The sequence below is a fragment of the Silurus meridionalis genome, chromosome 27 (genome assembly GCF_014805685.1).
Source record: "Silurus meridionalis isolate SWU-2019-XX chromosome 27, ASM1480568v1, whole genome shotgun sequence".
In the NCBI taxonomy this organism is placed as follows: domain Eukaryota; kingdom Metazoa; phylum Chordata; class Actinopteri; order Siluriformes; family Siluridae; genus Silurus; species Silurus meridionalis.
In genome coordinates this window covers 16,446,872-16,590,360 of record NC_060910.1, presented here as the reverse complement: position 1 = coordinate 16,590,360, position 143,489 = coordinate 16,446,872, and the positions used below count along the sequence as shown (strand labels likewise).

The following is a 143,489-nucleotide window of genomic DNA, read 5'->3' as shown; positions in this document are numbered from 1 at the left end:
GTTCCGGACGCCGCCATACAGCTGGACGGGCTAGCGCGTTCGTGCCGACAGAAATGCAGCTCTGTGCGGTAAGACTCGCGGCGGCGGTCTGTGTGTTTACATCAACACGGAATGGTGTAAGAACTCTGTGCTTGTTTCTACCTACTGTTCATCGCTGCTGGAGTTTATTGTTGTGAGATGTAGACCTTTTATTTACCGGAATTCACCACCGCTATTGTGCTCGGGTGTACATACCACCTAGCGCTAATGCTAAGGAAGCGCTCAGTGTACTCTACGGGACCATTAGCGAACTTCTGTTTATAGTCGCCGGAGATTTTAATCATGCAAATCTCAGGACTGTGCTTCCCAAATTCTATCAGAATGTGGACTTTGCAACCAGAGGAGAAAACACACTGGATGTTGTTTACACAAACATCCGGGGCGCATACCGAGCGAAGCCCCGCCCCCACCTCGGGTACTCAGACCACATCTCTGTTATGTTGATCCCAGCATACAGACCACTCAGCAGGCGTTCAAGACCAGCTCAAAAACAAGTGAGAACCTGGCCAGCAGGATCCATGTCTGCTCTCCAGGACTGTTTTGAATGCACTGACTGGGACATGTTCAGGGAAGCTGCAACCAATGGCGATTTCATCAACTTGGAGGAGTACACGTCAACAGTGACCAGTTACATCGGCAAGTGCATTGACGACGTGACTACCTCCAGGACCATCACTATACGTTCCAACCAGAAGCCATGGATGACCGCCAAGGTTCGTGCGCTGCTGAAAACAAGAGACTCTGCCTTCAGAGCAGGGGACAAGAAGGCCTTAAAAACAGCAAGGGCCAAACTGTCCCGTGCTATCAGAGAGGCAAAGCCACACACGCCAAGAGAATCCATGGCCACTTCCAGGACAGCGGAGACACCCGGCGCATGTGGCAGGGCATCCAGGCGATCACGAATTACAAGACCACATCACCTGCTTGTGACCGTGACGCCTCCCTTCCAGATGCGCTGAACGACTTCTACGCCCGGTTCGAGGTGCAGAACAACGTGGTGGCGAGGAAGACAATCCCTCCTCCCAGTGACCAGGTGCTCTGTCTAACCACAGCTGAAGTGAGGAAAACTCTATGCAGAGTTAACCCACGGAAGTCTGCTGGACCTGACAACATTCCTGGCAGAGTGCTCAGGGAATGTGCAGAACAACTAGCAGATGTCTTCACTGACATCTTCAACATCTCCCTGAGCAGCGCCACTGTTCCTTCGTGCCTCAAGATGACGACCATCATTCCGGTGCGAAGAAGTCTTCTGTGTCCTGCCTCAATGACTATCGTCCCGTTGCACTCACACCCATCATGATGAAGTGCTTGAGAGGCTTGTCATGAGGCACATAAAGACCCAGCTCCCACCGCACTGGACCCCATGCAGTTTGCGTATCGTCCAAACCGCTCCACGGACGATGCCATCTCCACAACCCTCCATCTGGCCCTCACCCATCTGGATAACAAGGACTCTTATGTAAGGATGCTGTTCATAGACTTCAGTTCAGCATTCAACACAATCATTCCCCAGCACCTGATCGAGAAGCTGAGCCTACTGGGCCTGAACACCTCTCTGCAACTGGATCCTGGACTTCCTGACCGAGACCTCAGTCAGTCCGGATCGGGAACAGCATCTCCAGCACCACCACACTGAGCACTGGGGCCCCTCAGGGCTGTGTGCTCAGTCCACTGCTGTTCACTCTGCTGACTCACGACTGTGCTCCAATGCACAGCTCGAATCATATCATCAAGTTTGCTGATGACACGACCGTGGTGGGTCTAATCAGCAAGAACGACGAGTCAGCATACAGAGAGGAGGTGCAACGGCTAACAGCCTCGTGTGGAGCCAACAACCTGTCTCTGAACGTGGACAAAACCAAAGAGATGGTTGTTGACTTCAGAAGAGCACAGAGTGACCATTCTCCACTGATCATCGATGGATCTTCAGTGGAGATCGTCAAGAGCACCAAATTCCTTGGTGTTCATCTGGCGGATAACCTCACCTGGTCACTTAACACCAGCTCCATCACCAAGAAAGCCCAGCAGCGTCTCTACTTCCTGAGAAGGCTGAGGAAAGCCCATCTCCTCCCCCATCCTGACCATGTTCTATAGAGGGACCATCGAGACCATCGTGAGCAGCTGCATCACTGCCTGGTTTGGGAATTGCACCGTCTCGGATCGCAAGACCCTACAGAGGATAGTGAGGACAGCTGAGAAGATCATCGAGTCTCTCCCTCTATCATTGACATTTACACCACACACTGCATCCGCAAAGCAAACAGCATTGTGGATGACCACACACACCGTCACACACATACTTCACCCTCCTACCATCAGGAAAACGGTTCCGAAGCATTCGGGCCGCAACAACAAGACTGTGTAACAGTTTTTTCCATAAGCCGTCAGGCTCCTGAACAAACATCTGGACTGAACTCTCTCTCTCTCACACACACACACACACACACACTTACACACAACTGAGTGACTGATCTGCACAACCGGACTCAACACACATACACTTCACACACCCAGGTCTCAGCACCATTCACACCTCTCATTATAGCATAATGTTTACATGCCGTTTGTTGCTGATCTCCGGGACTTGCTCTATTTGCACATTATTCTGTGAATCCATTGGTCACTGTTCACTTTATCCTGATTGCTGCTACCATATTTTTTATACTATTATAGGATTGCAAAATTCTGTTTATATTTGTTTACATTTCTGCTACTGTGCACCTTATCCTGTCACGACAGGTTTTACTGGCGGAGCTACTGCTGCTTTTATTTTTATATTTTGTGTATTTTGTATTGTCCTGCACTGTCCTGTGTTGTCTTGCACTGTCTTGTGTTGTCTCTTGCACTGTTTGCACCAGTTGCACACATGCACTTTATGTGGCGAGGATCTTAGTTCCTGGCCCTGTGTTCTTCTGTACTGTGACTGTTGTTTTTATGTTGTTTTATGTAGCACCTGGGTTCAGGAGAAACGTTGTTTCATTTCACTGTATACTGCATCAGCTATATATGGTTGAAATGACAATAAAAGCTTCTTGACTCTTGACTCTTGACTTGAAAAAAGCCTGGAAACATCTTCTGGAAGCTGATTCGATAACAATGAATTGAAACTGAGCAACTTTAGAATGTTCATGGTTCCAGTTCATTGATAACGTCTCCAGGTTACGTATGCAACCCTGGATCTCTGAGGGAACGAGACGTTGAGTCAACAACATTTAGGGAGCGCTTCCCCTTGTCCATGCTCTGAATCACATGTGTAATCCATCCAAGGGTAAATGTGGTGTCACCAGTGGGGTGAAGTCACAACCAGGAAGCTATAAAAGCACATGGAGTGAAGCCGGCACAAGCGTCTTAAAAGAAAAGGAAGCACTGCAGGGATGCCAGCAGTGTGATACTGAGGTCGAGGTTATAAATCCTAACAAGATCAGCGGGGTAGACCAGCCCGCAGCACTGCAGATGCCATGGAGGGAATTTCAGTGGACCAAGCCTTAGAGTCTGCCACACTCTGGGTTGGCTGCACAGGGTGATCTGCTAAGTGTCTGCTTGTTCGCAGGAAGGCCTCTCCTGGAGATGAAAAGATGTTCCGAATTCTTCCACAGACTTGTTCTGTGGACTTTTATGCCCAGTGCTTGCACCGGACACAGCCGGTTTAGCTTTTTCTGGTCTGGGGCCTAAAAATGAGGAAGATAGAATGCCTGGATTCTTACACTTCGTGGGACGGCCGATGGATGTACCCTGTTTTAGGGTACAGAAAGGCACCGGCCATGCCTGGAAATGAGGGGCCCACAGAGAGGGCCTAAAGATCCCCGACTCTCTTAAGAGTGGAACTGGCCAGGAGGAACACAGTCTTGACTCTGAGGAACCTCCAGTATGCCTCAGCCAATGGCTTGAGAGGCGATTCAAATAGAACCAAATAGAACGGTCAAGCCCCCCCAGGTACTCAGGCCTCAGCCTCCAGGTGCCACAAAGAAACCGCATCACCAGCAGGTTTCTACCCAGACATTGCCCCGCCAGAGGGGCATGATTTGCTAAAACAACAGTAGACTTTAAGGGTGGACGGAGCCAACCCTTAATAGGCGCATCTAGCAGCATTAGACCACTTTGTGGAGGGAGCTTTGGATTAGAGAATGGTCTGGCTGGATAGACCAGAACCTTAGAGCTGTGCCCCCTCAGCCACAGCTCCACAAACCATCGTCTGCACAGCCACTGTGGTGGTGAACTCTCCAGAACTCCCAGGAGTAGCCCGACAGAGAAAAAGTCGTACAGGCACAACCAGGCCCCTGAGACAGGAACACAGGATCTCTCCAGACATCTAAGGCAAGTAGGGCCATTGATTGTATGGAGTTGATTGCCCCTCCGAGATAACCCTCGGGTCCTGAGCCACCACTGAAGGGGTCTCATGTGCAGGAGGCCATGTGGAACCATGTTGGACACTGCTGCCATTAACCCAACAGTCTCTGGCACTGGTTGACATTGAGTGACTGTCCTTCTCTGACCCTCTTGATGGCTGTAAGGATCGACGTGATGCAATCAGGAGACAGCTGCGCACGCATAAGGGCCAAATCCCATATGACGCCTAAGTAAGTGGTTCTCTGTAATGGAAAAAGCACACTCTTTTTGGCGTTAAGTCATAACCCCAGTTCCTTAATGTGAGCGAGAATGACATCTCGATGCCGGACCGCTAAGTGCTTTTTGATTGAGCTAAAGATCAACCAATCATCAATCTAGTTTAAGATGCAGATGCTCTCAAGTCTCAGAGGGACCAAAGTCCCATCCATGCTCTCCGTGAAGGTGCGGGGTGAGAGGGCAAGACCAAACGGAAGGACTCGATATTGGTAAGCTTCGGCTGCAAAGCGTACCTCGAGAACCTCCTGTGAGAAGCATCCTTCAGCTCTACTGTGACAATCCAGTCCTCGGACCCGATTTGAGACACGACCAGCTCGAAGGTTAGCATCTTGAACCTGAGTCTCGTTAGTGAGCGGTTTAGCTGACATAGATCTAGAGTAGGACGCAACACCCCCTGTCCTTCTAGGAACTATGAAGTACCGGCTGTAGAACCTGGACTCTCTGATGGAGGGACCACCTCAATAGCCTTCTTCCTCTGGATAGTGTTTACCTCTTGTTCCATGACCATAGCATGTTCATAAACTTCCCGAAAGGGAATCACATGAGCCTTAACAGATAAGGTGATATGTAAAAGATAACCATAGGCAGTCTATCAATACATGAAGATGGAGATAAAAACCCCTAGTAGGGATGTATTTCCTAACACAGTTCAGTGTTTTACAAAGGGAAATCAAGGGTACCCTAATCCACCACACTGGCAGATTTCTGAGTCACCTGAGTGGTAAGTGCCAAATGCTATTATGGATAATCAATGGCAATGGCAACTAAAGAACTTGTAAAAGTTCAAATCCCAGCACTACCTTGCAGCCACTGGTGGGCCTTTGATCAAGGCCTTTTACCCCCGACTGCTCAGTTGTATAATGAGATAAGAGTAAGTGCCATAAATATAACATTTGTATGCAAGTAAAGGTCTTGGCACATGCATTTATGCATGCCAGAAGCTATCCAGGTGTCAATACCACCAGCGCTGGTGGTAAGGAGTTTGAATTAGGACAATACAGTCACAGATATAAAGCATATGATTCATTAACATGCCACCAATGTGTCTTTATGAAGGGTCTATTCTTTATTCAAAAGAGAGAAGCCACCTACCGTATGACCTCCTATTCATTCCTATTGCGCTCAATGCAGAGATTGATATAATTGCCGTTCAGGCCATCCATAGTGCAAACTGTGTGAGCGGGTTGAGATTTCTATTCACAGAAAAATACTGACATTGTTACCCAGGTAGAAATGAATCTACATCCAAACCAGTCTTACACAGTCATCCTGTTTAAAACTCAAGTGGCAATAAAGATGTGCTTGTGTTTTTCACTTTTGCATTCCTGAGCCTCACTGTCCAAAAAGCACTTGGCATGATGCATATTTTTTCTTCTAAAAAGTGGATTTTTTTTTTTCCCCCTTTAACTTTTGAACCTCTGCTCTGCCAATACAAAAATAAAAAAATAAAAAAGACTGGCAATATTTTTCATGTGAGGTGGGCGGAATCGAATCATGCAAAACGTGTGCTTGTGGTTGATAAAAATAAGAAAAACACCTCTTACTTTCTGTTCACACCATCAGGTTCTGAACTAGCATTCCTGAATTCCAGAGCAAAACTAGAAGTCGCTTGAAAGGTCTAAATGATTCCTGTTCCTTTGAGTTTTCTCTGAATGAGAATCTTAGGATGGACAGGGTGGCTATACGATGGCTTCTCTGTGGAAGCTTGGGGCATCTGCCAAATGCCATAACAAGTGTAACAAAATAGGCTTTTATCCAAGTCATTGACTTAAGAAGCAAGACTGTTTTAACGGTTGAGAAATGTGTGTTAAATAGGCTAATAAAAACACCACTTTTCAGTAGATGACGATCATAGCAAGATATGCTATTGGCTTAGCTTAAGGAGGAATTCAGCTTTGTCAATCACAAACAAGTGAATTGACAACTTACTGGCTGGTTATTCAGTCTTTTAAAGCTTTGTGTCCATTAGCTTTAGTCATTCTAACCATTGGAGGCTATCATTAACTTGTACACTTGAACAGAAATAAAGTAAAACACAACTGACAACCCAACAATTCTATTTCTTCTAAACTAGCCCCACTGAAATGCCTCTGTATTTCATGTGAATCCACATTAAATATGTGCTATGTTGTAAAATCCACCTACAATTTATGACATGACAAAATACTGGTGAAAATTAAATTGAAAAAGCACAACAGGCTAGTAAGCATCTACGCCTCAATGGCTGTCAGGCATCATTCCTTCAGACTAATAAATTGGATTTTAGGTTAACATCCAACGTAGCAGCTAGTTTACGCTCCCATATTTTAATACGAAAAAGCAGCAACCCAGGAGTTTTTTTATTTTTTTATAGCAAACGTGGGCGATAAATAAAACATGCACCACTCCTTTCTAATTCGAGTGAAAAGAGCAAAAAGAGAAACACGGGTTGAAATTAAAGAGAGGACGAGCCATGGCATTGAGTGATTCAGCTAGAGAAGGGAGCAGGGCTTGTTTTATCTCTTTCATTCTGTATGGGCCTTTTACAGTTCTGCAGAGTATTGATGTTGATCTTGGCTAGAGAAAGATTAAGTCCAGTTCAAGATTAAAAGCAAACTTTCTGTGTAGAATCTCGGCCGATATTAGATCAGGTTTTTTTTTTTTGATGGAATAAGCCTGCTCACCTCCTCGCACAATTTGGGGGGATTCGGCATTATCAAAGGAAGGGTATTCGACCTTGACACGAAGAATAGTGGGAAGAGATTTCCTGAAGATACAGTCACTGTGAAACAGGATACTGAGGGGAATTGCATTCATATTTGCGTGAACTGGGATATTTAGGTGCCCCTTGGGTGTTAAAGGCTAGATAGTTAAGTGGCCCAGTTCTAGTCCCATTACAGTATTCTTGAAATGTATCTGTATGCTAAGAGTACAACCTTTAAAAGGTCACTTGTTTACACACCAATTTTATCCGAATATCCATTTTTCCTCATAACACAAATAACCAGTACACCAAGTAAAAGTAGATGGGGTACATAGCTTAGACCTGCCAAAGCCTTGCGGAAACAATTGTCTGTTGATGCTGTAGCTTGAATTTTCCATTCACTTGAACTAGGAGATGCAAACCTGTTCCAGTATAATGACGCATCTGTGCCACTTCTGGACCCTTGTGCAAGGCCCTTAACCCCCTAACTGCTCAACTGTATGAATGATATAATGAGGGCATCTGCCAAATACTTGTGGTGGAATGACCACAAATCTTAACAAAAACGATAGAAAGTCTAGAGGAATGTCTTCCCAGAAAAGTGGAGAAGCAATAGGATTAAAATGTTCAAAAAGCACTTACCAATCCTATCCTCAACCACTGTTAAGGGTTAAATCTCTACCTCTACCTTAAGACATCCTTGTTGCATAGTTTCATTATTTCTCTCTGTAACTTGTGTATTATTGTTGTAACCCAGGAACGACTAATTCACATTCAGATTTATTTACCCCCAGAAACACAACTCGGTCATGCCCCCCCCAGCATTCAGTATACTTATGCATGTGGATTTTAGATATCGAACCATTTTTAAATACATCTGCTGCATGCGCTTAACATATGGCACGACTTGAGAAGAGAGAAAAAAAAAAATGGATCCGCTTCGAACGAGACAGGCGAACATCAATCAGACGAGAGCCCGCGAGGCAGAATTCACGCCAGGCAGAGCCTGTGTTCTCTCTCTCTCTCTCCTCATCACAAACCGAGAGAGGGAATACTGATGGACGGCTCATCAAAGGCCGATTCCGCCAAGGCTAGCTTTTACTCAGGAGAAAACACAGTAGGACACACACACTCATTTTATATTATATATATATATACACACACACACACACACACACACACACACACATATAACCACACACACTTGATTCTTTCTGTTCGTAGAATTATATTTTACGTGAACTAGCCTAGATATTTAAAATTTGCCACGGGTGATCATATTCCAAATGGAGAACTGAATTTGTTTTTAATAAATAAATTATTGCAAGTCTGCAGGACGCTTATGTTTTTTTTATTTTAATTTTATATTGTTTCATATGGATGCATCTGTGTACATTTATGGCAATCTACAGATGCCCTTCTCCAGAATGAGTCCAGGTTCCTCAAGGACCAAGGAGTGGCAGCTTATTGGCGCAACATTGGTGCAACCAGTGAGTAACCACCTCCAATTTTCCAGTGCACCAAATATATAGTCTATATATTGTAAGACCATAGTTTGAGGACACCTGAAGATATTTGCTTCTTTTTCAACGTCCCATTTGCCATTAGTATGACTTCCACTATTCTGGAAAGATGTTCCACTAGATTTTGTGTTGGTCGGAGCCCTTCAACCACAATCAAATGCTGACGATGGTGAGGTGAGGAGGCCTGCATTTCAGTCAGCATTCCAGTTTATCCTAAAACGTGTTCCATAGGCTTTATAGTTCTACTCAAGATCTTTCAACCCATGTCAAGCATATCTTCATGGAACGGACTTGCATGCATCGTCATGCTGGAACAGGTTTGGGTCTTCGAATTGTGTCTCAGATTTCATGTGATCATGTCCTAAGATATCCTAGACCACAAAAAACCCACAAAAAACTTTGTGAAGGTCACATAATTATTATTATTTTTTTTTATGTAACATGGAGAGTGTATTTTATATTCGTTGCTGTTAAAAGTAAATTATTTACTTACTTATGCATATGGTTGAATCTAACAAATAATTAGGTCACGTTAATAATTAGTGGTAAAGTGAAAGTGGATTTTACCGATACCGATACTTAGGTTGAATCGTATTCGCTGATAAACGATTAAATCAACCGATAGTTTTTCAATTGGATACTGGATAAAAATAAATAAATAATAAATACAACAATACAGATAAAATAGTACTCAACTTTATTACAGAAAATGTAAATAAACATTACTGAATCACGAAAATGTGCTAAAGGAAATAAATACAAATATATTCATTAAAAAAATATAATTCTATAATTAATAAATGACAAATAATAAAAACAGTATAATGACAGAGGACTGGAAGCCAGGAAAAACTATCAGTAGGGATTTTTGTGCCTTGATCTCCATTAATAAGGAACATTTTAGTTTGGAAGCCTGTATCAAATACAGATGATATGAGTAAAACATATTTAAAATTAAATGATCAAAATGGTCTCCGGCATTGTTGAGAGGGATGTTCCAAATGACGGTAACAGTGTGGGGAAGAACTACAAAGGCCTGGAAAAGTCAGCTGCCTCAATAAGTTTGTCCATATAGTGTGTGTGTATTTATATATACACCCGTTGTCATACAAATGCATATCAAAATATCATTGACGTTCAGCATCATGAATACACCTGAGCATTCAACCTTAATCTGTTCTGATAAAGCGCTTCGAATTAGAACCGTAAATCCAACTATGGCTACCACGTCCATTTTCCTGCTCCTTTTACCCACTTATCTCAGCAAGACAGATAATGCTACGGAGCGTTGTTTTGTCCGTCGCTAGAGCTCTCAGCGGATCCTTGGGATTAACAGTCCTTCCATTAGCTCTCCAACTCTCCTGACCCCCTGGGCCCTGGAGGGTAAAAAGAACATGTGCTGTCAAAAGAAAAAGCAACATCAATCCCCCATTTACTATGCCAACCATGACGCCATTTTTGAATACAAATCTAAGATACAGTGCCTCGGCCCCAAATTGGATAAGAATCGTTGGAAAGGCTTTCACCGCTCGTGGCTGCGCTTGGAGCCACTTATTTTTCGACGAAGTGGAGACGTGTTGTGACAAGGACAAGCTTTCTCGTGCTGTTATCCCAGCAGGATTTGTTTTTGCTCGTTTTTCCGCCCAAATATCCACCCGTTTAACTGAGGACATCGCAAACGTAGGCTTTGCGCGCCTCAAGAATGGATTTATGCGCTCACGAAAACAGCAGCGTTATGGAACATTTGGTAACAAGGTACTTGAAAACAACAGTTAAAAAATTAAATCGTGGTCAGTTTAGTTTTTTGTGTTGATAGTAATTTTATTATTGTGGACTTCCTTTTTTTTTAAGTCTATTATTACAATTAGTATAATTGTTGTATTGTCAAAAGCTTGGAAATACATAGGCTTTTATGGGTTTTGTGAAACAAATAACATGTTCCTTTTGTTCCCTTTCAGGAACTGAAGCCGCGTTGTCCACGCTCTGAATCACGTGTGTAATCCGTCACGACCAGGAAGCTTTACACAGAGTCTTTGTGTGGCTTGTCTGGGAGCGGAGCATGCGAGGTCGGTTCTCGAAGAAGCTAACTGTGTACATTGTGCTTGCATGTCCATGTGGACGCCCTGCTCCGTGGAGATCGTCAAGAGCACCAAATTTACTTGGTGTTTATCTGGCGGAGAACTTTACTTGGTCACTCGACACCAGCTCGATCACCAAGCATCTTTACTTTCTAAGGAAAGCCCATTTCCCTCCCCAATCCTGACCACGTTCTACAGAGGGACCATTGAGAGAATCTTGAGCAGCTGCATCCCTGCCTGGTTTGGGAACTGCGCCGTCTCAGAACGCAAGACCCTACAGAGGATAGTGAGGACAGCATCCACAAGCCAACAGCATTGTGGACTACCCCAAACACCCCTCACGCACACTCCCCCCCCTTCACCTCCATGTTTTGGCAGGCTGCTAACATCTTCCTTCTTGTTCACTGTCACAAATGTCATATTTAGACTCCACAGAACTTTCTTCCAGTCTTTCAATGTCCGTTGCTTGTGCCTTTACCTTTAAGTGAGCTTGTTGCATAGATGCAAAAGGAACATATCCAAAAAAAAAAAAAAAGACTAGCTGTTTCCACACTTTTGACAGGCTCTGTATATAATGACAAGTCGAACAGGAGGAGCATACAAAACATCTGGTGGCCTCATTTACAAAATTCCAAGAATTTTGCACTCGAATCCACACACATGGAGTGTTTCCACTTTATTGAAAACGTATCAGGTGCATCATCCTCTTCTGCCCTTTAACATCCATAAATATATATATAAAAAATGTGCTATGTGTCATCCAGCTGTATCACAAATTTGAAGGCATACAGTTGAATCGAATGCCTTTGAATAATGTTCCTTCGCTTCAACTAGGAGACCCAAACCTGTTCCAGCATCAAAATACCCCTGTGCACAAAGCCAGGTCCATGAAGATAGGCTTTCCATTAGTAAAAAGTGTGTGGAAGATCTTGAGTGGCTTCTTAGTGCTTGGACCTCGACCCTGCAGAAGACCATTCAGATGAATTGGAAAGCTGAGTGCACTCCAGGCCTCCTCACCTCACCAAATCTTGGTCGATTAATAAGCACAAGGACACGCCAAAATCTAGTGGTACATCTTCCCGGAAAAGTGGGGACTCAATGTGAAACGTCTGTCCATATAGTGCATTGAGGAAAGCAAAAACAGGGTGGTAGGGGAGGTGGGTAGAAAGTTGTGTTTAAGACCGAGGACACAATGGACACAATAAATAAATAAAAAATCGATTAAAATGGACAGTGTGCTCATTTCAAAACTTGACAAATATCTTGTCTGTTTGAAATAACAATGACCTTTTCAATTATTCACAAGCGTGAGGTCTTTATTCGGTTTTATGGTGTGAACATTGCTTTAATCTGATGGTAAATTAGTTTACCGGTTAATGAGAACAAAAAGTCGGAGGAGCATTCTACCATCCTCAGAAGCCGGGGGACTTTATCTGGTTGCTATAGACGTCTTTTCTCCGCCATGTACAGGGGACACCAGCGCACAGACCCAACGAGCAACGCTAAGAATAGCAAGTGGAAATGTATTGCACATTGGGTTTAATAAAACTCAGAAGCTGTTGGATGATGATATATGATATTATTATTATTATTAGTAGTAGTAGTACTATAGTGGTCCACAAATCCTATATTACAAGATTACATTCTACATTTAGGTCCCATTTCCATTATAATATTTTTGTGGAAAGATGTCACTAGATTTTGGATTGTGGTTATAGGGATTTCTGCCACAAGGGTGTTAGTAAAATCAGGTACTGATGTAGGTGAGGAGGCCTGGGGCGTCTTTCCAATTCATCTCCAAGTTGTTCAATGGGGTTAAGGTCAGAGCTCTATAGCAGGATCTCCACATCTTCAATCCAATCAAATCTGTATATCTTCATGGAGCTGACTTTGGCATGCTGGAACAGGTTTGGGTCTCCTACTTCAAGTGAAGTGGAATTTATTCATTTATTTATATTAATGCAAATATACTCAAAGAAGTCCTATACAATTGTGTGCCTCAAAGAAACATACCGACAAAGAAAGAAAGAAAGATAGAAACACACCGACAGAAAGAAAGACAGACACACACCGACAGAAAGAAAGAAAAACAAAAAGACAGACAGACAGAAACACACCGACAGAAAGAAAGAAAGAAAGAAAGAAAGAAAGAAAGAAAAACAGAAAGACAGACAGAAACACACCAACAGAAAGAAAGAAAAACACACCGACAGAAAGAAAGAAAAACAGAAAGACAGACAGACAGACAGACAGAAACACACCGACAGAAAGAAAGAAAGAAAGAAAGAAAGAAAGAAAGAAAGAAAGAAAGAAAGAAAGAAAGAAAGAATGAAAGAAACACACAGACAGAAAGAAAGAAAGAAACACACCGTCAGAAAGAAAGAAAGAAAAAGAAACACACCGACAGACAGACAGACAGACAGACAGAAAGAAAGAAAGAAAGAAAGAAAGAAAGAAAGAAAGAAACACAGACAGAAAGAAAGAAACACACCGTCAGAAAGAAAGAAAGAAAAAGAAACACACCGACAGACAGACAGAAAGAAAGAAAGAAAGAAAGAAAGAAAGAAAGAAAGAAAGAAAGAAAGAAAGAAAGAAAGAAAGAAAGAAAGAAAGAAATGACTTGAATTGAGGAATTTTGGAAATATCCAATTTGGAAACTTAACAAGAATTAATAAAAAAATTCGAATAAACTATCAAATACAAAACAGAATTTTTTTGGTCATGACATGCATGCAAACTAATATTTTTTCAAAAGAAATGGTAATTTTTTACTTTGATTTACGTTTTTTTCAACTATGAAATTCCATCACCATGAGCTAGCAGCGAGCACACAAGGGGCTAGAACTATTAGAAATATTCATTCCATTGGTGGTTTTCTCTTATGACAGGAAGCCGTGTTTCCAGGTGTCTATGTACATGTAGAAAAGAATTCTACATTACACAAACAACCTGTATCTCCTTTATTTGTATTTTCTTTCCCCGCAATAACGCGTGAATGATGAATGGATGCGTTCCATGTGACTTGAAAGGAGAGCAGATGAAGACAGTGAGATGCAAGCAAACGGTTATTTAAAACACCACCGAGATCAACATATGCTGCCAAGAGGAAAATATCCGCAACCACGGAGGCAGCGGGATAATGGCCGAGCGTTTGAACGCGAGCAAATTGCGACAACCTCATGTCGAAGCAGTCTCTTCGGAGAGCGGTAGAGGTTCGAACAAATTGGGCAAATTGTCATGTCCTACATTTCAGCCTCATTTTTAATGTATTCTCTGGAAGGTATCTTGTAGCAATTTCACAACAGTGTCCCACATTTGAATTTTTTTCAAAAGCAAATCATGTACAAAATTGGTACTTTATTCTGGCTTCATTGTAATGAAAAAATTGCAAGGTGGTGGGGCATGCTTTTACATCACTGAAAATTGGTGTACAGATGTAACAGCATTGACGAAGTTGTGCTGTTCTGATTTAGATGCGCTTATCAAATGTAAGTCATTGTACTCGCCGTGGGAGTTTTCCTCTTTCGTTCTGGTCAGTGTTGCGATAGCTGGATCTCAGACACTAAGCAACAACACCCGGACTCTGCTATAATCATTCTCAGTGACTTCAATAAAGCAAACCTCACATGGGAACTTCCAAAATTCAAACAGCATATTACATGCCCTACCAGAGACAAAAACATTTTGGACCACTGCTACACCACAATAAAGGATGCATATCGCTCTATCCACAGAGCTGCTTTAGGACTCTCTGACCACTGCCTGGTTCATCTTCCCTTCATTTTCGGTGAAGATATATGCAATCCTACCAGGACTCATTAACATACAATAGAACAATAAGCCATGATTCACAGCAAGACTCAGACAGCTTAGTCAATCCAAAGAAGATGCCTACAGGAATGGGGACAGAATCTTGTACAATCAGGCTAGGAACTCACTGACAAAGAAGATTAAAGTGGCAAAGAGGCAAAAGCTGGAAAATCTGTTTTCAGCCAATGAATTTGCTTTAGTGTGGAAAAGCCTGACAGACATCACAAGCTACAAGACCCCATCCCACAGCTCTGTAGAGAATCATCAACTTGTTGATGACCTGAATGAGTTTTACTGTAGATTTGAAACTCCAGGTCTCATACCTCACACCCGTCCTGACTGTCTGACCACTCGACCAACAACACCTCCAGCAGCCCCCCTCTTCCCCCCTTGTTTACTCCAGATCAGTAAAGATGTGCATCAGGTCTTCAGGAAAAAAAGAAGGAAAGCACCAGGAAAAGACAGCGTTTCACCAGCCTGTCTAAGAACCTGTGCTGACCAGCTGGTATCCATCTTTTCACAGATCTTTTACAGACCACAGGAACTGTGTGAAGTGCCTGCCTGCTTTAAATGTTACACCATCATCCCCATCCCAAAAAAAACAAAAATCACTTGAACTTAACTACTACAAACCATTAGGGTCATTAGAGAGACTGGTGGTGGCTTATAGGAAGCACATCACTGGACCCTTGCTGGACACCCTGCTGTTTTCTAACCGAGCAAACGGGTCTGTGGACAATGCGGTGAACATTCTGCAACATCTAGAAAAAACGGGGACTTAAAAGAGGATCTGGTTTGGGAACTTCAGTTCGGCCATTATTCCAGCTCTACAGGAACTGTACACATGAGGAAATGGGCTCAGAAAATAACTCTGGATCCCTCATGCTTTTGAAACTTTTGCCATCTGGTGCTGGGTTGTCCTGGAGCACCAAGCACCAGGACAACCAAGCACAAAAATTCCTTGGAAAAGCCAACAAACTTGGCAAAAAAAAGCTCTGAGTCTGACTCTTATTGTATAATGTCCCCAAATGTTTGTCACCAAATTCCAACTCTCATTGGATGTAAGAAGGATTGGCGGTTCCGGTGATGACTAAGCGATTGGTTTCGTTTCAGTTGTTCAAGTCAATTAAAAATTTGTTTGCACAGTACAGTCAACAATTGCACATTGTCACAAAGTGGCTTTAAATAAATATAGAGATATTCTGCAATATAATCTTATACGTTTATCTTCAGAGCCGATGGTGGTGAGGAAAACATTAATACGTGTGAGAAACCGCGACAGGAACCAGGCTCAAAAGACACCCCAAAGAAACCATGCACATCAGGGTGTACGGAAAGAAGGAAACAAAAAAAAAAGAAGGCAGACAGTATACACAAAAATTGACAGTCTTTAAAGAAAAGAAAGAAAAAAAGAAAGAAGAGATTGAGGTTGGTGGAAATATTCTAAATATAAAAGCTCATACAGATCAGGAAGAGTGAGAACACTAATGCCATTTAGAATAGAATACTATACAATACCTATATATGACCTTTGAAGGTTATATATATTGATTAGAACTATTTCAATACAAGGTTATGTTTGTCTGTAATAACATGTAATCCAAATATGATGTCCAAAATATGTTTTTCTTCTCTTTCTCTCTTTTTTAACAAACACCTTGGAGTTGCTTCTCACCGCCAGTGACATTTCCCAAGCTATCTCGCTCAAAGTCTTGGGATCAGCAATAACACATTGGCCTTCTGAGGAAACACAATTAGTAGGAAATGTCATACGGCTCTGTGATCTGAGGGAACGTTTATCGAAAAGATGTTCCTCGTCAGGTCAGCTCGTCACCCCTCCCCTATCCCCCAGCCCCCCAGAGAGATTCAGTAAATGCCACAGCTCTTCCGTTGCAGGTTCAAAACCCGTGCATATGGATCTCAGTGACAAAGCGATCCAAATATCACTGGGCCGCCAAATTATTCATCGATTCTACCAAGGATTTATTCCTGAAGCTCAGGTTCAGCTGGATATATTGTAAATCTCAAAAAGAGTTATTATTCCGAAAAAAAAAAAAAAAAAAAAAAATGGCATACCTGTATTAAATCCTTTATCTTGGTGGTGTATTAAAATAAGTTCGGCTTGTTGAAACAAATTAACTGCACATCAAAATTCTGCTTCTTCTTTTGGTTTCTCCCATTAGGGCTCTCCACAGAGAATCACTGTCTCCATATACACCACCCCCACCACCACCACCACATCCATAAACTACCTCCTTGGGCTTCCTCTTTTCCTCCATTCTCAGCATTCTCCTACTGATATACCCCATACAACATCGCAAGTTTCACCACAATCCTATCAACTTTCACTTTCATGCTCACAGATACCCTTCTATCACAAATCACTCCTGCTATCACTCCACCCATTCCACCCTGCCTGCACTCTTTTCTTCACTTCTCTAACACACTCTCCATTACTTTGCGTAGTTCCTACTGCACACTTCAGTGCTGTCACACTGTCCTCATACATGTCCTGCACCACACTCACATACTTCTCAGACACACCTGAATTCCTCATACAATACCACAACAAAATAGCATAATTAAGGAGAATATTAAAAGGTTCTAGGGGTGTCTGTGTAATATATATTTACACACACACACACACACACACACACACACACACACACACACGCACACACACACACACTTTACTAAAGAAAGAAAAAGAAATGACAGTACACAAAAAAACATTTAAAAGAAAAACTATTTCTTTAAGATTTTCAATTTACACATTAGCTGTTGAAGCTTGAACCTGATTTGTCAGAACCTGGTCATTATATATATTTAAATAAAGACGATGGGCCACAAAACCTTCTCTTCATCAAAGAAAAGCCACTAGAAACATCGGTGTAGTGCTAAATGGACAGCGCCAGTTCAGCACTACTGATGTGGAAAGCTGTGAGACACATGGAAGGAGGGCAGGGACAGATACTGACACTTCTGGTATCTGGCAGATACTCAGCATGGCATCTCAACAAAAGAAAAGAAAGAAAAATAAAGAGAGAATCTAGTCCCTGCATGGACTAAAGGAAGCAATTCTGGGGGGGGTTTCCCCCTTAAAAATGTTTAACAAGGGAATTAGAAATCTTAATATTTATTTTACATTATTTTTCATTGTTATAATCTTTTGTTATATACATCAACTCATTATTTTCTATTTCATATTATTGTTACTATTTACTTATTTTGTATTATCGTTTATATTAATTGTTATAGATGTTTCTTCTGTGGCTTGTAAGACTGACTTTTGTGGAGGTTTCTTGTTCAGCTTCTCATTTTGTGTGTGTGTGTGTGTGTGTGTGTGTGTGTGTGTGTGAGTGTGTGAGAGAGAGAGACACTCTGGGCAATATAATATATTCCTCTGTTGTGGTGAAAAATACATTTAACACAGGCAGCAAGCAGAAGTCTGCATAATGGTCCTTTCTTTCTCTCTCTCTCACACACACACACACACACACACACACAACATCTGTGCGTTTGGTCAAATGTGTGTTTAGTATTGCAGTAACCATCCTGTTTTGCTGACAGATTGGATGGCACGGAATAAAAGCACGTGGGTTTATGATGAGCACACACACAGACACACACAGACACACACACACAGACACACGTACGTTTAACTGTTAAAGGCAACAGGCCTGTAAGAGAGATAACGACACACTGACTGTACACAAAGAAAGAAAGAAAGAAAGAAAGAAAGAAAGAAAGAAAGAAAGAAAGAAAGAAAGAAGAAAGAAAGAAAGAAAGAAAGAAAGAAAGAAAGAAAGAAAGAAAGAAAGAAACTAACAATACACAAAAATTATAAAAGAAAACAGTAAGCAATAAAGAATACTGACAGTACACAAAGAATGATTTGAAGAAAGAAAACATTAACTGTACAGAAAAAGAAAGACAAACTGACAATACACAAAGAATGAAAGAACTTCGACTGTCAATACTTTTGGCTCCGCCTTGTAGATATACTACTGAAATACAGTACAAAGCAGAACCCAGTTAATTACTCAGGGGGAGGAAACGCCTGCGTATTCATTTCACCCCTGCAGCAGAGCCTGAAACACACAATTGGATTCAAAACATATTGTAGAACTTGAGGAATTTACATTCAAGGTTTGAATCTTTCAGCCAAAGTGCATTTAAAGGATCCACCTTTCACCTGAGCCAGATAGATTTCTCTTTTCCTCCTTACAAAAGGTAATTACTTTAATCATCTAGGTGTGGAATACTCCATTATGAATGGATTCAGCTTTAACGTTCAGTGGGTTGTGGTTAGGGCTGCGCCCACCGAGCAGCCCCACGGGCGACGTGGGAGGAATCGCTGGAATGTTGCCGACTGCTTTTGGACCTCCTGAAACCTGTCACCGACCGCATTAACAGAGTCGCCGAACAAGAGACGACGTATCACCCGGGGATAGATAGCTAGCAAGCTAGGAGGTTCGCAGACCTCCAGCCCCCCTCCTCGTTAGAGGAAGAGAGGTGGAGCTGAGGTCCACTTGCGACCCCCAGGTCCTTGAACGCCACTGCTTAGGCAAAAACAGGGCTAGAACCACAAGGACCGGGAACACCCTCCTCAAAGTGTGCTCTCCGTGAGGGGAGTGTTCGCATTGTCATGCGAGCGCAATCGGCACAGTCGGCTTCCTCAAGAACCGACCTAGCATGCTCCGCCCCCAGACAACCGACACATAGCTTGTGCGTATCCCCCCTGATATAGCAGGGGCAAGGAGTAACACAGGGACAAAAGCAATGCTTAGTTTTTGCAAATGCAGGGCTACGTATAGCAGCGCTGGTTTCACTCCATGTACTCCTGGTTGTGATGTCAACGTCAACCCCTAACCCCCAGAGAATGGCTGCTCATGTTGTAAAGTAAGAACCAGAAAAAAAAGTAGACATTAGGGCTTCTTGACTTGGCTAAAAAAAGATAATAATAATAATAATAAAAAACAGCTCTTGCAAGATGAACGAAAAGGCAGCGAAGTGCTTTTACCTCTCCACACTGGCGCAAAACCAATGCTAGCGTACTATTGCTGACCTTTTTTCCCTAACCGTAAACAGTTAAAGCTGTGAAAGCACAACACTAAGAGTCAGAAAATTCCACCTTCACTTATCATGAACGCAGAATTCATGCAACCTTTCTAGATCAATTTTCAGCCCTCTTACTCCAGGAGTTCAGGCTTGGAAAGGTCACTTTCGCTACTATCGCATGTTTATTATTGGGATCTTTTACCTGCATAGACATTAGACTGTAACAGTTTTCCTCCAGAGCAAAGTCTTTAGGAGTAAGAAAGGATACAATGACTAAACATGTATAGAAAGAAAGAAAGACAGAAAGAAAAAAGACAGACAGACAGACAACAGTCTGTAAGTTTTCCTGCAAAGGAAAGTTTTTAGGAGTAAGAAAGGATACAATGACTGTACATGAGCAGAGAAAGAAAGAAAGAAAGCATTGATAGTATAAAAGGAAAGGAAAAATATTGCACAAAGAAAAGAAAGAAAAAAAAATAACACAAAAAGTGACAAAGAAAAAAAGGAAGGGTAACAGTCTGAAAGTTTTCCTCTATAAGATGTCCCAATACTTTATATACAGTATCTAGTGAATATATATAAAAAAAAATATCCTACCACTTCCCATCCCTTACGTTCCACCCACATCTCTTGTTTCCAAGAGCCAAGAAAGTCTGCTGGGCGAGCGGAAGATAAATCATTTGTTAGGGGCTCAATTTTCGCCATTCAGAACATTTATTAGCACCATAGATGTCTCACAACATTAAATGTAACTCTAAACGGATAAAAAAAAAATTGAAAGATAAAAAAAAAAGTACACCAGGTCGTAAATTGAAATCATTTGGCTGATTTTTGTATGGACAAAAGTATTGGGACATCTGGCTTTTCCAGCCAATGTGTTTGGAGACGTCAACAATACGCACGGAAGGACGAAAGCAACAGACACACAGACAGACAGACAGACAGACAGACAATTCCACAACATTAAATGTACCACTAAACAGATAAAAAAAATTACATGATGTCTTAAATTTAAAATATTTGGCAAATTTTTCCAGCCCATGTGTGCTTGGAGATACCCAGGCATCCTCACCTCAGCTACATCAGTACCAGACTTTACCAACATCCTTGTGTCTTAATAAATCTCCACAAAATCCAGTGGAACATCTTCCCAGAAGAGAGTGGGGGTCATTATAAGGGCAAAAGGGGGACTCTATGTGGAAGTATGTTTAAAAAAAATACACAATTGAATGCTTAGGTGTCCAAAAACCTTTGCCCATATATATTCTATCAAAGGTTCCCTAAAGAGCATCTGATAAAGAGTGTGAAATTATCTTTCCAGACAGAAGCTTCATTGATCTCGAGAATCATTTCGGGACATTCGTCTTCATTAAGAGGTTGCCACTGAAGTAATCATTTCGTTGTTTACGCTACAAAGAAATAAAAAAAAAACGCTGAGTAAACACACAGAGCGCTAAAAGTGACAAACAGACGCTTTACCACAGCATCCAAAAGCTTCCTAGCGAAGGGAAGATAAATTGTCCATCAAGAGGGTCGGCCATTTTTTATACCCGCCCTATTCGAAAGTCTTCCTTCGGTGCAATTTGTCAGAGTTCGTTTCAGCTGAAGTGAAATGGAAGTTTGAAGGGAATCATAACCAGATGGGTAAAGGGTGGGGGTTTAAAAAAAAAAGTAGCAAGACAAAAAAAACAAGAAAAAAATATGTGGAAGAGCATCCTGATATGACAGAATTCAAGCTAAGAATGAACAAAACACTGTGAAAAATAAATAATGAAATAAATAAAAATAAAGCCGAGTGTATTTTCGCCACGAGTGTCCCTGAAAAACTCACTAGCGGTAATCAGTCTCAAGGACCTAATTGTGTATTTTGAGGAAGCGGGTCATCCATCACGCTACAACCCACAGCCACTCGATCTTCCGCCATTCTGTTTTTCTAACGCTGTAATTACAAAAGTTTTTTTTTAAAAAGGACAACAACCTGTAATATCTCGAATCTTTGTATCATTAACGTAGAATGTATTCACTTATAAAGCTTGAATATTAATGCTTGTTTAGATGCATGGGATGTACAACTATAGGATACAGACTTATCATAAGACAGACCGTGCCCATTTTGAAATAAATTAGTGCCAAAATATGTTGACCATCGCTCTCTAACACTAGATAGACAAACTTTCCCAGCCGTATATTGTAGTTCCCAGTTTGTACTATAATCCCAAACCTGTTCTAGTTTGATTAATATTAGAATACTTTATTGATCCCACAGGGAATTTGTGAATCTTCAAATATCCCAGCAATGGAATGGCAAAGGAAGCAAGGGTCAGCTATGTTACCATGCCCCTGGAGTACAGAGGGTTGAGGGCCTTGCTCAAGGGCCCAAGAATAGTAGCTTGGTAATACCAGGGCTTGAACCCCTGACTTTTCAATCAGTAACCCAGAGGCTTAACCACTGAGCTACCCCATCTCTCAAATGGGTTGAAAGCAGAGGTGGATAATAAAAAGGAAGTTTCCGGTTTAAAAATCTAAATCTTAAAAGTGGCCAATTTAGCAGGGGGTGGGGTGGAGGATTCTAGCATAGCTCAAAAAGGACAAGAGAATAGAAATCTTAGACTAATTGTTTTTAATTGAAGAAACACCTTTACAAGTGCAACAACAACAAAAACCACCGTTATGTCATTTATGATAATCGTAATTGTAAAGGCAGATTCAGAATTCAGACAGTGAACGCATACATTAAACGCATTAAACAGCTCCGCAGACCTTTGATTCGACGCTGCGTTCTTAACAAGTGTGTGTGATTAGTGATAAAGTAATGCTCTAATCTAATGCAACATCAGATCTTCTTTTAGATAGCACACTTTCTATTTCATTCATAAACTTTCTTTCAGCTTGTCCCATTAGGGGTCGCCACAGCCCGGCACTAAGGCTTGTGCAAGCCTAATGGCTGGGGTTGGTTCCCTGACCAGGGATCGAACCCGGGCTGCAGCGGTTAGAGCGCCGTATCCTAACACCACCAGGGAACCTACTTTCTAGAGTTAGTTTAAATGTGCATAGACAGTTGGTGCTAACCAACATCATCAACGCCACGCACTGATGCAGTGCAACAATACGACTTTGTAATAATTTTCTTCATCTAATTTTGATAAAGTTATGTAATCTAAAGATAAAAGTATTAACTGACCTCGACATCTTTATCTTTAGCTCTTTAGCTGCCAGTTCAGTCACTTTGGGCAAACGCAGCTCACACTGCATAATAAAGCAGTTCCCTTTTTTTCCATTTGAAGTCAAAGTGGTCACCTAACTTTGGCCAGTGGTTTAATTCATAAGAATTCAACAGCATTCTGCTTTCAGCTGCATTGGCATTACTGGCGACCGTCTTTATCTTTCTTTATTGCGAGTTTGGAGCCCAATCAATCAACCAAGTCGGTAGTTTCCACGATATGATTTTTTTCCCCCCTTGCAATTATTTGTATTTATTAAATTCTTATACTTAGTAACAGATATGACTTAACATATAGTTAAGTACAATACAGCATTCACATCACAGATTTTACAAACTACTTTAAGTAGACAGCTGCACCATTGTAGCTAAACACTACAAGCTACCTTGTAGCTAAATGTCTGAAGATCACAGGTTCAAATCCCACCACCACCAAGCTGCCACTGCTGGGCCCTTGAGCAAGGCCCTAAACCCTCCCCTGCTCAGTTTTAAGTCACTCTGGATAAGGTTTCTGCCAAATGGCATAAATGTTCAAAAGGGTTACCAGTACCGTGGGGTAATTCTTATATCCTATACCCTTAAGTGCCATTTGCTCAATTTATATAATATAAAAACTAGAAATTGCAGAAAAAAACTTCATTTCGAATGTTCATTTGCATCCCAACACATTTCCTTACACCTGAGTGTATCCTTAGAGCAGAAAAATACCTGAATAACCCTCAACACCTGACTGTATGAAGGCGAAGCTGAAAATAAGCATGGCTTCTAAGCAACAAAATATTCACATGCACAAATGATGGCATCTACACCCACTGTACTATTTTGCTTTAAAAGTTAAAGAGAAAAAAAAAATTCTGAGTTCCGTATGCATACATGCTGACAGCAGCCCAGACTAAAAAAAAAAGCAAATCCAGTTCGATTACTCACTCAATAATGTGCTTCAATTGCATTCAAAGGCTTTACAATACATCTGTTGGCTAACTAGGTAGGTTTTTCTGTATAAAAAAAAACAATTAGCCAATATTAAGCTAGCTGTGGTATTTTAGCACTTACCGGACAGTGTAAGATGGGTTCGAGAGACACAACTAATAAGGATTTGCCAGTATTTTAGCACTGAGACAAAACTGATGGCATTGGAGAGGCCTGGAACATCCAAAAATCCAGATATGGGCAAGGAGACCAGAAATAGAACATCCTTTTAGGCCACAGAATTGAGAAATACAAATACAAGGAACACCTGGGACCACCAATGAAATGGTTGAGTAACGTACAAACCTACAGAACCTACAGCCTTCAGGGTGGAGCAATGACTAATCCAGGAAGTTACTGCTAGAGGTTCCTGTTGAGGATGGAGAAAATAAACCAGAAGGACCATGAAGCCTAAGCTCTTTTCCATTGTTCTTATTAGCTTTATGTTTACTATTGAAAGCCATTTTTATTTGCAACATTTGGCAGACACTCGAATCCAAGCTCAAGGTCCCAACACTGGTAGCTTGATGGAGCTGGGATTTGAAATCATGCTTGAAGTCCAACATTGAAACCACTGAGCCACCACTTCCCTGACTAATCTTGCCCAGTTTGCCCTGTGGCCCCACAAACTGTCCTGACTTCTAAATGACCTGCTCAATCTAATCTATTGGATTTGGGAAGTGGAGGCTCAGTGGTTCAGGCTCCAGGCAATTGATCTGGAAGACCTTTAAATCCATGTCCACAATAACACGTTTTCTTTTAAAAACGCAGATTGTCTCATTGTTTTGGCCTTCTGTCCACACTGAGACAGCATCTTTAGGCAACTAAAAGCGTAGCTGTTTGAAAACACGTTCTTAAGTGAATGCTAAGTGGATACATTTAAAAACGCCATTTTTACTTTGCAGTATGGACTGTACAAACGGAGGCTTTTGAAAACTATAATGTGATGGTGCCTTCCCTACACATTTAAGCCCGAAAGTAAATAAACGGCATGCGAAAATGACGCATGGTCGAAGCATCTTATGTTTTACTCAGTACAAATTTGTGGGAAGAAAAATCAAGTGCCCCAGTACATTTGTCTGTTACTGCAGTTTTATACAAACTTGTATAAACCTTTTATTCAAACTTGTTGGTCATGTCTTATGGTCATGCCCTTCCACAGTAACCACACCCTTCTGTGAACATCCTCAAAACCCCCACCCCCCCCTCCGGAGTTGTCAGTGTGCACCTGAGCCATCGTATTGATTTCAGTCTGGGGCAAGCAGGTTAATTAAATGTGAATTGTAATCCCGAAACAAAATATTGAGCATGGCGGATCAGGAAGAGAGGAGTCACTCGGTTAGACGTTAAAACAGCAATCGATACGGCGTGACTGGGGAATATCCGTCAACACTGAACAAACAGATCGGATTGAGAGCGATCGGCAAGATTAAAGAGCTGAATTTGAGATTCAGACGCCGCTTTTGAGCATCAGTAATGAGGTTCGGCAGGTCGCAAATTGTTCCCGGCCGCAAGCACGGAGTTCTCTCGAGGTACATTTCGCCAAAGGCCATAATACTAGAAGCAAGCATATGTGCGGTGCAGCTGGCAATTTAAAAGTATAAACAGGTTGTTTTGTGTATGAATGTCATATCACTCTCGGGTTAGTTCAAAGAACGACTGAAGACGCCTTGTTTTTCTTTTTCTTGTAGCACAATTGCAGTTTTGGTAAGCTGTCGACAAGCAAGAAATAGCAAAACTGCTCTGGATTCCGGAGAAGGGGGAGCCAAGGCCATGCACAAGCATTTGTACAGAGGACAAGTGTAGATATACTTGGCTGATTGAATGAGGTCTTTAGTGAACCTTGTGGACATGCCCTTTCTTTAGGAACTTTCTGGTGCTTTGGAGCATTTCTTAATGGTTCTGTCTCAAAGCTCTTGGCAAAAAAGTTTAAAAAGGCTATATTGGTGTTCAGGAGAAAAGAATCCATAAAACCCAGGGAAAGAACAATGTAAGGACAAACTACAACCATGGACAAGGAAGGCTGAACTTGCTTTCTAAGGGTGTGAAACGTGATGGCATTGCACTACCCTGAAGAAGAGCCACTGATTATTGAAATTGAGGGAACTCGGTTTAGTGTACCTCACACGGATACCTCCTGGGTGGCTGGCAGGTTTAGCTGTATATTACATTGGATGGAGAACTGTATGAACATGCAATGTCATTAATATGCCTTGTACTGCAGTACTGTTAAAATCCACACTTTGTACAAGTTACAAAAATCTCTAATTCTTGGTTAAAGGTATAGCGTGTACAATGGATATCCCAATGGATGGAGAACTCAGAGCATATGCAGGAACCACCGGAGAGGCTGTATCTGACAGCTGGCTTTGGGACATCTGGGGAGATGGCAGGAGGAGGTGAAATCTCTGGCTGGGGATGGTAAAGTCTGGGCTGATATTGTCAGCCAGTTAGCACTGCAAGCCTCACCGGGAGAAGAGGAAGGCAAATGAGAGAGAAAAAACTATCAACTAAACGCATTTTAAAGAACTACATTGCAAGTTTGGGAAAAGGAAACACCTCGCATTGCATGGAAGTGCAAGAAAGGGACCTATGGGTTAATACTTAGAAAGGTCCATCTAGTCTGTGCAAAGAGAAACAAACATCAAGCTAACAGGAGAACTTTGGAAACTATGTCAAAAATAATTGCAAAATGGGAAAAAATTTGATCCAATAAAGCAAACTCCATGGTGACAGACAAAGTCATATTGGAAGAGACAAAACAAATCACTGTGACTGCTTCAAGTACAATAATAGAATCCTTTTGCTTTATCTGTCATCTATAAGGGAGGTTCCAAAAAAAAAACAGCCCTTGTTCTTCACTAACACTGCAACAATTTTTCACTATGAAAAACCGAACACATGTTTAATGAAATTAATAAACTGGATGCAAGAGTTTATGCAAGGCCACATCGAGGATTAGCATAGTCATGTACTAAGGGTTGAGTTCAGCGTTATAACCACATGTCTTTCAACCCATGTCCAGCATTTCTTCACAGACCTGGCGTTGTGCTCAAGGGCATTGCCATTCTAAAATTATAGTGGAACATTACAAATTTGAAAAGTATACAATAACTTTTTGCCTTTGTATACGATCCGAAGCTGGTTGTATTGCGAATGCCTTTTTGATACGTGTTTTGTTTCATGTTCTCGATGTTCTCAAGCCCAGCCTAGCGTTTCCTCTTTTTAAATCACTTTTAACATTAAATCTGCCTTGCGATTTGGATTCGTTTGTTCTACTACCATTAAGAACTGAGGTCCCTGCATTTGGATTTGTCCATGCTGTCCTTAGACAATATTTATTTGTGTAATTCTTACACAATGCTGCGATAAAAGACTTCGGAATTAGTTTGGGAAGTGTCTTAAGGTTAAAACCTCCGTTGGAAGAAGTGACACTCATACTAGGTCCAGGATTCACCTCGGAAGAGTAAAGCTGGGAGGCAGGAATGTGTGCAGAAGCATATAACTCGCTCGGAATGCTCAACCGGAAACAGATGGACACCACAGAATCCAGGATCCAGTTGTTAAATGAAAACATCACAATCTGGAAGTCCTGCTTGATGGAAAAACACAGCTGTGCTCATGTTTTTTATTTTTCAACCAAAGGCCAGGTTTCTTGAGTCATAATGCAGAACTAGAAATTACGAAGCTGCTCGGCTTTGTTACAAATATCATATAAGCGGCCACTTCAGTGGACAAAGGGGACGAAGTAACGGCTCGTAGATAAGCGCGAAAGGGATTTTGTAGTATCGCGACAGAGATTTAATGAGAACGGTCTGGTAGACATAAAGGACATGATTACACAATAACAGGGCTTGGGAGTTCATATAGGAAGCATTTGTGTAGAAGATAATTGCAATTAATGCAAGCAGCTTCTTCAAATGTTTGAACGTTCTTTTGATCATTCGCAGTGCCGCTTCCACTGCATATTAATGTCTCGATGCAGGGAGTAGAGCAATAATAAACAATGAACCAATATCTGGAGTTTTGACATTGTGAAATATGTATATGTAGCCAAAAACGACTCCAGAGACATATTCCGGAGACACATTTTAAAAATTTAATTTTACATATATGTTTTACTCATATCTGTATTTGGCACTGAAAGTTGGCTTTCAAACTAATATTTTCCCTTAGGTATTAATGTAGCCTAATTCTTTTTTAAATTCACCCACTAACCAACAGAATGGTACATTCTACATTAAGTAAACAAATTATAATTTTTTTTTAAAAGCAATGAATATGATTAAAGGTCCTTATGATAGTAATTATGCTCTTTTAATAGGCTATATATCTTTTGAAAAGTAATGCGTATCTGTCTGTACGGTGTAAAACAAAATAATAAACTAATTTAGCATTAAGAGGCATAATAAATTCATTTAAAGTTTGGGGACCCCCTGATAAATGTCAATTTGAATGAACAGACATCAGCTTTAAAAAAAAAAAATTATTATTTTAGATACAGATAATAATGAAAATGTCTCAGGTTTAATACCTGGGTTCTAAACAATCAGACGTTAACTTACAAATGGATGTATGGATGTATGGATGAGGCAGCCTCTATTCACAGAAGATCTGTGGTTTGTTCTCCCATATGTTATTTTACTGTAAGTGCCTAAAACTTTTTCCCACACACACACACATACACATTTTATATATATAAAGGAAAATTGTGGTTGTTGTGGTATTGTGGAAATAAAGTAATAGTCAGGGACATTTACACACACTTGTCGAAGTGACCATAATGAACTCCTAAAGGTCAAAGCAAAGTAAAGCATATCTGCTGTGGGCTCAGCTGTCTCTGCTGACCGTGTTCTTGAAAAGAGATGAGGAGGATTCTGGGAAACTGTCGTCCTCAGCCAGAACAACCCCGCTGCTCACCTTCGAAAAGTTTCTTTCTTTTCTCCCACCTCCTACTTTGTTCAAGAAGAATCTGGTGAACAAAGTCTTCATAAACCTGAAAATGTAACCGTAAACTTCGGGAGATCGTTACGGGGCCCAAGCCATGCATACGCATAATCGATAACGTGATTAATACACAGAATGCAGAGCTGGAAATTTAGGCAATAAATTACTCCCCTGCCTCTCATTAACGGCTCGGGCTTCTCCTGGCATCGGACAGAAAATCTAGTGTAGAAAAAACTGAAAAGGTGTGTGAATTGATTTCCAAAAATTATTTGAAAAAAAATTAAGAGGAAAAGTTGAACACTGCAGCTGCGTTACTGGTTCAGGTATTTAACCCTCGCTCAAACACGCTCAGCCTATCTAACTAAGACATTACTCCGTGACGTGAAGGATGACCGGCAGCACTCGCCACAGCGATTTGCAATAAGTCAGCATTGGTATCTCCATTAAAGATACATATGAAGCAGCTACCCATGCGATGTGATACGATTCACCCCTATTTCGAAGCAGTGAGATTTGATTTCGATTTGATTCGACACAATGAGATTCAAAGCAATACAATGCAATGGAAAAAAATATGATGCTCTGAATTCAATATGGTACAGAGTTGTGGTACTTGTATTTCTTTGGTTCAGACAGACAGCAAATCATCAATTGACTTAACTGACAAAACAAAGGCTTTTGTAGTGCAAAGAAAAAAAAAAGAAAAACAAGGAAGATGCAGCTCTACCTCTGCCAGGTTAATTTGTATTTTACGTGACTCTCAGGACACGTCTCCATAATTGGGAGAAATCAATGTATGAGTCACAAATTATTGGTCATTTTCTAAATAATAAAAGTATAAAGCATTGAATAATAATTATATATCAGTTAATTTGTATTTATTAATTTATGCAAATATGTTAAAAACTATGCATTTGGCAAAACAAATGCCAACATGCACACATTTTTTAAATCATGCATTACGTTCAGTTTTATGTCGATGATCCGATGCAAATCTATGAATACTACCTAGCGAAAGAAGAAATCTAGGCCATAGATGAAGGAGACAGAAAATTTTCGAAACAGAACGAGTCGCAAGTACAAAGGCAGTGATTCATATTATTTCTGAACTTGAAGGGCAAATTTTTCAAGTATAAAGGGGGTAGGATTACTCACAGGCCAAGCCATAAAGATATTTATAAAGGTATAAAAGCATTAATTAGAGCAAGAAAAAAAAAATGGCCTAAAGAAACGTTTACTTCAGACGGCTAAAAAAAATGTATGGTTTGTGTATATAGTCAATATACAAGATACACCTGATAATAGGATTGGTGTGAATTCTTTTTTAATACTATACCACATGGAGTTCATATTTGCTGTATAAAAGTCTGATGGTTATTCAACCACAAGGGTGTTAGTAGAGTACTGATGTATGTCAAAGAGGCCTGGGGTTGCCATTCCAATACATCCAAAGGTCTTAAATAGGGTTGAGGTCAAATTTCTATTGCGGTCCAGTCAAGATCTCCACACCATGTAAAGCATATCTTTATGGAGCTGGCTTGGGCACAAGGGTATAATCATGGTGAAAGAGGTTCAGGTCTTGCATTTTAAGTGAAGGGAAAATCTTATGCTACCAAAAGCATCCAAACACATTCTGTACAATTGTTTGCCTCCAACTTTATGGTAACAGTTGGCAGAAGAACCACAAAAGGCTAAAAAAAATCCGGTGTCAATAAATGTGTGTGTTTCTATATATACACACACTGAATGTTGACGGCATCATTAGAAATGGGCAAACTGCGCTCACTGTCTGGTCACGTTCCATTTTGCTCCCTGCAATCAGTCACTCGCTGCTCCTATGCTAAATGTGCTCCAGGCTATAGCATTAACCATCACACAGCTGCAGTCTGATGCCCTTTCTGTGCCCTTTCATGTTGCTAAATAAGCTGTCACCGTTGTTTTTTTTCCTTTTGCAGCAACAAAAATCAACAGCATGTTGCCCGGAATGCTAACAGCACACGTTCTTAGCTTTCATAAAGAGAGCAAATCGTCCAAACTGGTTGGAATGGGGGGGTAGAAGATGTATGATGACAATGGGATGGCGTTGTTAAACTATCCGAGTCGCAGTGCCAACCCGAACACATTTTTGTTTATCGGTCTAATTAACCTATCTTGTGCAAGGCACTGTCTCTAAATCACCCCCCATCTGTTTGCTGGAGGAAAGTGCCATCCTGGGCTCCTCCGCCCCCTCCCACCTCCCCCATCTGCAGCAACATGTCAGCCATCACTCTGATTCATGAACATGCCTGTGTTGCTCCTCCACTGCCGCCACTAGCATATTAGCCTCGCTAGTCTTGAACTAAAAATCTTCACAATATGCTAATTCATTAGCATGACAGCTCTCACTATTTGTCATGCCGCCCTCTCCATGCCCGACACCTCATGCTCTGGTGATTCCGTAAAACAAAAATCTGTCACAGTTAACGTCAAGTCACCTGGGTCACCGGATTTTACACTTATTTCCTCTTCTGGTTACATCACACAGGAAAAGGACAAGCTCATTATTTTCTCACTTTTGTTTAGAATGAGTGGAAACTTTTGGCCCAGTAATGGGACCACTGGGGTGTATGACAAATGGTCTTTAGCTCCACTCTCTGTCCTGACTGGTCTAAAGTTCAAGTTGCCCGAAGCTGATATTATACAAAGCAGTCCTGTAAAGCTGCAGCTCAAACTATATTTCTTAATAAAACATTTTGCTGGTAGACAGCGAAAGGTCCATCACAGTATCTTAGCATTCATCAGTGGACATTTATTCATCCTGAGCAGAGGGGGCAGCTGATCTGGAGAGGATCGAGAGGTGAGGAATTTGACCGTGAGAATTCAACTTCGATGGGACGCCAGCCTGCATCCATTGACACACCATTTTTTTTATTGCACTTATATGTAACTTAGTATTGTCAATCCACCTATGGGTATATCTTTGGAGGAACCTAGAGGAAACCTACACTGACAAAAACCCAATAAGAGGGAGGGCAGTGGAGTGGTGCGGTTGCAGGGAGAAGAGGTGGTGAAAGTGGATGAGTTTAGGTACTTGGGGTCAACAGTGCAAAGTAATGAAGAGTGTGTTAGAGGAGTGAAGAAAAGAGTGCAGGCAGGGTGAAGTGAGTGGAGAAAAGTGGCAGGAGTGATTTGTGATAGAAGAGTATCTGCAAGAGTGAAAGGGAAAGTTTATAGGACTGTGGTGAGACCTGCAATGTTGTATGGTTTAGAGACAGTGGCATTGAGTAAAAGACAGGAGGTGGAGCTGGAGGTAGCAGAGCTGAAGATGTTGAAGATTTCATTGGAAGTGACGATGATGGACAGGAAAAGAAACAAGTTTATTAGAGGGACAGCGCATGTAGGATGTTTTGGGGACAAAGTGAGAGAGGCCCGATTGAGATGGTTTGGACAAGTGCAGAGGAAGGACATGGGGTACATCGGTACGAGAATGCTGAGGATGGAGCCACCAGGAAGGAGGAAAAGAGAAAGACCAAGGATTAGGTTTATGGATGTGGTGAAGGAAGACATGCAGGTAGTTTTCTAGTATGTTTGATAGAGGCAGATTTAGGGGACAGAGTAGTATGAAGACAGATGATCCGCTGTGGTGATAATGGGAGCAGCCGAAAGAAGAAAAAGTAGGAATACAGCAAAATTCCAGTAAAGAAATGTGTGTGAAAATGTGAATCAGCTTCTGATGGAACTTTGGACCAGTCCTGCCCACAGTTCATCTTCTTTTTAACCATTTAGTTTATTAAAATACAAACCTTTTAAACCATGAAAATAAAATGTATAGACAAATGTATTGGGGCAACTGACTTTTCAAGATATATATGGAATGGGATGTACCGTGTCACACAATCTAACAAATGAGCTACTGTAGCTAAAACTGCTAAAGAATGCTGTTAATGCTCAATGGGTCAGGACTGTTTTGGCAGCAAAAGGGTACCAACACCATCATAAAGTTATGCAAAGTCGATGTACATCTCTGAATATTCTTACATTAATGACCGTAGCCTTTGTTCGCCTCACCCACGTGAAAATGAAAAACCCAGCAACTGTTGGGTCCTACAGTCCCCAATGCGCATCTTTCCGTGGCTCCGCCGAAGATCCCACCCATTTCTTTTCTAAACACACAGGCCTGTGAATCTATGGGTCAAAGTTCACGTCGGCGCGAAGTAAAAATTGCATCTTCCACGTCCCACACCCTTTCCCCTTTCAGCGAATAGGTCTTTCTGCCAGGCAAATTTTCACTGCATATGGTCCTGACCAGAAAGCAGGGAAAGCAGAGCGTTTAAACCGTAGGTGTTGACACCATTGCAAACAGGCTGTATATCATGCATATGGATGAAAACAAATGGACCTTGTGGAAAAGATTTAAATTGCCTTTGTGGGTATTTACTATTTGATGACTAAATTAGCGAAACGGTCATGGTTTATGAATTAAAGATTCGAGTGCTCTGTAGACATGTGAATTTTTTCTGTACTCCAATAGCATTCATTAAGAGCTCTGGTCTCTATGTAGTATATGTGTAAAACAACATATCATATTAGCATGGTGCAAAATGAGGAAATGCAAAGCACAAACAACAAGAACCTGGATCAGTGAGGGCAACAAACAACCATAAAAAACAATGTAAGGCAATAGCTGCAATTTGTGATATATACTATACAGACAAAAGTATTGGAACAGCTGACTTTTCCAGCCATATGTGCTTTTTTTCCCTCAAACTGTTACCACAAACATTAGTATAATATCATTTTGGAAGTGCTAAAATGAAATTTTCCCTTCACTTGAACTAGCAGACCTTTTCCAACATAAGAATGCCCCTGTGCCCAAAGTTACCCATTTATGAATATATAGATTACATGGGTTTGGGAGCCCTGGCCTCAAATTCTATTGAACAAAATTGGGATAAATTGGAATGCTGAGTGCAATTAAAACTTCACCTACATCAGTACTGGACTTTACTTCAGTCTAAATGAGCACAAATGTCCACAAAATCCAGTGAAACATCTTCCCAGAAGAGTGGAGGTTATTCTAACAGCAAATTGGGGACTCAATGCGGAATAAAACATGGAAAGGAAACCTGGACTCAACGTTGAACTAAAAAGTGCATATGAATCTTAAGGTGTTTGCAAACTCCTGCCAATACATTTCTACCAACATGACTGCCAATTGGACTTTATTCAAGTTTTCTCATCCTGGGACTGAGCTCTCCAATCAGCAATCCGAATCTTTAACTGATGCCATGCCACACTGTACAAATGCAACCCATTAGATAACTACATTGCAGTCTAAGCCCTATCAAAACACACACCACTGTGTATTTTATAAGCCCTGGTCTGAAATGCCATTAGCTGCCATCAGTGTCACAACTGTGTGTCACGCAGGCCAATTATCCAGGCTGAGCCTAACTGGACACAAAAGGACATCCTGTAATGCTAGGGATACGTCTTAAAAGAGAGCACCAGGAGAACTCAAATACAGTGTGTGCGGACATATTGAATTTATTAGTTGTTTAAAAAAGGGGAGAGGAGCACAAATCAAAATATGGATAAGTGGATAGATGTGTTATTGATCCTTTAAAGGAAATAGCCTTGTTAGGGTAGCTAAAAAGGGCAGAGCACAAATAAGGATCAGCAGGAACATTCCAACCCAGCAGGAATAAAAATAATAAATAAATAAATAAATAAATAAAGGAGTGCAGATCGAACATATACTGTTTCCTGTTCGACTGATCAAGAGGACCATCCACTTGGACTGTAGACTTGACAAGAATGCAACTGAAGGCCATTATTTACTTTTCCACAACAGCACAACTTACATACACTATATGGACAAAGATTTGTGGGTACCTGATTATAATTCCTCTACCTCCACTTTTCTGGGAAGATGTTCCACTGGATGTTGGAGTGTGCTTGGGAAGATTTATGCTCATTCAGCCACATGGGTATTAGTAAAATCAGGTACATTTAAGGCATTTGGCAGACACCCTTATCTAGAGCGACTTATCTCAGCTCAACAATTCAGGGTTAAGGAACTTGCTCAAGGACCCATCAATTGGCAGATTAGTGGTGTTGGGATGTGGGTACTGATCTAGATGAGGTGAGGAGGCCTAGGGTTCAGTCAGCATTCCAATTATTGAGGAGTCATTCATGAACGATTCGTCCTTTTTAAACGAGTCCTCTCAAAGGTCCTCTCTCTTGGTCCGAGTCTTGACATTATTGTTACAATAGTTATGGGAGTCACGTGACAAAAAAACAAACAACACAGACCGGAAGTTAAGTTAAGATTTGTTCATATTGCTGAGTCACTAAAATGATCCCATATTCCCATTACTAGTTCAACTCAATCCCAAAAGGGTAGAGGTTCGAGCTCAAGAACAAGCCACTCTCATACACTTCCAACCCATGGAAAGCATACCTTCATGTAGCTGGCTTTGTGCAAAGGGGCAATGGCGTGCCAGTAAACATACATTAACGATAAACAGACAAATACTATATGTCTTTATATAACACCTAAAAATTGTAATCAAACGGATTTGTTATAAGTAAAATATGCCGAATATATTGTAATTGGAAGACGTAACCGTCAAGTCCCAGCCAGCCAATCAGAAAGCGTCTCAGCATGCCTTAATGTGGCTGTTCTTCTCGGAAGTACAAACACGGCAGTGATTTTCACTCAGCATGCAGGGGCATAAGGTGTTTGTTTTTTTTCCCCCTATTTTTCTCTCGTCCCTCCTGCCCCGCTGTGAATCTCAGCACGAAACTGAAAAAACAAGAGGTTAAATATTCGTATCCTGGCTTCATTTCAATCTAGGATTATAAGTCAGAATAACCTGAAAATAACATGTTTTGTTTATTTGTTTGTCATAATCCTCTACAATTGTAGGTGTCCAAGTTTGTGCCGTGTGTATCGTTTAACACGCATGAAAATCTCAATTTGCATATAATTTCGAATCTTTTCCTGGTGTCCCAAGTCGAGCAGTTATTGTTTGTAAAGTCCACTTTGCAAAACTCACACAAACTAGCGCTCATTATTTTGTTGTTTTTTTCCCCAAGACTGTTTGGGTAGCCGGTAATCGCTGCGCCGGTTTGTTTCCGAAGCAACTTTTCTACCTAAGAGTGCGAATGGCAGCTTTGTCTAATTGCGGCAGATTCCTTCTGGCACCTGATTAATATGGATGAGAACACGAGCGGGACGATTTGCGAAAATGAAAGCAGTTTACGAGTGCATCGAGCGAGCAACATCTGTGCGGGCGAGTACGAAATCTGTCACCGCAGCACATTTGTTGATTTCGGCTTCTGGATTGAGGGGGCGGAGAAAGTGTTTGTGTGTATTTGTGTGTGTGGAATGGATTTTAGGAGCTGCAGAGTATGTATATCTGACCTTCAAAAAAAAAAAAAAAAGCTTTTACTGCCCCCTGTGTGTGTGTTTTCATACACACAAAATCAACAGGCCTCAAGGACTCGAATTCAAACCCATCTGCTCAAAACTGCTGTGTGCATCTGTGTGTATGGGCGAGAAGCCGGAGTGTGTGACAATACGCTGCGAGGTCGCTATACCTGCCACTTTATAGCGTTTTAAAGAAGCTAAGATGTGGAATTCTGAAAAACATCAGCTTAATAATACGTGATGGAAAGCAAAGAGTGCTCCGGTGTGGTGCTTTCTAACTTTTTACGATCGAGTTGTAACAAAAAGCTTCAATGTGCCAAAATCAATAATCCGTAGGATGTGCTGTTGTTATATAACAAATTTGTACTATGACATGCTGACAAAATTCATACTATATGCAATCCTAGTTTAAAACTGGAGCCTTGAAGTACTTGCATCCTTTAAACCTAAAAGAGAAATCCGGGAATTGTGGTATAAATCAGTGGTCCCCAACCTTTTTTGCGCCACGGACCGGATTAATGGCATAAAAACTGGTATTTTCTAAATATAATAATAAACGTGAATCCACTGTGTTGGTTTTGGTTCATTTTGCTCGCTTAGGGGTTTGAATTTAACAGTAATGTATTATGTGTTAGCGGCCGGAGCCCCTTTAAGAAGGTAGCAGATGGCGGTAAGTCATGTGACTGAGGCATCATGACATACATCGAGAGTGAGTCATAGACAGATGTGGCGTAGAAAATCCAGTCATTTTCCAAAATAAAACCATTCAGAATCAGATAATAAATAAAACGGAAATAATGTAAGTTGTGTATTCTTTCTGTGCAGCCCAGTACCAATTGACCAGAGGTTGGGGACCACTGGTATATATCATTTAGTCTTCTGCAAGCGTTTCATAATAGGATACATGTTATATTTGAACTGTTCAACTGGGTTGAATGGGTCCCAACCCAGGGACCATGCAGGATAAATATTGCCAAATACTTTGGAGGAACATTTGGATTCAGTTGCTTTGGTTGGCATGACATTCTCCTTTCACTTAAACTACGAGACCCAAACCTGTTCCAGCATGACGATACCCCTGGGCACAAAGCCAGCTCCATGAAGATATGCTTTTCATGGGTTGGAAATGTGTGCAAGATCTTAAAAGTGTTTAGGTTTAGAGCTCAAACCATATTGGACAGCTTTTTTCTGCATGAACATGAATGCTGATTGCATCAGTACTGAATTTTGTGGCTGAATCTCACCCTAATCTTTACAGGCACCCTCTAAAATCCAGTGGAACATCTTCCCAGAAGAGTAGAGAGTGGGCATAAGACTGTCCTTTAGCTGTTATTGTGGGAGTAAATATCAAGCTAGATTCCTTAACTGAGAAAAGTAGCTTATATACATTTTTTCCCCACTATTTTAACACAAATCCACACTATTTCAAGAAAAATATCCACCGACCAAAGATCGCCATGGCTCCCCAAATATTTCGAGCGATTCTGTTGCCTTTGTAATCTCCTTCCTGTGTCCTTTAGCCTTGAGCTAGATACCAACAGGAGTTAGGCTCCCAGCATCATATTTCTGCTTTTCTTCTTTCTTTCGCTGTCTCGTCTCTCCATCCTGTGCTGTTTTCCAAATCCATGCTGACCAGCGCCTGGAAATAAAAACACATACAAAGTAAAAAAAAGCCACACACACACTCACACACACACACAAGTACTTTATAGTTCTGAACAAATGATTATCCCATTTGGAAAAGGTTCCTGAAAGCGGACGCTTCAAGGAGAAGTGATTATTTCTACATAATGAGAACGTTCATTATCATTCCATTACTTACTCTTTCTCCCAGAATAAATGTTTTACTAAATAAAACAGCACAACCTTGTGGTGTACTGTTTATATTTGGGCCTTTATATACTCTATATGGACACGGTATAGGACTTTCCCCCGCCATATGTGGTTTTTCCCCAAATTGTTCCCACAAAGTTGGAGGCACCCCAGGCCTCCTCACCGTAACCTACCTGGAAATCGGTACCTGATTTTGTGGAATGTCACACAAATCTCCACAGGGACACTCCAAAATCTAGTGGAACATCTACCCAGGAGTGTGAAGGTTACTAAAGCACATACAACATTTTGCATTCAGTTCAAAGAAAAATATTTCTGTATATTAATTTTTAGATAATAAAATGATTACTGGGGTAATCAATAATTGTGGGTTTAGCACCCTTTTTTATTTGTTATATTTCATTTTTCAATTCGTGTTTATTATTCACACTTAAATATAGTTTTTGTGTTGGTTTTGGGTTTTTTTTGGGGGGGGGTTTCAATGCAATGCGATTATTTTTTTTTTATTTTGAATGGTTATTATTTCTAAATATTCTCCTTATTTAGCACACACAATTAGTTTCTTTTTGCATGTTAGTTGTGCATGCAAATTGTTTTGGAACTCATAAATAGAATTGCAGGATGTAAGACACTGAAGCGTACCTGCACAGTTCTCTAAGTGCGATCAAACATGGAGGAGCAAAACATTTTAAGTGATTTAAAGTAAAGTGTTGAGTAAAATTGGAAAAAAAAAAAAACATTTAACCAATAATATCGACTCATGCCATATGAAGCAATTTAATTCCTAATGCAAATCCTCATTCCATGATTTCAGTTCGATGGATTATAGGGATCCAAAAGCAACATTCAGTCAGCCCTTGAGCAACCTGATGTTACTGCATTCCAATGAAATTTAGAGACTTGAGGTATCTTTTTAACCAGAAAGCAGAATATGTGGAACACTAGCTCCCTCTACTGTTTTACAGCAATTTGCAGACCAACACCCCAGAAACCCCTAGAGCAGTACACTATATTTCAGGCACAGTTATCACCTTCAACTTGGTTGTTTTTGGGAAAAAACCCTCTGAGAACTTACTAGGGGGTCGATCAGAACATAACAGGAGCCACTTATTTTAGTGGACACCCTTAATTAAATACTGAGATTTGAAGTACACTATTTGGGCAAAAGTTGTTGGTCGCCTGACCATCCCATTCCACATGTAGTCCCTATATGCTGTTACAGTAACCTGTCGACCATTGATTGGTTGTTCTTCCATGCACCACTTTTGGTAGAAACCACTGCATATATGAAACACTATTCAAAGCCTGCTGGCTTAGAGATACTTAGTCATCTAGTCATTATAATTTCCCCTTCAGCCTTCAGTCGTTTAAATCCTAGCACTTGCTCATTTTTCCTGTTTCTGACATGTCTTCTTGGTAACATATTAAACGGCGGACCGCAGGTTTGTTTAGTCTCCGCCGTGCACTGTTGTCACTTATTATTATCATTATTGTTATGATTATTATTATTAAACTCGAAAACATACACAACAGCGGCAGGTGTATACAAAAGAAACTAGAGTTAGCGGAGTGTCACTCTGGCTACTCGCTCTGTACTGGAAATACGATTTGGTTTGCACATGTGCCACCGTTAGCGATATGGATTCTTCAGCGCTTGTTTCAAGAATTTCTGTTAAAATCCTGACAATTCCACACACACTTATATACACATATCTGTCATCTGTATTAACCAAATGGGGTCCAACAAATGTAAACTATTTGATACATTTTTTCATTTATTTACTTTTATTTAATCAATTTCATTTGTGCCAATTTAAACAATTACTCAATTTAATCAATATAATTGTATTATTAGGTATATATATATATATATATATATATATATATATATATATATATATATAAGCAATTTTATATATTGCCCACTGTCCTTATGGAATACCATTCCCATGAATGACTTGGTCTCCAACAATGTTCAGGTAGAAGGTCGAAATCCCACCCACATATGAATGCCTACGATTTCCCGGCAGAAAATTCCCCAGATAATCCCACTGCCTCCACAGGTTGACCTGCTTCCCCTAAGTCATCTACAAAACATGATTTAAAACATGAGGTCGACTTCTTGCACTGCTCCATGGTCTGCTACTGATGCTCATATGACCATTGTAGGAGATTACTGTTTTCAGCAAGTAGATTTTCTTCTGGATTGGACCTCATGGAGTATCCTTTGTTCACCACATACATCAATGAACCTCGGCTGCTCACTGGTTCATCTCCCTTGGAACACATTTGATAGGTTCGAACACCCCACAAGACCTGTTGCTTTGGAGAAGCTCTGTCACTGTAATCCAGCCATTATAATTTGTCAGTCCCTCAGATCCTTACTCTTGCCCATTTTTCCTGCTTTCAACACATCAAACACATCACCTGCTGTGCTACAAACGCAGCTCAAAAGGTTGCTTCGGAAATGATGGCACCTCGGCCCAGGGATTACCATCTCTCTAAACTTTTTACGGAAAAAACAAAACAAAATAATAAGCGCTAATGTGTGTACGTTGTTATACACGTTGGGTTTTTGAGATACATTTTTATTTCTGTGTTAGAGAACATATTAGCAGTCTGCCTAACCCTCACAGTCAAACATGGAGGTGTCTTAATGGTTCCAACATGGCTACCATTCCATACTTCACCATGCACCATGCAATTCATCTGGACTGGGTCTCATTGGAAACGACTTTATCGTGCAACAAGGCGATAAGACGAATTGTATGTTCAACCTCTGTAAGCATTATTTCGAGAGGTCGTCTGGAGGGTTATCGATCATAGAACACACAGTCACTGCACTTGAATCTCAAAGAAATCTCCATCTAGTGGAGAACACCTTTGGGAAGCGCTCCAAAGTATTTCATGGTAAAGCTGAATGTTTGGAGAAAGGAACCGTCTGGGTGGTCAAATTAAATCTTTATACCATTACATGTCCTAGTTTGTTGCATAGAAACGAAAGGAACATCTATGTGGGTCTCAAAAACTATAAACCATTAGGTGTTTCCAAGCTTTTTACAGGAATTTATGCATCATTAAAACAAATATAATAGATTTATAATAGAATTAGACTTTTAGTCTATAAATCTAGACTTTTAGTGCAATAGATTACATTGATTTGTGCATTCATTTTGTACCCATAGTTCAAGCTTTTACTTTTTCTTTTAATCTGAACAATCCCTTCCCGACCAGTGAAGCATGGTGGTGGGAGCACTATGTTATGGAGTTAGTTTGCTAGGGAAAGTGACTGGTGCAAATCAGAAAGAAAAAAAACACCAAAAAAAAAAAAAAAAAAAGATCAAACAGCCCTAGTAGGTCTGCTCATGAGCAACCTGGTGCAACCACTACTGATCATGAAGATTGAGAAAGGTTTAAAGTGTCTGGAAGAAGTCTGGAACACCAGCCCCCTTTACTGTTTACCATAGTTTGCATGCTAGATGTCTGTGGCACCAAATGAAGCATAGGCGGAAAATGAAGCTATTATCTACATTAGAACAGGGTCCACTTTTATGGTGGACACCAACATTAATTTAATACTGAGGTCTAGAAAAAGATATAAAGAGATGCAACACCTCAATGTCTCAAAAACAAGAATTCTCAGTTAGAATATACACCATAAGACTAAACATACTACTGTATATGTGGACAACTGATCAATTGCATCCTTATGAACTTGTTGAACACTAGATTTCGGAAGCGTGGTCGAGTTGAGGTCAAGAATCATGGTTCTTCTTATTACACTCTAAGTAGCATGTTTGATCATTCAACAAATTGACTCCCTCTCGAACGTACCGATCTGATTTAGCACCTTAAACTCATTGGGCTCGTTCTTCCTTCGCTCTCTCACCCAGCTTCATCCTCATCATGAAAAGAAGTGTTGCCAATTTTATTTAGTGCTATACAACATGTATCCCTATTAGTTGATAAGTTCTAACAGTTTATAAGGTCTTCAGAAGGAACAAGAATGCAGAAGGAGACCTGGAGTAGCCTCCTGGTCCCAAGGACAGTATTTGGACAGCAGCAGCATCAAGATCACCATGCCTACATGAGCTCGCACCACCACCACCGCCGGCCTGGAACACCCACTAACACACCTATTCCTGCACCAGATAGGTTCTCTGGTGACATTTTAGATCAGTGTAGAACCCCAGTGTCCTTGTTTTGGAGAATTAACTATGAGAAGTAGGTCACCACAAATATGGAAAAACACTCATTTTCAGCACTAATATGTCGACCAATCTCCACCAAACATTACCTGCAAAAACAATAAAAAGGGGCATTAAAGCACTTTAGAACTTCCATAAAAACATGCAATCAGCAAAGCTTCGAGTCTCTAGATGTTTTGAAGCACCTCGCTTCAAAGGCTCCTCCTTTCACACCTCAGCCACATAGTGGGTGTAAAAGCTCCAGATTTCTCAGACTTACACTTGGAGCTCGGAGGAGGTGTTGAGAAGAAACCTGAACGCATCCAGGAGCTACGATGCTCCTGAGTGGTGTGTTCTGCAGGCTGTGGCTTCTTATCTGTTTGAGGATGATCATCAGACCACCTTCTGTCTAGCTGCAGAAGAAAAAGGAAAAAAATAAACTCTATCGATATCATGTGGGAAGTGAAAGTGGTGGCGTGTCTGCTCGCGGTCTCGCACGTCGTCGCGTCTCAGGTCACGCGCAGGGCGTCGCGGGAGTGCCCAGGCGCGTGCGACCCGTCGCGGTGCCCGGCCGCCCCAAAATCCTGCTACTTCGGCGTGGCGCGAGACGCGTGTCGCTGCTGCGCTACGTGCGCCGGCGGCGAGGGCGAGCCGTGCGGCGAGCGGGGGCGCGCGCGCTGCGGCGACGGCCTGCGCTGCGAGCGCGTCCCGACGGTTACGGCGGGAGAGGGGGGGCGCGCACGCATGTGCGTGTGCGCCGCTGCGGGACCGGTGTGCGGGAGCGACGGCCGCACGTACCCGAGCGAGTGTCGCCTCAGAGCCGAGAACCGGAAGGCCGAGCGTAGCCGCGCGCCCGCTGTCATTCCTATCCAAAAAGGCGCGTGCGAATCCGGTAAGTCAGTGACGCGCGCGCTCCTCTCTCAGATTCTATATACATTTCAATGAAATAAAATTATGTAAGTCAGCATAAGACAGATATGATAAATATTGAATAATTATGATTTACAACTTAAATAATTAATCATGGATGGATAGATGGATGGATGCAGGGGCGTAGCCATCATTTCAAAAGTGGGGGGGGCGAAATGTGTAGTGTTACCTGTTTTTTTTTTTTTCCTCCACTAAAAAAGTGAGGGGGACGAATTAACTTTTTATAAAAAGTGCGGGGGACATGTCCCCCGCGTCCCCCGCGTAATCTACGCCCCTGGATGAATGGATGGATGGATGGATGGATGGATGGATGGATGGATGGATGGATAAGTGAGTCTATGGATAGGTGGATATATTTTTGGCAAAAAAAAAATGAGGCTAAGCAAAATTTGGATGGATAAATGGATGGATGGATGGGTGGATGGATGGGTGGATGAACCAAATAATGAGGTTAAGCAAAAAGTGGATGGACGGACGGACAAATGGAGGGACGGACGGATGTATGAACCAAATAATGAGGTTAAGCAAAAACCTTTGCCTACACTTTACCAGTAAAAAGAAATGGCAGGAAACTGCCTGGCTTCCTTGGAACTAATGACATCCGGAAAATGGCAAAATGGCTTAAGAACGATTGGAAAATGTGCCTGGAAGATAAAAACTTGAAGGATTGATGAAGATGAAGTCCTAAAACTGCTTTAGATATACTTCCATCAGCTTTAAATACACTTAGGTATGAATCTACTTAGGGTTTCATCATCCGCGAGGTTTGCGTGTCATTGCGGCAGGAGTCGAACTTTACAGCTTCATGCAAAATTAAAAACAAGGCCCCTCATGAAAACCTAACAGGAGGTGTTTAGGTGATAATGGATTTATTGGTATTCCTGTAAAAGTGAATAGGATGAAAAATGGGGCCATGTTACGGAAGCTCTTTTAACATCAGAGGAATTTTTAATCGCTTTCGGTCCAACGAACAATGCTGACCAGACATTTTTTATCTCTCCTGAAATTTGTTTTATATATGATAGTATTACGTTTAATACAACTAACAGCCTTTATATTGTAGTCTTGTGATATTGTGCTATTGTGGGACTATTTTAACGCACAAGTGATGTGTGTTTTGACCTGTTTATGGTGTAAAGTTTGGAGATTATGCTGACGTAGGTAAGGTGAGGAGGCCTGAGGTGCTGTCAAAGGTGTTTAATAGGGTTTATAGCTCTATAGCAGGTTACTCAAGCTCTTCCACAACCCATGTAAAGCATCTTCATTGTCATGCTGGAGCAGGTTTGGGTCTCCAAGTTCAAGTGAAGAGAAAATTGTATGCCAAAAAACATATCCACAGCTGGGTTCCTCTAACTTTGGAGAAGAAACCACATAGGGATGGAAAGGTCTTTTGTCCATAACATGTATGTAAAAAACCTATTGGAGAAATCAAGAAGTTTATTATAAAGAACCAGTGGAGACAAACTCCCTGAGATGGTATGATGAAAAAAAACCTTGTGAAGAACCTTATCGTGATTTGGGTTTGGCCAAATGTCCATGCATTGAAATGTCTTCCAGAAGTTACCAACTTTTCACTGATGGAGCGTAAAAGTTCTCATGACGGTTCTAAACCAAATCCGCTGTAGCGAACAGTTCCTATTAATTACAAAATCCAAATCCATCTTCATCTCACCATCAAGGTCATGGTGCCTTTTTGTGCCTTAGTCTTTATATGAGAATTCATTTCGAGAGAAATATTTACTCTATTGAAAACAGCATTGTGTCTATGTTTATATAGTTTTTTGTCACGATTTGCTACACAACTGACAAAAAGGAGCTTGTTTAGGCCTGTCACAAGTGTTCGCTAGTCATACAAATAATTGTCTTTTCAGTTCCATTTAAAAGCATATAAAAGGAATTATTGTGTGATGGAGAAAAAGGAAATCATGTTAAAAAAAACATTTCTACCCTTTAGTTAATATAGCACCTGACAGCGTTCAAGGGAAAAACCAAAAAAAATGGAAAACACTTACAATCACCCAGTTGCACAGCTTGCATCTAAGACCTTACGTTCGCCTTTTAAAGTCTTAGGCAAAGGAAAGTAGCATGCAGTGAATATATGATGGTCTCTTGATGGAAAGGACACAAATAAGGTCCAGTAGTAGCTGTTCCTGTACAATTTCAAACATAAGAACTATAAAAATGCCTGTAACATTGGGCAAAGGTTTTGCGATTCAGGTACTTTCTTGCAAAAATGCGATGAAATTGTCACAAGGTATCCAAATCAGATCCACAGGTTTTTCTAAAAGATTCAAATCACCTGCAAGTGCAAAAATGCAAACACAATATGGAGCTATTCCTGATTGACTTTGTTTTGAATAAAGCTTAAATAACAGCAAAAATCAAGCAGATATTTTGCCAATTTTTGATCTAAGTTGTTGTAAAGCCTGATATTTGTTGATGATGACATTAACATAGTTTCTTTGAGTGTCTAATTGGGCAAAACCCAAGCAGTGGGATGCAAACCTAAGGGTCTTCATTTAGGGTTAATGTTAGCCTGAAACACTGATGCCTGGTTGGTGATCAATTCTTGTTTAAGTTCTATCAAACTATTTCTAGTAACAGTCCTAGCTGTGTAAATGCGTATTCAGGGTATATAGTGATACATGTGTTCTATCATGTTGCGTTACACAAAGGGAAAAAACCTGTGGCACGCAACTGCACTGTGCCACTCGTTGAACCTTTTCCAAAAACACAGAAACCCTGCCCGGGCTCCAAATTTCTCATTTCTCGAAGTTGCAGGGATTCGTAAAACATATCTGCACTCTGTTTACATCCTGCGGTGTACCCCAGAAAGAGCACAGATAAGCATCCCACATCAATTTCAGGCGGTAAAAAGCACCTCTGGTAGGCTATCTTGCGTGCAGCAGGCGCCCCGGGGCCAGCTTTACTGCTTTGACATGGGGCTTGTTTGCACATGTCGCTCTATTGCTCCAAAACAATTACGATTGCGTATGGGCTGGTGGGCATGCACAATGTGTACAGCGCTAATGATGGCTTAGGTGGAATTTTAATGCTGAACAACCATCCAGTGTGTTACTGTTTGAAATGCCTGATTTGAACAAAAAAATAATAGGTTTGGAATTAGGAAACAGGGTCCTGAGCAAGGTCATCTGACATGGCTGCAGCATGGCAATGCAGTAGATTGTTTTCTGTTCTGCATTGGTATTGTATGAGGAAGTCAGGTGTGGCAGAAAAGTATGTAGGGGTGGTGCACGACATGTATGAGGACAGTGTGACAGCAGTGAAGTGTGTAGTAGGAACGACAGACTGGTTCAAGGTGGAGGTTGGATTGCATCAAGGATCAGCTCTAAGCCCTTACCTGTTTGCAGTGGTAATGGACAGGTTGACGGGCAAGGTCAGACAGGAATCTCCATGAACTATGATGTTTGTGGATGATATTGTGATTTGTGGTGAGAGTAGGGAGCAGGTGGAGAAGAGCCTGGAGAGGTGGAGGTATGCGCTGGAGAGAAGGGGAATGAAAGTCAGTAGGAGTAAAACAGAGTACATGTGTGTAAATGAGAGGGAGGACAGTGGAGTGGTGTGGTTGCAGGGAGAGGGGGTGGCAAAGGTTAAAAAAGTTTAGGTACCCGGGGTCAACAGTGCAAAGTAATGGAGAGTGTGTTAGAGAAGTGAAAAAAGAGTGAAAGCAGGATGAAGTCGGTGGAGAAGAGTGGCAGGAATAATTTGTGATAAAAGGGTATCTGCAAGAGTGAAAGGGGAAGTTTATAGGACTGAGGATGGAGCCACCAGGAAGGAGGAAAAGAGAAAGGCCAAAGAGGAGGTTTATGGATATAGTGAGAGACATGTAGGTAGTTGGTTTCAAAGAGGCAGATGTAGAGGACAGAGTAGTATGGAGACGGATGATCCACTGTGGTGACCCCTAACGGGAGCAGCCCGAAAGAAGAAGAAGCAGATCAGAGCACAAGCTGCTATCAGAAGTACGTGCTCGGGAATTGTGCTTTAAAGGTTCATCAACTGTAATGCCTGTGTCAGAATTTGTGCTTTTACCCCAACAGGTTCCCAGAACCCCAGCAGCATGCGCTACAAATTCAACTTCATAGCAGACGTAGTGGACAAGATCGCCCCTGCAGTCGTTCATCTGGAGCTGTTCAGAAGGTAAGGTCACAACACAATTAAAAGTAACAGCTGTGGTCGACAGCAGTATCTTATCAAAGCCGAGGGGTCATTTATGGAGTTCTTGGTCGAGTCCAATATAACTGCCAAAGTGTGCTTCCTGTTTCCTTAGACTGCCATATACAAACCAGGAAATGCCGGTCTCTACTGGCTCAGGGTTTATTGTGTCTGAAGATGGCTGGATAGTCACCAACGCCCACGTGCTATCTAACAAACAGCGGATTAAAGTGGAACTAAACAGTGGTGTCCATTACGATGCTACGATCAAGGACGTGGACCAGAAATTAGACATTGCTCTAATTAAGATTGACTCAGAGGTAGGTTGGAATATACCGTTCAGGAAAGATATCTGTTGTGGTTGGTCATTTGGCAAATGGTAATCTGTGTACAATTGATGATCAGTGACTAGTCAATGCGTACAATGGTGATCAGTGATCAAGCTTTAAAATGGCGTTCAGAAATTGGTCTTTGGGTACAATGGGAATAATTGATTGGTTATGTAGTACAATATGAATCAGAAATTGGTAATTGGCAACAATAGTGTCCAGTGATTGGTTATTGGGTACAATGGGAATCAGTGATTGGTTATTGTGTACAATTAATGATCAGTGACTGGTCATTGGCTACAAAAGTGATCTGTGATTGGTCCTTGGGGACAATGGTGATCCATGATTAGTCATTGGGTACAATTGCTGTTCAGTGATTGGTCTTTGGGTACATTGGTGACCAGTGATTGGTCATTGGGAACAATAGTGATATCTGACTGGTCACTGTGTATAGTGGTGTTCAATGACGGGTCATTGCAAACAATAGTGATCTGTGATTAATCATAAGGGACAATGGTAATCAGTGATTGGTTAATGAGTACAATTGATAATCAGTGACTGATTATTAGGTACAATTTAAAATACTCTGGTAAAAGTAACTATATTTTTTTACTTAAGTTAAAGTAAAAAGGTTTTTGTTCTGACTTTACTACCATTACTATCACTTGTTTTAGTGTAACACTAGTAACTGGACCTCACCTCATTAATATTAGGGCTGTCAACCGATTAAAATATTAAATCGCGATTAATCACACGATTGTCATGAGATAACCTGCGATTCATCGCAACATGGTGTTTTACATGACGTAAATCAACAGGACAGCAACTTTTGCCATGTTTCCAGGTGGACAGTTAATGATGTGAAACCGGATTAAACCTTTACACGGATTACATAATCAGAGAATATTTGTTTCAAGCTTTCTATACATATATTTATTATGTCTGTGAGGCAAATATTCACTGAGATTCAGGTTGTTTTATTTATGCGTCTGTGAAAAGAAGAGACAGAGAGCGCCCCCTGTCTTTATTTCACATAATCACAGCGTTTTGTTGTCATTATGAATGTATACAAATAAAAATAGATACTTTACAGATATGTTGTTCTTTTCTGTATGTTACAAAAAAAAGACAGTAATTTCAGATCATTTCGGCGTTATGAGAAAAAAATGCCACAAAACGCGCCGGCGTATTTTTCGACCCCAGCAGGTTAATTGTGCGTATCATGGCAGATTTTGGCATTAATCGCTCGTTAATAAAACGAGTGCCGTTAAAATGAATTTGCGTTAACAGGTTCTTAACATGTTCATTATGATAGCCCTAATTAATATCTTAATACAAAACGGATTTCAAATTTTGTTACCTAATGAACGTATCCAGGCTGAACATCCACCATATAGAACACAAGGAAAGGTGACCAGGAATGTCTCCGAGACACCCTCTGTCTCATCTTCGTAAGCTACCCTACGTCTGTGGTGTGTGAGAGACCGGAAATGATACACCAGTGGTAGATAAAAAATATTGACATTTCACCAAATAGTTTAAAACTAAAGTAATGAGTCTGGTGTGAAAATGTAAGAAGTAGAAAGTACAGATATTTGTGTAAAAAATGTAAGGAGTGAAAGTTGTCCAAAAAAACCCATAATGAAGTAGAGTAGAAAAAAACAGAAAAATCTACTGAGGTACAGTAAGTATTTGTTCTTCATTACTTCCCATCTCTTTTTAGCCAATGATAGTAATGAACCAGCGAATTAATCCACAAGAAGTCACATAAACATCTCAACAAGATCGAATTCCTTTCCTTGGCATGGTCATATTTCGGGCTTGCTTGTATTTCTCGATGGGTTTTACAGTGGAACCTCGGAGCTCGCGGCCTTAGCGCTCGCGACCTCGCATGCTTGCGACTTTCATTCCGACCGTTGACTCTCATTCAGATCGGCTTGTGAGCAACCGCGAGCTGCTCAAAACGCTAGTTTAAACATTTCTAATCAAGGTTTATCTCATTAAAACACACTTCAGCATACTATATAAAGTGAGTACCCATTACTGTATTTTCTGTACTGTATTGTACTGTATTTTCTGTACTTCTCTACTGCATACTTTACTGTACCTGTACTTTATTTTTTTTAATTAAGCATTGTAATTGCTGTTAATTTACATAAAGTATTGTTAAAATAGTCTAATAATTAAGTGTTATGGATTGAAATAGTGTTATTTACTCATTTAAATTGATTTCGTATAGTGTTCTTGGGGTTTTTACTGGGTTGGAAGGGGCGTATCAAAAGGTGGCGGAAATTCGTAACTCGCGACCGGTCGGTCCCTAACCCTCGCGAGCTCCAAGGTTCCACTGTATATATAATTTGAAATGTAAGCAACATTTCTTCCATTAGGCTCTTTCACATGGAGACAAAACAGCGTAGCATGTTACTGTAGCATTGCCTTTACAATATCATAGCCACAGCTTCTGCTCAAATTCAATTCTCTAGTATTGAAGGTTACTGTAACCTTGTGCAGGGCAACAGCACATGACTCACTAGTAATCAGTTCCAATCAGCGCACACACTTCAGGAGGTGGACCAAAGCGTTCACGGCAGATGGAAGGAGATCCGTCGCTGCCGACACCCTGGAGAGGGAAAGGCAGGGATGGAGCGTGGCGTTGTGCCCGAGGAGGGTATGTAATAAAGCGAGAGTGTCATTCTCTACTACTATAAAAATGCTCCCCACGAGGCACGGACAAGGCAAGACAGGCAGAAACATGTTTCCTGCAGCCGTCGACTTTTCACTTCAGGAGTGCAGATGGCTGGTGGTTTTTTTTTTTTGTTGTTGTTTTGTTTTTCAATAGATTTTTTCTTTTTCCAGGTCATTAATAACTACAACACACGCATGTCAAACTGACAATCTCTGAATTTATACATAATCGGACTTACAATGGAGGAGAAAATACATCCTGTATCCTGAAAAATTTGAACATGTACATGTTTTGTTCTATTTTTACTTGAGCTATTAATGCAGTCTGTTTACTGGGGATTTACACTGGGAACCTTTTTTCATGGGTTTTACAAACAAAAGTGCAAATGATGGCATTTGTGAATTCTAGGTATTTAACACCAATTAAAAGCGATAAGAAAACTACAGCAAAACGAAATCTTGATATATGATTGTGATGAGAAAATGCTTTTTTCCGGTGTCGAATTTCATACTTGCTCATCACAGATGCAGTTGCTGTTTTAAAAGTAACTTTCAGAGTACAAGCATATACAGTATCTCACAAAAACCCCCTCCGGACCCCCAATACAGTAAAACTGCACATTTTAGAGTGGCCAGCCAGAGGCACACCTGTACAATAATTATGCTGTCTAATTAGCATCTTGATCTGATATAATTCTCTCAGCAAAGTAGACTTTAGATTTTGACAGATCTGTGAACAATATTTGAGAGAAATAGACCTTTTGTGTACATAGATAAGTCTTAGATCTTTGAGTTCAGCTCATGAAAAATCAGGGCAAAAACAAAAGTGTTGCATTTATAATTTTGTTTAGCGTATAAACTTTCTTTCGGCTTCTCCCATCAGGAGTCGCCACAGCGGACCATCCGCATGTTTGATTGGGCACATGTTTTTACGCTGGATGCCCTTCCTAATGCAACCCTCCCCATTTATCTGGGCTTGGGACCGGCACTAAGGCTGGTGCAACCCTAATGGCTGGGGTTGGTTCCCTGACCGGGGATCGAACCCAGGCCGCAGCGGTGAGAGCGCCGCATCCTAACCACTAGACCATATACTATATAAAACTATTTGGTGTGTACTGGACATTAAAATAACTGCACCGGTCCCATTGGTACAGAAGTAGATTGCATGCATATCGATTTCATCTCAGCTTCCCTTTGTGTCGGTGTAGGAGGCTGTGCCCATCCTGTCCCTGGGCCACTCCTCTGACCTGCGCCCGGGCGAGTTCGTGGTGGCCGTGGGCAGCCCGTTCTCCCTGCAGAACACGGTCACAACGGGCATCATCAGCACCACGCAGCGTGGCAGCCGCGAACTCGGCCTCCAAGACTCCGACATGGAGTACATCCAGACTGATGCCATCATTAACGTAGGTTTTTTCTGAAAGAAGAAATGTGGCATAAGTGTTCCAAGCTAAAATTTCACATCCCCCTATGGATTTCAAGTGTTTTATACATCAATATTAAAAGGATTCTTTGACAAAATCAAGAATAGGTCAAGTTTTAAATGCATAGAAATGCCTAGAAATGCTGTCAGAGATCATCAGTAATAATTCAATAGTTGGCAAAAGTTGGATGACCAGGATGGAGCTTGCGGAATACAATATACAGAAAAAAGTAAACCCAACCCTGTCAGAGCATGACAATGCCTCAAAGCCAGCTCCGTGAAGATATGCTTTCCATGAGTTGAAAGTGTGTGGAAGATCTTGATTGGTCTGCTAAAGCTCTGAACCCCAACCCTATTGAACACCTTGGGGATTAATTGTATCTAAATGAGGACAAATCCCCCCCAAAAAAACTGGTTGAACATCTTTCCAGAAGAGTGGAGGTTCTTCTAGGGGCAAAGGGGGACTAGATGTGAAATGGGATGTTCACATCATAATGTGTCCACAAACTTTGGTTCATATATTATGTGTGTTGCATCGTAAACCGATGTTTCTTGCACGCAAAATATGAAAAGAATATAAAATCAAATGTCAAATTATTTTTTTATTTGTATTTTTTTGCAGTACGGCAACTCCGGAGGACCGCTTGTCAATCTGGTAAGTCTTATTAGCCCCTTATTCGAGTCCTCGTTGTCTCGCTTCTCTTTGTTCGACATGTATCCTGGGTCACATTTCTGTTTTTGATTCACTCACGCACTCTCCCATCTCTCTTTTTATTATAACCGTCCTTTTATGTTTTGCTCTCGTCTGGATAAATCATCTGCTTTATATTCTCCTATCGATCCTGAGAGGTTGAGAACAACTCTGTGCTCCGGGGGCAGTGTTTCCATCCAGCTAGTTTTTTCCCCTGCAATCGCCAATAAAACAGCACTCTCATTTAGTGGGCAGAAATTGTTCCAAACCAGCACTGTAGTCTAATTTAAGAAGGACGTCCTGTCCCGTGAGAGTGCTGCATTCGGAGGATAAACGTGTTTAAGCCAAAAGTTTCGTCTTCTATAAGTGATACTTAGCACCAAATGCTTTCTGGATTCGGCCAAACAAAACAAAATGCTTCTAGTTTTTTTAATGACACATTCGTAGCATTTATTTTTTATTTGTTTGCAATGCTGTGAAACATCTTCCATGCATCCCAAAACTCCATTAGGGTTGCCAGGTTGTGTGTTGGAAGGTAAATGATTGGTAACATGCTTACCTGAAAGTTGAGATAGATGGATGGATGGATGGATGGATGGATGGATGGATGGATGGATGGATGGATGGATGGATGGATGGATGGATAGATAGATAGATAGATAGATAGATAGATAGATAGATAGATAGATAGATAGATAGATAGATAGATAGATAGATGAGATTTGTTTTGTCATGTATTATCAGTAAGTAGATGGTGTACTTAAATCTAATGTTCCCATATTGAGCCGCATCTGAAAGAAATGAAACTTCCCTCATGAGGGCTTTAAAATGCCCTCACACACCGAGTCATTTATTAGAATAAAGCCGCAGAGGATCAGGAGTTCAGATGACAGCAGACACCTGTCTGAAAAGGCCAGAACAGCTCTTTTATAATGCAAGCTTAATGAATAGCAATTTTTCATACCGCTGCATATCAGAGCGGCTTCCATCGATGTATAATACTTGCCTCCAAGGTAAAGGTTGTTCCGTTTTACTTTGTTCTTTCCTGATTAAATTAGAAAGAACGTCCTACTCCTGTCTCGGCGTATTTCTCGAACAAGCGGTCCCGCCGCGGCCTTTGTGTTTTCCCAAGGCCGGACCGTTTGCTTGTTCGACTATTATTATTTTTTTTATTGCGTCTCAAGGATGGAGACGTCATCGGCATAAACACGCTGAAGGTCACGGCAGGAATCTCGTTTGCGATTCCCTCGGACCGGATACGCCAGTTCCTCGCCGACTCCTACGAGAGACAAAGGAAAGGTTCGTTTAAACCTTTTTTTTTTGCTCTTGAACGATTAAAAAGGCCATATTTTTTCCTCATTTTCTTCTATATATTTATACATATATGTATGGACAGAATTATTGGGACACCTGACTTTTTTCAGCCATATGTGCTTACCACAAAGTTCAAACATCTTTACTTGAACTACGAGACCCAAACCTGTTCCAATATGGCGCCCCTGTGCACAATGCCAGCACCATGAAGATATGCTTTTCATTGGTTGGAAGATCTTGAGAGGGCCTGCTAGAAAGCTCAAACCCTTCTGAACACCTTTTGGATGAATTCTAATGTTGACTGCACCCCAGGCCTCCTCAAATCACCTACATCAGTACATGAGTTTTTCAAACACATTCATGACTGAATGAATCTCCATAAATCACCCCAGAAATGTAAAGGTTATGTTATTATAGCAGGAAATAGGGACTAAATATGAAATATGCGATGTCCAAAAACACATACAAATCTTATAGTCAGTGTCCACAAACTTGTGTTCATACAGTGTACATATATCCTCGTCCATTTTTTGTGCGATATTAAGGAGAAAATATAATAATTGCAAATAAATAAATACACAATATTCTGTATGGTTTTATCATGAAAGACTAAATGAATACAATCTTCTTACCGTTTGTTCCCAGGGAACACGCAGCCCAAGAAACGGTACATGGGAGTGAGAATGTTTCAGCTGACGCCATCGTAAGTTCTTAAAGGACACGGACGAGTTCGAGAACCTAGTTTATTTTCTATCGTTCCAAATACCAAATTAAATAAACACCAGAAAAACTCTCAGACATGATCAGCAACTGGACGAGGCTACGCTTTTTTTCCCTCCTACACTAGCATGAGGTTCATACAACAGCTAGCGTTTCGAGTTTAGAAACATTAGAATGGAACACTTGCTCAAATCCTGTCAGAAATTGGCAAGAAATTCGAAGTTCATTCAAAAACAATCCCTGAAAATTCCCATGTCAATAATCAGGGAATAAAAGTACAGTGTCAGCAAGTAAAAAAAAAAAGCTAGCATGGAAATCTTAGCATTGAAGAAAAAACTAGATATTGTTATGTAAAGTGTTTCTACGTATCCAACATATTTATTTATGTTTCTTCGTTCTAGTTTAATCAAGAACCTGAAAGAAAGAGAAACCGATTTCCCAGATGTCAGTTCAGGAGTGTACGTCTACGAGGTGATCCCTGGAACGGCTGCCTCCAGGTAACAGAACAGGTCCAGGCCTTCCCGACTCGTCTCTCGTTCCTTTCCCGCTTCGCCGCGGCCCCCGAGGCCGCGCTCGTGCTATCACACCCGGCTTCGTTACACAATTTATGTCCCGCTGTGTGCCTTCGGGCCTTTTCTCCACAGCACGTTTCTCAGCATGAAAACATTCCAGCTGTATGTGCCGTAAACGGTTGGCGGCGTGACAAAAAGGCGCGAACAACCGGAGGCACGTGAGGCGAGAAAAAAGGATCTCATTGCCCGTCAGCGGTGTGCGTGAATTCTCGGGAGCTGAGCGATAGCATTAGCAAGGCGGAGAACAAAAGAAGGTGGTTGTTAAAGTACGGCGATGCCTCCAGGGGGTCTAGAAATGATCACCCTTCGATTCCAGGACAGGGATTGAAAATAATACCTCATAAAGCCAGGTTTAGACTGTAGCCCACCAGCTTTGGGATTGTTACCGAAAAACTTGATTTCAATAAAAACCTTATGGTGGACTACCACATGATCAGAGCCACAATGAAGCTCACCTTTGGTCTTGCATAAAGCCCTGGTCACAGTATCATAGGTTCGCCTGAAACAAAACCTAATGTTTAAACTAACCTTTAGATCGTAAAGATATTTGTTTATTAGCATGTGGGATAGAGATGATTCCATTCCCCAGTTTGAGATTCATGAGGTCACTGTTGAGGTGAAGATCTCAAGGAGATGGATTTGGAGGGGAGGTGAAGAGGCCTGGGGTCCAGTCATCGATATACGTCTGATACAATTGTGCGCCTCCAATTTTTGTGGTAACAGTTTGGAGAAGAACCACATATCTCTGGAAATTCTGGTGACCCAGTAAGTTTCGCAACTTCTGTATGTTTGAGGTCATGTCATTATCATTACGTCCCCCACTTTTTTCCAAATAAGTGATTGAAACATCACAAGACATCTAAGCATCTAACCAATTACTCTCTCTTTCTCGTTTCTCTAGTGGTGGCCTAAAGAACCGCGATGTGATCGTCAGCATTAACGGCAAGTCGGTTCACAGCACGGACGAAGTCAGTCACGCTGTGCAATCGGCCGAGACGCTCTCGGTGACGGTGTGGCGCGTTAACAAAAGCGTCGTGCTCACAGTAGTTCCCGGAGAACTGGAGTGACGGATCCCGTACCACGGCCAGGTCCCGAACACTATTAGCGTCCACCGTGATCTACGACTTCCTGTTTGTCAGCTTTTTCAATCCTGTACGTATTAAACGCAATGCACTGCAATACGGAGGAATGTCTGCAAGTAGCGAAGAGGGTTACATACATTCTTACATACGTGTACATACCTGTACAACATACATGATCCATACACGAGGGCATTTTTTATATATTTATATTTTTAGCGCTTCCTGGTGCAAAAATATTGACACGTCAATACAGTATAAACAATGCATAATTAAAATCAGGTTTTATTCTTATTACATAGCTGGTGAACTGGATCGCAAGTAACGATGGAAGGAAACGTTTCTGCGGTGGTTTAATGGTGCAACAGATAAATTTTTTTTTTTAAATCACGGTTCGGATCGCATTACGGTTTTCTGAGCAAAAAAAAAAAAGTGAAGAAGACAAATATAGATTGCTTTCCATTTATTATAGATTTTACAGCATGGAAATGAACTTTGAGTTCTCCTGCGCCTCCGGTGGCCGTTGTTGTTCAATACATGTGAACACGTGAATGCCTTGTGTAGATACAAAATGAATGCAAAAGCAATATGGGCATGAGAAAACAAAAAAAAAATGTTTCTTCCGCCATCATTAAAAATTTTTTTGATTACTCCGCGGTTTGGGGGCAAACCGTGAGTTGTGATCGGATCAACTGCGATCAGTTGCCCCTAAAATATATATATATATATATATATATATATATATATATATATATATACACAGACAAAAATTTTGTGAACACCTGATGTGCTTTTTTGAACATCTTATTCCAATGTTTAGTCCCTATTTGGTGTTAAAATAACCTCCACACTTCTGGTTAGACGTTCCACTAGATTTTGAGACGAATGTAGGTGAGGTGAGAAAGCGCGGAGTCAGCGTTCCAGTGCAAATATGGTTTGAACTCTATAGCAGGCCACTGAAGATCCTTTACACACTTCCAACACATGTAGAGCATGTCTTCCTGGAGCTGGCTTTGTTTCGAGTCACGTAGCAGAAGCGAAGGGAAAACGGTAAGAAGTTGTAGAAGAACCGCATACGGCTGCGAAAGTCCGGTGTCCCAATACTTTTGTCGGTATCGTGTATATTGAAGTTAAAGGCGGCAGGCATACAAAAAAAATTGCTTAAACCAACAGCACGTTTGTGTTTCCACAGTCTGCTTGTGTTATTGTGATTCTTTTTTATTTTATTATAAATTCGATTCTTGGTCCTGAACGACGCCGTTTTTCTTTCCGGACCGAATTATTGAATAACTTGGCTTAAAAAAAAAAAAAAAAAAGCAGGATGTTGCTCGATGAAAAACCAAAAAACAACAAATACCATTGGATTTGGAAATAAAAAATGTTAAATTCTCATAAAAGAATTGCATGTTTTTCTTTTTTTTTTTTTTTTCTAAATCCCACAACGCCGGATTGTGCATGGAAAAATCGCTGGAACGGTTACGCCCCATTGATTTGTTTCCTGGGGGCAAAATGCATAAGTATTCACCCCCTTTACTTTTTTTTTTTTTTTTTTTAAATACACATACACATCATCCCAGAAGACTACAACATGTTTGGAAAAGTCGATAAGAATATTTATGCACAGTAAATGACATTCCTATTTACAAAACCATACATACATACATACATACATACATACATACACAGGCTCTTTACTCTGTACAAATCAGAGCAGGGAAAAAAAAAAAACAAAAACAAAAACGTTGGCTCAGTAAAACGTGCACCAGTTGCTGCCGTCGCTGGGCGTCAGACCCCCGGTGATGAGCAGGATAAGATCGACGAACCACCAGATTCCCAGGCCGCCGAGAGTGAGGAGCTTCCCAACGGCGGTACCCGTGTGGCCCAGGCAGAAGCGGTCGACACCGAAGCAGCCGAGGAAGAACGAGTACAGCAGCGTGGTTATGAAGTAGTGACCGGTGTATCTGTGGATAAAATCTAGATGTATATACACACTCTTGGAAAAAAAATGACATAACGGCTGCAAGGGTCACCGTGACAACCGTTAATCAGGCCTTTTGTAGTGCAATTAAATAAAACCGGACGTTCTGTTCTGTCTCCAGGAAGTTACAGCTCTACCTCTGCCATGTTAATCTGTATTCTATGCGACTCTCTGTGGACGGTGGAACCTTGGATTCGTAATGCAAAGCGAATTCTACCAAAGGAAATAATGTAAATTTGGATTAAAAAAAAGTCATTTTTAATGCTATTTTATGTACAAAGGATTAGTACATGACAAAGTAAAATAAATAAATCAAACTAACCTGCTTAAACTAAAAGGGAAAAGGGTCACATGATTAATCTCCTAGAACAGGAAATATGTAGACATTACAAATTGGGTTTCAGCCTGGTACAAGACTTCCCTCTAGTGGCAAGTAAGTGCACATGCTCAGCTGAAGTGGCTCATAGGGCAAGAAACGTTCGCAGCACCTGTCCATATTTAAGGATATATCTATTGTTCGGGTGAATAATAATAATAATAATAATAATAATATAAATGTTTATTATAACAGCAGATCTGCTATAAACAACTCAATTAGAGAAAGACGAAAAATAGCGTTTGATGCGAGAGGGTGATGCAATATGGAAGGAGGGATTCTCGTACTTGATGCACGGTTCGTTCCCTCGGAGGAATTCTCGGGGCCCGGCGCACTCGATGCCTTCCAGCGCCGTGCACAGCACCTGAGTGTGATTCACGTCTCTGTACACCTGACCCTGATTTCCGATCTGTGCAATAAAAATGTAAATTATGTAAAAAAATATATATATATAATAAATCAATCATTTTCAAGCCCAAAAAAAAGGAGATTTTGATTCACAAAATTTAATTTTTGAGGCAAAAAATAAATAATAATAATAAATTAAAAAAAGATTGATTCTTATATGCTTTAGTTCACCTGAATGGATTTTTTTATTTATTATAATTATTTATTTTTTGTGCGAGAATCAGCACTGTTTATTTTTTTAATATAGAATAAAAATCAGTCATGTGTGTCCTCTTTTCCTGATTTGGATATTTGGGTACTTGCCTTCACGCAGCCGTGGCCCAGCTCCTGGAAGGCTGTGAGGTTTCCGTCGTGATCGACAGGATCTTTGCAGTAGATGAACTCCTCAGGGCTGAAAAGATGATCAGGATACAGTTTCACAGCACATACATGAAATGCAGCGTGCCTTCTAACAAATATAAGGTTAGGAACGACCCTTGTTTCCAGGTCTGAATGTGGCATATACGACAAACGCATAAACAACCATTCGTAAAGGGATTTGAATTCTTTTTTCTACAAAGATTTATGACCCATTGGAAAGGAGCGATTTCGAATCGGAACCTGATTCAAATCGGTGTTATGGGGACGTCATTAAGGCTAATTAGTATAGCGTATAGAAAAGAGGTTTGACTGATGGTGGATTTTACCGATACCAAGGATCGAACTCGCCGATTAATCAACCGATTAATCGGGAAAAATAAACCTCCATGCAAAATAGCTATTAGCTATTATTATACCAATAATATATTTATTATTATAATATTCGTTATTATATTTATAATACAATATTATTCTAATATTTAATATTCAATGAATAAATAGAGTTATTTAATTTAGAAATGATAATAAATGAAGCACTCTCCGTGCAGCATGCAGTCTCTCGCATAAAAACAATGAACATCACTGACTCGCCTCTAGAGGCCGCTCTTGTAATACAGTGGACCGAAAGCCAGGAAAAAAAATGATTTTTGTGGATAGTTCCAGAATCCAACTATCGGCGACGATTAATCGGTCGACATCTAGTATAGAATGTTTCACCTACATGGTCACCTCTGCCAGGAGGTTACGCCTTGTCCGTAGATCTCATTTCAACACTGTAAATAAAAAATCGTTTCACATCCCATTCCACATTTGGTCCCCCATTTCCACTTAAGACCTCCAACTCTTCTGGGAAGATGATCCACCAGATTTCTGGGGTGTTCTTACAGAGATTTCGTCCAGAGGTTTGGAAAGCCAGGTACTCGTGTAGGTGAAATCAGCCCAACAGTGTTGAGCATGCCAGACAAGATCTTTGACATTCTTCGAACCAATTGTATGTCTTCATATCTTTTAATGCTACCACCTTCCAAAAACATTTTCTACAACCGTGTGCCTCCAAGATCGTGTGATATTGTGGATAGGAGAAGTAGAAAACCAAAAACAGGCGTCCCAATACATTTGATACCCAAGATCAAAAAGTGGGCGGGACATAGCCGTGTATAAAGCATTTGATTGGACGGAAAACAAACTAATGCAGAATGAATGGTCAAAACACTATAAACCAAGAAAAAAAGATTTCTAATTTAAAAAATTGTAGTAAATGTATAAACAATAAATATTACATGATGATGATATGAACAACTTACAGGTAGCGACAGAGGACCACAGGTGATGGAGGACTGTATTCATACTGCTCCGTGATGGCGGACGGCTCTGTCGTTGTGATGTTATTATTGGTGACATTTTCTTCAGCTTGCTGTGTGATCAGAGCTGAGACTGTAGTGATGGAAGCTTTTGTTGCTTCTGTAGTGGTTGCTGCTGCTGTTGTTGTTGTTGTGGTGGTGGTGGTGGTGGTGGTGGTGATAGTGGTAACGATGTTCCCTGGTGTTGACGCCGTACTTCCGGTTATGGTGGAGTTCTCCGAATGAATCCCTTCCAGGCATTGCAAAAGCAACACCGAGGCGAGCAGGAAAAACTGTCCGCCTAACAAAATATAATTCACCGAGATGTGAGACATGGCGCCGTCTAAAACGAGCCTCGAAGTTCACACGCCAGTCTGCACCTTCATTTCCGGGATTTTTCACCAAGTCCCGCCTCCTCTAACGGGATTGGTGCAGACGACCAACCGACAACGACATTCTCCAATCAGCTCCAATTAAGCGCCTCGTAATACTATCTCTATTTTCTTTTCTACCAAAAAATACAAAAAATTAATCTCAAATTGTAAATAAATTTATATATATATATATATATATATATATATATATATATATATATATATATATATATATTTTTTTTTTTTATTTTTTTTTTTTTATTTATTATAATTTAATTTTTTTAATTTTCACTCAGTCCCAGTGCTTCACGTTTCCAATAAAAGGCGCTTGTTAGGCGACGTTAAAATGGACAGGTCACTATATTATTCACACAATGATGTATATGCTACTTATTAAAATTAAAATGTAAATAAATCAATCTAAAATTCAATACAAACCCCAATACATTGTTATTATCGCCCGTGATAATAAAGTGCCATCGCAGCAAACTAGGCAATAAAAAAACATTATAATAATAAAATAATAAATTAAAAAGAGAGTTGGGGCTTGTCGGGATATGAATTTACGTGTTAACGGTATAAAATAAATTAAAGTGCTATATTTGCACACGTTTTCGTTTCAAATCAAGGTTTCTTCGATGTGTCGCGTATTGATGACGTCAACAAGAGCGACTCTTGTTATTATTAGTCTGGGCTTTTAGGGATGAACGATACCAAATACCAGTATAATCGATACCGATATCAGTGTTTCTAAAAGCCATCATTATTAATATTAAATAGACTACAATGGACTGGATTTCTCTTTTATATTATTAATTCACAAAAAATAAGGTTTAATACATTATTTCCCAGACAAATGTAATAATGTATTCCACTTTATCATTTTCTGTAAAAGAACCAAGTATTGATGTTTTTTCCCCCTTGAGCTTGTATTTTCTTTTACCAATGAATCCCCTTGTCTTAAAAAACTTTCAGAAGTGCCAAACACACAGATCCCAATATTGTATTGTATTGTATTGTATTGTATTGTATGATAAGCGGATGAACAGAGGAAGAATAAACACTTCCCATTCACATCAAATACATCTCAAACTCATGTGATTCAAACAATCCCAGTAACAAGCCAAATTTTATTTAAGAATCAGTCCTGCCTATATAACAGTAGCGATAGTACTGATCATTTTAGTTTTTTTTTTTTTCTTTTCATCTTAACATCACAGAAGCCTCATTAGAATCAGAATCATCTTGATTGAAGGGTTGCATGTACAAGGAATGTTTCTCTACCTATCCTAAGGCATACTGAGGTTGCGCCAGCTCTGGTTGTGTCCCACCTCATGAATATTATGGACATTCAAAGAACCAATTAGAGACGTACCAGTGCCATTTGGATCTCACTTCATGTAGAGTTTGGACATTTGACCTCTTTGAGTGTTTAAAGGCTCTTGCATGGAGAAGCTGGTGTTGGATCTATGATTATCTCAAATGTTGAGCTATTTTAGGAGTTGCTTAGTAGCTCCTGGTTCCACAACTGACTGTGTAAGACTGTAGAAAGAACATTACTCATAATCACAAACTCCAGTACTCATGTTAGTTCTCACTCTCCAGTGTTGTTTAAAGACTATAATCACACTCTTGATGTCACCCAAATGAGTATGGGTTCCCCTTTTGAGGCTGGTTCCTCTCAAGGTGTCTTCCTTATTACATCTAAGAGAGTTTTTCTTTGCCACAGTCGCCTCAGGCTTTGTCCACAGGGATAAACACACATCATTTACTTGAATTCCTAAATTCTGTAACGCTGCTTTGAGACAATGTCCGTTGTGACACATAATGCACACACAGATGCACACATATATACAAAGCCATACTCTTTATTTGCCAACAAATACATTTCATATATATCTCTCACTTTCTCGTATAATATATATATTAGTCATGCACACGTCTGCTGTCTGGCAGGTAATAAATAGCTGAAATATTCACTATGTTACACCATTTATTTTATTTAAATTTATTATAGATAAATTACATTTAGAGTAAGGAGGCGGTCAGGGTAAGGCAAGCCGGCCCAAATCAAACTGATGATGATGAACAATTTTTGGGGGGGTTTCTTATATTTTCATAGATGTCCAATATTCTAACAATTTTCTTTAAAAATGAAAAAAAAACACAGAAATGCAGAAACGATTTTAATCATCGTGAAATAATCATCGGTTTTTATTAACGCTCATGCGTATATTATTTTATGATCTTAAGGGACAAAAATTGGATATATTTTAGAGTAGTTGTGCAATGTGCAGCTTGTAGTACAGATTTACTATCTGAAAAAAAAACATCTCAACATATAGCCATTATTCTTCAAATAACTGGCAACAAAAGTGAGTACACCCTACGTGAACATGTCGAAACTGTGTCTACTCTAAAATATATCCAAGTTTTTATTTCTATAGTATTGTCGCCCTGAGAAGATATAAAAATATGGTTGCTGAAATGTGAGGGGTTTACAAACGTTTGAAGGGATCTTTTGAAGGGATTTGGAGCTAATTATAATGTATGTCAATCAGTGTTTGACTCATTAATATCATAGATTGGAGTTGCTAAGAGGAACATTAGAGTCCTTTCACATAAACTAAGTTGATTAAGCAAAAGAAAAGTCTTGTAATAAAAACGATAATAGGAACATTTATTGCCAAATGTTAAAGCTTTGGTGCAGAGGGCACCCTCTATATGAAAGGTTTTAAAATGAATATAAAAATGAATAAATATTAAATGAATATCAGTGGCTTGTCTTACCCTGTCGTCCCCCCGTCACCCCCCCGGATCCCCACCCAAGTATTTAACGTCCACTCATGTCTGGGCGTTATTTTACATTTAGTAACAGATTTTTTTTGTGCCTCTGCGTAACGTCTTTCAGGTGGACGGGGGTGTGGGTGAGCTCTGGCCCCTGCTGACTTTGCCCTCATTCTCGGCTTGGGCTGAAGCGTGGCGTTTGGGATGCAGCAGGTGTGTGTGTGTGGCGTGTGGGAGAGGGTACGGTACGCAGCCAGGCCGGTGGTTCACAGCCGGAGCTAGCATTCGCTGAGTCCACGGAGCCGCCAGCATGCAGTTATATGGGTAGCAGTGAGAGATGATCAGGGCCTGGATGGAAAAAAACAATAGACAAAAGTTTGTAGACACACGACCATAAGATTCCCATTTCCTGTTATTATGACATATATAACATACATAAATACAATTTCTTTCCATAAATCAAACTTATTAACCTTCTCGGATAAAATCGTACCTGTGAGGCAGTTTCAGGCTGCTGAAGACACCGTGAGAAATTTCCCAGAATGCCCTGGTGGGTGGCGTAGCTGCAGGCCCTGATCCTTTCACCAGCACACGGCGCTCCGGCCGCCCAGAAGTTTACACAGTTCTGGTTTGGCGGAAAGCGTGACGCTCTCCTCACTCCGGCAAGAAGCTGCTGTCCAGAGCAGCAGCGGTGAAGGAAACACTCGTCCAGGCTCCGTGTGAAGACTTCAGCATGAAAAGGGACGGTGTTCGGGTCCAACGCACGCTTCTCGACGCTCCGTCCTCGGCTTTCTGTGTCGCTGCTTCTGATCGGCTGCGTGTCCTTCAGATCGTAGCTGATGGGGTCTCTGGGCTCCAGTTTGGTCTGATGGACCGAGTTCTCCACATCTGCATCACTCTGACTGTCACTCTCACAAACATCTGCGCAGGAAATCACACAATCAATCAATCAATCAATCAATCAATCAATATCTATCTATCTATCTATCTATCTATCTATCTATCTATCTATCTATCTATCTATCTATCTATCTATCTATCTGTTTTTAATGTTAGTTTTTGACGTATGTTTATCCATTTTATCGATATTTAACTTTTTTTTAGATTTGACAGTTATTTGTTCATTCCTTATTTTTTTAACTTATTTATTTATTTATACTTTTTTCTACTTTTCTACCTTTCTTTCTTTCTTTCTTTCTTTCATAGTGTCCTTATCATCACTTGCTGCATGTATTTGCTCTATTATTTATTAATTCATTGATGTTCCCCATTTGTTTGTTTTCCAACTTTTATTTATGTATTTCTTAGTTAATTCTTTATGGATATTTTATGCATCTATAATTTTTTTATTATTATTATTTAATGTTATTATCTCACAGTAATAAAGAATAAAATCCCAAAAAACATGTAACGGTTCGTATGGTTCGTACGGTATTAATAGTAACAATACTACTACAAATTATTATTATTATTATTATTATTATTATTATTGTTGTTGTTATTATTATTATAACAAAAGCAACCTTTCAGTGTGGACGTTGTGACAGTGGGAACTTGGCGATGTCCAGGCGAATTGTCTGAGGATCCATCATCTTTTTTTCGCACCATCTTTCTGGCCTTGAACTGCAGCATTACAGGTTTTCTAATGAAAGAAAAATCTATATTTCATTCATTCATTCCATGTATTTATTCATGCTTTCATTTAGCTTCATTTCAAATCTCTGACCTTTTCTCTCTCCTCCCGTTCCCTGTGTCCCGGAATCCCTTTGCGAACGGATTGTTATCGATTTTCAGCTGCGTTATCTGTTCCGACACAAAACACACGACGGGCTGTGAAACATCAGCCCGAGGCCTCGGGTTCGGTCCACGTGTCGGCCGTGTCATGTAACAAACATGTCATGAAGACGATAAATCATGTAGTAAGTTGTAGAAATGCATCAAAACAACTATGATCATGTGACCATGAAGTGAATGATGCTTGGATTTCATTTACATTGGTGGCAAAAATAAATAAAATTATTAATTAATTAATTAATTTAAAAAAATAATAATAAAGCACTAAAAAGCCAATGAATGTCATAATTCTGTATAAGTACATGAAAATAGATATATATTATATAATATTTTATAATATCTATTATATAATAGATATATCCATAAAATATTATACTATATATAATTCGCTCAGTTGTTCAATAATTATGATAATAATAATGACTATTATTATTGTTATCATTAAGGAGCTCATGTGAACTCCACATGGTGAGGGGACGTGATCAGAGTGAATATGTCGAATCGGTGTGTGTGAGAGGAACCTTGTCGTTCTGGTAAGCCGTCACGGCGATGAACTCGGTCTCAGGAAACACAAAGGTCCTAAACCCACTGTAGGGAAGTTTGAGGAGATCGTCGGCCCTGGCCACGTGCAGCCGCGGCTGGTATTTATGCATGGAGTTCAAAATGGTCTGGAACGAGACGAAATAAACTCTGCATTTCTGATTGAACATAAAACGCTTAGAGAAGTTTCTAGAAAGGTATATTAAATATAACAAATAAATATAGGTAGAGCCAAGGAAAGGTCAAAGTACGGGAAATGCCGGACTGACTTGTGGTACAAAATGTCTTTATTACACAATGTCTAAATACAAATATACGTTTATACAACGTAAAATTTTGATTGCATTTTTATGAATTGACATTATTTATTTCTAATCGATAGAACAAATACATACATACATACATATATATATATATATATATATATATAAAATATAAAAATTGTCTTCATTCTTCATTGTATTGTGTACTAAATCATACATCATACAATTATGTTTTTAGCGCCTTTTAAACTAGTTTAAATATGAAATTAAAGTTTATTACTTTATTGGTTTCCACAAAAAAAGTTTGTTTCCTTTCATCCAGGATGATAAATAAAGAAATAAATGAGATTAATTCAAATAGAGTTTGAAAGACGTTAAAAAAAGCAGAGTAGACATGAAATGCGTTAGATTATATTTTATTATTATTAAATTACATTTTATTTTATTTTTATACTATTTTGGATGAGATACATGGCCAATTTCATCCTAACTAACATCTGATTCGTTGTATATCAGCTGGAGGGACATTTTAATGCATTTGTGTTTGAAAAAAAAAGCATTTTTTAGAAAAAAGTATACAAATTTTATTACAAAAAAGGCTTTACCGAATATAAAAGGTATTACGTTGGTGGCAGGTGGCTCTAACTGAACCTCAGAAAAAACTGCAGCCAAAATAAACATGAAGCGGAATAAACTTCAGACATAACAAAGTGCCAAGTGGCTTAAAATATAAGATGCAGATTTGAAATACAAATAATTATTTCTTTACGACAAGATAAACATCACAGTAGCTAGACATAACATAATGGCAAGACGGACACTGCAATATTCGATATAGAAAATATATTGTATATATAGTAATTTCAGTCTTCTTCTATTTTTCTTCACTTTATTTGATTCCAATTGAAATGTAGTCGATTCACTTTTCAGAAATAAAATAGGAAACTCAGCGGAAACCCTGAACCCACTCGATCTTCTCATTACTCACAAATCCATGTTTGTCCGAGACGTTGTTGGTCAGTTTCAGCTTGTGAAACGTAACCACTCGGGACATCCAGTGCTCCCCGGAGGCCGGGCTGTCTGGGTGGACATACATGCGCTTGGGCATGTCCGGGTCGGCTTTTCCTGCCACCGTCCAGCTCGAGTGGTGGAACTTGTACCTGCAGCTATCCGACGACACCATGTCCATCAGCAGCACGTAGCTCGCTCTCCGGTCCAAACTGCTGCACCGGACACGCAACGGGGGAAACATCCGCCTCATGAATGGCAAGAAAAAACACACCAGGGTCAGTTCGGCCGAGCTGGTCCAATACAGCACCTCTCTAATCCGGACCGACCCTAACTTGGGTGGACATGTACGATACGAGACCTGCATTACTCCGAGAACTGGCAGGAATTGGTTCTGTTTCTGATTTGATTTCAATTCTTTTTATTTTTATATTACTTATCAAAGACATAAACCTTACATGGCTCAGTGAAATGCTACGACTCTTCCAGGTGCATGAGAAGAATAAAAAAAGAATAACAATGGAAGGATTTACAATATAATTTAAAGTAATTTACAATATAATAATAAGCATATATATATATATATATATATATATATATATATATATATATAATTGCAGTGAACTAGAAAATGTGAAAAAAAAAAAATAGAAATAGGATTGTGAAAGAAAGAAAGAAAGAAAGAAAGAAAGAAAGAAAGAAAGAAAGAAAGAAAGAAAGAAAGAAAGAAAGAAAGAAAGAATATTTGGTGTTATTTTACAACTAAATGAAGGTGACAATAAATTAAAAAAGAGACAGACAGACAGACAGACAGACAGACAAATAGATAGATAGATAGATAGATAGATAGATAGATAGATAGATAGATAGATAGATAGATAGATAGATAGATAGATAGAAAACGTGAAAAATTTTGCTAAATTTTAAAATTTTCGCTTTTAATTGCTAGCTAAATTTCCTTATCTCCTCAGTGTTAGCTTTAATACACTTCATTATTTTTGTAATACAGTATATATATTAAATTTAAGTCTATTTGAGTTATTCGAACGAAACAGCCGTGTGTGTCGAATTCACACTCAGCCTTCATCAGAGACGCAACATAAGGAGCTTGAATTTGATACTTTGTTTTTGTATTACTTTATCTAATTCATGTACTTATTTATTTTAGTGTTGTGTTACGCTGCATAATGGTGTTTGGATATATAAATATATATATTTTAGGTCTGTCAATCAATAAATTAATCGCATGATCGTAATGGGTCAACTCGCAATTAATCGCAACTTAAACGCACACATTTATCTGTTCTAAATGTACTTTTCAAGTATTCAACATAAAGCATAAAGATAAAATAATTCTTGTAAAAGGTTTTAAAATAATTACGGTGTTTTAAATGACGTAAATCATCAGGACACCAAACGGAACTTTTGCTGTTTCCACATGGACGGTTTTAATTGCCGGATTATGCTTAATTTGAGACTTGGTGCATCAGTTAAACAAATGTTTAGTGATTAAAAACTATTTTTTATATATCAAAGTTTTAAATATATATATATATATATATATATATATATATATATATATATATATATATATATATATATATATATATATATATAAGTAAAGAAAGAACGCCGTGAATAAATGTATGTTGCGTATAAGGTTTTAATTTCGCCTCTTTTTTATTTATTTATTTATATTTTTTTATAAAGATTGTCAAACACAAATGCGCCCTGCATCTATTGCGCATTAATAAAATCGGTGCCGTTAAAAGTTAAAATTAATTGGGGTTGACGCTTTCATTTATATATTGTTTATATATATATTTCTGTGTAATAATTGTTACATGTGCAATAACTTGTATATCCGTATGATTATAGTCTGAATTTTTAATGCGGCTACACATTTTGTACAGTATATTTCAATAAGATTGGATATTCATTGATTGTGCAGCATCTATACTTAACATCTAAATTAATATGTATATATTTTTTAATTTCCTATAATTTATTTTAATTTTATTATACTGTGAGCAACTGCAACATTACAATTTACATTAGCTATAAGAGATAATCTTAAATTTCTTTCATTTTTCTTTTTTTTTTTTAGAAAATGTCAGAAACTAACAGCTTCTCCATAACAGTGCACACAAACACACAACATATTGTATAATGATAAACCCATTTTTTCAATTCCTGCAACTTACACACAATCTGACGTGTCCGAGACGTGATTTTCTTGTCACTTTGAACAGGAGTGTTGTATTTACCTCAAGGTTACGATGTAGGACCTTTTCTATATTTTCTCATTTCAACTGTCAAAACTGTCAGTTGTAACAAAAGTTACAACTGACTTACTTTCATCTTCTAACCCTAACCCATCATTCCTGAGATTTTTTTATCTGACGTGAAGCTTTAAACGGAAAGTAACATTTATTTTGTTGTTGTTTTTTTGTTGTTGTTTTTTATATAAGGAGCATTTTTTGAAGAATTTAAAACTTCATCCTAACGCTTGATTTAAACATCAACCAAATTCTTACAAAGCACACGACGTGTTTATCTACAAATCCCTCAATCTTTGTGCTCGTTTTCCTGCATCTCAAACTTGTTTCTTTGCTTGTTTACCTCCCCGACTTGGTGATGACCATTTCGGTGCCGATCTGGTGGAACTGCCTCCACAGCTCCATGCCCTCCAGGTGCACCACCGGCTCTTCATCTTCTTCATCCTCCTCATCTTCCTCTTCCCCTGCTTGCTGCAGGTGACGATGATAAACAGATGATGATGATGAAGGCGAAGGGCCGGAGTTGATGATGCTTCTCCCGGTGATCTGCTCCATCAAAGGCCTCCCACACCCCAGCAGAGGGTAAAACGGTGCATGGTACGCCATGTTCACCTGAATATTCCAAAAGAAATCACTTTTTGATATAATAACAAGTGAAAATTATGAGTCTCTGCACATGGAGATGTTCTTTCAGGGTCCAAGATGTGTCCTAAATCTTCTAATCTTCATTTTAATGCTCCTAACCCCACTTTACTGATTTACTCCTGAAGAAAATGGAAAAAGAGAGAGATAGAGAGAAAGAGAGAGCGAGATGAAGAATAAAAAAAAGACTAGATGGAGGGAGTGTTGGGGAAAGGAGCAGGGTTACCTCTTCTCTTCATCCCAGTCCTGCTGGAGTTTAAACTGGACTAAGAGACTGCACTTTTCTGATTGGCTCGCCCTTGGGGGACGCGCACGGACCAATCGCGTTCGAGCAGGGCGTGGCTTCGCGAACATCCCACGCCCATGTGCGCAAAAAATAAAATATTAATAAATAATAATAATAATAATAATAATAATAATAATAAAATAACGCAGGGCGAACGTAATAACGTCATCGGTGGCGTTTATACTTATGCATAAATTCTGCACTACTTCCGTGTTAAATACTGTCACAAGAATCACGTGATCAGTAGTAGTAGTAGTAGTAGTAGTAGTAGTAGTATTTACATACAGTAGTATAGATAGATAGATAGATAGATAGATAGATAGATAGATAGATAGATAGTACACAAGGAAAATGCATATATAAATATTATAATATAATAGATAATTAGATTATAGCAGGATATACAGTATCTATATACATTACACTATTTGAAAACATGTATTGATCACGTGATTCTTTTTCTGCCTGCGTGCGTGCGTGCGTGCTAATACTACTACTACTAATAATAATAATAATAATAATAATTATTATTATTATTATAATTAATAACATATTAAATCTAATTTAATTCAATAAATACCACATATTCTTTTAAATCAAATAAGTAATTACATGAACATTTTCTGATGCACGGCTTTATGATTCAAATGTAAAATTGTGCTTGTTCTGGATTATTATTTCCCTACACACAGAATATAAGTTAATGTACATCCCAATAAGCTCAACGAGGTACAGCAGGAAGTGTTCGACTGATATACGGCATGTCCGTTACATAAACAAGCACTGCTCCGACTGATTGGTCATTTAGTGAAATAAGCCTGGGTTTCTCCTCCTCCTCTTGACTCCCCCAGAGCACTAACTCATCTCCATTCCTTCGGGTACAAGACACCAGCGATGCAGACCGAGCCTCTGTAAAACACGCCTCGCAGAGAGAGAACTCCAACTGCACATATCACAGATTTATCCTATACTTTTACCCTCAAAAATCAAGAAGAGGGTGTGTATATTTTAAAAGAGGTACCGTATACTATGAATGAACAATTTGAAGAGTAATATTAATATTGTTTGGATTGAGATCTTGGGAATCATAAGGGCACAAGGTGGTCAACACCACAAAGTTCTGTCCATGTGAATGGCAGGATTCTCAACTGATTACTCGACACAACTACAATGGGAACATATGCACGATGGAGTAATAAGTCTTAAAAAACAATACAAAACACCGGTGAAAGAAAACTACCATTAGCATTAGATTATAAGTCTTACACAGTCAGTGTACACATTTGCATCACATATAACAGCTTATTAGGAAGCTGGGGTCAGAGCGCAGGGCCAGCCATTATACAACGCCCCTCTGGAGCATAGCGGATTAAGGGCCTTGCTCAAGGGCCCAAGATAGGCGGTTTGGTAAAACTGTGGCTTAAACTTCATTTCCAATGTTTATTTACCCAGAGTTTTAAACACTGAGCTCACCTTGGGTGGTTCCATGTAATTCCGGAGTAGAACGGGTGCTTTGAGGATGGATTGGATGTCAACAGTCTGCTACACTGACTCAGGAATACAGTTCGCTTCTGATCATCATCACTGTACCCCGCAACATTGTATATCTGCTTCAAATGGACATTTGGTGCAACCCAGATGAGGATAAGTTCCCTCTTGAGTCTGGTTCCTCTCAAGGTTTCTTCCTTATGCCATCTCGGGGAGTTTTTCCTTGCCACAGTTGCTCATCAGGGACAAACATACTTACAAAGAACATATTTACGTTTAATCACCACATTATCTGTGTAAAGCTGCTTTGAGACAATGTTCATTGTTAAAAGCGCTATACAAATAAAAATGAATTGAATTGAATTGAATCCAAGGGTGGAAGGCTTTGCTCAAGGGCCTAACAGTAGCACGATGAGGGCTTGAACCACCAACCTTCCAATCAGTAACCCAGTGACTTGACCACTGAACTCCCCAAGGGTGGAAGGCCTTGCTCAAGGGCCTAACAGTAGCACCATGGGGCTTGATCCTCACCAGACCTTCTATTTAGTAACCCAAAGCCTTAACTACTGAGCTCCCCAAGAGTGGAATGCCATGCTTAAGGTCCCAACAGTAGCAGCATTGGTCTTGCACCTCTGACCTTCCGATCAGTAACCAAGAGCCCTAGTTTTTGAGCTACCAATGCCTAGGTTGCCTTGGTCTGATGAATCACATTTTTTTACTTCATGTGGACAGCCACATGAAGTATAACAGGTGCCAAGATGCACCATGTGAAGAAGGCAAACTGGTGGAGGCATTGTGACACTCTGGGCAATGTCCTGCTGGGAAACTATGGGTCCTGGAAATTTGCATGGATGCAATGTTGAGTGTAAAAAATATATATATTCATGGTGATGTCCTTGCCATGCTGCAAAAGCAGTTGAGAAGACATGACAACAAGGTTAAGGTGTGGACGTGGCCTCCAAAATTCAAAACAAGTCCATAGTTGCTGACGTCTAGGTACCTGATACCACAGCATACCTTCAGAGGACTTGTTGATCCTAGGATAACATGTGTGTCCTGAAAAGGAACGTTCCTGAAAATGTTGATTATGGTTAAATTTACATTACATAAGCGTGTGTTATAGAATGATTGTTATATACAGTATATCGGTGTTAAAATCAAGCAACCGACCCAGGTTCCTCGCAGTGCATATTTTACAAACTTTGCGACACAATTGTGTACAATATTTTGAAAATGCATTGAAGCTCGTGAGTAACAAAGATCAGAGAAGGGTTTTCGGAAATAGAACAGCACTCTTAATGAAGGTCGAAAGTGCTTGCGGGGTTTTATTTTCGGAGCTTGAATGCCACTTAAAAAAACTATTTCCGCTTCCTGTTTACTTACTGCTTCTTGCTCCGGCTCCACCCTGTCCACACCTACAGTTGGTGACCCTGTTTAACACGTCTCCTCGTCTCTCTACGTAGCCCACTTACTCTTAGTCTGCATCTCTTCTCCACGTTACTTCGTCGTTTTTGCGTTTTGCAAGCCTGATTTTATTTCTCCCCTGTCACAGGAATAAAAATACCTCTGGTCTGTTCCCGGCACTTAGAAACCCTATGACAGTTTTGGGGATTGAATTCTCTGGCTTTAATAAAACAGGCCTGAGATCAGCAGCAGTGAGTGGCTGAACGACGGTGCCAAGAACCGTTTTTATTTCACAAGGGCAGGGGTCGTACCATTCTGGGCTCTTAATTGGGATTAGGTGACATATTGAGTTACAGCGTTTTTATTACAATAGGGTCTGGCGTTGGCTCGAGAGTGCAAAAAAAGCCTCACGGCATAATCTATTGCTCCATGGTTCACTGTATTCCATGGACATTTTCCGCAAATCCACCCACATTAGTGATATATATTTGGTTCGATTGTGTTCGTTTCATCCTCGCCAACTTCCTTCATTGTCTAAAAAGCTCTCAATTGTGGGAAACGTCAACCATTTTAGATATCCTTTACATTTCAATGGGGTTAACATTTAATCTCCTAAAGATTTGTCCTTCGAATTGTCTATTTTCGGATCTTCTCCAGTCCTTCATCTTTACCTCACTTCCTACACACAAACCTGCTCCATGAAACTGTATTGTATTTCTCTTTCAAAATTGTAGGATATGTGAAATGCCTGGCTTGGAATTCCAATTCATTCAAAGGCCTTGCATTCAAGGCCTCTAATGCTGTCGAACATGAGAAAAGGCGGTGAGGTGGTGGGATTGGAACAGTGCCAGACTCTGGATTAATTCAGGATTCCTTTAAAGAGCTACGTTTAACTTTTTTTTCCCTTGCAGTTAAATAGGCCCTTGGGTACAATACTTTTTTTTTCATTTCTATTAAATAAGATTCTCATGTCTGACTAGCAGGACACTCCAAACTATCTGTTCTTATAATAAAAACTGGATTTCTCGTCCAGTCCTGCGATGTTTCAGTCAGAAGCGTGACCTAGGCAGAAAAGCATTTCAGCCATTTCACACCCAGACTTTTGTAACAGCTTTATGTCACTCAGCAGCTCTCTGGGCTACCACTAAAATTGAGAGAAATGCACCCCCTTTAAATACACATACCCACCCAGGCTTGGGGGGGGTCAGCTGTGCCAATCCCCAACAGTCCGCTAATAACAAGCCGATCTTTTTCTGGTATGTGGGTGAGGGAAAACCCAGGCTGCTTTTCGTATCACTTCAAAAGGAACGGAATGAAATTAGACCCAGCCAGAGGGGTGGGGGAACGGGCTGCCGGATTGTCATTCTGATCTCAGTGACATCATCACCAAGGTGGTAAATGCCCTCTGCTAACTGAAGTGTATTGAGAACTGGGAGTAGAGATTAGACACTAGATTTGATTGTATTCAGAATATGCTATTATAGTGGGGCCCAAACTTTTTCTTATAAAGTTGAATGAGGGGCCGTGAGCCGAAAGAAAATATCGAATGAACGTGTTAATGTCAATTCAGTGTTTTAGGTACAAAATGAGAAATGCACATTGGTGTCTAGATTAGACAGTGTTGAAATTATACTGTTGGATATTCATTTTTGACTTAGATTGTGCTGAGATTTTAATATCAATAAAGCAATCAATATATAGATTAGACAGTGCTGAAAGAACAGAATGAGAAACACTTTAGTCTCTAGATTTCACTGTGATTAACAGGGATTACATGTGTTTTTGCCTCTGAGAGATTAGATTTTTTTTTATTACTAATATTATGAACACAATTATATAACCAAGAGATCATAGTATTAAAGAAACACCATTTTTTTTATATTAGATAGTGTTAAAAGGATAAAATTAGACCAAATCCTTCAACTTCAGATTAGATTTTGGATTAGATCTCACAATATTGGTGCTGTGAGGCTATACTATAGTATATTATTAGTACAAAATTGTGGTGCCTAGATTAAACTTTGTCAAGACTCTAATATCGTGAGAATGGACGCAATTCAACTGTTAGATTAGACTGTGCTACAATTAAAACATATTCATTACTGAAAGCAAGAGTGTAACTAGATCAGACTCTAATGAGATGAGCTATTTTTTCTTATTTTTATAAACGATATGCTAGTATATGTGTCGAATGCTAGATTTCTGTAGATAGACACAGCAAAGATAATCAGATCACTGGATCACTGGTTGTGGTGAATAAAGCTGAAGACTGTGAGAATGCAGCAGGAGAAGCAGCTGGAGAGACACGGTGGAATGAGGCTTTAGTCGTGCAAGTTATCTCTCAGACACCTCGGTGTGTACCTAGAGGGAGTGTGATGAATAGTCGGCCACTAGCAGGCCTGTGCGAGCTGCCGTGTTTGGACTGAGTAGGTGAGAAGAATGCAGTTAAACAGAGGAGGTGAGGGAGGGAGAAATAGATGGAGGTCAAAGCATTTTGGACATTCTACTTTCTTGACAGCTTTTACACACATTTTTCCACTGTCCGTTCATTTCAAGTCTTTGCTAACACTGATAATGGGGAAAAGGGAAACTAAACTGTTCCATTCCTCATCTCTGATGTGGCACCTTAATACCCTGTGGTGTGATTTTTGCACTTTTACAATCCTTCACTATTTGAAAACATTTGACAAATCATGAAATGAAAAACACGACAAAGGAGACCCAGAACTGTTGAGCAGCTGGAATCCAGTTGTCCCACACATATCTTGTCTCCTCAGTTTTCATATGTATTCAGATAGAAAAACGTGATGCTACACATAGCCCTGTCCCAACTTTTTGGAGACCTGCTGCAGCCATCAAATTCAAAATGACCATATTTTTCCTGTAAAATGGTATATATTCTCAATTGAAACATTAGATTTTTTTTTATTCGATTTTTTATTTTTTTGTGAATAGAATATAGAATTATGATCGGTTTTGGAATCAGGGTTTTGATTCCATAATTGTACAGGATGCCTTTGACTGTGTTAGCATGAAATCTTCTCTTCACTTTAACTAGGAGATCCAAACCTGTTCCAGCAATACATTGACCCTTTGCACAAAACCAGCTTGAAGATATGCTTCACATTGGATGGATGGATGTGAAATATCTTGAATGGCCTACTGAAAAGCTGACTGCACCTCAGGTCTCCACAAACACCCTCCAAAATCAAGTAGAACATCGAAGAGTGGAGATTATTCTAAGAGTAAATAGCAAAACTTTTGACCATATATTGCAAGGCGAAAGGAATCTTCTCTCAGCTTCGTTTATTTATTTATTTTTATATAATTTGAGTCAGACTGATGAACAAAACCGCCATCTGGCCTTCATGACAATCCCATTCGCTAAAGTAGAAAACAGCTTTCTCCGAATTTTATCAGAAAATCAATTTAGAGTTTAGAGTTATTCAGATCAGATAATGCCGTGTCCTTCCGAATTTTTACTTTCTTTTGTTGTGTGTATTTTCGATTAGAAGAAATCCCATTAACTGGATATCCGTATTGTTGTATTAACACACGGTCACCTAAAAGTGTTCCTGAAGCACGATTCGGGGTCTCTCCCGAGGGCTCCTTCATCCCACGGCGAATATAATTACCAAGCAACAAACAAGAAGGATGAATCTCTTCACAGAAGGGTAGCATAGCGCAAATGACCTTCAGAGTAGACTAAAGTACAATGAGGATATTTTTTTATTCAGCTATTTTTTATATATCGGGAACTACTTGAATAAATCATTAAATTGAATCGAGCTTTTTGTATTATTATAATTATTATTATTATTGTCGTGCCAATTTTAAAGTATGCTCAGAAAGTCGTGATCAATAGCGTTCGACCTAGCAGAGATTCGAGTGTGGGGAAACTCGTCTACTTTTGTTCTTGCGAGGGCCAAACACAGCCTGTTCCATTTTGGTGAAGGGGAGGCGTTTCTGTAGTGTAGCCGCCGTCCTTGAGAGTATCTAGCCAAGTAAATATGATACGCTTTCTCCTCCTTTTGAGCAGCAAACAAGCATTTTCTTTAACTGTAGGTTCTAGCTTTTATTTATATTAATGCCCTGGGTATGATATATCATCGTTTTTATAGGAACAGGTTATATACTGACACATTTATATATAGAATCCAATGGTCCATTTGGTTCACACAATTTTTTTACATGATGTCTGTACTTCTCAAGCACGGGAAGAAAACAAGGAAAAAACGAACAAATGGGGAACATTGAACAACATGAATGAATAGATAATTAAACAATTAGATGCAATAAGTGATGGTAAGGACCGAATTGAAATAACAGCGCCAGAAACTAAGAAAGTTAGTAATACCTTTATATTGAAAACAATATTTTAAAAAGTAATGAATGAACACATTTAAATATGTAATAAATCCAAAAAAAAAAAAGGTAAATAGATAAATAAATATGTCAAAAAAGAGGGGGGATTAACACATTAAAAAACTTAAAAACATACCAACACATACATAAATAAATAAACAATAGATCGATAGATAAACAAACAGTTTATAAAATGTATAAATTGACAAATTGACATGAAATTTTCACTTATCATTTGTCAGAATATAACTTAGAAATTAACCCTATAAAAGAATTTCCTTTAGAAATACACTACATGGACAAAGGTTTGTGGAAACCTGAGCATAAGATTTGCTGTTATAATGGTAACCTCCATTCATCTGGAGAGATGTTCCACTAGATTTTGGAGTGTGTTTGTGGAAATTTGTGTTTATTCGGCTACAAAGTCAGGTACAGATTTCGGGTGAGGAGCCTGGGGTCAATCTCATGATCTCTGAGCCACTCCCTGTAACCATCTTTCCTTGCAATCAGGAAAGAAAATATCAATAAGAGCAATAAATATGGTCATTTAGTATATTCAGGTAGTCAGCTGACTTCATTTTTGGAGCACATAATATTGCTGACCAACTGAAGCAACCTCGGATCATAACACTGCCCCCACAGGTTTGTGCAGTAAGCACTAGGCATAATAGTTGAATCACTTTATCCACTTCTCTTCTTCCTCTGATGCACCCATTACTCTGGAAATCTGGACTTATCAGACCATATGACCTTTTCTATTGTTCCAGGGTCTTATCATCGTGCTTCCTAGCAAGCTGATGCCTTGTTTTCCGGTTACCCTCAATAATAATCAATATGAATTTCACTTGCCTAAAAAAGAAACATCATATTAAAGCTTCCTAAGTGGAAAAAAAGTGGGTTAGGGATATTCACAAGTGTTCTTGTGACCGAGCTTCGCCTAAAGGAATGCACACTTACTAGCAAAATTTGCAAGTAGGCTCTAGACACACATAGCAGCCTGGGTGTTAATAGCTTGTGCCCGATGCTATGAGGAAGCCCAATCATTAAACTAGAGTTTGCTTGGTAGGACGGATTTGTAGAAGTAGAATTTCTATGTATATTTAATATTCATTTTAATTAGAGTTTGAATGCTTCCTGTTCCTTGTTCTCATATCAGAGAAATTCTTCAGTTAATAAAAATCTTTATAATTACAATACAACATTAAATACCCTCATAATCCTGATACTTTGTACGATTTGAGATTTATGCTCAAGATACACTATATGGACAAAGAAAAATGGAAATCTTACTGTGATTGTTTTTTTTTTTTTTCCGAATATCCCATTCCACATTAAGTCCCCATTTGCTGTCCAAATAAACTCCACTCTTCTGGGAAGATGTTCCCAGAACTCTAGTGACTAGAGATTTGTGCTCATTCTGCCCTAAGTGTGGTATTCAAATCAGGTATTGATGTAGGCGAGGTGAGAAGGCCTGGGGTGCAGAGATCCAATTCATTACAAAGTTGTTCAATAGGGTTTGTAGCTTTATAGGAGTATAGAATTGGGTTCAAGATGTTGGGGACACTCAAAAGTACAGACACAAATAACAACACTCTACATTTAGCTTATAGATTTGATCTCTAGTCTGATCCTTCTTCACAGATTTTGCTGAACTGAACTCTGGTTCCTCAGATCATCAGCGACAGACATTTAATTCAGGAAATACACACTGAGGAAGCCAGAATGGATGGATGTGTTTGTGTGTGTGTGGCGTAACCCAAACCGTTTTTTACTGCATTCCAAAATCAATAGTGGCTTATCAATAACGAGGACATGAATCACTCTGAGAAGGAGGACAGAAACGGGAAAAAATGAGAGCGAGGGATGGGAGGAGAGAGGGGAGGAGGACCGAAATCAATTTTCACACATTAGAACGATTAGCTTATTGAGAGCAGGGTGACGTATTGAGGGCTACACGAGTCGCATCTTTTGAAAGAAAAAAAGGCCTTCCGGCGTGCAATGGAGATATACGTCCTGATCTACTTGGGACGCTGATGAAAGGAACGAGTCTTGATGCGATGAATAAATGAGGGATTTGAAGCGGAAACCTGGAGTGCAATATTGTGAAATTTTGCACTCAAACCTGATAAAGAATGAAAATACCCCTGTGCACAAAGCCAGCTCTATAAAGATATGCTTTCCATAGGTTGGAGGTGTGTAGAAGATGTTGAAAGGCTTGCTATGGAGCTCTGACCTCAACCTATTGGGATCAACTGGAACAAGGATGGCAAATCAGGCCTCCTTACCCTAAATCAGTACCTGAATGAAAGTGAAAAAAATTGAGTGGAACACCTTCCCATAAAAGTGGAACTTATTATAAGAGCAAATGAAGACTAAATGTGGAATTAGATGTTCGAAAAGCACCAATGTGCTCAACAGGGTTTAGGTCTGGAGACTTACTTGGCCACTCCATAACCTTCACCTGCAGCTTCTTCAGCAAGGCATCTTGGCGGTGTGTTTGGGGTCTTTATTATTTTGGAATACTGCCGTTTGCCTCAGCTTCTGAAGCGAGGGCATCATGTTCTGCTTTAGAAGGTCACAGTGCATCTTGGAATCCATGTTTCCCTTAATGAACCGCAATTCCCCAGTTCCAGCAGCACTCGTGCAATCCCAGACCATGATGCGACCACCACCATGCTTGACTGTAGGCAAGGCACAATTTTCTTGGTTCTCCTCACCAGGGTGTCACCACACATGCTGGACATCATCTGAGCCAGACAAGTTTAGCTTAATCCCATCAGACCACAGGACATGGTTCCAGTAATTCATGCTCTTGGACAGGTTTTTTTTCAGCAAACTGCAGTGTGTGGTGTATGGTTTGTGCACTGACAAGCGGACCTTCTGCTTCTGCAACCTCTAAAGCAATGCTGCAGCACTCATGCTTCTGTTTTTTGAAGCAGCTTCTGCACCTGACGCACAGCACGAGGACTCGATTCTTTGATGGACCCTTGAGAGGTCTGTTCTGAGTGGAACCAGTCTTGGAAAACCTCTGTATGACCCTGAACACTGTACTATAACTTAGTTTCAGGACTTTACAGATCTTCTTATATCCTCGGGCATCTTTGTGGAGAGCAACAAATCTAATTTTCAAATCCTCAAAGAGTCTTTGCATTGAGGTGCCATGTTGAACATCCAGTGGTCAGTATGAGAGAATTTTACTCAAAGCACCAAATTTGAACTGTTCTAATAAAAGATACACTTGTGGCTATGCATAGTTGCATGACATTCAGCTGTTATCACTTAGGGTGTACTTACTTTTGTTGCCAGCTATTTTGACAATAATGGCTGTATTTTGAGTTATATTCAGAGCACAGGAAATCTGTACTGCACATTGACTACTCTAAAATATCTCCAAGTTGAATTTCTATAGTATTGTCCCTTGACAAGATTTACCAAAATGGTTGCTGAAATGTGAGATACTGTATATATCCAACAATGTTGCTTTTTTACATAAAAGTAAATAATTTTGTGTAAAATCAGACGATGCTCCTTCTTCATTTAAAGACAAGCCCTTCCTTTTGTTATTTCGCCATGTGTGTACGCATGTTCTCATTACTCAGATTCATCTCAAAAACTCAGTTGAGAACTGATGCGGGTTTTAATCACCACTTTACTGAGTCTGGCAGGCGCCTGTTAATCTACCAGAGTAGGTTTTCACTGCGCCAAAACGTCAATACCCACTCTTGTATTTTTGTCCTTTTTGGCTCTCTGGAGTTCCCAAGAATTGATGCGTTTTGAATCTGCCACGTCCCCTGGGCCTTGTGCGGGCTGCTCCGGCGCTTTCCAGACCGCCCCAATGACCAAGTCACGTAGTGGGTTCAGAGATGTGAACGACGCTCGAGACACAACGACAGACGGTTCCATTTTGGTAATCGGAAGAAAAAGAGCACGATGGAGAAATCGATGGAGTCGAAGAACATATGCTGTGACAACAAATTCGTTGTAGCAGGTAGAATCCATAATGCAGGTAGGACCTGTAATGCGGGTAGTCCAGGGATGATCGCCAATGTGAACCGTTAAAGGCAATCTTGAGCGCTTCCTCTGAAGCGGAGCCAGAAGCATGGAAGTACGGGGAATACTAGTGGTGGGAAGTCCGAAAGATCTATAATGGCAACAACTAGATCCAAACGTGAGTGAGTTGGAATCGGGACCTTATAAAGGGGTAAGGTAATGGGGAACAGGTGTAGGTGATTAGAGCAGGGAGCGACTGAGTGAGAGTTAGCACCTTGGAGGAAGGCGTGGCTGGTGTGAATTAAAAAATGTCAATATTTAAATATAGATGACTAGATATAGATGAATATCATTTATTATTAATAATAACATATAATTAAAGGTAAATTAAGCAAATTTATTTCAGAAGTGTGTATCAAACTGGTAGCTCTTCACCAAGAAGTACCTCTCAGTTTCAAAAAGGTTGGTGACCCCTGGTCTATAAGATTCATATATGCCATTCCACATTTGGTCCATGCAGTAAACTCCACTCTTCTGGGAAGATGTTCCACTGGATTTTGTGTGTTTATTCAGCAACATATCAGGTACTCGTCTAGGGTGAGGAGTCCTGGGATGTTGTTCCAATCCATCCCAAAGGTGTTTAATAGAGTTTGAGCTTTATAACAGGCCACTCAAGATTTTCCACACACTTCCAACCCGTGGAAATATCCCATATCTACATGCAGCTGGTTTTGTGCACATGTGCATTGTCATGCTGGAACAGATTTGGATCTCGTAGTTCTTATAGACATCCGATCTAATTGTTTGCTCCTAAGTTTGTGCTAACATTTTGGGGCAAGAACCAAATATGTCTGGGAAAAGTCCGGAGTCCCAATTCTTTTGTTCAACTTCTGACTTTTCAATGGTTTAGAACATTGAAACTTTTTTTTTTTATTTGTACAAATCATTGTTGATGAACTTTTCCTTTTCCTTCGTACATCTAGAGCAAATCAGGAAGTGCTTCTATAATTGTAACATGACCCAACACACTTCCTTTATTGGCACAATTGTAAAGTGAAGCGAAAATTTCATTGTACCGCATCCAAACTCATCCTATACAGTTGTCTCCCTCGGGCTTTGTCATTACAGTTCGAGGAGGAACCAACGTTGGTTGTCCAAAAACTTTTGCCGGAAAATTATATTCAGTATACAAAATTCACAGTAGGTTCATTTTGCTGTAGTGTAAAAGGAATAAAACATCTTCAGACACTGCTGTCACTCAGTCACACAACTCACTGTTATTGACTTTTTTTTATGCTAAGTGTTTTTATTCCTTACACAACTAATGCCTCCGCTCGCGCCCTCTTCCCGTCTCCTCCGACGATAAATAATTTGCTAATGAAGACGCTTTAATGCTTTTCCTGGCGGCTCTGCAGGACCTGACGAGTACTATAACGTGCAAAAAAAAAAAAATTAAGCGCCTCAGCAAAAAAATAAATAAATAAAATCAGGAAACACTTGAGAGTGTTGAAGAATGCGCCGCTGAGTACAGGATGTCTTCTTGCTTTGTTCATCCTTCAACCTTTCTTCGGTTTTCTTCAGAGTTTCTGCTGACAGAACGGAATAGGGGGGGCAAAAAAATAAATAAATCCTGAGCATCTTCTTAATTGAAGAGACAATTCAGTTCGATCCTTCACACCAGCCCAGGACCCAAAGCGTTACCTGTCCAAATGTGTGTACGTTCATTCCTACAGCTCCATCCATTATCCACCTGAGCATGTCTGCTTTGTTATTAGCATGGTGTGCATCTTATTTCATTACCTGCCATCCCAGAATAGTGTTAAATGCAAAAAAAAGTGCGATATCTTCCTTCTAAGATCGAACTCGCCACACAATTCTGCTCCTTCTTAGAAATTCATCCTACAAAGAAGTCGATCCGGCCAATTTCCACTCCTTTCAAGCTGGAATTTAGTAAAAAAACGGATTTTTACATTCCGTCATCTATTTATTAAATGGGAAACATGATTTCTCCAACCATATGTGCTTCCAAACCAGCAGCACAATGTTCCTGTGCACAAAGCCAGCTTCATGGAGATCTGCCTTTCCATTGGTTGGAAGGGTGTGGAAGATCTTGGGTGGCCTACTCTTGCGCTACAAACCCCTATTGAACAAACCTCCACACCTCCATCAGTACCTGATTTTACTACCACCATTGGGGTCTAAATGAAATAGCACAAATTTCCACCAAATCTAGTGGAACATCTTCCCTGAAAAGTGGAATTTATTCTCAGGTGCCCATAAAGGAAAACCATTACACACACACTTTTTTTTTGCTCTATGGCATTCAAATGGTATTCAGTAGATTCAGTAGGTCTAGAAGTTGCCCAGATGAGCTCTATTGCTCCTTATTGGTGTCATCTACCAATGGAAAGCAACAAATGACCAGCATTGGTGCATTAATAGAGCTCATCACCTCAAATCTAGTGAAACATCTTCCCAGAAGAGTGGATATTCTCATAACAAGAAACAGGGACTCGATGTGGAATGGGATGTTCCAAAAGAAGGTCCATAATGTGTAGCCCACACATGATAATCTACATCCTTGCATAATTGAAGAATTAAGATGCAATATTTCCAATAGCTAATACGGGACATCCACCGTGTGTGTGTGTATTGTGTGTTTCCAAGCTGACAGGTGCAGACCGAGGCGTAAAAAGATCAGCGTGGAAACAAACGAAAATGTTTTTGTGTGTTGTGATTGGAGGGAATGGGGGAACAGGCGAAGAGCAGATATAGATTACAAGACTAAACAGCTGCGCACATAAACGCATAAAAACGGCGGGTTTACGAGGGAAACGTTGTCGATATCGGATAACTAGCTCCGAACTAGAATCCCCTCGGGGTTGAAAAATCAGTCAGGTGTTTGTAAATCTGACCCGAGCAAACGGTTCGTCTTTACGAGTCAGTCTCCGTTGTAGGAAACCTGGTCCGGGACCATTTTTCATTGTATAGCCGCCATTTTTAAATGAACGATACGTATATTTGTCTTTTCAAACGCTATGGACTCCCAAACAGGATATTTAGGACACTTTGGTTACTAGGGAAGCGATTCGCATATCGACGCATAGGCAGCGATACAATCTATCTAATGCATGGCCCTATTACAAAAAAAAAAAGAAAAAAAAAGATTTTAGAAATATCTGACATTCTTTTCCTGTTCTGTCTCCAGAAAGTTACAGCTCTACCTCTGCCATGTTAATCTCTATGCTATGTGACTCTTAGGACACGCCTCGATCTCCGTAGCGTTGTGATATTCACGTAGCAGCAGCGGTGCTAAGAGAGAGTATTGGTCACTTTCAAAATAATAAAAATAGAGCGCATGTAATTATAGTTTTTTTTATCCATGCAAATATGTTCACTCCATTCGCGTCTTTTCTTGGACATCAATTCACTTTCACGTGTCACCGGTTAGTTTTTTTACACATCATTTCTTTATTTTCACGTGATTCTTCAATGAATTCTTGATTCTTATAGGTGGTGGTGTGTGTGTGTGTGTGTGTGTGTGTGTGTGTGTGTGTGTGTTTGTATTGTTAAACAGTCTTTAAATTAAAGATCGAGTTCACTGATACAATGGACATCAAGGACAACCATCCTCACACACCCACAAAACATCGAATGTATTGAGGACATGCTCACTTCCTGTTCCTGTGATATTTCCTTCCTGTAAAGAGCGATTCACTGTCGACGCAAGTCCTGATGTCCTCGAGCTACACCTCCTACCCGAGTCTGATGTGTAGTGCCACCAGACGATACCACACGAGAATACCACATGGTAATGTGTCCGGCTTTATACGATGTGTGAAAAGAACCAATGCGAGGATTTAAAGTTGGGTCTCGGTGACAGAGTGTCATTCAAGCCAGCGTGTTAATCACTTTCTGTGTCTCCAGTTTAATCCAGCGTGACAGCCCGGGCCTCAAAAGGTTTACCCTCATCATTACAGCCCTAAAGAGGTCGTCCAAACCAACGTCGCTTTCCACAGTTACAGGGGTCGCGGTCAACGAGGAAATCGAACAACTGCACCGAGGCAGAGCGCAGGCTGGAATTCTTCAGACGTGTGATCTGCATAGGATCAATGACAATAATAATAATAATAATAATAATAATAATAAAGCCATATCACATACATTTACAACCAAACAAAGCAGTGTGTCTGCATGTTAAAATGAGTGATGCCTAAAATTAAAAATATATACTTAATAAAAATAAATTATTTATTTGTTTATGTTTTATTATTTTTTTTTTTATGATGTGAACTAAGCAAGGAATAAGCCCCTTGGAATGTGCTACAAGAAAAATGAATTGTGTCTTTATTTTTTTATCTGTTTATAGTTGCATTTAATGATGTGGGGAAAAAAATTTAATATGCCAAAACAAGTATAAACAGACAATAATAATAATAATAATAATAATAATAATAATAATAATAATAAATCTTTATTACATCATTTTAAAACCAAACAAAGCCACATGTAAGAATTATGTATCAACTCTCAGGTGTGGATTTGAATTCTGGAAAATTCTGACAATTTATTTATGTAATTTATATGTATTTATGTAATAAATGTAAGTTGATAGAAGCAGGACGTAGAATTAAATCTACCTTTCTGTATAAAAAAGATACATTTTGAATTGAGTAATGCCTATAATAAATAAATAATAATAAAATATAATAATACATTTAAAAAAAGTATATTATATATATAATTCAAAATAATTGTTAGATGGTTACTCAGTTATGTTTTTTTGATCATGTACACTAAACAAGGAATAAAACAATTGTAATGTGCTAAAATAAAATAATTCTAAATGGTATTTTTCATTTGTACATTTATTTATTAAGATATTTATGATCTGTTTATAGTTGCATTTAATGGCATGAAATATCAATTACATTTGCCAAAGCATGTATTTGCAAAAGACATCTTCTATTTACAAAAAATAAAAATAAATTAATTAATAATAATAATAATAATAATAATAATAATAATAATAATAATAATAATAATAATGCCTTAACACATGCTTTTACTGCTAAACAAAGCGTGCGGATTTTAGGAATGATTTTAGGAATTTTATGGAATTTAATTCTGGAAAGTTCTGACAATTAATTTATTTAATTACATATTTCGATGGAAGCAGTCAAATTTCCCATAAAACTTTTTTTAATTGACTATAATAAAAAAAAAAATATTAAAAAAAATATTTATTTATCTGTTTAAAGTTGCATTTAATGCATTGGAATATCAATGAAATATGTATATAAATAAAAAAATAAAAACATTTTCCTTCATATACTGTACTACATTGGTCTACGCGCGTATCAAGGAGCCCTTGTGGAGAACAGCGATTGGCTAACCGTTTGATTGACAGCCCTCCCAGCTAATCAAAATCCACCTGGCACGGCACATTCGCCAATCCGTGCGGTAGTCCTCTTGCACCGGCAATAGAAGATCAAAGATGGCGGCCCCTACGAACGGGTGCGAGAAAATCAGCGCGGTTTATTTCGAGTTTCTCCATTTCACGCTCTGCGCTCTGAGACACGCCAAAGTTTACTTTCCTCTCGTGTTTCTGCTCGCCCTGACGGCCCTCTGTACCGGAAATGACGACTTCCAGAGGGACGAGTTTCTTAAGAGGGAGTACTCGCTGGCCAAGCCGTACCAAGGTAGTTGAAGGAGTCTGGTTGAGCAATTTCCCACCTGTTTTAGAAGACCAAATCCCGCCTCCGGTTCAGTGATTGGTCAGCTTTATAATCAATCACACACTTTGGACCGACCTACAGTGCGGTCACTGGAACACTTCTATCCAATCGCAGAGCATCAGGCGGAATACGGGTGGTTTAAAAAAATGTAATTGAGTTTCTTTTTAACGATAGTGGTATTCGGCTTTGATTTGATTAAGGATTTTCGAGTTGATTAAACAACTTTCCAGTGCAATTTGTATTTATTTTGTTGATTTAATATGGTTTTAAAGTATTCCTAATTGCTCCCCATTGATGTCAATTACAAATGAAAGTGTGACAGATATCCAATGGAGGGGAAACACACACACACACACACACACACACACAGATCACAAATGTATTAATAAAATCAAGAAGTAATTCATTTAATCACTTTTTAAATCTTCCTCAAATCTTATTTGCTACTTTTGAAATGGATCATGTAGATTTTTGCCCAAATGATATGCAGTTATATTACTCATCGTGTGTGTGTGCAGGTCTGGGTTCCTCGAGCTCGTCCCACTGGGATCTCCTGGGCAACGCCATGATCACGCCCGAGTACGTCCGCCTGACCCCTGACCTGCAGAGCCGCCAGGGTGCCGTGTGGAGTCGCATCGTGAGTGCACTTTCAACACTGTCCAGAAAGACACACAAACATTTCCTGAAAATGTCTAAGTCCGTGACCACTCGTCTCACCCGGAGACGTCCGAAGGGGGCATTTTGACCTTTAATGGTTACTGTCTCAGGAAATGCAGGACGGAGGTCCTTCAACCACCTCGGATGAAAGACCCACCTGCTATCTGTCCGATTTCTTGCATAAATCCAAAACGTGCATCTGTTTTCACACACTTGCAGCAGGTCCAGCGTGAAGTAAACATCCCTCATAAGACCGAGCGATAGTCTTGATGGAAAGACGGATGAGGAACAGCAGCTTGGTGGAGCAGGGATTTGAACTCGTGACCTTCTAATCCAACATCTTAACCAATGAGCTACAAATAGGGTTTTGTCTCTTTGGGCAGGTCACGTCCTAAAAAAACGTCCCACAACACCTGTTGAACTGATAAACTTGTGTGTGTGTGTGTGTGTGTGTGTGTGCGCAGCCGTTTTACATTCGAGACTGGGAGCTCCAGGTGCACTTTAAGATCCACGGCAAAGGCAAGAAGAACCTGAACGGAGACGGCCTGGCACTGTGGCTGACGCGAGACCGCATGCAAACAGGCATGTTTTTTTTTTTTTGTTTGTTTCTATATTACGATCGTTTCCATAGTAACCGATTGGATTTGCATTTAGCAGGAAAGGTGTGAACCTGGTGCTTTTTGTTCAATAAAATGTCCAGTCTTCTGTGTAAAACAGATTGATACGAAATGTCTGACTGCTGAAGGTCTGTACTTTGTTTTAGGCCCCGTGTTTGGAAACATAAATCATTTCACCGGCCTGGGCATTTTCATCGACACGTATCCCAACCACGACAATCAGCACGAGGTACGCCCCTATCCCCTCTCGAAGACCCCGTCTGATCCGCTTCGTTTCCCTCACCCTCGTTCCTTGCTGTTTTCTCCGCCCGTAGAGGTCGTTCCCGTTCATTTCAGCGATGGTGGGAAACGGGAGCGTGGCGTACGAGCACGATCGGGACGGAAGGAACGCGGACCTGGGGGGCTGCCAGGCGGCCGTGCGTAACGTCGAGCACGAAACGTCCGTCCTGATCCGATACATGAAGAGCACTCTAACGGTACGCTCACCTTTACTTCCTTCTTTATACGTTCTAGGGATGTGTGTATTCAACAGATCCCTAATCTGTATTGCGTTTGTACCTGAACTCCCGAAGGGTCCCACTAGGGGGCGGCATTCGACCAAAAAAAAAAAAGAAAATCACTCATTAACTGAACCCAAATTGTGATCACTAGCGTACACACACACACACACACACACACACACACACACACTCACACACAGCCACAGCAGACTCCTGGGACACAATACAGAATATGCGAAAGACCCCGTAAGCTGTTTTAATGTATGTTTGGGACAGTACGAAATCAAATCCCGTCACACGATCAGCATTTTTCATCTAAAATGCCTCCTCGCTCCTCCACAGGTCATGATGGACGTCGAAGGGAAGCAGGAATGGAGGGACTGTGTGGAGGTCCCAGGTGTCCACCTCCCCCAGGGCTATTACTTCGGAGCCTCTTCGCTCACTGGAGATCTTTCAGGTTTAGAAATTCGATTTCTTTCTTCCTGTACAGAAGGAATTTGTGACACAGAAACCATTAACCCCAACGGCCAAAAAAAAACGATATCTAAAGTTAATCTCAACAATTGTTTCGATTCGCTCAGTACTGTTCAGTCATGTGACGTCTGGCTGATGTTTGATGGCAGATAACCACGACCTGATCTCGCTCAAGCTGTTCGAGCTGACAGTCGAAAGAACCCTCGAGGAACTGGAGAACGAGCAGGAAGTCACGGTACCCAGCGTGGACCACCGAGAGATTCCCGGTAACAAGCGATGAATATGATTTTAGCAGATTTCAAAACTGGATATGAAACTCCGAAAGCTTAGTTTCGGGGCCTATTTTTAAAAATGCTGGAGGAGGAGGATTTTTGAAATAATTGTTTCCAGATGTTTTGAATGCACAGTCTGAAACTATATATGGGCACAAATTTTGATGTACATTGAGTCCCCATTTGCTGTTGATCTTGAATCTTCTGGGAAGATGTTCCACTAGATTTCGGTCCAGCGTGTTAGTAGAGTCAGGATCTGATGTAGGTACGTTCCAATGCTCTACTGCTGACCATTTGGTGCATTGTGTTGGTGGAAACACCATTAAAGTACTTATGGCAATGAGGGTGTTCCAATTTTGAATTGAATTTTTTAGAATCTTTTGAAATTCTACAAACAATTGAATCAAAAACGATTTATTTATTTATTTATTTTTGGAAAATTTCCAAAATTCCCCAAATGAAGTTCCCATGAAAAGTTTCCGGAAACCAACATAAAGCAAACCTACATGAAGTTGCCTTTGTTGAAACAGGTTCAGGTTTCTTAGTTTCATAGTGGTCCCAGTACTTTTGCACATGAATTGTGTCGTATCATCAGATTTTTGAAGATCAACTCAAAGATCAGAATCGATGTAGATGTTGAGCTGAGCTGTGATGGTTTGCAGCCCCCCAGTCACACCCTTCTTTCCTCTGTGTCTCTTGCAGTCGAGGTGGTGGATAAAGGCATGAGCACGCTCACCCTCCTCTTCCTGTTCATCGTCTCGGTGGTCGGCTTCGTGGCCGTGGTCGTGGCGTTCATCTTCATCTACGCGCGCTGGAAGGAGCGCAGCCGCAAGCGCTTCTACTGAGGGCCGCTCCAGGAAGTGGCTTCTCACTTCTGCGCCTTGATGACTTTACCTCGGAGACCCAAGAGCCACAACGGAAAAGAGAGAGAGAGAAAGGGAGTGACCACGGCCTCGTTCCCGATCCTCTCACTTATCTATAATGATAATGCTGTGGAATGAACTAACCCAATATGTGCATATGGGTCAGATTCAAGCCTGAATTGCAACCTGAGTGTGAGAGTGTGTGTGTGTGTGTGTGAGAGTGTGTGTGTGTGTGAGAGTGTGTGTGTGAGAGTGTGTGTGTGTGAGAGTGTGAGTGTGTGTGAGAGAGAGAGATCAGTTCCTGAACTGGACGTACCAATACATTTTTTTTTTTTTTTTTTTTTTTATAATTAAGTTACAATCATAAAATGTAGACTTTTGTCAAAAAATCTTCTTAAAACAAAAATCTCATTATTACACATGAACAAATTAATTTTTTTTACCCTCAGGAAAAAAAAAAAAAATTTGCCTCAGCTTTCCCTTTTTTTTTTTTTTTTAATAAATTAAATATAAAATTGCATTAGGGCCTCCTATATGTATATCTATACATTTACACACACACACACACACACACACACACACACCATGGTTCTAACCACGAGTCGAATTATAGAAGTGTGAGTGTGTGAGAATATGTGAATTAAATGTATAGATACATAACCCCCAATTTTATATTCAAGTCCTTATTATTTTGGTGCCGTTCGAAACAAAATACACCGAACTAAGGTTTTCGGTCCGACCCACATTCAACATCGTGGACAGAACGACTAGTTTTATAGGACCTTCTGCCAATTTCTTTTTCTTATCTAAATTTAACTAGTGGTCATATTTTAATCATATTCCTAAAATGAACATACCCTTCTGCCTTTCAAGCCTTAAACTCTACACAGTAGCATCCTCTTATCGATAGTGAAAGTTAAAACGACAAATAAAAGTAGCTTTTTTTGTTGTTTGTTTTTTAAAGGTTTGTTTGATTCATTTCGCTTTTTTTTTTTTTTCGTAAAACTTTAATGCACTGAACGCTTTTCATTTCGTTCGTTTCGTTTACAAATGTGAAATCAGCCAATCGCGGCTCAGCGATCAAGTGTCAAAACGTTGCCTGAAGCTGAAAATGTATGTGCTCAAGATCAAAATGAACAAATATACATATATGTAAATATATATATATTTTGAGAGATTTTGTTGATTTGTTTGTTAGTATTTTTTTTTTCTTTGTTTAATAAGAGTGCTAAACAGAAAAGCTGAGTATGCAGATTTTTTTTTTGTTTGCTAATTGGAATTAACAGTGAATTCTGTGCTCTTTTATACTATAAAATGATTTTTTTTGCATTATGATGATGCTGGATTTTTGGTCTTTAATGAAAATGTGTATTGATCTTTGTTGAGAAGCTTCGATTCGACGTCAAATTTACATTTGACCCACATCAGACCCCATTTAGAACCCTTTAAATCGTTTGGAAATTGGTTTTGAGAAATGTCATTTAACCCCCACCCCCAGAGGGTAAATAACTGAATAAATAAGTAGTTCTTGGGACATAAATCTGAAGGATTTTCCTTTATATTTACACATTTTATGCTCAAAAGTATCGGAACGCCTGACTTTTACAGCCATCTGCGGTTCACGGTTGTATATGTACGTCTAGTGGAACGTCTTCCGAGAAGTCTGGACAGCGAACCAGGACTAAATGTTAAATGGGATGTAAAAAAAAAAAAAAACACTCTTGATTTCCCAAGCTGCTATTAACCGATAAGAAACTGCTAATTTTTTATTTTTTTTTGGACAATCCCTTTGTCTTAATGATTTGCTAATATTTCAAATAAAGGAGCTGATTTTCATATACTGAAATGTGTACAAGTGGTCTTTTGAAGAACTTCAGATGACTTCGGGGGGGAATTCCAAACCAGTAATAACCACTTCTCTTAATGCTCCCACAAGTGACTTTTCTTATTATATATTACATATAGACATTAGTGTATGTCTGAGTAATAAGAAAAGTGGATTTGGTCAGGTTTACCAAAGTTCTGGGGTGGCTTTGTATACACTGGTATAAAATATTTTCTTTGATTCAACCAGCAGATCCAAAGCATGACAATGACCTTATGCACAAAGCCAGTTCCAATAAGATATGCAGTCCATGGGTTGGAAGGGTGTGGAAGATCTCCTGCTATAGAGCTCTGATGGCGACCCAGGCCTCCTCACGTCACCTACATCAACACCTGACTTTACTAACACCCTTATGTACCTGAATGAGCACAATTCTCCACAAAATCTAGTGGAACACTTTCGAGTGGAGGTAATTATTACTAGGAACATGTCGGATAGAATGTTCACAGTGGTGTAATGTATTTGAATAAATGTACTTTGTTACTGTACTTAATGCCTCTGTTGCTGAAACATCACAAAATCACAAGTACACTCCAACATCTAGTGAAACATCTTCCCAGAAGAATGGAGGTTATAGTGACATTAAATAAGGGCTGAATATGGAATGGGGTGTTGAAAAAAATAGCACATAATTTAATGGTCAGGTTTTCATAAAACTTTGTCTGTCGCCAAAATGCGAAATCATCTGTATTGTTCACATTCATGGTAATCTCAAAGGCGATTGTTGGGTGCTGAAAGAGTCTCCACAAATCTCCACAAACATCTTCCCAGAAGAGAAGAGCTTATTATAAGAGTAAATGGGGACTTATGGTCAGGTTTTCCACAAACCTTTGTCTATAATATTGTAAATGATTTGTTCGGTATAGCAAACAATCCACAAACTAAATCAAACCAATTTTTGAAAATGCTAATTGAATTGCCAGGAAGTAGATTTTGCCCAATAACCCTAATGATCCTCACAGAAAGAGAGGAAGTATCAGGCTGTATGCACAAGTGCGAATGTTAGCGTGTTTTATTGGGATCACAAGCAGGAAGAACTCTTGCATAAGTGTTTTGAATACTGCTTGTGGATGTATTGACACCCTTCAAGGTACACTTTAGGGACAAAAGGTATTGTGGACATAAGATTTTGAACATCCTGTTCCACATTGAGTCCCCATTTGCTGTTAAAATAATCTCCACTCTTCTGGGAAGAGATTTTGTGGAGATTTGTGAGATTTCATTCAGCCACAAGGGTGTTAGCAAAGTCAGGTACCCACGTAGGAGTGTGAGGAGGCCTGAGGTAAAACTAATACCCTGAACTTTTATCCCAAACTCTGGTGACCCTTCAATGGCACTAAACTGGGGTTCATTTTGAGGTTTCACCGGATATACGCAACTTTCGTGCGTGAAACAATTCCTTGTACTTTTAAATGATCCTTTGCCGAGAGTCAAAACATTGATAGACACATGACGCGAAGATGATCTTCAAAAAGCTTCTGCTACTCCCACCATCACAACCCACCCATCGGCTTCTTGGGGGTTTGGACAGCATTACCCATTGCACCATTACCTCATGGAACATCTCTGTCCATCAGGCCTGTTCTGACCATTTCCTGATGTCTTCGGTTTCGTGGTGTTTCACTTCCCACTTTTTCAGTTGCTCTCTTCAATTTTTTTTCCTCATATAACTTTTGCAAATTCAAAGGAGGTGGTTAAAAAGTTAATTGAGGAACTGAAGAAGGGAAACCACACACACACACACACACACACACACACACACACATACACTACCTGCGTTTACATAAATGGCCTTTGAGGGACGCTCTTATCCAGAGCGACTTACATTTCAGCTAAAGAAAAAAAGAAAGAAAACTACAGGAGCTCATCTGTTGGATCTGACCACACGGACCAGCCTTCATTCCTCACGTGCACCTCCATCCTTGGAGAATTTTTGATAGATACTGACCACTGCAGACCAGAACATCCCACAAGAGCTGCAGTCCCAATTGGTCAAACTCGCTCAAATCCTTACACATTCGCCCATTTTTCCTGCTTCGAACACGTCAACTTTGAGGACAAAATGTTCACTTGCTGCCTAACAAATAAATCCACCCACTAACAGGTGCCACGATGAAGAGATCATCAGTGTTCTTCACTTTACCTGTCAGTGGTTATAAAGTTATGCCTGATCGCTGTAGTTGGATGTAGTTACTGTATGGTCAACTAAACAAGAAATGTAACCTTCTGGCTCATGTAAAAAAAACGGCATGTCTACATAATCACCCATTCACACACGTCACCCAGTTTCTCAGACTCGTAATGTACATTATTTATAGTACAGAACACGAAGACATCCCAGAGCCGAAAACTGTGGAGTTTGTGTTAGGAATGAGGTGAAAAAATTTATAAAAATGCTTAACTCTAATGATCTGGCTGTGCTGTTTGTCATGATGCTAATCTGGTAGTTAGCAGTTGCTCGTTAGCTAAATTAGCCTTGTGGCTTCACTGTGAATAAATGTTACAGTCCTAAATTTATAGTTCTGTATGCTTCAGGTTTCATTCTCACTCGGTGCTTACACACCAATACTGCTGCACAAACACACACACAATGGTGGTGTTGTGGTTTCCCCCCCGTCTTCGTGTTGTAGTGCACCACACTCTTATCACCATTTTAGCTTACGCCAAAATGAAACGAAATTAAAAAAATATCTAGCCTCCTTTCGGTCAGACGGGGTCCTGGAGGCCACGATTCACTAGTTGTCCTCTGTTTTTTCCATGTGTCCTTCGACAACGCAGTATTCCAGCACGTTAGCTGATTGATTGATTTTTTTGGTTAGACTGATCCGAGGTCAGTTCTTCTTCCTGAGCGTACGCAGATAAAGCTACAGGAGGTCTGAGCGTAGATCAGATGTGGAAAGGGCTTGAGAAAGAGGAAGTGCAAGTGAACATTTGTATTTCTCCATTTAGCAGTACAGACAGAGACCAAGCGATCACAAGGACGGACGAGCGTTCTCATCCAGGCGCGGTAAGAAAACAAACGAAATTCAGATAGAATGATACGAATGGGAACTGATTCTATATACTGTATATATATATATATATATATATATATATATATATATATATATATATATATATATATATATATATATATATATATATATGTATATTTATATACACACAGTGCAACCTCGATACTTGTGGGGGTTACGTTCCATGACCCCTCGCAAGTAAATACAACATTTTTGACTCTCTGCTTTTGGTGGGTCCTTCTTCAAGGGGAATTGTAATTGCACTGTAAACTCAACAAATATTGTGAATTACTTGTCATTAATGTTTTCAATGAATAATTCAATAATAAAATAGTTTTTCAAACATTTTTATTTAATTTATTAGTACAAACTCTGTTTTGTTACTCCGAACTTTCGAGCCACTCACAGATTCTTCACGAGTTACACTTAGTCCAGTTCCAAATGAAAAGTATCGAGGTTCCACCATGTATATATGTATATATATATATATATATATATATATATATATATAAAATAATTTTTTAAAATAAAAGCTATCACACAATTGTCTTCGAATTACACAGAACCCAAACAACCTGAAACTTTATTCAGGAAATGTAGTCAAATTCAACGTTCTAACATCGGAGTGAACATTACGCTAAAAACCTCACGTACGTCATAAATTTCCAACTAAAAGTCACGATTGTGATCGTAATAAACGCTCTCTTAATGGCGAGAAATGTTTCCTGTACAATGTTCTGTAAAATTGTTTTTTTACACTGATTTGTGCTTTATATTAATCTTATTGTATATATAGTTGAAATGTTAGGTACGAAATGAAATAATGAAATATTAAGAATTGAATTTCAAAATAAAAATTCTTATATCAGAAGCTCAAGATGGTTCGGGTTCAGTTTTTTTGTTTCTCGGAAGCGCACACAGGAAATGTGTCAACGGTCTCTGTAGACATGGAGTTATATCAGAAAGAGGAAGTCGGGTCTCTTTGTATGTGTGGCTCATCTGACATATGCTGTTCCATTTCCTTTTTTTTATATTTTTTTATACGTGAGCAGGTTTAGGATCGTTTTTTTTTTTCTGCTACAGGAATTTCTTTTGTAAGTGCCTTTGTGTCTATCTATGTCATGGTAAAGATATGATTATGAAACACTATGACAGAGATCGAGGCTAAAAGTTAGTAAGAACTTGGATTCTGAGAACAGAAAGAGTGGTAAAGGATTGTTTACATTTACAAACATTCTACATTGTATGTAATTTCATAGGCCGTGATCCATTTAAACATGGAAAGAGAATTATTATTATTATTATTATTATTATTATTATTATTATTATTATTATTATTATTATTTAAGTTGTTTCAATATAAATATGTCATTGGAAGGGGCGATTGTGAGGGTGCCAGCGCTTTTAAAAAGGTAGCAAATGAGAGGGCTAGAAATAAAAGTTGTTTGTGCAGGTTTTAATATGCTTCTGTCTCTCCCTCTGTCTAGAAGCCACGAAAGACAAGATGTCATGCCTCAAGTGCCTAAAATACACCATGTGTGTGGTGAACTTCATCTTTTTTGTACGTACCAGTTCAAACACACACACACACACACAACACTCTCACCCACACTCTCATACACATGTACACACACCGGAATCTACGTTTTGGGTCTCTTTTTTGTATTTCTATTTCATCATTTTCCATCAAAGATGGGCAGTTGGAGTATTTTGTTGCCACAGACTTCATCCAGCACATTCGTTCACTCCTAAGCGCTAATTTGACCATGCCGAGATTTTCACACGACTCTCTGTGATGTTTTCAGCTTTGTGGAGCTGCTATATTTGGACTGGGGATCTACATAAGCACCACAACAAAGTACTTGACCTTCTTCCCTTCCTTGTCCATCGTGAACTTGGCCAGCGCACTCTTCGTCATCGGCATCTTTGTCACTAGCGTGTCCTTCCTGGGTTTTCTGGGGGCGCTCAAGGAAAACCGATGCCTCTTGATTTCAGTAAGTTTTCAAACCTACATTTTTTTTTTGTTCTGAAAGGAAAGTCCATATGAACACCACAGCGACTGTCCAACCAGTACACACTGATCATATTGAAATTGGTACACCACTTCTCATAGGATGAGAACTTTTACCTTCTTATTTTTGGGGGATTACCACAATGCGATGCAATGGCAACAAAGAAATCCCAAGACAATTCATTTTACTGAGGTAAAAGTGCAGTCCCAGTATGAATAATCAAAATCTGGTATAAATAAACTCATAGCAGTTCTTAAATTTTTAGATTTGTTAGCTATATATCGACTCCTTGACATTTTCTGGCAGTTTTATAGCTTGTTAGCTTTAAAATATTCATAGTAACTCTAGATCAGCGTAGTGGGGGGATGAGAAAACACCAAAATGGACAAAAACAAAAGGAACAATGAAAAGCCTCACAAACAATCAGTCCAATTAGCAACACATGGCCATGTGAAGACTTATATAGGCCAAGATATAATTAGACTAGTGGACCGGATTGTAACTGGAATAGGCTTCTGTGGAAAACCTGACATGGATTTTACATATAAAAATGGCTGGAAATGTGGTCTAAATACGGCTAAACCCTTGCTAGCCAAAGTTGGTTTGGGGTTGTTTTGGAGCAGGGAAGGTTGGAGACTTATTGCAGAAAGTAAAAGGAAACAAAATGGCAACCGTTCCATACTTCAACACCATGCAATTTTGTCTGGACCGTAGCTCATTGGAACCGACATCAGCGTACAACAAGAAATTGACCTGGAAAATATGCCCAAGCTCTAAAAGCATTATTTAGAGAGCAGTGGGCTGGAGTGTAATTTATCATGGAACGGCCTGCCCAATCACCGCACCTAAATCCTATTGAACAGCTCTGGAATGAACAGGATCGAAATGAAAGCTCCAAAAATTTAAAAAGCACAGTTAAGTTTGAAGAAACTATGTCAAGAGTGGGTAAAGCTGTTGTCCATGCTAAGGGAGAATTTTTAAAAAAACTTAAGTGGAACATCTGGACATTTATAGATTTGTTTGGTCAAATTGTCTTTCCACCATCTTTCTACAGTTTCATGACCTAATTTGTTGCATTTAAAAAAAAAATGAACATGTGTCTCTCAAATTCCAAAACAAAAAATTGTATCCAGGTGCTATATGTATAAGAAAATATTGCATGGTAATTCACATTATGTCTTTGCTTCCAGTTTTTCATTCTCTTGTTCCTGCTGATGTTGGCCGAGCTGACCGTGGCCTGCCTCCTGCTCTTTTACGAGACTGATGTAAGAAAATGTCTTTTACATACGATTAAGTATGAACACACATATTTTGCAGATTTTCTTTTTTCCCCAAAACTAAAACCCAGAGATTACAATAAAACAGATCCATATGTACCTGTACCTGTTAAAAGCCGACACCTTTTTGTAGATTCTAGAATTATATTTCATTGTTCAATTTGTAGATTTGTAGCTCGTTGAACTTTATATAACACAATGCTATGCTAGCATTTGCGCTCTGTAGCTTTGAAGTTCTTTGCTAATCTTTCTACGCTAGCAGCATCTAACATTTATAAGCAACATGCTCACTTGTACCTAGAATTCTGCTTTATCGGCTATGTCTCGATCCTCTATTAGCTATTAGTTGGAAACATTGGAATGGAAAGTCAACTTTTCTTTTGAAAGCATACTCGCTTCTACCTCATTGAGTTGAGACAAGAGTACAGGCTGAATGTCTTGAAGAGTTGAAAATTTATAATAGACTTTGTACTGCTTGTAGATCGATAACTACATTGGAAAAGAACTGAAGGACAGCATGCAGAAATCCACTGGAGGAGGAAATAACACATCCATTGACTGGAACATGATTCAGAACACCGTAAGTTAGAACAGGGACTTGAATAAAAAAAAGGCTGTACATGTAACAAGGCCTACTGAAAAATTTGCTTTTTGGTTTGTGGTTGTAGTTTGAGTGCTGTGGTGTAAATAATTTTACGGACTGGGACGGCACAAAAATACCATCTTCATGTTGTAAAACAGAACCATGTACGAGCTACTGGAAAGAGGTAACTTTTGGATTGTATTTGAAAATAAATCTTGCGCCTTTTCTGTATGAAACAGCCTGGTTCAACACTTTTTTAATAAAAAAGTGTCAAATGGAGTCATCAGTGTTCGCATAAAATGATAAAAAGATGCTTGTGTTTGTAGGGCTGCTATTTAAAACTGAAGAACTGGTTTGAAACCAATCTGCTGGGAACTGGGATTGCAGTCATCGTCATCTGCAGCATCGAGGTACAAACCATCATAAACAACAGTTTGATAGAGCTGCGCTTTCTTACTATTATGACATATTTCTGTGTGAGATTTTGAGGGAATTAAAGATTAGGGTTTTTTTGTGTGTCTGTTTTTTAATGGACCCATGCAGGTAGAAGAAAATGAAATAATAAGTGTAAAGATTTTAAGCTACATTGGGTGTTTCTAGACATGCAAAATATACAGTATATGGCCGAAGGTTAGTGGATGCCTTCCAAGCACACAATTGTAGCAATGTTTTGAAACAAAGAGGCCCAAATTCGCTCCAACATTACAATTTGGCTTAGCACAAAACAGTCTCCATGAAGACATGGTTTGAGAAGGTTGGAATGGAAGAACTTGAGTGTTCTTTCACTCTATAATCTACTGGAAAGCCTTTTCAGAGGGCTTCTTTTTAAACAAGCAAATTAGGGACTAAATCTAGAATGCGGTGCATTCCGTGATGCGGAAAGTGTGATTGTGATTGTCTGATGTTCACATCCATTTGGCCATAAAAAGTGTACATTTGTTTAAGAGGAATGAGATTGCTAGTCATTCATCTAGCTACAGTTTGCTCAGAAGAAAATGTAAAAAGTCACCATGAAAACCACATGGACAGCAATGGTATCTGAAAAGTTTTCAGTCTATATGTGGATTGCCTAGTGAATACTTTTATGCTAATGATGGTAAAGATCTGCATTTAACTTTGTCAAATGTCCAAAATACAATTCATTGTGATTAAGATTTTACTATAGAAACCATTTGGAGTGAATATAAACCACTATTCTACAGTGGATATCAAAAAGTGTACGTGCCCTTAAGAAATTGCAGGTTTTTAAAATTTAAATAAATAAATAAATAAAAACATTAGCAAGGAACAGCACACCGACAGTGAAGCCTGGTGGGGGTTGTATTATGCTTTGGGGCTGTTTCTCTTTGGGGCCAGGGGCACTTGTCAAGATAGATGGGAATATAAATAGCTAAAAAAAAGATGAAAATGTAGAGGCTTCAGAAAGGATAATCAACATCCTGCAATGGCCAAAGCCCAGACTGTAATCCCACTGAAAACTCATGGAATTACCTTTAAAATAAGGCTGTACGCAGAATTTTTTAAAGAAACAAACTTTTTTTTGCAAAAAAACCTGGGCTCAAATTCCAAAGTCTAGCTGTGTGAAGTTGATAAAGACTGTAATCTGGGTGGTTTTTTTTTTTTAGGGTTTTCTTATTTAAAATGATCCCAATTATTCCAATTTAGATTTTATAATAATAAGTAATAAGTTTGACATTTATGTTGTGGAGCTAGTCATTTTCCCATCGATCTTGACAAGTAACCCTGGTGAAAAAAAGCAGCCCCAAAGCATAATGGTGTTCTTTGTTAAAGATGTAACAAGTCTGAGATTTATGTTATTATTGTAAAAACCTGCAATTTCATAAAGGTGCCTAGGCTTTTTATATTGACTGGATAAGAATTCACAGGATCGGTTTCTATTTGAACACTCTTCCTCATTCTTCAATTTGTTCTCTCTCTCTGTCTTTCCGGCTGTAGGTTTTGGGTATGTGCTTCTCCATGACTCTGTTCTGCCACATCAGCAAATCTGGACTCGGCTACAAGTGAACAGCCATGCCAGGGTTTTTCTTTTTTTTCCCGTAACACAAACGAGCGTGGATGAGAACGCTTGGCCTCCATTTCTACATTCTAGTTTTTATTATTTCATCATTAGACTTTGTGACACAGATTACAATTATGACATATATGATGCGATTGGCATGCTTGTGTACTGGTACACAGCTTTATTACTGCATACATATTTATATATGTTTTATCAAAAGAAAATGCATGTACAGATAATGCCAATGATTCGAATTATAAGGTTAACTATAATGACAGGATGTTGCCTTGGAAAATTCTGTGTAGTGTAGTGCAATATAAGGCTGGACCACTTTTTGTTTAAATGTATATATTAAATGCTACTTTTGTTGTTTGACATGAACTTCTATTAAATAGTTTCATTGCCATATACCGTCTTTAAGTAATCCTAGGAGAAGTATTCGCAGTTTCATTGCTAAATATATCTCTGTATAACTTTCTGGTGAACAGAAACCCCGCTTTTTATGACCAAAAATACACACAAACACTGGAACGGACAGTAATAGTCGAAAATATTCCCCCAAAACTGACGTGTATGTAGCTGTATAATTAGGAATTCCATGCTAAGCATGTTTTTTCAAGTATAATCTTAAATATCACGGTCATTAAGCAGAGCTGGTGTAAAGAAAGTGCATTGAAATGTACATTTCATTTATTTTTTTGTGTATTACCCTAAACTCTGCCAAACTTTATTTAAGGTTTAGATTTGGACCTGAAAAGTGGGTGATCGTTTCCTGAATCCTGTCTAGTATTGCTATGCTAACTGCTGTATTATGTGACATTTCAGGTTTATGTTTTAAAAAAAAATTATTAATAATAAACATTTTCTGTGGGATAAAAAAATGTTGATGTGATGTTTTGGTCAACTACCTACTTCTTGTATCTGGTTTAGAGAAGCAGTTCGAGTTTCACTTTGTTTGAAAGTGGGAAATGTGGTGGCTATGGCCGCCTCCTCGTTTAGCAAATATAAGAAGGACAGCAGAAAGAGCTTAGTATGTTTTTAGAATGTAATTCCTTTTTGTCCAAATTCTATATTGTAGCAATGCCTACTCGTCCCTGCACCTTAAGGACTCCTATTCACACACTACTCTACCAATCCACAACATAATTTGAGCTGATTGTGGCAACACTGTGAAGGACCTAAGACCAGGAAAGTGCCCAGACCTAACAAAAATTCTAATAGGTCTGTGCCAACCAGCTGGCCCTTGTATGTTGTTCTCAGCAGGTCACTGGAATCCTCCTGGCTTCAAGTCTCCAAAAGAATCAAATTTCTTCAAAAGACCTTAATCCTTTATGACCTCAAGCTGATCTTTCTCCCTTCCGAGGTTATAAAGGTACTCAGGACCTTGGAATGACTAAACAGACACCTAACTGTCAATTTGACCAACTTGCCAATTGGTCAAATAGGTCAGTTGATGATACATTTGAAAGGAGACTACAATACCACCTCTGGAACCTTGACATTAAAGGGTCTTTGACAGGATAATGCCACTATTTCACCAGACTTCTGACTGGTGAGAGGCAGCAGGCAAGACAGCAGAAACTTACACATGGAAATTACTCATAGGTCTTGTCTATGACTCAACTATAGAAACCCACATTCATTTAAAATCTTAGAGGCATATCTGAGTATCGGAAGATCCAAAATTACAAATATATAAGTGGTAAATATCCCTTTAGGAGTTGCACACTTTGACAATACAGGCAATTTGAGGTAACCTCTAGCACCATGACTACCCAAAGGTCTATGACTCCTGCTTTCACCTATAAATAGTTTAGAACTTTGATCCTTAGATGAGCAGATGAGAGAAAGTCATATGTGGAACCGTCATATGCTGTTGCCATTTGACTCGGCAACAATGACTGCATCTCCAAGGAACATCTGAAGATTATAACAGAGTCCTCAAATACCTCCACCACAAACCACATCAAAAGATTTCTGACTGGTTGGAGGCAGCAAAGCAAGGGAGCAGAAACTCACTTGTAGAAACCACACTGTTCTTTGCCACTGTTCATCGCCAAAAACCCCCTTCTTTTTAAAGAAGTCTGCCATTAGACCGTTTGAAGGACACTACATATACGTCAGAAGACTTCCAGGAATTACACACAATACAGTTCATATACGGGGGTACCTCTAGTACTTAGACAACCCAGGGATTGTGGGGTTACAGAGACTGAGAGCCAGGCCACCTCCTCAACTAATCGAGGACATGACGGAATACAAATGGGCTTTTCCCAAACTGTTCCCACAAAGTTGGAAGCACAGCATTGTAACATCTCTTGGTATGTTAAAATATTAAGATTTAGAAATACCAGATTGCCAAACAGAGATGCAAGATTCGTCTAAAGTACATGTTTCGACTACTTGAGGGTCCACTGGCGGTATGAGTTACACCACTCCATCCAACAATTGCGAATGTACTTGGTGACATGAGGCTTGTTTGCAGCTGCTCGGTCATGGAAACGCATCCCATAAAGCTCCAACCACACTGGTTTTGTGCTGAGATGAACGGCAGTGGTAGTTTGGAACTCTTCAGCTATGGAATCAGCCGATCGTCTGCGACTTTTTTTTGCACCATGACTCTCGGCAACCTTTTTTTGCTCCCGCATTCCATTATTTCCATTGATTCCATTGATTTCCATTGAAATGCGTGAGCAAAGCATGGCAAAGTGTGTGAATTAATACACTTTGGCCAATGGGTTCAATTGGAACATCTTCAGTTAATATTTAAGCGTTGTGCATCAATAATTTTGTCCATACGGCACATAAAGTACAAAATAATCCTACATTACTTCAATTTACAGAATAAAATCTAATGCAAAAAAAAAAAAAAAAAAAAACGCCAAACAAACAAAAACACACCTGTAATTCGATACGATTCCAACATTTTATTTTAAGAATAAAGTCCTGCCGCCTCCATATTTTTTTTTTCCAAAACCAAATAAAAAATAATAACCCTAAAAAATACTAAGATTTCCTTTTTTAAATTTTTCTTTTTTAAATAATGTTGCTCTTTTCGGAAATCGTTGCACAAAAAAAAAAATAGAAACAAGTACAATTTTAAGTAGAACTAACAAAAAAAAAAAAAAAAGAAATGTAACTGTACACATAAGAGTACATTTATTGCAAACTTTAAACACCCCTTTATACCTCTTCAACTATACACACGAAAACATTATTGCAATTCACCTAACACATATGTGAAAAGAAAAAAAAAACTTGAAAAGTTGATCATTGTGTTCACTACTTTTGCGAAAAAAAAAAAAAAAAAAAACAACAACAACCGTGGATTGAATTTAGAGTTTGACCCGTTTTTCCTCCGTGCTTCCTGACAGCAGACTTGTTGAAAGTGAAGTTTGAGACGTTGTGCTTTAGATGGCCTTTTTTCTTGGTCTGCTATGAATGAACTCACACTCACTAAGAGAAGTCGTGAAAACAGACAAGGCGTCTTTGAGAAGCTGAAAGTTTAAGGATAAAAACCGTACACGTCTTTTTGACTTTAATGTGCAACTCTGCGATCGCTGTTTAATTTTGTCTGGTTCTCTGTTTGTTTGGGTTTTTTTCTAGTATGTTATGCAGTGGCTCAATTCTTTGTACATTGCTTAACAAATGCAAGAGGAAACAACGGCACATTTACAGGGCAACTAACAATTATCTTATTTATACACCTGAGGGTTAAGGGCCTTGCTGGAGGGCCCAGGCGTGTAAGCTTTGTGATGCTAGGATTTTTAATAACAGGGTTCCTACACATTTGACATTCCAAAAATCCAGACTTTTCCGGATTCAAATATGCAGGCTTTCCTAAAGATTTTTAAGACCATCTGAAATAATGATTTTTGAATTCCAGCGCTACAATTTCTGATGTATTTTAGAGTCAGAATCTCTGATGTTTTTTATGTGTTTAGTCGCTTGGGGTGGTTGGGGTAATAGAAATCCAAGTCCCTCTGGACAACCAAAATGCTATAATTGAGATTGCCGCATATGGACAGAATGGAATAGGAAAGTCTGTAGAAAAAAGTTTAGCTTTTCAGGCCCTAAAACATAGTATGTGGCTGCAGGATATTAAATCCAAGTCATGCAATGTTTTTCATCTTTTTTTGAGTTCTCGAATAAAGGTTGCCATATTTCAATCCCTACCTTGAGCAAATAATATACAAGCATATACCCTACCTTTTTATTTGGGGGAACTTTAAATCGAATCGAAGTCACACAATCGAAGTCACACAATCACGTGACTTCGATTTAACAACAGCGTCATATGTTCGGTTTGTGGATTTTTGTGGAGAAACAAATGTTGTCTGGGGAAGACAAAACGGTGAACGACGTACCAAAGAATGGAGCACTGAGGCGATTATCGAAATATTTGAGTATCGACACTATTAATAACAGCTACTAGCAACATATTTCCTTAGTTATCAAAAGCGATACAATTTTGAATTCTTATATTTGACTCAACAGAATACACAAACAGGATTTTCAGTGATTTGTCTCTAGTACAACGGCACGCTCGGGACTGTGCTGAACTCTTAGGGAAATATTAAAACACCTATAACAAACTATTGCAACCGGGTACAGGCGAAGCGGGAAGAAAAGGTCGTGTGAGGGCGGCGACAATTTCTAAAAGCTTAATAAATACGCTTAGGGATTAAAAATATTTATACACCAGTCGATTTGCGTTTTATTCCTACAGGATGCCAAAATACAAAAAACGCCATGATATGCAACTGCGATGGAGACTTGGCCAACTTGGAGTTTTGAGGGGTTGATTGGACGTTGCGATCCCTGCAGACTCCAGGAGAAGAACAATGCAACCATCTGATATGCAACATTTCAGCAGAAATCTGATGACTTCATCCGTCGTTCAACTCGGTGATTGTTTCTATAGCGACAGCCCATTCCCTGGGCCTTCTGAAATATGATTCTCTCGAGTTGGAGAGGATGCGGTTTGTGTAAAATCGGGAAGGGAATCCAATCAAGTAGATACGCCGTGGGAAACAAACTTGGTAGCGAAATGGCAGACGTCCTATTGACAAATATGCTCCAGTTTTAGAGTTTGGTCTACAAATGTTTATACGATGACATTCAATGTAGAGATCCAGGGGTAACCAGCCCCCTTCTCATATATACAGTACAGACCAAAAGTTTGGGCACACCTTCTCATTCAAAGAGTTTTCTTTATTTTCATGACTATGAAAATTGTAGAGTCACACTGAAGGCATCAAGGGCTATTTGACCAAGAAGAAGAGTGATGGGGTGCTGCGCCAGATGACCTGGCCTCCACAGTCACCGGACCTGAACCCAATCGAGATGGTTTAGGGGTGAGCTGGACCGCAGAGTGAAGGCAAAAGGGCCAACAAGTGCCAAGCATCTTTCGGGGAACTCCTTCAAGACTGTTGGAAGAACATTTTAGGTGACTACCTCTTGAAGCTCATCAAGAGAATGCCAAGAGTGTGCAAAGCAGTAATCAAAGCAAAAGGTGGCTACTTTGAAGAACCTAGAATATGACATTTTTCAGTTGTTTCACACTTTTTTGTTATGTATATAATTCCATATATAATTACACGTGTTAATTCATAGTTTTGATGCCTTCAGTGTGAATCTACAATTTTCATAGTCATGAAAATAAAGAAAACTCTTTGAATGAGAAGGTGTGTCCAAACCTTTGGTCTGTACTGTATATTTAGCTAATTCAGGACCCCATATAGAACATAAATCCTGAGCCAGTCTACATCTAGATTTAAACCGGAGGACACGACCAACGTTCGAAAGTTCACAAAACATTCGCAACGTCAAGTTCTTGAGCGCTTGTCCACAATGCCCCCTTGTGGATGAATAAAGAGCTGAAGGTCTAGAGTGTTATGAATAAGCAGGACATCATTACAGGTTGAAAAATGGTGGTGGCAATGTTCTGAAATTGCGCTTTCCATTCCCCTTTCCTTCCTCCAAGCATTCTTTGCACAATAGATTGATTACTAGTTTAAAAAAAAAATTAACTAAGATTCCAGCAATGTGGCATTTGTGTCCCCTCATACACTATATGGGGAAAACAGTATCGGGACACCTGACTTTTCCAGCCATATCTGGTCTCTTCCACAAAATGTTGTTGGCACACCATTGTATATGTCCTTGGATGACCCACCCCTGTATCAGCATGACAGTGACCCTGTGCACAAAGCCAGTTCCATAAAGATACATGGGTTGGAGGTGTGGAAGATATTGGGTGGCCTGCTCTAGAGATTTGACTTCAAATCTTTGTTTGATCTCTTAAACTTCCTTAACAAGAACTCGCATCAGTCTTGGTCGGGAGACTTCAAATCCAAATGGGAAAGCTTTTGAATTTCGAATTGGTTCAACTGGTACTGAGTGTGTCGATCAATGTAGGTTTCTACCCAGGCTTTTTCCGGCATCAGGTTAAGCTGATCAGAGGATGCCAATATTCTGGAGCTGACTGTACACACACTTACTGCTGCCAAATGCTTAGTTCTTTTCCGGTCTTGGCACAAAGCAGCTCTACACGATTGCTCAGTTCAGCCATCTGCGCTCGTGAGCCATTCCCACTGTGCTGTTTCGCGGTCCAGACTGAAGCTGGTCGGCCAAACGCACTGTACAGGCTGTTCGATGAAAAAATAATCACCAGGACATGCTCTTCAAGACCCCCAGTTGGACGATGCACGTCTTTTTCTGACCACGCTTTATAGCCAATTAAGTTTTTAGCTTTATTACACTAAACCAAACTTGGAGAAAATGCTTCGTTACCTTGGTATAATGAAGGCACGCTGACGAACCAGGAAGGTGTAGTGTGGATTTGTAATATTGAAAGTGCAAACCGACTGGTGTTTCTAAATGCCGGGGGCAAACAAGATTGAAGCAAACAAGATTGAAATGGGTTTCGTTCTAAATAAATGCTGGGGGGAAAAAAAATGCTCACGGGTTGCAAAGGGAAGCATCGAGTATGAATATGAATAATGAATGAACCCTATCAGAGGATCACTTGTTCAAACAGGAGAAAAAGAAACGGAATGACTGGAAAGTTCCACTGATGTGTTACGGAGACAAGGAATGCACAGCAGGAATGTGTGTGTGTGTGTGTGTGTGTGTGTGTGTGTAGTGAGTGCGGAGGAGAGAAATCTTGTGCGGAATGGTCTGGTTTTCACAGAGGCAGGAAGCGTGTGGTGTGCAGCAGCATCGGGTTCAGGTCCTCGGCGTGAACGGCGCGGTGCAGCGACGGCTCCGAGGCGCTGCGCTCGATCTTCGGCAGAAGATCCTGCACCTGCTCGATGGACACCAGGATCTGGAACACACACACTTTTATATAAAACGAGCACGTTTCAAGTGGAAAAAAATTACAGACATACATATTTATTTGAGTCCACGATGGTGCCAAAACCTGTACACCCGAGACCCAAAAGAACCCACCTGAGGAAAAAGCGGCCTTTCGTCCGGTTTGAATTTCAGACAGTCGACGATGAGGCGTTTCATCGACTTGGGGCAGTTGCTGTACAGCTTGCTGAGGTCTGGGGACAGGTAGCCTCGACCCACCATGAAAATGATCTGGAGGTGACGAACGAAGCGAGTTTTGCAACATCAGTGCAAGTTCGGATGTGAGCAGAGTGTGTTTCTCCTGCACATTCATCAATCTCATGCACACAGCACTTACTGCAGGGCCACTGAGGCCACGCCCCCTACATGCACTGCACATTCCTTTATATACTGTATAGTTTATACATTATGGTAGTGTAAATTGCTTTTTTGCTAAATTATGTACTGTTTTTTTATTTATTATTATTATTTACACAATACCGTATACTTTAACATACTGATCAAAGACTTCTAGGCCATGTCTCCATCGTAAGTCAGGGACTACCCGTATACTCTTTATTTGGCGCATATAAAGGGGTTGCGTGACTCCCACCTGGTCGCGGTTGTTGATATTGGCGTAAGGCAGCGTGCCGGACATGAGCTCGTACAGCACCACGCCGTAGCCGTACACGTCCGACTGGAAGGTGTAGGGGTTCGGGTCCTGCATCCGGATCACCTCTGGAGCCTTGTGGAGAGAAACCGATCAGTATCGGTGTTGGGGCGTTTGCATCTTTTTTTAAGCAAGTGCCTGAATGCTTACCATCCACAGTATAGATCCACTAGGCTGCTCCACCTGCTGTGAGCCGCTCCAGCGAGACTTCACCGTGGCCAGGCCGAAGTCGCCGATCTTCACCGTCCAACCCTCGTGTAGGAAGATATCTGATACCGGGGGCTAAGAAGCATTTAGCGACGAAACATTCTGTTTGATTCGGGGAATTTCATTTTTAGGAACTGATTTGCGTCCAGTCTGGAGCTGTAATTTTTTTTTTTTATTACAAAAGGATACTGTTCGATTTCAGGTCCCGGTGGATGATGTTCTTGGCGTGAAGGTAGCTGTCAAAAGAAGGGTTGATGTTAATGCTCTTGGAATGAAAAAAACTATTTTTTTTATTATTTCCTGAGAACAGTAAAGGAATAGAACGGAGGGACAATTCGCCGGTGTGATGGATAGTAGGCTTTACTATACTTTGAAAACTTTAAAATAAAAATCTATTGATAAAATTTAGTTTTTATATATCCTATAAGCCTTGGACAGAGTGTGTGATATTTCCGCGGGGTAGATTTGCGTACTCCATGCCCTGCGCCGTCTGCCGTGCCACGTCGATGCGCCTCATGGTGTCGAATTTGGTCTCGGTGACGTGCAGGTGGCGGTAAAGGCTGCTGCCTTCGCACCACTGCGTGATGATGGCGAAGTGCGGCTTCGTCATGAAGCCCATGAACAGCAGGATGTTGACGTGGCGCGTCTTCCTGCAGGGAGACAGAACAAGAGGGAAAAGGGGACGAAAAAAAAAACCACAAAAAAACTGTATTATAATGCAAACAACGTGCCTAAGATATTGTACAAGCATCTTGCGAGATTTCCCAGAGCTTCCTCAATGATAAAATGCATCCTTTCCGTTTTTTAAGTCTCCTCCTTACGAAAAGAAATACTCACCGCAGGACCTGCATTTCGTTCCTAAAAGCCTGCAGCTGCTCCGGCGTCGGTTCGGTCACTTTGAGGATCTTGATGGCCACGTCGCCATGCCACTTGCCCTTAAAGACGGTGCCAAAGGAACCGGCGCCGATGCGTTTCTGCTTGGTCACTTGGTGCGAGGGCACTTCCCAGTAGTAGCTTGAGTCTCTGTAACGCTGAATCCACAGCAACGCAACGTATTAACCACGATCCTGTCATGTCTTACCGAGAGAAATCTCACTACAGCGCGTCTCCTACCTGATTCCTTTCCCTTTTTCCATCAAGCATGGGGGCCGGTTTGCGCTCTGGGGGGGATTTGGGCGGTTTTCGCCCTGGGGAGCCTATATGAGGTGGACTAGTCGAAGGTTTGGAAGACGAATCTGGTCCTGTGGGAGACACTTCTTGCTTACTTGAGGGGTAAAAACCCTGAGTGTATGGTTTAGCCAGATTTAGTGATAAGAAATCGAAAGGTGGGAAAACCATCGCTGGAGTGTAAGAAAGAAATGAAAGCGTGTCCATGTGAACAAAAAGAATGTAGTCATGATAGCAACAACAACAAAAACAACTTACCTATCAGACTGTTGGATTTTAATGCCTCCTAAAAAATGAGAGTGGGGGGAAAAAATCGGAATGTATAAACGAATGTATAAAGGAAGGATGGAGTAAATGAAAAAGGTGGCAGGGGCAGGTAGAAAAGTGTGAGTCCAGTACCAGGAGTGGCTAGTTTTTCTTTATCTATGCGTTCAGGTATCGATAAGCTACACTCTTTTGATGAAGAGCATAAATACGTTTGCGGTGTTCGAATGAGGTAGTGGACTCAGACTTCTGGACCATACTGCAACTTTGAGTTAGTGATTCTGACCTCGATGAGATTGGCCGCCCCAGGCCCCAGCGTGCTGACCATGTGGACATTTGGGGTTGAGGTGGAGCGTAGCCTCTGCAGAGACTGACCGTCCCCTCCCGGCATTGGGAAGTGGAACGCCGAGGCTGGGGAGAGCAGCGCTGAGCTGAAAAAACCCACGCACGCAGATTAGACAGGCTTTAAGGAATAGGTCTAGAGGTTGACCAATCACTTGCCGATTATTCGACTGATATTTTGTCAAAATGGATGCAAAAATTAAAAATAAATAAAAAATAAAACTCCATGTAAAATAGTATTGAACAATGTAAATGTTAAAATAATACAATGAATTAAAAAAAGAGAGACAGCATATGGTGTCAGCGATCTGCCTCTAGAGGCCGCTCTCATACTGTATAACGCAACCCGGAAAAACTATAGGTATGGATTTTTGCCTTTGTTCCTGAAATCAACTATCGGTGCTGATTAAGTTGACCTCTAGAAGTGAATGCCGGCGATGATCGGGTTTGAGTCCCTGATTCCTGTCGTGACACGGTAAAATTCGGCGCATGAATATTACTTAATTTGAGTCAATCAGATTTCTCGATTGAACACACACTGGGTTTTGAAGCAGCATGAATTATAAAATGATTAAACACAATGGAACACGTACCTGGTAGACTCGGGTGTTAGGGGCATGGCAGTGGAGATAGAATGGGACACAACTTCACCAGACACTGTTGCGCAATCTCCTGCAAACCTGGGGAAAACAAAAAAAAAACACCACACACACACACACACATTTATGATTCATTGTGAATGCAAAACAGAATGGTGGGCTGTGGATTTCACTGAATCGCGACAAACATTATAAAACTATGACTCTCTTTCACGCACCGTTTCACCGTGTCCATGTCCACGCATACCGTGGGCACTTTGCTGCTACAGTGCTGGTGGAACTTGTAGCCGCATGTCTGACACCGAAAGCCGTTAAACAGGAACTTGTGGCAGAAGTCACAGTACGCTAACTTAAAGAAGGTTTTACGGACCTGCGAAGACGTCCGCAAGCAAAGAAATCACGGGGTCACTGATTAGTATTGCATAAAACATACTGGAAATCGTGGGCACGTGGAGTATATATGAAAGAATGTTAGAACGTTGACATAATGCAGTAATAATAATTGAGAACTGTCCAGAGTGGACATTGATGTCATTTCCTTCCCATAAACCCCGATAGGTCACGAACACTCACGAAGTTGTGCATTGTGAGGGGGACGTCGTCCAGAACCTCGACCAGAAGCTCCTCTCCGACGAGGGGTGTGATGTCAGTGTTCCATTCTGTCAGCCTTTTGCGACTGGACGCAGCATGAAAACGTGTAAATGCACGTGTCAAAAGGTTTTGTGTAAACTGTAAGAAGCAGGTAAATGAAGACTCACCCTTCCAGGAGGCGGAAGACGGCGCAACAGTCCTGAGTGAGGCCTCGCACCTTGAGCGCTTTGTCCAGACTATCATGCACCGTCTGACCTGCACGTACGTTCACCTGAAACAGGACAACAACGAGGTGACGGTCGGCTCATCTTTCTACAAAAACCGGCCTTGGTTTCGAGAGGTGCTCTTACCACTGTGCGCTGTTTGTTTGGGAGGTAGACGCGGATGGTTCCTCCTCCTCGGGGGATGTCCTCCGGGCTCGTCTCTCCCGACGAGGAGCAGGACGACGTGGAGGACATGGTGTCTCCACTGGGGGGAGCAGAGACAGGTTGCAGCACTGCGCTTCAGGGAGACGGTTGGTCGGAATGGCACCCTCACCTGGAGCCTGGGTGACAACAAGCAACATATGACCACAGAGACGTTTTTGACAGTACAAGGCTTTACTAGACTACTAGAACAAATCTGAGCAATCAGACTCCCTTTTCATCCACGTCTGACTAGCCTGAAATATAATCCAACTGCAGAACAATCATTCGCAGTATGACTCCAGCAATCATTTTGCAGCCCTTCCGATGTGACGAATGTGTAATCGCACTGAATCGCCAATGCTTAGTTCCCAAGCTGTTGAAACACCACACACACCTCAATCTATTTGTCAAGTCTGTTGGGTAACGATCCACGAGCAGCGGTAATCTCACCTCAACATTCTGCTTGATGGAGACGAACTGCATGCGCCAGCGATCGAGACGACACGACGTGATTCCTAAATAAACTCTCTGAGGTCCGATCGATACACACATGTACTACAATAAAGGCTTTAATATCAGAGGTGGTTTTTGAGTGGTTACATGATCTAAATAAGGAAAAAATGTGTGTTTTATTAAAAATTTTACCTAAAATATTGTGGGGTCCTGCCTCTGTTGATAGGCCTGACCAGTCACTTCTTCTTGGACTGAGAGTCACAGAGGACACACTTCTTTAACATGGACTGAGAAGTACCTGGGACACATTTCCTTTACTTGAGCGAAAAGATACAGGGGACACAGTTCCTTTACTTAGACTGAGAGGTAACTGGGACACACTTACTTTACTTAAACTAAGAGTTACAGGGGACACACTTACTTTACTTGAACTAAGAGTTACAGGGGACACACTTTCTTAACTTGAACTGAGTTACAGGGGACACACTTTCTTTACTTGAACTAAGAGTTACAGGGGACACAGTTCCTTTACTGGGACTGGCAGGTACTGAAGACACTCATAGGATGTTCATAGCACACACCACCTTTGACAGGACAGAAGACATGCCTCCTTTACTGAGACTAACAAGTACAGAGGACACAGCTTCTTTGCTTGGACAGTTACAAAATAAACACCCCCTTTACTGCAACTGACAAGTACAGAGGACATGTGCCCTTGGACAGGTACAGACAACATGCCTCTTCTCCTAAGATGAGCAGATAGAGAGGACACACCTCCTTCACGATGCTGTATGTCATTGTGAATTATTTATAGCGCCGCTCGAGCAGTGATTCGCCAATCGAGCGGAAGAATCTCTTTTTTCTGTGTGTGTAACTGACCACAGGGTACTTGTATCTCTCATAAACCGAGGGTACAATGCAGACAAAGCCCCAAAACTGAGCACAAGCCTCTACACTATTCTCCAAAATAAAATAAAAAACACCACCATTTTGGACACTTGTTTGCGCGTCAGACCTCCTGAATCTCATGAGGCGAGAGTCCGCACGGTGCACGCAAAAGTGACGGTTGCGTCACGGCACCATGAAGTGATCCAGTATTACATTTTAACCGGTTGTTCTTGTTGTCAAGGGCAAGTGCGTAGTGACCGCGTCCTCCTGCACACGCTGTGTTTGACTTGGAACACCAGCTGCTGCGCAGTGCTCCGTACAGGCCACGATATAAAGCGAGGGTCCAATTCAGCGATAACGAGTTATGTATTTAAAAAAAAAAACACCGTAGGATGAGCTCGATGTTATTTGACCGAGGTTCTGCGCCTGTACCTCGACACACCTTTCATGAATTAATCACATTGCTCCGTCCCCATGGAAGTGTTTAGCTCGCTGTGGACACCAAAACAACATGAACCGAAAACTTTGTTCAAAACGTACTTTTGCCACAGATTATCAGATCGATAGCGAAACACAATAATCGATGAACACTGTGCTTTTGCTTTATTCATTACATAACAATGATTCATGTCACATAATTATTAGAGCATGGTCAAATTCTTTCTTTTAAGGGCCCTGCTCAGAGGCCCAACAGTGGCAGATCGCATTTTGGCGTGAGCCCAAGATTTATCGCACGTCTCAGCTTAGCCATGACACAAGGCCCCGGAAGCAGAAAGAGTAAGGGCCTTGCTTAAGGGCCCAAAAGTGGCAGCTTGGTGGTGTTGGGGTTCAAACTTCCGACCTTCTGATCAGATCCTTAACCACTGATCCACCACTGTCCTGTCCTACATATCGCCACAGCGCTGGCTGACGTTCCTGAATTTCCCTGAGTGATGCAAGAAACATGATTCAAAATACCCATGAACAATGTGTACACACACACACACACACACACACACACACACACACACACACACACCCCATCAGCATTCTCAGTATGTACACAACAGTAATGACAATGTAATAACGGCAGTCAAAAAAGTTTATACGTGTCACGTGACAGACATCAACAAACACACACCTGTTGCGCCTCAGAACACAATTACAACCTTTCCACAGCCTTCAAACACACACACACACACACACACACACACACACAGTTTTACTATAACAGCTTAAGGTTTTCCAAAGCTTCAGCTCGACGGTGGACTCTGGGACGTGTCCCAATCGCATCTCAGTTCTCACATAAGCGCACTACGTTCTTTATATAAAAGAGGGTTTCGGCGCCCTGCGTAAGCGCACTATAAGTACGACAAGCAGCCGTTTGGGATACGGCCACGCGCCGAGGTTTTACCGTGACACGGCGGCGGCGGTTGGACCCCGTGGGTCGGTTCCGCGTTAATGCCCCGGACTTTAAGGAGTTTTATTCACAACAGGGGGAAAAAAGAGGGAGAAAAGGGGGTTAATGTTTACCAGGGAGGACATGGACCTGGGGTCCTGAGACAGAGCAGAAAGCTAACTGCTTACGTTAGCCCTGTAAGGAATAATTAAGTTGGTAACGCGCTCACACACACACACACACACACACACACACACACTCGAAATCTCCAAAAGGTTTTCCCCACACCGACCTCGTCCTCACACTATATTCGCTCACACTTTATTTTCCGTTCTATTTTTTTCCCCTGGTCTTTCTGAAGTAAATATACTCACCTGAGGCGGCAGCCATCTTGAATTCTCTCACTCTGAAGTCGGATCAGCGAGAAGGATTCCAGGGAAAGCGGAACACCTACAGCTCGGAAGCTGATTGGCCTGTTTTGAAGACTCTGCTTTCTGATTGGTTGACCGCCTTCGCCAATTACGTAGCTGAACTGTGTGAGAGAGGGAGGGTAAAAAAAAAAACGCCTTAAAGAAGCCACATCGCTTGGTCCCTATAGAGATTGGATAATATTAAAATTAATGAGTTATCACATTATAATAATAGTATAATATTTATTGTTTATAGTACTGCACGATCTTTATTACATAGTAATAATGTGATAACTAATGCAATCTCGAGTGAGTTTCCAACAAGTGCGATTCCAGTTGGCCCACTAGAGGGCACTGTCTGTTGAAAGAAGGAGTGACAGGCAAAAAAAAAAAAAACGTGCAAACAAATCAATTCTAATCTCCAATAATATTTTCCAATCATATTTCCGACATCACATGTTGCCAGGGCATTCGGAATCAACAACAGCTTCAGATCCATGCGAATGAAACTGTTGCTTTAACCAATCAGATTTTGAGTTTCCGACACCGGGGCCATCTAGCAGGCATCCGATAATGTCAGCATTTTCATAGCATTCTTTCGATCGGATGGTCAGTGAACGCACCAGTCAGAACTCGCAACTCACATCGGTCAAAAACTGCACACTGTAAAATACATTTGCGTGGATTTAATAGCTGTTTGTTGTTTTTTTTTTTCATTTCATATTCATGGCTGACAGAGGAGAAGAAATTGATTTGGTTGCAGATACACTAACACTTTTTTTTTTAAGAAAAGCTGGACATCGTTAGGAAAGCTCGGCAAAAACATTTCGAAATAGTTGTTAGGATTTTTCGAGAAACATTAGATTTTTTTCTTTCCTGTACAAAAACACACACTTTGCCTTCACTTCAAATCTCCAGGAAAACCTTCTCCATGGTTGTAGAACTGAGGATAATATCGACGCTTTTGCTAGAGATGATATTACATTTTTTTATTTTCAACATTGTACATTGATACAGAAGAAATCCAAACTATGAAAAAACATAGAATTATATATCAATATGAAGCTTTGATGCCAGCTTGGCAAACTCATTGCATTCTCTCAGTCAGATTCATGAGTTAGTCATCTAGAATGTTTTTCACTTTACAAGTAAATCTTGTTAAAAGTTCATCTGTGACATTCCTATATATATATATATATATATATATATATATATATATATATATATATATATATATATATATATATATATATAAGACTAGGATGAAAAAGGCTCTAATAAGGGCCGTCCCGGGAAAAAATACCAAGAGCTACCTCTGCTGCAGAGGATATGCTTAATATAATTCATCGATAATATAACAACAGACAGACAGACAAACAGACAGACAGACAGACAGACAGACAGATAGATAGATAGATAGATAGATAGATAGATAGATAGATAGATAGATAGATAGATAGACGGTGACAAATCAATACATACAGCAAAAAGAATTAAAAAATGGGGATTTTATAAAGAGGTAATCAAAAGTATCTGGCTCTATATCATAATATATTATCTATCTATCTATCTATCTATCTATCTATCTATCTATCTATCTATCTATCTATCTATCTATCTATCTATCTAGCAATAGAGATAAAGAAACATAAAGAAACAGCATAAATAAATAAACCATTTTTATTTGTATTTCTTGCGTCACCAAATCAAACCCACACGCGCATTTCTGCTCTCTATTCCTGTGGTTGCACCTCCAATAACACAGTTCTCCCTATCTAGGCACACTAGATTGGCTGTGTGAACTACATGCGTACTTCACGTTACACAGGAAAGTTATTTTGGGATCGAGCCTTCGCTAGTCGTTCCTCTTGGAATTTTTGCTCGGCCGGAAACAAACGCCGGAGCGCTTTTAGTTCCGCGTGACGGATCATGTCTTGGAGCGCCCAGGAGGCCACGGACGAGCTGCTCCGGGAGTTTTTCCGCGCACGGTCCTCTGGCAGGTGTGTAGAAGCGGAAAGAGCGACTTTCCTGCCGGTTTTAATAATATTTAGGTGAAAAATAACAATAAAAAAAAGCGACACGGAAGCCGTATTTTAACTGCGCATGTCATTTGGTGCTCGAGCTTGGAATAGCCAGGTTTTTGCTAACAGCTCAGTTGCTTACCAGAAACATTATTGTAATTATTTGGTTTGCGGTGGTTTTTTTCCAGCTGTTTAAAATTATAATATTGTCTTATTACGTGAAATAAGTGTAGTTAGTATTTATGAGTTACGCTGACACTTATCTCTAAGACGTGGGTTTATCTTATTATTTTTTATTCTTATAAAACATCAAATTTCAGTCTCTAGACTGTCTCTCAAATTACTTATAATATAGTGCAATACTATTTAGGGTGCAAAACTCTACAGTCCTAAATTTCTCTTTGTTGCACTAGAACTTCAAGGGCTGAAGTGTAAATTAAGTGGGTTGCCAGATCCCCAAATAAACAGACATGTAGTTCAATAGATGGGTTGTAGAAGTCATTTAATTTCTAGTGTGCTTTCATTTCAAATGGATGAAAATGAAGCGAGTGGACCGCTTGGTGAATATACACTAAATATACAGCTATATATTTGAAATCTCTTGCAGGAATAGGATCATGAAGAACTGGGGTGTGATCGGAGGCATCACCGCTGCCATAGCGGTGGGTGTTTACGTCCTGTGGGGTCCCAACACAGACAGGAAGAAGAGGAGTAAAGGTACAGAGAGTTATACTTTTCCTCCATTATCTCTGTCATTATATAACCTTATGTAGTTTTTTTATTTTTTAAGAAAAATTATTTAAAACTGGTGGGGGTATGTGTAATGCTATGGGGAATCCTTTGTTGGCATATATCGGGCAAATTCTTTCAGACTGAGCATTATTTAAATGTCACAGTCATTCAAGGCACCTTTATAGCCCCATTTGTAGACCAGAAGAAACAAAAAATTATGATTACAAAAATCCGTTCCTTCGTGATGAACTTTCTATTCGACTGAAGACCACATACACACAAGGTGGTGAATGCCTATGCATGTCCAAATGATTGTGTGTGTGTGTGTGTGTGTGTGTGTGTGTGTGTAGGCATGGTGCCCGGGCTGTTAAACCTGGGAAACACATGCTTCCTGAACGCTCTGCTGCAGGGTCTGGCAACGTGTCCTTCTCTCATCAGCTGGCTCCAGAACTTCAGCACCCACAGCACCTCCCGTCTCACAAACACAGAGACAGACGTTCAGAAGACAGACACTGAGACAGACGCTAAGATGGACACGCAGAGGGACACGCGGGTTTCCCAAACCCTCTTGCAGCTGCTTACAGGTCCGTCTGACTTTATAGAACTCCTCTCTTCCTTTTGTTTTATTAGTTTTTTTGGTCAGGATTTGGATTATTAGTGTTTTTCCTGTCCTCCACTTCCAGCTCTGTCCAGTCCCGAACCAAGAGAGAACGAAGTTCTGGATGCAGGATGTCTGTTAGAAGCTCTTCGTCTTTACAGATGGCACATCAGCTCTTTCGAGGAACAGGTGAGTTCCACAATAGCAGCACCGTTTCCCTTAACCTGGCAACCGGCTGTTATGTTCCGCTTCACGCGAGTGACACGTTTTGCATTTTGTTACGTCTGCCCTCAGGACGCTCACGAGCTTTTCCACGTCCTCACGTCGTCCTTGGAGGAGGAGCGTGAGCAGCACCCGAGAGTCGCGCACCTGTTTGACATGGAGACGCTGGAGGTGAGGCGCTTGTGCAGGATGCTGCGTTATATGATCAGTGCTCCTGAAGTTGACTCTAGAATTGTTGCGTTTCAGAAATCGGCAGAGGTGAACGAGGACTCTGTTAGATGTTGGAGCCGAGGTGAGACATAAATCGTTGCTAGCAGGGATACATAAATAGCAGATTTCAAAAGCTACAAAACCTAAATCTCAGTGTTAACATTTTGTATCTAAATTCTGGATCCAGGGCCTCTGCACCCCATTCCCAACATGTGGAGGATGCAACACCCGTTCCACGGACGCCTAACCAGCTATATGGCCTGCAAATGCTGCGAGCGCCAGGTGTTCACACGGAATACCATTAAATCTGTCTGTTTGTCTGTCTGTCTATATGTCATACTATAGCACAGTAAAATTCATATAAAGCAAGTGTACACACATAATAATTAAACCGTGAGTCCTAAATCCGAGGGTCATGGTGTACTTTTCTCTAAACATTCATCCCTGTATCCAGAGTCCGGTGCGTTACGATTCATTCGACAGCCTCTCGCTCTCCATTCCTGCTGTTCAGTGGGTAAGCAAACCACAGGTCCGATTTTATTTTGCTGGTATAGCATATGTGCGTTTAGAAAACACCTCAATAATATCGTAAATGTTTATTTTATAGGGTCGACCGATTACTCTGGATCAGTGTCTGCAGCATTTCATCTCCTCAGAAACCATTAAAGAGGTGGAGTGTGAGAACTGCACCAAGGTAAGAGATTAAAAGCACAGTGTGTTGTGTTATTAATAGAGAGCTGTTAAGTAGTTTGTTGTGATTGGTCAGAAGGTGTTAGTTTGATTGTTTTTGTAGTAACAATTGATATAACTGAGAATTAACAGGGGAAATAGAAAGTGGCGAGCGATCAAGGGTTTACCAGCTGCTACAGCATAAGTAATAACAGGACGCGACTAGTTTTGTGGACGAGTCTAACAAACATATATAGTGTATTATAGACTTTATTTCATTTCCAGAGTTTCGTCAGAGAAATGTAGATTATGGTATGGTGTTTGTGCTCAGAAACAGGCTGAGACTAGGGACAGTCAGGCCCTGGAGAGCCAGAGGAGGACATTCATAAAGCAACTAAAACTCGGAAAGGTGGGTGTGGCTTTAATCCCTCACGTTTGCAACACATATCAAAATTTTTCCCTTGATATTCAGAACTGTCAGAATTTAGTTGAGTGAATTGAGTGAGAGAACTTCAGATTTGTTGTGTATTTGTTTTGTGTCCAGCTCCCCCAGTGTTTGTGCATCCACCTGCAGAGACTCACCTGGTCTCCAGAGGGCGCTCCCATTAAGCGGCACGAGCACGTCCAGTTCTCCGAGTACCTCAGCATGGACCGGTATAAACACAGCAGCGCTACACGCAGACTATGCAAACCCACGGCTGTAGAAACGCGCGACGCAACCCTCGCCAACGGAGTCGGTGAGAAGCAACTACAAGTGTGGCAAAATGTAAAATTTGCTCTTCAGTCTTGTGTTTTATTTATTTATTTGTATTTATTTATTTTTATTTTTTTGTACACAACTAGCCCCAGAGCACCACAACAACAATAAGCCGACGTCGAACGGTAGCATCTCGTCAGTTTTTCTACGTCCCCCTCAGCTCGACCTAGGGCACGTCTTCAGGTAACACACTTGCTTTACCCACCCAGCTTTACACTTGGATAGTAGGCGTGGCCTAACGTTTCTTTCGGGTAATAATACAGTTCATAGGCGTCTGTGTTGTCTCCTGTTGAACCAGATTGAGGTCTTGAGTGCTGAGAAATTGATTGAGGATACACTTTCTAAAAAGTGCATCTCAATATAACATTTCCCCTCACGCACTCACATTCTTTCCTGTGATGTTCCCACAGCTCGTCGGAGTACCTGTTCCGGCTGACGGCGGTGCTCGTGCACCACGGCGACACGCACTCGGGGCACTTCGTCACGTACCGCAGAGGCCCGCCGACATCCAACCCGCAGTGGCTGTGGGTTTCGGACGAGTCCGTGCGCCAGGCCAGCCTGCAGGAGGTCTTCTCCTCCAGAGCATACCTGCTGTTCTACGAGCGAGTGCGCACTTGAACCGGGTCACCCAGAGATAGTGTCCGTATTAGAGAAAGTACATCGCCTCGTCTTCAGAGCATGGGGGGGGGCTGGGTGACGCTTCACTATCTAAAAGAGGACACGCTGAGGACGTGATGATCTTCAAATAGAAACACTAATACTTTGGACACCCGCTCAGTCAAGGCAATTATCCGGTCGGCCGGATGAGGAGAGACATCAAGATCTTCACACGAAGCTAACCTTCTCTACCAGAACAAGGAAAATGGAATCTCGGTGTCAGAAAAGCGCCTCATGAACATACCATTTTCAGATGTGTAATTGTCTGTGTGGCCTGTAGGTGTGAAAGTGTACTCTTTTGCTGCTGATATTAATATGCCTTGAGTTTTCGATGTGCTACGAGATGCTTTTCTGCTCAGCACGGCTGTCAAGAGTGATTATCAGAGGTAATACTGGAGCATAACTGTAGCTCGAACAGGTACATGCTTTACTGAGCTGCAGAAATGTCATGTTTTTTGCGGAGTGGGGGGGTGGGGTTGCACCACTTTTGTCGAAATCTTGAGACCGTTCCACTAAAATGGGACCTGAATGTCACCAAGATCACATTAGCTGCAACTTGTACTGTAGCTGCACATTATTATTATCATTATCACATTTTGCCAATTGGATTGGATTTGTCTGGTGGGTCGAGAAGGTTTCCGTCATTCGAGCTCGTTTGCCTGATACCGTTTTAATTACTTTTTTTTACACTGTATTCCTCGTGGAAGCCATGAAGTACCTCAAGGGCAGAGCCTCTATCTTGAACCAGAATTGACACTGATTCAATTTCTAGCGCCACCTTTAACGAAGGATGCACAGGATTCCAGAATTTTCCATCTCAGGGTGGTTCCATACACTTGTATTTGTAATATTGTTTTTCTGAGAGAAGGGTATGGATGGATGCCTGGTCATAGGGTTTCTGCCTCATTTGTCTCGTCTCGTCTGTTGATCTTAAAAGTTTTCGATACAAAATGCAGGAAGGAAATGTTTTAAAATTTTCAATGCTTCTATGTGAAACGTCGACGTTTTAGGAATCAGTGTCTATGATTATTATTAGCTGCTAATGGAAGGTGGGCTCGTGGGTGTATACGCCATACTGGATCTCAAATTCTACGATCTAGGATTTTACCTGCCATTCTATTTCTCCTCCCTCTCGATCATTCGACCCAGAAACAAACAAAAAAAGCATGTAAACGAGGCGTTCAGTGTTTTTGAGCCGTTCAATGTAGTATTGTTCCAAAAACAGTGGTAATTGTTGGCACAACCATTTGCACTGAGATGCTTTTTTTCCCCCAGACAGCTTTCCTTCCCTGTGTGAGATTTTTATAAGGGTTTTGAGATGTTTTGTCAATAATAATTATGTTAATAATGTACATGTTTAATAAATTTCTTAAACACACTCGGGTCTGGGTTTGTGATTGGTCAGTTAAATGGGACAGGATATTGTTAGAATCACTTTTTTTTTTTTTTTTTTTTTTTTTTTTTAAAACCATTTATCAGATTTTTTTTACTTCTTAGGAGTCGAATATTTTATCCTAAATGGCTCATTCACATAGCACAAAATGCTATTTATGGAAACATAGCGATAGCAAAATGCATATTAAAACGTAATATGCAAAATGACGATCTTGCGTTCTTCAGGCGGCCTAAGTTTTTTATGTGGCAATTGCGTAGATTGTTTCATAAAATCTTATTAGAGCACTGCATTCTATTTTTTTTTTAATCTACAAAATACATCAATAAATTGTTCTACATAAATATAAGCAAACTTTTGCAATATTTAGCAAAAAACTCCTCACATACCAATTAGGCTCCACAACACATTAAAAACACGAATGTGAGAAAATATTTAGACTATTGAGCTAAATATTCAATTTCCACACGATAATACATGATTATTATTACCGGTCGTGACTCCTCGAATTCTTGTTTTAATCTTTTCTTGGTTTCATATCCAAATATCGCCGCCATCTTAGTTTCACTGGAACGAGCTCGGTTTTTGAAGTTTAACCTTTCCAAGATGGCGGCGGCACTGACGTGTTTGATCCCCCGCGCGCGATTTGTATTGTGTCAACCAGGTGCGCTCGCGTACTGTTTCTAAGTAACCGATTTTCATGTAATAAAAATTATGAATTATATATATATATATATTATATTATATATATAACTTTCTTAATGTAAAATAAGATTACTTTTAGTTTTTATTACTATAATTTATTTACGGAAGCACACCGCAAATCGACCAATCAGAACGCAGCTAACGACCAGGAACTTCTTTTAAGACACGCCTAACGCGTGATTTCATATCTGCTGTGTGTTGCCAGATCCGCGTCTTTGCATTAAATGTAGATTAATTTGTGGATTTTTATTTTTGAATAATTTAACAATTTACGTTAATTAAATTAACTTAGTTTCATAAACAGAGAAGGGGAGCTATTTGAAGGCACTTTATTTTGTCTTCCAAAAACCTGCAAGAAAACAAAAAAAAAAAAGTATCTGTCTACTAGTGGTGCAAAGGATCGCAGTTGATCCGTGATCCATACGGCCTCATCGTTCGGCATAGTTAGCTAATGTTTTAACCTGCAGGTTAATCTTAATTTAATGATTATAGCGATCGCAGAACAAAAGACTCTTCTGTCTTCTTGAAGCAATTTTGTAACTAAACAGAGCAGTCACGTATTCAAGTGAACGGGACGTGTTAATCAGTCAACAACAATGGAATGAAAAATGATCCAATCCGTGACTCCGTTGCGCCACTACTATCTACTAATACGCCAGAGGGGGAAATAAACAATGGTTGATATTTATAGTGCAGTGGATTATTTATTATTTGATGTTTATTTTAAATACACTATATGGACCAAAGTATTGGGGCAACATGTGCTCCTTCGCCAAATTGTCACCACAAAATCTCAAGAAACACAATTGTATTGGAAGTCTTTAGACTAAATTTTCTCTTCACTTGAACAAAAGACCCAAACCCAGTTTCATGATTAGAAGTGTATGGAAGATGTTGAATGGCCTGCTATAGAGCTCTGACCTCAACCTTACTGAACACCTTTGGATTAAACTGGAACACAAACTGAACCCCAGACCTCCTCATCCTCACAGGGGCACTGTGATGCTGGAACATGTTTCTGTTCAACTGAAGTAAAATTTTTATGAGGTACAGCACGGAATACAATTGTTTGTGGAACAGTTTAGAAAACAATCACGTGGACTTTTGGTTTTCAAGTGTATTTGAAGTCTAAAGCTGAGTTTTAGAGCGCAGACTTGGCAACCCTGACTCCGCCTCTTGCCTCACATGTAGCCTTCATTAGCTGTGTATTAGTGCAGTTTGAACCACATTACAGCAGAGTTTAAAAGTAAAACAATTAAACAGTAGTTTTTATATATTATTATTAGAATAATAATAATTATTATAATGCCCACGCAGAGTGTGTTGGTCCGAGATCCGACTTTCTTCACCAGACTACTGCAGCAGTATTTACATTTGTTGAAGAAATATCCTGTTATTACCAAATCTGTTACAAGGTCAGTTTATTATCTCAATTGTCATATTTCAATCTAATCAATTATCACTGATTTAAAATATGCATTGCATGGGATACAAGTTGGCATTTCTATCACAATGCATCGTTTTTAACAGTAAAAACTGATTTCTTAAAAAAAAAAATCTATCATTATTAGTAGATGCGGTATAAATTTATTATTTAGAAATTGAATAATCTTGTGAACAATATTGTATATGTAGATCGATTTCTCTCTCAGTACCACAACACTACGGAGATCGAGGCGTGTCCTGACAGTTATATAGAATAGAGATTGATGGCAGAGGTAGAGCTGTATCTTCCTGGAGACAGAACAGGAAAACGAAAATTTGAATGTTTTTTTTGTTTTGTTTTTTTAAATATTGAATTGTAAGCATTTTCCCCCCATTGCTTTGGTTTAATCAATGGTGAAAACCAAGTGCTGTAAAATAAAAATATTTTTATGGATTAAAAAAAGCTTAAGTAAATGAACAGAATAAATCATTTGCCTTTTAATAATTCTAACTTGTGTACTCTTGCAGAAACCAATGGATATTGTAGGACCATAGTCAGGTGCACGTTCAACCGTTTACACCAATCTGGAGCAAATGATCATCCATTCATATGTAGGTTAAAAAGTGGTAATTATCTGAAACAGAAACAGCTGTGTAGGAGGTTTGAAAGCAGGTAGACAACAGCCAAACTCTGTTACTGTAAGGTGAGGTTTCATTTCCTAGGTCGTACACCATGACAGAGCACAGCGACAAGTCAAACTGTAGCTATACTGCATCAGGAAGCTTTTTTTCCCCCAGACAAAGATTTCAAAGCAGACTGGGGTTTCAAGATGTGCTCTTCAAGTTATAAAATTTGAGGCTGATATGTGGTGACACTACATGTTGACCAGGATGTGTTAATGCATAACTTTTCCGCCATGTTTAGATGTGAAGATCTTTGCACTCCTGGCGTGTTTGCTTTTTGTGCATGGAGAAGATCCAGAGCAGAATGCAACCTCACCAGTGGAAAACAAACAGACATGATAATTATTTACTATGATATTTATACAAAAATCATGTGCATTCATGCCATTTTGTGGATGCTTGTATAAAGAGCAACTTATATTCTTCACATTTATACAGTTGATGGTTTAAGGGCCTTGTTCAGGGGCCCAGATGTGGGTGCTTGGTAGTGCTAGGATTTAAACTAACAATCGTTTAATCAGAAGGTCAATATCTTCACCACTGAGCTTTGATTCTCTTAAAGCAAATGTTTCCTAAATGTAAACCAGTCTAAAAGAAGCCTTTTTTAATTTTTGCCATAAGGGACTTGCAAATATTATCTACCAGGCTTAAAGGGAATAACTTTGAAGTTAAAAGAGATTAGATATTACAAACATCATAATTATTTCAAAATTCATTTAAAAGGTTTTTTTTTCTTCAGACCGTGCCTGCTGGTAAAAGTGAATAACCATCACCTAAACAACATTTACCAGCTCAAAGCCATGTTTACGTGACACCAGCTAGTCAAAAAGATATCTGTTCTCTAGCATGGTAATCTAGATACCTCAAGTCAGGCCACATCAAGTCAAGTCAAGCCACATCAAGTCAAGACAAGTCAAGTCAAGTCAAGCCACATCAAGTCAAGACAAGTCAGGCCACATCAAGTCAAGTCAAGTCAAGTCAGGCCACATCAAGTCAAATCAAGTCAAGTCAGGCCACATCAAGTCAAGTCAAGTCAAGTCAGGCCACGTCAAGTCAAGTCAGGCCACATCAAGTCAAATCAAATCAAGTCAGGCCACATCAAGTCAAGTCAAGTCAGGCCACATCAAGTCAAGTCAGGTCACATCAAGTCAATTCAGGCCACATCAAGTCAGACCACATCATCAAATCAGGCCACATCAAGTCAAATCAGGCCACGTTAAGTCAAGTCAGGCTAAGCCATGTGGCTTTACTGTCATTTCAACCATGTACACTACACAGTAAAGCAAAAATTGCTCGTCCAGGACTTCATAAAAATGACACAAATTAACACATTTAACTAGACCAAACAAAATTAAACACAGGAAATTACATAAAGTGCATCATTTTGGCCTCAGAGGGACATCTGCAAACTTCTGTTGCACTGGAGTCTAGTTCCAATATGGCATTAGCTAGAAAGATTTTGTTGCTACTAATACATTTCTAACCAAGAAATCACCAGCGCCATCACAAGACTTTGTTGTTTAAGGATTATTGATTATGCTTGTGTGTTGTGTTTTTCAGTGCTGTTCTATCCGCACTTGGAAACCTGCTTTCTCAAGCTCTAGAAGCCAAGAAAAAGCTGAAAGAAGGTCAGTCCGGGAAAGAGGTGGACGTTAATGGACCCGTCCGCTTTGCTGTATACGGGTATGTCATCAGGCAGCAACATGGGATCAGTTAGTAATGAGTCTTTAATATTAATTTCTTTAACATTTATTTCTTATGTTTTTCAAATGTGTTATTACCAAGGAAATTTACTTTGAGATCGATTTCCGTGTCTTTAACTCTTGCGCAATCGGATATTTTCAGGCTTGTCTTCACAGGTCCATTGAGCCATTACTTCTACCAGCTGTTAGAGCTGATGTTCCCAGCCTCGGCGCCCTTCTCCACGTTGAAACGCCTCCTCCTGGAGCGACTCATCTTCGCACCTGCTTTCCTTCTGCTCTTCTTTGTGGTGATGAACTCTTTGGAGGTAGACTTACCTTATCCTGGGCCTTTTAGTATCATCTAATTTAATGCAAATATATACATATTTTGTCCCTACTGTTCTATAATGCTGCACCTTTGAGATTTTACTTGCCTGCCCACGTTATAAATGTAAACTCGCTGTAGGGGAAGACCAATGCAGACCTCCAGGCTAAGCTGAAAGCGAGATACTGGCCTGCTCTCAAGATGAACTGGAAAGTATGGACGCCATTTCAGTTCATCAACATCAACTATGTGCCTGTGCAGGTAAGACTGACACGAAAAATCTATATAGGAGGCGGTCAGATGTTCTAGGATTATTCTGGAAATCCAAGGCTATACAAGAACTTTCAGGTGATATTTCAGTCCTGCGTTTTGTTAGAAGTGCATAAAGATAACGACTCTAATTTCGCATTTCTCCAGTCATTTCATGTGACAGCAGCCGAATGAACGTGAATGGAGCCTGTTGTGGTCTTCTGCCATTGTAGCTCATCCACCTCTAGTGTGGGTTGAGATGCTCTCCAAGGCGCCCCAGTTGAACAGAGTTCTTATGAATTATTGTAGACTTCCCGTCAAAGCTTGATCTCGATGTTTTGGTTTTTTCACATTATTAAATATAACTTTTTGAGACTATTGTGTGAGACTCAATCTGGAACCAACAACCATGCCATGGCATTTACTGACACTGATAATTTTTCTCCTCTTAATGCTAATGTTGCCACATGAATGGCTGATGAGTTTTGCTCCAAGGAAACAGGTAACAATGGCAGATAAAAAACAATAATGTGACGTGGTGACGCACGTGGTCAGAATACACAGAATACACCAGTTACAAAGCTCCCAATGTTCACAGATGATGTCTTTTGGCACACTGACTTATGAAGGTCGGTGCGCCCTGTGACAGTGTGTGCAGCCTTGTGCTGCCATCTGTTGGCCATGTTACAAAACTAGTCTAGAAACATTTTGATACCACCTTGTTTTCATGTTTTTCAGTTCATGCAGTACATTGCGGTGCTTTCTGCTACCGAAGTCTATAATAACGTTGAATCGATCCCTCAGGCTTTTGATAATTTGCCTACCAGAATTTGCTTATTCGTTACAGTTCTCAAGGAATCCATTAGATAAATGATGGTGGGAGTGGTTGACTTATGTTTCTCTCTTTTTCTGTCGCTCTCTGTAGTTCCGGGTGCTGTTTGCCAACCTGATCGCCTTGTTCTGGAACGCCTACCTCACATCTGTCCGCAAATGATGTCTCAGGGTTTAATGTTACAGCAGAGCTTTATAGGTCAGTACTAATAAAACCAGTGTGCCTTTTTAAAACACACTGTAGTAGATCAGATTTGTTTTAATTTTTAACGTTCCAAAGCTACATGTCCCAGGGGACACTCGACTGTTACGTTACATATCATGATGAGATCTTGATCAATAATGAGACACTGTAACACACATTCACAATCACTACGCCAACATTACTGCATATACTGTAGTGAAGCGGAAGAAACCATGTTAATTTGTTTTAATACCGATTTCTGATGCACATATTTGTCTAGTGGAAAATTTTGGATTTCGACATTGACGATGATTTGTGACGCACCGATGGAACTGTGCCATTTTTTTTTCAGTCAGCACTGATTATAGCATTGTACAATGTAATACTGCACTTTGTAACAATGTACAGATGTGTAATAATAAAAAAAGGAACAATTTCTCATTCAAAATGTTTTATTGATTATAACCTCAAGTATGTTTTGTTTAAAAAATTCACAGGTTTGTATTAGAGTTCAACCGATACTGGATTTGAGCTCAATTGGATCGTACTTTACGATAACCAATTAATTAATCGATAGTCTTTTAAAAAAAGGATTACAAAAAGATTTAACAAAAAGTAAATCAGAAAATTTACTAAATTAAATTCATATGAATATATTCATTATATTAATAAATATTGAGGAATAATAAAAGACATGCATTCCAACAAAAAGTAGCTGCAAATTACTGAAAAAAAGTTACTTTTTTTTTTACATATAAAACAGGGAACCTGTTAAAAAACTGCAAGCAAGTATAACATGGTCCAGTTAAAATGCCTCAAATTATAATGGAGAAAGCATCAAGCATCAGGCATCATAATGTATGCCCACAACCAGCACGTGGTGTCATTGACTCGCCTCTAGATGCCGCTCTCGTACTGTAAAATTATAGCGTTCCTTCTCAGACGCAAACTGGAAAAACTATCTGTGGACTTTTGCCTATAGATCCAGCAATTAATTATCGGTGCCGATTAATTGTTCAACCTCTAGTTTGTATGTCTTTCTGTAACAGTATTATGGATGAAAAATTACAAATTTACAATTAAACTAATTCACAACAAACTAATGAAACGAGTCTTGAAGTGACTGAAGATGCTACTTAAAAAAAGTATGATACTTTGAATTGTAGCTCACAGTTAAAGAAGAAAACCCATCCCCAGTTAGGTTTGCTGTAGAAAAAAAAGTTGTAGATGTGTAAATATGCAGTATATGTGATGGATATGTGCTCTATAATAAAATAAAGAAGAAAGGAAGTCCATAGTCTTTGAGGAACCCCATAGTAAATATGGTAGTGGGAACTATTATCAGCTTCCTTTTCCTTCAGCAAACTGACATTTTAAAACCACGTTTATTTTATTGGTTCTTCAAAACCTAGATGTTTGTGGTGTTTTTCTCAATATGACCTCTAGAGGGCAGACACTTCCTGCCTTTCTTCACACAACTGTAGTTATTGAACTTGTGATACATTGGGATCTTACAAACGCTTCCCTTTGAAATTAATACAATACCGTCAGGGTTTTATTCAGTTCTGAATGTTTTTTACACTTAATAAAGACATTAAAACTTATTTCCTCACCACACTCAGTAAAACAAAGTATTAAATGGTGGTTTGATGTGTTTTTTTGTATTTTTTTTTATCTTTCCTAGCATGCAATGTGCATCTAATTATGGTGCTTTATGTATCTTACATGATTTAAAATGTCATTTGCGATATAAAAAAGGTATGAAAGATACAAAGCAACTCTTCAGGGTACCAATACTAACCAAAACACAATATACAACATGGTCAAAAGGTTGAAAACCTTCTCTCACCCTAAATCAGGCAGTATGTGAGGGAAGCATAATACACAAATCCACCTCGGTGTGAAAAATCTAACGATAAGAAGCTTAGCTGGTGTGCCTGAGACAGGTTTAGTGTGAATGCAGAAAAAAGTGGATATGATTTGGCATGCCAAAAGTATACCTTCTGTCCATTACCCATCCTCAAAAAAAGTGTCATTGCTGCTTTCAGTTGAATTTTCTTTTTTGTAGTCAATGCAGCCACAGGGTATTTAAATCTCCAGTGGAGGAAAAAATAACAGAATTTGTAAATCAAGGCAGCGAGAGTAAAACCGAGACCGTGAACATAATTAAATAATGTAAGCGTAGAGCAAAATCAGGAGAAATGTAATCAAATAAAAGGAAGACATAGCCATAGGATTTGTAATCAAGATGTCCACAGAAATCGGGTGAATATTAGGAACAGTTTAAAAAAGAAGCATGTGTGGCTGGAAAGTCAGTTGTCACAACAGTTTTGTCCATATAGTGCATATATTAATGAGATCCCTTAAAAATAACCCCCAGTTGAAAGCACGTTTTTATCAACGGCTCGAAAAAAGATTATTTTTCCTTCTGCAAAGAATCACACCTTTGCTAAATATCAATCCTTTAGAAACTTTTCCATTTTCCTTCCTGCTTTTCCATTAAAAAAAAAAAAAAAAAACAACTCTTAGATATAGATTTTTTTCCCTAGTTTAGTTATATAGTTTAGTTTTTTATTGGGCCACATATTCAATAGCCATAGAAGGTTAGTTATCTGGTCTAATACGTGATATTCTATTTTAGGTAACTAGATACAAATGCGTACATGACATGAGAAAAGCGCCATGTGTTGACCCGCTTTACCACAGATAACACATTGCAATCCAGTGGTGGGCCCTGAATTTCACACCTCGGCCTTCAGTGGGGTCCTACCTGAATCAATCCACTTCTCAATAACATCAATATGGCTATAAAAACCATCAATATCATATTATGGTCACATGGTATAACAAAGCGCCGCATCACAGACGGGAATCTCATACAGCGAAAATGATTGGTATCACTAAAGCAAGAAACCCAATGAACACAATTCAACACGTCTCCTTTCACTGGAGCCACAACTGCACCAACCACATACATCAATAGCATTGATATTCACCTCATAAAATGACCCCTGGTTTCCTGTGCATTTTTTTCAGTGCATTAAAAAGTGCAGATTGTCTAAAAATGTCCATCCTGTAAAAGTCCTTGTAAGTGTACCTGCAATACAATCAATTTCTTCTTCTGTTTGAGTTTCGCAGTAAAAATGCAGACGTGTTCTGACGCCTGCGTGAGGGCCTTGGGGTTGGCCAAATTGCAGTCTGATAAATTAAAGCAACAGCAGCAAGCAACATAGAGTTAATAATAAAAAAGTGCTCACAGCACTGGCCTTATGGCAGTACGTAAAGTGAGGGCTAAAATCTGATTGGTTAGAAACTCTGGCGGTGCAACTGAGAGAAATGCAACAATTTAATACATATTCATAAACAAAAATACATTAAAACATAAGTCACTAATTCTGAGGGATTAGGCCACTGGAGAAGGCCTCGCTGACCCTAATGGCCCTCCACTGCTGCAATGGCTTTGAAGATCATGTAATGTGATTTTTATTTCATTTATTTATTTAGATTTGTATCTATTTTTTTATAAATAGTTGTTAAACCCATTTTGTTGTTTGTTTTTTTTTTGTTTCTGGGGATAATTATGTGTTAATGGAAGGTCCTCACAAAGATACAAAAACTAGCATGTGTGTGTGTAAAAGCGTGAAGGCCGTGAGAATACATTTCTGGAAACCAGCTGCATAAATCCTGACATGACCTTACCTGCTCATTTTATCCCCGTTTGGCCAATGGGTGATCGTCAAATTTGCTCATTTTTATAAAGGGGGCGTGGCTTAACGGTGAAAGGATGGCTTTATAATTCGACTTGGTGGTGCGTGTGTCAGCAGAATCACGTCAACATGCTCCCGTTCGTTTTGGCATCGGTGCTCATCGCTGGCGGTAAGCAGCCACAACATCTGGACAGGTGTTCATGCGAGAAGCATGATGTTTGTTTGGTTTTTTTTATTCGCATTAACAATTCTTTGCTTTGTTTAAATGTCGTGAGACAATCCAATTTCGGTCATTGTATTTTTCATGATGAAAAGAACATTTTACCACATGCCATGATCTGAATATTGTATAAATGCTTTAGCTTTGGGGTGCGGCGTTCCCCCAATCGAGCCCCTCACCACCCGTGTGGTCAATGGAGTTGACGCCATTCCTCACAGCTGGCCCTGGCAGGTAATTCTTCCTTCTTTCTTTGTATTTCTGTCTTTTCTGTTGTCTGGTTTTGACAAGACATGTTTTTCTTCACAGATCTCTCTGCAGTACCTGCGAGGAGACGAGTGGAGACACACTTGCGGAGGCTCTCTGATCGCCACCAACTGGGTGATGACTGCTGCTCATTGTATTAAGTACGATGGTCTATTTGTTTTTAAACACAAGCTAGTGAGCTCATATATTGTGTAAATGTGAGGTTATATATTGTGTAAATCTGCAAGACAGCACCGGCTTGTCCAGAAGGAACGATGCTAATAGTCTTTGTGTCTTGCAGCAAACAGAACACTTACCGTGTGTATGTGGGAAAATACAACCTGCTCGAAGAGGAGGCTGGATCCAAAGCCATGACTCCTGAGAAGATCGTCGTTCACGAGAGGTGGAACCCCATCTTTGTAGCTCTCGGGTGAGAAGACGTAGTTTGGTTGTCCTACTGCTAGGAGTATCATCAGTCTAAATACCAGTGCAATCACTGTCGTTGCTCATCAATGCGATTGTGAATTCAGGTTTGATGTTGCTCTGATTAAACTCACTGAACATGTGACCCTGAGTGACACTGTCCAGTTGACCTGCCTGCCTCCTGCTGGTACCATCCTCCCCAACAACTACCCCTGCTACATCACCGGCTGGGGAAGACTCTCCAGTAAGTCTTGTCGTCAATCTACAGTGATTTGTCGACCACTTGAATAGATGTTCAGACGGAGTTATATACTGTGTTCCAGCTGGAGGTCCCATTGCTGATAGGCTGCAGCAGGCTCTGATGCCCGTCGTTGACCATGCCACCTGCTCCAAACCTGACTGGTGGGGTCCTGCACTGAGAAACACCCTGCTGTGCTCCGGTGGTGACGGCATCGTCGCTGGCTGCAACGTGAGTGACAGCACTTTATATTTTTGGTCACTCTGCTGTCAGTAAGCATTAACATCAAAGTCAGTGTGTGAGTTTCCATAAAAATGTTCCATATGAAGCCACTATCCATTAAAACACATCCCCACAGGACTATATAGTAACTGTACTAAAAAATGTGTTCTTCTTGATTTGCTAATTTGGCTCTTTTTTAGCCGTGATATTGTGATATAAGTGCTGATTCATTTCCCAAATGAAACCTGTGTAGTTGTGGTCCCTTTAACAACATAACCATAAATGAGATTGCATCTAAAATTGCTTGGTATCTGCTCATCTGATTCTCTGTCAGGCATTTATTTAATCTAATACACCAATTTTTGCTGTTTTATGAGGATATTCTTTGCCACTTAGCAAATATCTTTATTTAGTGTTTTCATTTCCTAGATGTTCAGTCATGCAATTATCTGCTTTACTGAAGTTTTACCTCAAATCAAAAGTTAGTAGCAGCAGATGTAAGATTGGTCATCCATCTAGCTGATATTGAGGCTCTCTGTGCTGCAGGGAGACTCTGGCGGTCCTCTCAACTGTAAGAACGCACAGAATGTGTGGGAAGTGCATGGCATCGCCAGCTTCGTCTCAGGCCTTGGCTGCAACTACGAGAAGAAACCCACAGTCTTCACCCGCGTGTCTGGCTACAATGACTGGATCAACCAGGTGACTGAACAAACTGCAATCTCATGATCATATACTATTAACTGCTTTACTAATACTACTATCACTAATACTATGACTACAATTACTAGTAATACTGGCACCACTACTACTATTATTAAAACAACTATTAGTTAAATACTTCTTCTACTACTAATGCCACTACTCTACTCCTACAGTTACTACTATTACTACTAAAACTGCTTTAACTACTAGCCTTCACATTACTACAACTACAACAGCTATTAATACTACTACTGTGACTTCTACTACTATTAGTAATGCTTTACTACTTTTAACTCTTAGTGTTCACACTACTACTATTAATACTTCTACTACAACATTTATCTACTACTACTATTATTAGTGCTTTACTACTAATACTAACTACACTACTGCTACAATTACTACTTCTAATACTTTTAACTCTTAGTGTTCACACTAGTACTACTGCTACTACTACTTTATTGATTATTGTTCACACTACTACTATTAATAGATCTATTGCTACAACTTTGTATTACTACTACAGTGGTACCCCGCTTATCGACCGGCTCGGACATCGACCTTTTCGCTAAGCGAACATTTTTTCGACCGAAATTTGCGCCCGCTGAATGACCAAATGCCCGCTTATCGACCTTTTTTTACCCCGACCCACATGGAGCGAGGGAAAGGATCTTCCCAGTCTCGCCTCAGCCTTCGTGGAGAGAGCATATATATCGTAAATTAAACTCCGGTTTGTGAACAATATAGTGTTATTTAGTGGTCAATATAACAATTTAGTGCGTGTATATTGTACATTCGCTCTTCGACCTTTTCGCATTTCGACCGGTTTTAAGGAACGGATTAAGGTCGATAAGCGGGGTAACACCGTACTACTAAAACTACTTTAACTTTTAGTGTTCACACTACTACCGATATTAATACAATATCTGCAAATAATACTACTAGTACTACTGATTTTGCTTTTACTGCAACTATAAGTTTACTACTACATCTTTTACTATTAATAGCACTACTCTACTGCTACTGGTGTTCACACAATTACCACTACTAATTCTACTATTCTTAATATTTTTATTACTACTACTGCAACTATTAGTTCTACTAACTATAGTAGTAGTATAACTACTACTTCTATTACTACTAATAGCACTAATCTACTGCTGCTATCACTACTACTACTACTAATCCGTTAACTATTAGTGTTTACACTATTACTGTTACTTCTATTACTTCCTTCAACTGTTAGTGTTCAATATATTACTACTATTACTATTAATACTATCTCTACTACTACTACTACTAAAACTGCTACTCCTGCTCCTTCTGTAGTTTTATTATTCATATTATTGTTACTACTTTAACTATTAGATCTAATTGAACACATCTAATACATTTGTAGCTTTAATCATTTTTTGGATTGCCAGTGGTAAGTACACAGTTCAGAAACATTTGACCAGCAGTGTACATAAAGAGTATGCTGTAAATGCTTATAAACTTCTCATATATTTTTACACCACTGTACACAATATAGATTTGTTGTGATATATCTTAATATAGGGTTAATTTGGTTAAGTGTAAAACTAAAATAGTAATTCTTTATATGTGAGATTTTCTTAGATTTTTTATGAATGATACTATTAACGATATTAGCTGATAATTTTTATCTTGTAAAATGGCTATGCTTATGTATTTTCCCCCAAAAAAATCAGCTATTATTAGCAATTGAATACATTGTTTTTTTTTTGTCTTTGGTTTCAGGTTATGATTAATAACTGAGGCGGTGAACTCACATCAATAAATCATCTTGCGCTAATCCATAAGTCTCCTTTGTCCAGTTGCCTTACACCCACATACACATATGCACACACACACACACACACACACACACACACAAAACATACACACACACACACATTTATGATATTTATAAACCTGTCATACTGAATATCTTCAGATCAGTTGTTGACTGTAAATATAGATCACAAAGTCACACAGATGTTTGAGAACATGTTTTCCACCCAGTTCATGAGAAAATGAACAGTTTTTCCAAACACCTGCATTCTGACAGCGACCCTGCCCACCGGTAGCCATCAGAACCAGTGCCAAAACGATTGGGGAACTTGTTTCCAGTCCAAGCCAGATTATAAATATTTGCTCTCCTCAAGGTCACGCATATGTTTTTCCATCCTGAGGAGCAGGTTTGATTTGTCCTCAGTCAGCAGCAGGAAGCAGGATCAGACGGGAACCTGCTGCATCAGAAAGACACACACTGAGTGGAATTTTGTTTGAAATTCAAACTGTGGAGGGGTTTTAAAGCAGTGAGTCACCTCTGCATGCATGCTAGATTACCTACAGGTTTGTTGTTGGCCAAAAACCTGTCTTTTTTACATATTTGCTCAGAAAACCAAAAATCGGGACTTACAAAGCGCTTTATCCCAATTGCATCGCAAAAATCGCAATAGTTTGGATCTAATGATTTTGACACAAGCTGTCTCTTTAGGAAATAACATTATAACAGTTTTATTCCTGTCACAGTTTTGTTTCATTTCTATGATTTAAGCTTGCTAGTTAGCGTCCAGCTTCCTAACAAGAAGTATGATCAATATTCAAGGACGTTGTTGATCTTGTGAACCGAATATATTGTGTATTTTTCTTTTACATACACTATATTTAGACAAGTATTGAGACAACTGACTTTTCCATCCATATGTGTTTCTTGCAAATTTGTTGGTACGCAATTTTTGATTTTGGATGCGGTGGCATGAAATTAGGAGACCCAAACCTTTTTCAGCACGACACTGCCTCTGTAAAATCGTTTCTCATTTTAAAATCGACACCTGAAAGCTCTGAGAGCCACCTGTTTGGGGAATGTCACATTTCCTGACACAATTTGTGAGGCCATCATTATCAGAAATGACATGAATTTATTTCTTCTAAAAAACCGACACTGAAAAGTATTGGGACACAACTTTTCCACCCATATTTTTTTTTTTTTTATCACAAATTGTATAGGATGTCTTTTTCACTACCCTTTAAATAGGAGACCCAAGCCTGTTCCAGCATGTCAAAGTGCACAAAGCCAGCTCCATGAAGATAAGCTTTACATGGGATGGAAGTGTTTGAAGGTCTTGATTGGCCTTCTACAGAGCTTTGAAGCCTATTGAACATCTTTGGGATGAATTGGAACTGCATCCCATGCCTCCTCACCTTCATAATTTTTCCATACAGCAAAGTATTCATATCTGAAGCAATAAAGCAGTCATATACCAACCTTTGTGTGTATGTGTGTGTGTGTGTGTGTGTGTGTGTGTGTGTGTGTGTGTGTGTGTTATACACACTCATAAAGTGTAGGCTATAAGCAGCTGGTGAAAAATCGCAGTGATATTTTTAAAGCTTCTCTTTATGAGCCGTGAGGATGAATGAATATGATACGATGACTGTGAAACTTCATCAGGGCATATAAAGAAGCCGTTCTATCAGAAGACAAATGTCCATTGTTTTTTTTTCCATCTTTCATCTCATGTGTAACTGATCAGCCAAATATGTTTGACATCTGAAAATAACTCCAAGAAACAGTTTTTAGATTTTTCATGTTTTGCATTGAGACGAATGTAGATATTTTGGATGTGTATAGTCTATAGATTAGAGTATGGATGAAAAGAAAGCTTCACACAACTATATCTATCTATCTATCTATCTATCTATCTATCTATCTATCTATCTATCTATCTATCTATCTATATATATATATATATACACACATGTATATATGTATATCTTGATATCTTGATCTGTGTGTGTGTGTGTGTGTGTGTGTGTGTGTCCTCCCCCCTCCCCCCTCTGCATGTGTAAGGTGGGAACCTCTTCGCCGCCCGCGCTCCCGCAGACGCGCATTGTCTCCTCTTCCTCGCGCGCTCGAGAGCCTCCACACCCGCGCGCACTTTGTTTTTCACTTTGAGGCTTTTTTTGTGTAATAAGGAATGTCATGGTTGCAGCCACGCCTCCTGTTGAAGCCACGCCCTCTGTCGGACCGCACGCCTATTGTCCACACACACACACACACACACACTGATCATTGTGCTGGTGCGCGCTTTGGACTTTGAGCCCCTACCGTTACTCAGGATCCGGAGAAGACCCTGAGAAGTGAGAAGTTCCTGGAGAAGCGGGTCAGTGCATACTGTATTTTTTTCCTTTCAAAAACTTATTTAGAGAAAACAAATTCCTTTGGTAATACTTTTTGTGTTTGTGTGTATTAGATTCATTATGAATAGTTTTTAGGCCTCTGATGTGTCCTGTGTGTAACCTCAAGATGCATTTATAATAAATATTGAGTTTGAAGGACCTCTGATGAAAAAAAAATCCAGATGCATATTCAGATCATTTATAAGCAAGACAGAGGTAAGGGGAAAAAAGCATCCTGAGTGGAGAAACTCATCGTGGCAGTGGATAATAAATGATGATGTAAATCTGACTAAATCAATGCATGATGATTGATGAGGAAAGACAAAGAATACTGAGCAGATTGTGAAGAAAATCCTGGGATGCACACAGGACAGTGTTTATGAATACAGCAGCAGATTAATTGGCACTGATAGTTTTTCCGGGTTGCGTTATACAGTATGAGAGTACAGACACCAGATGCTGTTTATTTGAAGTGTCTTTTTAAATTAATTTGGGATGTTTTTATTTAATTTATTTGGAGTTTTTCTTTTTGTTTTAGTTTAAATACATGTCTTGAATTTTTCTCGATATTTCCTAATATAATACATACATAATATAATACATATTTCTATTTATTTCATTTAGCACATTTTCAGCACTTTCTTAAAAGTTCAGTACTATTTTAGTTTTGAAAATTATTGCTTGATTAATCGGTTATCGCCAAGTACGATCCAACCTAGTTATCGGTATCGGTAAAATCCACTATCAATCGATCTCTCATTACCGTAGATGTGATGGGAGGTGGTCTTAGAAACCCAATAAAGCAGAATTCTAAAAAACAGGTTTTGATCCTGAAGTTTCTCAATCCTGAGGTTAATGAATGTCATGCTGGGATCGATGTGAATATAAATGTGATGAAGCAAAATTTACATAGATACTACACTTTACCTGTCTGAGGTCCGAGTCTAAGGTCAGCCATGATGCTGCTACCCCTGGAGCAAAGAGAGTTAGTGCCCTTGCTCAAGGGCCAAAAAGTGGCAGCTTGGTGGTGGTGGGATCTAAACCCCCAAACAGGCAGTAACCCAAAGCCTTTGAGCTACTACAGTAGTAAATATGAAGGAAAGATTCCTGGTTCAGGAATGTGACAAAATGTCCCAAGAGTTCCTGCTTGTCCCCAATGAGTCCTTTGGGACTATTTAGTTTTCTTCAGGATTCGAGAGTTTATCTGAGAACGTGTGACTGGGAGAACAAAATCCAGTAGTGTGAAAGCAAGGCTTATAAAATTGGACTGATTGGCTCAATGGGATGATCACTTTTTCTCTCAGAGCAGCTCTGAAAGAAAAATTGTATTTAAACAAGAAAAATGTAGAATTGTTTATATGCTTGATCTGAGGAGTTCAGATTAGATAATCTTTCTGTGTCAGTCCAGTAGGTTAGTGGGTTTTCTGCCAAGTCTTTAGGTTGTCAATTTCTCAGTAACACGATGTAACGATTCCAAGATGCTCTACAGGAGAGAAAAAAACAGACTATGTCAAAGCAGAGTAGAAAATTTGGTAGCAAGCTCTCCACTTGTTTTTTGGCTCATGAGAACATACATCTCAGAGATAGAAGATAGAGAGAAAAACATAAACCACTCAGGTAGGTGTTGGTGTGCCAAATCATTAGCTCCACGATTCATTCTAGAATATCATTGTCTTTTCCGTAGATGTTCTACTTATTTGAGGTTACTTAGCCCCTACTAGCCGCTATTGGGTTTATTCGGGAGGGTTTGCGCCGTTTTTTTCCACAGAAACCTTTTTGACTATTCGTGTTGGGTCATGCACTAATACACAAGACAACTCGCGAATGAAAAACATCTAAGCTCATGCTGATTTCATGGCACATGACTGAGGCATATTGGTCAGAGCACAGTTTGTAGAAGCTCAGGCTTTCTCAAGCCACTGTTTTCACCAGTTCTCTGTCAAACAGCAAAACCCTAAGTAAGAATCGTGGGACATTTGGGACAAATCCTGGAGGAGTCCATTCAGCACTTGTGAATGTGTTCACTGTATATCGGTTCATCCTGTTTAGTATTCAAATCCGCAGTCATGAGCAACTGCAAGCAGCACAAAGCCCCCAGTGAGGGACACAAGTCTTGGATTGTTACGCCACAATTGTTAAGCTCACGCAAAGACAATTTAAAAGAATATATACAGATTTTTTTTTTTCTTTCAGTTAAAATATGCATGCTACTTTGTTTTAAAATATAGAAAAATGATGGTTGTTCGACCAAATTTGGCAAAAAATTTAAATTGATGTTTTTTTCAATGAAAAATATAATAGTTAACCTCAGATTATTGGGATCTGAGAAGGACTTGGAAACTCCATTGAACACCATTGAAGCGGAATTCTGGAAAACTTGATCCGTTTTGATCCGGAGGTTTCTCGGTCCTGAGGTTAACGAATTTCGATGTGCTGGGGGAAAAAAACAGAAATCCGTTCAGTTTGTAATCAGATACCATACTTTCACTGTCATGCTATCATCCGAACAGAGAAAAGCTCTTAGACATAATCAGGACAGACTATAGTGGACAAATTGTTGAAATGTTTAGGAAAAAAAAGAGGCTTTTACTGGTCACAAATGCAATACAGAACTGTGATAGGCTTTCTTCTGTGATAGTCTTTCTTTCTTCCCAGGTTTTCCTGGGGATTTGAAATTAAGGTGAATTGTGTGTTTCTACAGGAAAGCAAAAGTATAAATGATTCATGAAAAAGCTTAACAACTTTTTTTAACTGTTCTGGCCGACCTTTCCTCGAGATCTCAAGTCTAGCTTTTCCGGAAAAGTCCATTTTGTAAATGTCCTTGTAATTGTATCGGCGACCAAATCGATTTCTACTCCTCTGTCAGCCATTGTGGAATGAAAAAACAGCTATTCAATCCACACAAATAGGTTTGAACTTGTGCAGTTTGCTACAGATGCTGGTTGAGAGCTCTCAAGAGCACGCTCTCTGAGCGTACAACTGAAGGATGTTAAAATGAGAATGATTGGATGCTTCTAAAGGGCTTCAGAGTGGCCAAATCGCAATCTGATTGGTTAAAGGTGACAGTTCCAAGCAACATGGATTTGAAGCTACTGGATGCCCGCAATCTTCATAGTCTTCGTTTTCATCTTCACGGCAGTTCCCAGTTCCCTAAAAATTCAAACCTTAAATAAAACTCGGTTGTGCATCCGAGAGAAACACTATAAAATGAAGAGAATATACTATTGGGAATAATTAATACATATGAGCTGGTATTAAAAAGTTTCAAGACTGGCTCTGTTTACAAAAACTTACTTTATTTATCTACTTTAAAACACTATTCCATTCAAAATAGTCCCCTTGCACAGCAATACAGCACTCCTAGCGTTCCTGCTATTTCTGGAACGTATCCTGGAAATGTTCTTTTTGAAGCATGTCAAGCACCTTCTGCAATTCGTGTTACAAAACTGGTCTCAGATCTTTTTGATACCACCTTGTATCCATTGACAAAAATATCTAAAACCTAAGTCAGTGATTCTGATCAGAAAAGGCCTTGGTGACCCTGATGGCCCTCCACTGCCTAAATCATTTGTACTGAACTATGGTATAAGACACAGACGT

The 143,489-nt window shown here is 39.9% G+C and overlaps 9 protein-coding genes and 1 long non-coding RNA gene across 18 annotated transcripts; 6 read left to right on the top strand and 4 right to left on the bottom strand.

The window, feature by feature from the left end:
- The first annotated feature begins 42,665 nt into the window (after positions 1–42,665).
- htra4 (HtrA serine peptidase 4) lies at positions 42,666–56,597 on the top strand. 3 transcript variants are annotated; one of them, XM_046841881.1, is made up of 9 exons: positions 42,666–43,279; positions 47,376–47,475; positions 47,606–47,810; positions 51,713–51,907; positions 52,547–52,579; positions 53,800–53,914; positions 54,575–54,632; positions 55,051–55,146; positions 56,123–56,597. In XM_046841881.1, exons 1-9 carry the CDS (start codon positions 42,841–42,843, stop codon positions 56,286–56,288), a joined length of 1,407 nt encoding a protein of 468 aa, XP_046697837.1. In that variant the 5' UTR covers positions 42,666–42,840; the 3' UTR covers positions 56,289–56,597. The 3 variants fall into 3 exon arrangements, with proteins under 3 accessions (XP_046697837.1, XP_046697838.1, XP_046697839.1); XM_046841883.1 differs by lacking the exon at positions 42,666–43,279 and adding an exon at positions 47,160–47,297; XM_046841882.1 differs by lacking the exon at positions 51,713–51,907.
- A 151-nt stretch (positions 56,598–56,748) lies between these two features.
- Positions 56,749–61,202, bottom strand: tm2d2 (TM2 domain containing 2). Its single transcript, XM_046841884.1, has 4 exons — positions 60,727–61,202; positions 59,366–59,453; positions 58,942–59,063; positions 56,749–58,261 (listed from the first exon to the last, which is right to left on the bottom strand). Exons 1-4 carry the CDS (start codon positions 61,095–61,097, stop codon positions 58,048–58,050), a joined length of 795 nt encoding a protein of 264 aa, XP_046697840.1. The 5' UTR covers positions 61,098–61,202; the 3' UTR covers positions 56,749–58,047.
- Positions 61,203–62,984: 1,782 nt separating this feature from the next.
- tbx3b (T-box transcription factor 3b) lies at positions 62,985–70,784 on the bottom strand. 5 transcript variants are annotated; one of them, XM_046841197.1, is made up of 8 exons: positions 70,676–70,784; positions 70,151–70,419; positions 67,509–67,776; positions 66,239–66,385; positions 65,650–65,753; positions 65,447–65,565; positions 64,417–64,844; positions 62,985–64,271 (listed from the first exon to the last, which is right to left on the bottom strand). In XM_046841197.1, exons 2-8 carry the CDS (start codon positions 70,411–70,413, stop codon positions 64,044–64,046), a joined length of 1,557 nt encoding a protein of 518 aa, XP_046697153.1. In that variant the 5' UTR covers positions 70,414–70,419; positions 70,676–70,784; the 3' UTR covers positions 62,985–64,043. The 5 variants fall into 5 exon arrangements, with proteins under 5 accessions (XP_046697153.1, XP_046697152.1, XP_046697154.1 ...); XM_046841196.1 differs by having other exon boundaries at positions 70,151–70,571; positions 70,676–70,698; XM_046841198.1 differs by having other exon boundaries at positions 65,650–65,726; positions 70,151–70,687.
- Positions 70,785–85,429: 14,645 nt separating this feature from the next.
- On the bottom strand, positions 85,430–87,516 carry LOC124380883. Its single transcript, XR_006924746.1, has 2 exons — positions 87,379–87,516; positions 85,430–86,081 (listed from the first exon to the last, which is right to left on the bottom strand). It is a non-coding gene; the product is annotated as an uncharacterized LOC124380883 (long non-coding RNA).
- On the top strand, positions 87,382–91,370 carry lman2lb (lectin, mannose-binding 2-like b). Its single transcript, XM_046842178.1, has 8 exons — positions 87,382–87,684; positions 88,239–88,357; positions 88,842–88,959; positions 89,141–89,223; positions 89,309–89,470; positions 89,837–89,951; positions 90,118–90,234; positions 90,943–91,370. The coding sequence occupies exons 1-8, from the start codon at positions 87,480–87,482 to the stop codon at positions 91,083–91,085; spliced, it is 1,062 nt and encodes a 353-aa protein (XP_046698134.1). The 5' UTR covers positions 87,382–87,479; the 3' UTR covers positions 91,086–91,370.
- Positions 91,371–95,748: 4,378 nt separating this feature from the next.
- Positions 95,749–102,775, top strand: zgc:64051 (leukocyte surface antigen CD53). Of its 2 annotated transcripts, none has more exons than XM_046842426.1 (8): positions 95,749–95,995; positions 97,493–97,563; positions 97,808–97,996; positions 99,205–99,279; positions 99,773–99,871; positions 99,960–100,058; positions 100,201–100,284; positions 101,831–102,775. In XM_046842426.1, exons 2-8 carry the CDS (start codon positions 97,507–97,509, stop codon positions 101,897–101,899), a joined length of 672 nt encoding a protein of 223 aa, XP_046698382.1. In that variant the 5' UTR covers positions 95,749–95,995; positions 97,493–97,506; the 3' UTR covers positions 101,900–102,775. The 2 variants fall into 2 exon arrangements, with proteins under 2 accessions (XP_046698382.1, XP_046698381.1); XM_046842425.1 differs by having other exon boundaries at positions 95,753–95,995; positions 97,490–97,563.
- A 5,138-nt stretch (positions 102,776–107,913) lies between these two features.
- araf (A-Raf proto-oncogene, serine/threonine kinase) lies at positions 107,914–116,702 on the bottom strand. Its single transcript, XM_046841674.1, has 16 exons — positions 116,573–116,702; positions 113,423–113,616; positions 113,240–113,343; positions 113,055–113,157; positions 112,700–112,851; positions 112,476–112,562; positions 111,827–111,971; positions 111,535–111,562; positions 111,223–111,350; positions 110,947–111,140; positions 110,583–110,759; positions 110,299–110,345; positions 110,053–110,171; positions 109,846–109,977; positions 109,350–109,484; positions 107,914–109,224 (listed from the first exon to the last, which is right to left on the bottom strand). Exons 2-16 carry the CDS (start codon positions 113,528–113,530, stop codon positions 109,084–109,086), a joined length of 1,800 nt encoding a protein of 599 aa, XP_046697630.1. The 5' UTR covers positions 113,531–113,616; positions 116,573–116,702; the 3' UTR covers positions 107,914–109,083.
- Positions 116,703–118,475: 1,773 nt separating this feature from the next.
- Positions 118,476–123,852, top strand: usp30 (ubiquitin specific peptidase 30). 2 transcript variants are annotated; one of them, XM_046841675.1, is made up of 13 exons: positions 118,476–118,608; positions 119,237–119,346; positions 119,712–119,945; positions 120,045–120,148; positions 120,254–120,352; positions 120,428–120,473; positions 120,579–120,673; positions 120,846–120,905; positions 120,999–121,085; positions 121,392–121,469; positions 121,605–121,797; positions 121,904–122,000; positions 122,228–123,852. In XM_046841675.1, exons 1-13 carry the CDS (start codon positions 118,538–118,540, stop codon positions 122,433–122,435), a joined length of 1,482 nt encoding a protein of 493 aa, XP_046697631.1. In that variant the 5' UTR covers positions 118,476–118,537; the 3' UTR covers positions 122,436–123,852. The 2 variants fall into 2 exon arrangements, with proteins under 2 accessions (XP_046697631.1, XP_046697632.1); XM_046841676.1 differs by lacking the exon at positions 118,476–118,608 and adding an exon at positions 118,735–118,901.
- A 1,904-nt stretch (positions 123,853–125,756) lies between these two features.
- pxmp2 (peroxisomal membrane protein 2) lies at positions 125,757–130,400 on the top strand. Its single transcript, XM_046841165.1, has 5 exons — positions 125,757–125,987; positions 128,242–128,364; positions 128,527–128,689; positions 128,830–128,949; positions 129,863–130,400. The coding sequence occupies exons 1-5, from the start codon at positions 125,878–125,880 to the stop codon at positions 129,929–129,931; spliced, it is 585 nt and encodes a 194-aa protein (XP_046697121.1). The 5' UTR covers positions 125,757–125,877; the 3' UTR covers positions 129,932–130,400.
- Positions 130,401–133,391: 2,991 nt separating this feature from the next.
- ela3l (elastase 3 like) lies at positions 133,392–137,522 on the top strand. Its single transcript, XM_046841144.1, has 9 exons — positions 133,392–133,423; positions 133,713–133,828; positions 134,022–134,110; positions 134,186–134,283; positions 134,424–134,552; positions 134,653–134,789; positions 134,869–135,014; positions 135,552–135,704; positions 137,466–137,522. The coding sequence occupies exons 1-9, from the start codon at positions 133,407–133,409 to the stop codon at positions 137,481–137,483; spliced, it is 903 nt and encodes a 300-aa protein (XP_046697100.1). The 5' UTR covers positions 133,392–133,406; the 3' UTR covers positions 137,484–137,522.
- Positions 137,523–143,489: the final 5,967 nt, after the last annotated feature.

Excerpts from the sequence above, each read along its gene's own strand:
- htra4 (XM_046841881.1), top strand. The coding sequence starts at position 42,841 with ATGTGGGAAGTGAAAGTGGTGGCGTGTCTGCTCGCGGTCTCGCACGTC. Across the intron at positions 43,280-47,375 it reads AAAAGGCGCGTGCGAATCCG|GTTCCCAGAACCCCAGCAGC; the intron begins GTAAGTCAGTGA and ends TTACCCCAACAG. Across the intron at positions 47,811-51,712 it reads TAATTAAGATTGACTCAGAG|GAGGCTGTGCCCATCCTGTC; the intron begins GTAGGTTGGAAT and ends GTGTCGGTGTAG.
- tm2d2 (XM_046841884.1), bottom strand. The coding sequence starts at position 61,097 with ATGTCTCACATCTCGGTGAATTATATTTTGTTAGGCGGACAGTTTTTC. Across the intron at positions 59,454-60,726 it reads GTGGTCCTCTGTCGCTACCT|CCCTGAGGAGTTCATCTACT; the intron begins GTAAGTTGTTCA and ends TCATCTTTTCAG. Across the intron at positions 58,262-58,941 it reads GGGAACGAACCGTGCATCAA|ATACACCGGTCACTACTTCA; the intron begins GTACGAGAATCC and ends TTTTATCCACAG.
- tbx3b (XM_046841197.1), bottom strand. The coding sequence starts at position 70,413 with ATGGCGTACCATGCACCGTTTTACCCTCTGCTGGGGTGTGGGAGGCCT. Across the intron at positions 66,386-67,508 it reads TCTCGGACAAACATGGATTT|ACCATTTTGAACTCCATGCA; the intron begins GTGAGTAATGAG and ends GTCTCGTTCCAG. Across the intron at positions 65,754-66,238 it reads CGGCTTACCAGAACGACAAG|CCCGTCGTGTGTTTTGTGTC; the intron begins GTTCCTCTCACA and ends GATGTTTCACAG.
- lman2lb (XM_046842178.1), top strand. The coding sequence starts at position 87,480 with ATGGCGGCCCCTACGAACGGGTGCGAGAAAATCAGCGCGGTTTATTTC. Across the intron at positions 89,224-89,308 it reads ACCACGACAATCAGCACGAG|AGGTCGTTCCCGTTCATTTC; the intron begins GTACGCCCCTAT and ends CTCCGCCCGTAG. Across the intron at positions 89,952-90,117 it reads GCTCACTGGAGATCTTTCAG|ATAACCACGACCTGATCTCG; the intron begins GTTTAGAAATTC and ends GTTTGATGGCAG.
- zgc:64051 (XM_046842426.1), top strand. The coding sequence starts at position 97,507 with ATGTCATGCCTCAAGTGCCTAAAATACACCATGTGTGTGGTGAACTTC. Across the intron at positions 97,564-97,807 it reads TGGTGAACTTCATCTTTTTT|CTTTGTGGAGCTGCTATATT; the intron begins GTACGTACCAGT and ends TGATGTTTTCAG. Across the intron at positions 99,280-99,772 it reads TGCTCTTTTACGAGACTGAT|ATCGATAACTACATTGGAAA; the intron begins GTAAGAAAATGT and ends TACTGCTTGTAG.
- araf (XM_046841674.1), bottom strand. The coding sequence starts at position 113,530 with ATGTCCTCCACGTCGTCCTGCTCCTCGTCGGGAGAGACGAGCCCGGAG. Across the intron at positions 112,563-112,699 it reads GACATGGACACGGTGAAACG|GTTTGCAGGAGATTGCGCAA; the intron begins GTGCGTGAAAGA and ends TGTTTTCCCCAG. Across the intron at positions 109,485-109,845 it reads ATATCAACAACCGCGACCAG|ATCATTTTCATGGTGGGTCG; the intron begins GTGGGAGTCACG and ends CGTCACCTCCAG.
- usp30 (XM_046841675.1), top strand. The coding sequence starts at position 118,538 with ATGTCTTGGAGCGCCCAGGAGGCCACGGACGAGCTGCTCCGGGAGTTT. Across the intron at positions 120,353-120,427 it reads TTGACATGGAGACGCTGGAG|AAATCGGCAGAGGTGAACGA; the intron begins GTGAGGCGCTTG and ends GTTGCGTTTCAG. Across the intron at positions 120,474-120,578 it reads TGTTAGATGTTGGAGCCGAG|GGCCTCTGCACCCCATTCCC; the intron begins GTGAGACATAAA and ends TTCTGGATCCAG.
- pxmp2 (XM_046841165.1), top strand. The coding sequence starts at position 125,878 with ATGCCCACGCAGAGTGTGTTGGTCCGAGATCCGACTTTCTTCACCAGA. Across the intron at positions 128,365-128,526 it reads GTCCGCTTTGCTGTATACGG|GCTTGTCTTCACAGGTCCAT; the intron begins GTATGTCATCAG and ends GGATATTTTCAG. Across the intron at positions 128,950-129,862 it reads TCAACTATGTGCCTGTGCAG|TTCCGGGTGCTGTTTGCCAA; the intron begins GTAAGACTGACA and ends CGCTCTCTGTAG.
- ela3l (XM_046841144.1), top strand. Across the intron at positions 134,284-134,423 it reads ACTGCTGCTCATTGTATTAA|CAAACAGAACACTTACCGTG; the intron begins GTACGATGGTCT and ends TGTGTCTTGCAG. Across the intron at positions 134,553-134,652 it reads CCCATCTTTGTAGCTCTCGG|GTTTGATGTTGCTCTGATTA; the intron begins GTGAGAAGACGT and ends TTGTGAATTCAG.